The sequence below is a fragment of the Cuculus canorus genome, chromosome 2 (genome assembly GCF_017976375.1).
Source record: "Cuculus canorus isolate bCucCan1 chromosome 2, bCucCan1.pri, whole genome shotgun sequence".
Lineage (NCBI taxonomy): Eukaryota > Metazoa > Chordata > Aves > Cuculiformes > Cuculidae > Cuculus > Cuculus canorus.
This window is the reverse complement of record NC_071402.1, coordinates 121,710,839-121,855,017: the sequence shown is the minus strand read 5'-3', so window position 1 is coordinate 121,855,017 and position 144,179 is coordinate 121,710,839.

Sequence of the window (144,179 nt, the reverse complement as noted above, 5' to 3'; positions counted from 1 at the left end):
GAAGAAAAAAAATGCTGAAGATTCTGTTCCTACTTAGCTCTGTAACTCCTTTGTCAGCCCATCTCCATTAGCATGAGGTTTATTATGCGGCAACTTTCCTGTGCAGATAAGCCCTAAATTCCCTAGCTTTGGAATGTGTGCAAAGTTCATTTTCAATGTTCTCTGTTAAAGTGGCAGGAATGCTACTATCTGAGGTTGACTCAAACAAATACTGTGTGCCATTGCTATGCTGCCTATCTTATACCAGAAGTGAATGCTTCTCCATTCATAATAAATTCTGAGCCAGGGGAAAGAAAGGGATGTGGTTAAACATATGTGGGCTGGTGTGCAGTTAAGAAGTTCACTAGCAAGTAACTATTGTTTTTGTTACTGTAAATGTCGCTCCTGGCTCAAGTATGGCTTGCTTATTTTTTTCAGAGGAAAGCCCGGGTATGCTATACCTTTTCCTTGTTCCTGCTAGTAACGTTCAGAACTATGAAATCCAAAGCATCAAGTCAAGAGCCACATACGCATTGTAAACGCTGTGCAATATCACTTTTAATAATTCCAACAAATAACTTCAAAGTAACATTTGGCAAGAGTTCGTACTATAAATTATAATGAACATTTTTAGTTTTACATTGATTTGGAATCATGGGACTCCTACCAATGGGAAAAAAAGGAGATTGAACCGACTTTATTGAAGTTTAAAATTTGTCTCAGCGGAGAATCAAACCTATATAAGTTCATATGTACAAGAAATTATAAATTCTGTTTTAGGCATCAAGCCTAGGTGTTTTGAATCACATTATCTGGAGATTGCTTACCTCTTTCCTCTGATACAGAAAAGTTAGATTTTCACTATGTTGTCTAAGGTAAGTGCCTATCTTCTTCTGGGTATTTGGTTCAGGGAAAGCTTTTAATTAAGGAGAGATATTATGGGCATTACTGATAATATTTATTACAAATCATAGATGGACACCTTTGTGGGTGTGTAACTATGTTTTTGATATTGCACACTCACAAGAGAGATGGCTGATGCTGATGTTTTACTGTTTTGTTTGATATAGTTAGTGAAAAGGGATTTAAGAATATATAAACTACAAAATCATTCTGGATTTCATAATTCACCTATAATTTATATATCAGTGCAATGCTACTTTTTCCTCTCTGTTGAGTCTGTTTCACAGATACAGGGGTGAAAAACATTAATAGTGTCATTATTGTCTGTTAACATAGCTCATTAATGTGTTCTAGTAGTCATTAACTTTGCAAGGAAATATTGATTCCTATGTAAAACCAAGCTCCAGGTTAAAAATAAATAAATGAAGAAATGTCTCCGGGAATAATCTGTGCACTGCATACTTGCTTACTTCTTATTGTCATTGTAGTTTCATGCTGTTCACAAGATGGCTTGCTTATAGTACAAATTCTAATGGAGTAATCAAAATGCATTGTATTCAATTCTCATTTGATATTTGTTGCTTTAATAATTGCAATGCCATTTCATGAGGAAGTATTTTCCTTGAGATCAGAATCTTCTTGTAGTAAGCTAGAGAAGTGACTTCTGTTTATCCATGGCATAACTGAAAGACCTGGGTATAATTCTTCTATTTTATGAAGCCTGTTTCATTGTTATTACATATTTCTAAGTGTTATAAAATACTCACAGGCATAGGCAGTCACCTATTTTGGAATGTGAATAAGGTTAAACCTTTTTTTGCTGTAACTACACTGACTTAGTATAAAAAATAAATACATAGTGGCTATGCTTTCATTTCAGTCTTCATGTGAGCATGCTCAATTGATTGTCAACAGCATGAGCATTCAGATTCTTCTCAGGATTTTCATCAATTGTGAATACAAAAGATGTTTCTGCAGACTATGAGGCTGGCTTTTATTCTGCCTTAACAGCACCACGTGTCTTGACTTGTCTTTTCTGATTTTATCATGTTCAACAGTGATATTAAATCCCTAAGATGGATGTGAAATGTTGAGGGCAGGGGAGGAATTTTTCCTGAGTTATTTGATCTCATTTCCTTACCATCTTCTTATGTTGTGGGGACATTTAAGGTTGTAATATTTGTTTTTTTAAAATTTCTTTCTTTTCTGGAAATCCTCAAATCAATTTTCTTCATATATGTTTTTGCAGGTTTTCTGGATTAAGTACACTGCTACTCCGAAGTGCATTTCTTGGTGTCTAATGGCTTCATATATAATTTGTCCTCATTGGCTTCAGGACATGGTTTTGCGAATTACACAATATAAGAGGTTTCCCTGAAAGCTTATTTTTCCTTTGTATGCTGAGTTGAAACTTGTCTAATGATTGGTCCAAAATATGGTCTAAAATTCAGAGCTAATTTTACTTGAGCTAGTATGGCCTACCCAGAATGTTCCAAAAATTTTGACCTTTCTTGCACTACCCTGAGTACCTATCGTTTGTTATAATTTACAAAGTGACCTACATTGTTCTGTCTCTATGACTTGTTATCTTAGTATTTACCACTCCCTTAATCTTTGGGTCTATTTCGTTCCTTCCCCACAATCAATTTATAAAAAATATTGAACAGCTAGAGGCCCACACCCTTGGAACTACAGCCAGAGTGCTATGATTTTCAGTGAGATCAACAGGACCTATCCTTGACTGCTTTTAATCCAGCTAATGTGTGCAATGCTGACTTTGTGTTCTAGTTTATTAATCAGGATATTTTGTAATGTGCAGTTAGTTGTACCTTACAGACATCTAAGTGTATTGTGTAACACTATTAACCTTTATCAATCAAACCTTTAATGTTATAAAAATATTAAATTATATTGAGACCAAATATATGTAAGAGCATTTAGATTAGTACTTCATTGTTCTACAGTCTTTTAATTGAGTCCCATATCAGCCATTCCATTATTTTCTTTGGGATCAATGCAGAATGTCAAAGTCTGTAATTACTTCGTGCATTGCCCATTAACCCTCTTCTAAGACTTGGCAGATTATTTTCTTAGCTTGGTACACTGGAAATTGCCATTAAGTATTGGAAGTAAGCATTTGGTCTTATTGAAAAACCATGCCAAAAGTTCAGACATCTCCTATACCAGTTCTTTTCTAGCTATTAGTTGAGAGTCATCTGGATTTCCTGTGAAAAAATGTTTATGAATTACATGAATTTAATATAGCTTCTATTTTAACATTGTATTTTGCTACTAACAGAGTGGGTTCATCATGACTACTATGTAGACACATCATTTAATTTTAACAAGCAAAACACACAGGAGAAATATTTACTGAAAATCTCTGTCTCTGTTTTATTAACATTTGCTCCTTGCTTACTGAACAATGTTTCAGTACAATTGTCAACATACTGGTCATTTTTACTGTAATAAAAAAGGTCTTTCTTTGGCATTAGCTGTGCCAATCATAGACAACTCCTATGACTTTCAGCTTTCCTTATTAGTGGCTGTAGGTCCTACTGTCTATTTATTATTCCTTGCTATTACCATCCCATTTTCTAAATTACTTTTTTCAAGATTTTTGTTTGTTTTCCTATGTTTCATCTGGTTTCTTAACTAATGTCTCCTCTTGTCTTGACCACCGGTTTGGAAATTAAGTAGCCTATGGAGAAATGTTCCAAATCACAATCCATTTTTTTTTTCATTTTATATTATTTTTCAAAGAAGGTGCAGCATATGTTTTTTTTTTCCAGCTTTCTTAATTATCAGTCTTTGAAAGCACCAAATACTTGTTATTGGTATAGGCTCCATTGCTTTTGTACTCAAGCAACTGCTTTTTACTTCTTCAGTCAATTTGTGTTTCTGTCAAGATGATGTAAACTTTAGAGGTTTTTTTTTTTTGAGTTGGAGGCAATGCTTTTTTGAGTCAGAAAACTGTCATCTGTAGTTTGTGTATTCTCTGGTGACTATAACACTTGCAGCACGAGAACACCCTTCTGACTTGTGCCTTTATGGTAATTTAGCAATCCTTCCAGTCAAGACAGAAATGGAAGGAGCTGTAAATGATATTCTTAGATGAGCGATTTGAGTATCACCTAGTCATGAGTGAATCTATTTGAACCTCTGAAGATACTGATATTCCCCGAAGTATCTGTTTAACCTTTTGGACAGAGGATGAGTGGGATTTCAGAGGCATGTGAGGAGGCTAGGGATCTGTCTCTCTTTCTTAGGGCTTACAGATTTATTTTGATTTAGCTCTTCCCTTCCTCCTAAAAATATTTTGTGAGAAAACTCTAGATGTTGAACATTGTGGCCAGAATATTTATATTCTTGAACAGAATATTCTTGGAGTAACCAAGAGTTATTTCTGCTGTAATATAAGCCATGATCTTGCAATATTTTCTCTCCTTGCTCACTTCAATCAAGTCTCAAGTGAATTTTTGTAATTTTTACTTCAGCCACAGAAAATAGAACATTTTTTTATTAGGTGGGCATGAAAGTACAATCAAGGTTTTAAAGTCCCGTAAAGATTTTTCTCCGTCATTTATCAGTTTGCAGCCAGATAGGTTTCCTATGTGCTTAAGTAAATTGTTGCTGTCTCCCTTAAAGTTCAGTACAATCCCATGTAGTTCAGATATATCCACGACAATGTTTATTGCTGTAACTACTTCTTATGGGAAATATGCTTGTAAACTAAAACCTCAGATTACATAAGTGACTTTTTATTGCACTAGATGTAGAAATATTCAATAAAGAACTAATCAGTGCAAGAGGTTTTTTAACAGTACAGTGCTCCAAAGCAGTGTACTGAAAAGGAGAACAGTGTGGTTAGTTTAGTAATGATCATACTAAAAGATATATTGACCCGCTTCCACTAAGGATCTGTCAGTCACTACAGCAAGATGAATCTAGCAATATCAGTAATGTCTCCAGCTGAAAACCTTTAGCATTCATCCATGTAGGATATGTGTTGTTGTTTTAGGAATTGTTCTCATGTAGTTTTGCATTTCTCTTTGCCAGTAATTGGCTCCTGTATTACAAAAATGCAATTATTAATTCCTTGGAAATTATTTCCAATAATGTCCAACCCACCAATTCCCTATCTTCCTCATGTGTTCATTGTGAAACATCTCTTTATTCATGAGTTATTACAGGAAAGAAAAACATTCTTAAGCTCTTTATGATTGATATATTTTATTATTGATATATTTTATCGTGGCTTTCGCTTACCTTCTTTCAAATCTAGATTAAGGAAGGTCACTTTGAGGCTTGCAGATTTTGTTAACTCTTCCTTAGATACTTCACCGTTTCAGATCAGAAACAGGTTCCACCTGCTGACAGCCACTGTCCCTTTTCAGAGAATGCTGGCAACAAGCCTAAGGTCTCCTTGCAAATGAGTGCTGGTTTTCAGGATGACTCACCGTGTAAGGACTGTATAGACACTGATTTAGCAAGTATATTAGAGTGCTTTCCAGAACGGTGCCTTGGTTCTTTTAAATACTGTTTTTACAGCAACAAATACAAATGCAGCTCCAATATTTTAAAGTAAAACAACAAAAGGAATGAAACAGGACGAGAAAGAATTTAAATCGGTCTCCCATTTAAACTCATTTGTTTCACATTGATTATGCATTTTCTGTAGTCAGAGATTTTTTGTTTCTCCCCACTTACCTCATGCTTTTTGAAAATCACGTAGGAAAGCTGTAGCATTGTACAATTTTAGTGCTTTTCTTTAGGAGAAATATTAAAAGGACAGTTTCTCTGCAGGAAATTATGTAAATTCTATTCAAATTAGAAACTGGAGTCCTAGAGAAGTAGGCTTCTTCATGAAATGAGAGGCTATGACCATTACTGGTGCCTTGTAAAAGCTTAAAAAGAGTATCTGTTAGCAATGATTCTGAAGAGCAGATATGTACATGATTCTAAAATGTTAATATAAACAATGTCATGTAAATCCAGATCACAAAACTTGCCTGTTTTTGCTTGACACAAACTACTGGCCTTACCTTTTGAGTTTCAGACCTTACTGTGGAAAGTTTTCTTACTTGAGAGTGGGAAGCCTGGCAACCTAGATTGCATTTTTTGCAGTCCACTTACACAATGTGTCACCCTGGCTGATTGGATCAACTCCAGACATGGTTGAATCAAACCTTAGATTTACCTGGCCCGTCTAAGACTTTCTAAGATTTCTTTCTACTTTTGACCACCTACTGTCCATCCGCTTTATTTAAGGCTAGCTGTCAAATGCCATTTCTTTTTTGAAAATTTTTATGGGAAAGAATGATAGTAGAGTAGAGTAGGCTAGTAAAAAAGCTTTCAGATGCATTGGTCAAAGCCTATCATGTCAATGCAATACTGGTGCGTTCATCACGCAAAAGTGTTTGGATTTATTTTCTTCTGAAATAAGACTATGATACATTTTGACAGTCTCAGGCCCAGACAACATTTTTAAAGAATTATGTCTTGCAATGATTTCCCTTATTACTTCTTCTCAGAAATGTATTTCTCAACGTGGATCCAAATCTGGAATTTCTATTCAATTTGGTTGCATTTGAAAAAAATGTTTTAACTGCTTAATTAAGAGTCTACTAATACGTCTACCTCTTCACTTATGCTTATGATAATCAAATACATGACAGAGGCCTTAGTCCTCAGAGGATTCACTGAATATTCCAGAGAAGGAAAAAAAAAAAAAAAAAGAAAATGGAGATAAAACCATCAGGAGGAACTGGAAGAGGGGAGTCGGTGGGAAGAAAAGGAAAAAGCAGCCAATTTGGCATCTCTGAGAGCCTACATCTGGAACTGCTTGAGAATAAATTGTTTTTAAAAGCCTGTGGTATCACATAAAAGCTGGGAAAGTCGTTCTGAGGCAATGATGGAAAGCTTTTAAGTGGAAAAAAGAGAGAAGGGAAAAAAGAGAGACCTCCCTCCAGACCTGTAGTTTTCCAGCAGATTTGTGAGATTACTGTAGGTGCCTCAATTGAAAATTATTATTTTTTAAAAAATATACATAAATAAGCTCTGTGTCAATTTTTGATTGATCAAGATTTTTTCTATTCTTATTGAAAACCACAGAGAGGGCATATTAACAAGTCAATTATGTTACTAGTAAGAATTGCACATCCAGCATGCCAGATGAATCTGCTCTGGAGATACCATTTTGCCTTTTGATATAGAAAGCTGTAATTTACGTCCATAATACCAGAGCTAAAACTCAGTGTCCAAGGCCTGTGTAAAGATTCCCGTTATCTCAGGAGGAGTAATTATTCTCTGATGTAAATTACAGTACTGTCTTGGAATGGCAAAAAGGCTAAACTAAGATAAACATGCTATTTTAAACTAATTCAGCTGATAAGAGACATTAACAAATAATTACCATAAACAATGTTCAATTATTATATTTGAATAGTACTTTTTATTATAGCCTCATGCAAATACATTTGTTTATCCCAGCAGCATATCCCTGTGCTAGGAGTTTTCATATTATGCTTCACAAATTTGGAATAATTAAAAAGCAAACAAACTACAGGAGATCACATGCATGTAACTACAATTTTGTATATTCAGGACTGCAAGTGTGATATTTCATCCTGACTTCCATTGACAATGGATGCTGACATAGAAGAAAGGGTCAATGCTCACCACTGGACTTGGTTTTGGATTTTGTGAAATTACTTCATGGTCCATAAAGTGTATTTTTTACTTTAGTTTAATGCCCATAATCTAGCAACACAGCTGTCTGATCTGTTTTCATAACAGCATTTTGCTCCTGTTTGCTCAAACCTGTTTTAAGAGACAGGTATAGCTCAAGGGAAGAAATAGGCACCATTAAAGCTGAATTCTGGTAGCAACATGCTGTTTTATCTGGACTACTGACTGTCGAACACATTCTTTAATGAGAATGAGGTGAAGTGCATATCTAAGGTAAGTCACCGTGAAGCAGTACCATTGCCTGATCAGGGAAGAGAGATTAGTCATTCAGTCTCTTGAGTTCAGACTGCATCCTTTGATTGGGGGCAAAAATATAATTTAAAGTGGTTAATTAAAACTGGTAATATTTTTTCTTCCTTTGGTTAAAAGATAAAATAACTTAATGCAGTGGTTAATTGAAGTTTCAGAGAAGATTTTTTTTTTTTTAATAAATAAGAATCCACTGACTGCTACAAACTCTGAATATACAACTGAAAGACTTTACATTAAAAGAAAGTCTATCTAACTTGGCTCCAATAGAAGTCAATATACATTTAGTTGTCAGTCTAAAAATCTCAGATGATATCTTGAGATCAAATTCTGTTCTTTAGGTGGGTTTGATAAAAATAAAGGTACATCTTTATGGGAGTTAAGACATCTTAGAAAGAAAAATCTTTCTGCTGTTCGATGATCAGTTGACATTAGGGAAAATAAGGTCTGGCCAAGCATGTGATTGTTTGATGATAATTCAATGTATAAGGACTTCTTGTCCAGTCTCCTAATTTTCTTATTTCTATCCGTTGTACTTCTAACACAGAAAACTCTTGTTTTTTGATTTAAACTTGCAATCCTACATCCAAACATTTCATATTAGTGACTGGAAATGCTGAAGTGGGACTTTTTGCGCAGCGGGAAGGATGAGACACCAATACATTATACTTCATATGACTACATAAATAAACTATTTACAGTAATCCAGAAGGCAAAACAGATATTTCCTGTCTCTGATATAGATATTGCACATAGCAAGATGCTAGCATTAAGGGAAGAACTGTAGGAGAAGAAGGTTTTGACTTACCAGTGTCACAATACCACGAGTTATCAGATATTCTCTAACCTTCATTCCTAGATTGAGCTTTAAAGGGGTTTGCAATGCATGTTTTCCATTCCATAGGCTCAAGATAACGACCCTAGAGAACTGTGAAAGGGCACATAGGAAGCCTTCTACCCATATGAGGAGGGGGAGAGATGGACTAGGCTTACTTTGGGTTTTATTTGGTTGTACCTACATCAAACATTGTATTTAAGATGAAATCTACTGCCGTTTAAACTATCTCTGCTGTTTGCAGAGTTCCAGTTATTAATTTCTTTAGAAAAAATGCTATCCAACAGGTTTATGTGAGTGCTAAGACTTCATTCAGCCTCCCTTTATTATTTATAAACAAATAAAAAAACCATAAGCAGCTATACATATATTTATTTTTAAAGAAGCACCTTATCAATAAATGATAATGATGCTATGAAAAGCATACTGTATAAATGCATTTTCTGCTAGCTATACATTAAAATCTTGCAAGGGCATGGGGAATTGAAACTGTCTTTCTAATGGATTATAAGTCTTAGAAATTATTTTAATTCATAGATTAAATGTCAGCTTTGAAAGCTTTTGGTGATTTATTTTGGTTCTTAGAAGAAAGAACATTTCTACTGCAAATCAAATTATTACAATTTCTTATTCTGCATTAGTTATTTCCAGAAAAACTGTCTTCAAAGGAATAATGTGGGAATGCTTTTCTTTCCCCTCTTTGAAAGTTTCTAGCATCCCATGTTGCATTTGTAATTAATACAATGGCCAAGACCAAAAATAGAGAAGGGCTACAGAGAGCGCTCTGTGAATAATGTGCACAATATGTTGAAAAGAATGACACTAGCTCAATGTACTGATATGGTTTCTCAGGTGCTGATGCACAGAACTCATATAGAGTTTAGCTGTAACTAGAGGAAAGGGTGTTAGCTGGTTAGAAAAAAAACCATTCAACTTTCACAGTTCTTGCAATAGAAGACAAGTGAAATATTGAAAGTATTTATTAAATTGTCATGGTAGTTTCAAAATGGGGTAGAGAGAAGGCTGCCCCCTCTCCCCAGGCAAAGCGAGAATTATTGACAGAGGAATGATCTACAGTCAGCTGAAGCAACAGAAGGATCTTTTGACCTTTTCACTGATTTAAATCAGATTTGGAAACACATTCAATACAATTAACTTGAGACATTTAATTGTAATGCCTGAGTTAAGAGCTGAGTTACTTTAAGCACCTCTGTAATTGAAGAAGATTGATAGATATGTCTGAAGGCAATTCAGCCTTAGTATCTGGACCGTTCCTCTGGTATTATAACTGTGATAGTTTCCAAACTGAGGTTCTTCACATAAGTGGCTTAAATGACACAGGATGAGTCCATGTCTAAGAAGCCAAAATAATTTTGTACAGATGAAAAGAAGCAGGGACAAAATTGTTTATGGAACTAGCTTTACAGGGACTGAACACAGTGTAGCTCTGCTTATTTGTCTTATTTTAGCACTGGAACAGGCTCCCCATGGAAGTAGTCATGGTGCCAAGCCTGACACCCTCAGAGATATGGTGTGAATTTTGGAGTTGTCCTGTGCAGGGATAGGAGTTCAACTGGATGATCCTTGTGGGTCCCTTCCAACTCGGATCATTCTGTGATTCTGTGATTCTATGATGTCATATGGAATATCCCTTTCGTCAGTTGGGGTCAGCTGTCCTGGCTGTGCGCCCTCACAGCTTCTTGCAAACCCTCAGCCTGCTTGCTGGTGAGGCAGTGTGAAAATGCAACAAAGGCCTTGACAGTGTGTGACGGCACTATTAAATATGAAGAAAATTAACTCTGTCCCAGCCAAAGCCAGCATAAGCATCTAAGCAATTTTCTCTGAACTGATTTTTTCTACTGCTCTGCTGAAAAGAAAAAGAAGTAGGGTAGAAAATCTGGATTTCATAAAAAATTAAAGGAGGCTGATCTATTCTCCAAGTGCCTGTGAACTTATTCTAGTATATGAGCTTATCGGTGGAGATGCAGGTGCCCTATTCCAATAATCATGCAAAGTATCAATACGACAATGTGCAGTAATCCCTTTTACTTGTTGAATGCAAAAGTACCTTATCTCCTGTGTCCTTTAATTGTACCTCTAGGAAAGTGCTGAGGAGACTGTAAACTAAGCTTAAGATCTAATAAGTAGAGAATTAAGAGGCAGAGCATACAAGAGTTAGATTTAGGTTATCAGAGAGATGTAGAGGAATGAATTTAAATCTTTCTGAATGTTAAAAAGAGGAGTTAGAGAGGACTTCAAGATCATCATGCAACACTGAGAAGATGAAGGACTACATTTTACTGTTTTAAGGACTATGAACAATTTCAGAAAAGGATTGCCAGACAAGAAAGAAAAGCTTTGTTTTAAGAGAAAGTGGACTTTAGCAGAATTGTAGATTTTGTGCTATGAACTAAGGGAAAACCTTGATGTTCTACTAACCTTTGCCTAAAGGCTCAATAAAAGCCTCTGTTCGGTACACAGTATTAGACAGAAAAACAACAGACTGGATGTACTGTCAACAGGGTAGGAAAAAGCCCTAAAAATGCTATAATGTCATTATACACATTTGAGAAAAAAGTTCATTTTGAATACTGTGGTGAAGCCTGGCCATTTGTCCTAGCAGGAGTTACGGAAAGACAAGTGATCTAAATAAAGGGAATAAAGATGATTTAGATATATGGAAATAACTTTTTATAAAAACAGACTGAAAATTTTTGGACTATAATTAAGACAAAGAACCAAATTGAAAGGACATGACAACTGTCAGAAGTAAGAAGATAATTTGGGTATTCTCTTTTCATTATACAAGATCAAAACGAATTCAGCTGAATTGAAAATTCAGCTTATAAATCTGCTAGGAGGGTGTTTCAGGTTGTTATGTTTTTGGTTGCTATCCACAGTATTACCTGCTTGTGCTTTCCTTTGACACTGGTGCTGTTCTCTACCAGCAGAAGCCTGATTCTGATATAGTAGGGCATTTTGCTTCAACAGCAGAGACCCAAGTCTGGATTACAATAATAACGTCATTGATACTTGATGGCTATGGCTTAATCAGCATGACGCAAGTTAATGCTTTCTGGCCATTTTCCAGAGGACTGCATGACAAAACTTACCTTTCTTTGTAATCTCTGGTGGAAGGATAATAACTACTGAAACTCCTGAGGGTGATGGTGCTAGTCTTTTACCTGGGGATGCCATTCCTTTGCTGTAGGGTTGAAATCTTCTACTAGATACTAGTTTCCACAGTAGCCACCCGACTACATTCATCCTGACTATATCCAATGGGGAGAAAAAGAAGTAAAGTTAAGAACAAAGTGAAAATACAGATCTGCTAGCCAGAATAGCTAACTCCATTCAATTTCTTTGCCTCAGTGGAGCTTAACTTCCATGTTGTGGTATTGCGCAGAACAGTCTTGCAAACCGTAGTGGAAATAGGCTGAACGTGTGTTGCAGATATGTGGCCCAAAATATCAGTGCTGATTTGTTGTCTGTAAAGTACTAAAAAATGAGTTCTTGGAAAGTGCAGAATGTCTGAGGAAAAAGTTCGCCATCAGAAAAGGGGAAGTAAGAAAACACAAGGATGAAGAAAAACACAACAGCAATTAAAAGCATTTCCGTTGTCTTTAAAATGCATTGTAGGCTGATAAGAGGGCTGAACACAAAGTGTTTCTGTGTAGTAGTGACCGTGGGCTGTATATGTGTAGTAGATACAGTGTAGACCACTCCATGGCTGAGTAGGAAATGGCTTTCTCAGACACACAGATGAACGAAAACCTCCAAGTTTGTAAACACTAAATGAAAAAGTTTTCATATATGGTCAAAGTAAATAACATTCAGTCTCGATAAATGTTGATGCATGCTGGTTTGTTGAGTAACAGTACATACATGATATAACAATTGTATCAAAAATAGCACTGCTAGAGGAGAAAAATTCTTCCAAGCCAGTTTAGTTTCAGAGACAGCAATTGAATGCCTTTAAAACAAGATTTTACATAACTTCATATTTATGTAACTTTGTTGAAGGTCGCAATTGTTCTACCCTTAGGAAAAAAGTGAAATTTGAAAACTTGATTCAGGTTATCCTGGAGATGTAGTTAACTCAGAGACTAGCAGTCTGAAATGTTTCTGGAGTAGCCTGAATGGGTGAAAATGCATTAAAGATTACTGAGCTTTACTCTGTCCAGACAGCAGGATGAAAGCAGGGAAGAAAATAACTTAGTTCTGGGTGAAAAAGTAAGACGGAAATTTTGGTGAATGGTCTTTTTAAAAGCTTTGATGACCAAAAGATATATTTTCAAGTACAAAAGAAATATCATTTAAGTGAGATGAGTATTAGTTATAGTTATTTTAGGATGAATTAACGCAGTCCTGAGTTTTTGAAGTGAGACAGGACTGCTCTTTGCATGTTGTTTTTTAAAGAGGCAGGAACACGAGGATTCAGCTTCTGCATCAATGAGGAATGCTTAGGACCATGCTGTGTGTGAGCACTTTGTTTGCTTTCCCCATTATTTTTCTGAAAGCCAAATGTTTTCAGCATGTTTTAGTCAGAATGACATGAGTGCGGGAGGTACAGAAATGTGTGGCTTATGGTGAGTGAGTGATGTTCTTCCCGAGGTAAGGTAAAAGGTCAGTTTTACATGTTTTTTCTCTGCCAGTCCTCACCTACTAGAAACTCCTAACACAGCATTCACCTCCCAAGTAAGTCTACTACTCTGTTTGATTTTATTCAAGCTGACTCTGAGGAGAAAGTGAAGATTTGTAGCTTGATTATTTACTCCAGTACTTTTCCATTAGTTTGATTTTTAACTCTCATGTCTTCATGTTCTTTGTTCTTATACTCTGAGAAAAATAATTATTTTGAACAAAAAAATGGGAACAGAACGCAGTGTAGGAATTATTAAAGATGTGCTATGGGAGTGGATGATCCAATTGAATACCAAACTTTCATGCATAGTCTAACTCTTGTACTGTCTCCTGATCAGGATGCCTGACATTTAAAGTGAAACACGCAAAAGAACTACTTCACCTAACAAATACATGGGGTACCGTGTCTCACCTTTTAAATGTCAACACTGGCACTTTAGACAGCTATTACCCTGTTCCATATCTATGTAAAATGTGCAGTCACACAACACTTAAGGCTAGGAGTCTCTGGAGCAACAAATACCTTATTGTGGGTTTATACCTGATTATTTGTGCAAACTTTTAGCCTAGGAAAGCAGTTTAGACTTAGGTGTAATGCATGGGATGAGTAGCTTGATACCCTGTTTTCACAACTACATTAATTGTCTTAACTGGTTTGGTTCGTTGCAGTCGCCCATTTGTGCTTATATTGACTTTTGAGATAATCAAATACATTATTTTACAAACTCCAGAAGCCTTTAAGTCAGAATAATGAATGGATCATTGACTAAACTGAGTCAATAGGCTATTATAATTTCCCTTAATACAGCAATATTGAAGAGTTCTACTTCATTTGAAAGATTTCAGTTACTGAGCAGTAATTGCAAAAATAAAAGAGAAAGCCACTCAGAACACCCTACAATAAGGAGACAACATGAAAAATCATAGTTGTGAAAAGAGTAAGAAAGTAATTTTCAAAGTCAGTTTAAGTTAAAAGGAAGTTGAATTTCTCATCCAAAAGTAACACTGATTCTGCTGCCATTTATTCAGGATGGGTGAAGTCCTCTTGTCTATTTTTGGTTGCTCTCAAACACTGTGAATTCAAAAGTTTACTTCTGAGGCCAGCACCACTGTGTTAACATTTCACTTAACATATACTGTAGCACAGAATAGAAGGTGAGGATACTGTGTTTAATGTGGACAAGAACTGCTGCTCTGCATTTTTTTTTTCCAAATAACCCCCACTGATCCATCATTTGACTTATTATTTGCACTTCTCAGAACGTTTGAACAAGTACTGACATGCTTGGCAGAAAAAATGTAAAACTATTGTGGCCCACCAAAATGATGCAAAAAACTCTCTTAGTGTAGCTATTAGTAGAATGGATTAAATCATATCTTGTTTTCAAGAGACTCTACTTTCAGAAAAATTGTGAATAGTCACAGAGAAGGTAGTCATGAAATGGAGATATTCATACATTAAAGCGCTTCCACATACAGACGTACTTGTTAAAAGAAGGTGGTCATTGATTTTGTGGTTACTGAGGAGCATTCAGACTAAATGACTCCTGTGAGTGTAGTCAGATAGATGAATGTCTATATGGCATCAGTTGCACCTGCCATTAACTGAGTTTACAATTAATGGAAGAACACTTTTGAAACCAGACCTATAGAGAATTGAGTGGGAACATGAAAACCAGGAAAATTATCGTAGTTTTAATCTGATAAAGCAAATATAAAATGTTTACTAGTGTTCACAAAGTATATAATTATTGGTTTGTGAGAATATTTGGGTTTTTGTTGTGAGTTTTCAGGGTAGCCAATACAGTAATAGTGAGATAGTTACAGAAGTAGTCAAAACTTTAAATGAAATGTAAAGTTAATAAATCACATGAGCAGATAGAGTGGGTGCTCCCAACCAAGTCTCGGGGTCCCTTGGACAGCTGCTCTGGCCACGGAGGAGCCACACTCAGTGGAGACAGACAGGAGAACAAGTGCTGTGGGATACTTGGGATGATGAATGATATGCTCACTCAGCTGGAAGCAGTGGGCCTTCCATTAGCAGATACATTGCTTCCGACTCGTGATGGATAGCTTTATGCTATGCATCAACGTGGTATGGAAAATTAAAGCTCATGAAAGATAATTTACGAGACGGTGTTAAGAACAAGAACCGAAGGATGAGTTAAACTAAGCCAATACCAGTAAGCAAATGCATCAAAGCTCAGTAAGGTATTTGGCACCTCTTTTCTCCCGCTATGGGGTAAATGACAAGATAGCAGCAAAATATGAAATTTGTTTTAATGAAATGTTCTCTGAGACAACCTAAGTTGTTTTGAGAAAATGAAATATAGGGAGAAATGGCCAAGTTCTTCAGCGAGTTAACCAGCACCCACTTTAGGCTAAAGTTGAACAGATATGGATGAGGTAGAATCTAAGCAAATTTCTAAAAAAATGTATGACAAAAGATGGTAGGCAAGTTTTGTGCCGTGTATATAATTATTAAATGCAAACTCCTCAGGAAGCAGCTGCAAAACTTGAGTTTCAACATGTCTGCCAATTTCCTCTTGAGGGTTCTTGGAGTGTAAGGATGAATATAATCAATAATGACTTTGAAGAGGTGACAATAACAGCCTTCAGAGGACAACACATTCTTCAACCATCAAGATTTTAAGACTGTTTTTTTTAGAGGAACGAAGGAGTTAGGCTTCCACTTGCTGTTGTATTTGATTCAGGGACTTCATTCCCTTTGAGTGTTTTTTAACTTCTGGCAGAGAAGTATAAGGAAACATATCTTCAGAACTATGTATGCCCCAAAAATAAATGCAAATGGATACTAACATGAATGGAAGCATTGCCTTTTAATATGCAGACTTATTTCATAGCATTTGGAAAACAAATGCCTCCAGATGGCCTCCCTGATTTTATACATGTTAGTAAACTCGGTGTTGCACTAAGAGTGAATATTTTTAATGCATGCTTTTTGCTGAATCTCAGGAGCCCCTCAGTTTTTTTTTTCTCTTGCATTTCAGGAATGTTTATCTTTGGCTTATCAGGTTCAGAAACAGCTGTGTTCGTTTGCCTGGCAAGGCTGACTTCTTTTGTTCTTTCTCTCTTTGCTTTATTTTTGTGTTTATATGGACTAAATATTCTCACTGAGATGCATTTCGTACTATCACTGAATCTTCAGGGTTAAGTTGTATCATTTGGTATTCACCCATAGGTGGAAAAAAAATGCAAACGAATGTACACGTCTTTGTGTATGCTATTTGCATGTTATACCTCAGGCACAATTTTGGCTATTCACTCTTAATAACCTTAAGACATATCCATATATTTACATGAATATCGTTCTATAGTTGCACAGATAAAACCTGCTTCAGATCTGGTCTAAGCAATACTAAAGCCTGTTTGCACACAATTGAGACTACTTTGCGTTTAGCATCTTACTAGTGCCTCCGCGTGGCTTCTGCGCTAGTATTGTTTTGGGTAGTTCAGGGTGTAGGAAATTATGGGTGTAATGGTCTTTAAGCAGCTGCACTTTAAAAAGACAGAGTGAGTCTGCCATTGTCAAGAACTTAGAACATTCTTGTAAAATAATCTTCTGAGTACCCTTTTGAACTTATAATTAAGGCAGCCCTGAATGTTGCTTCTCATATAAGACATACAAAAAGAGCTCTGTCTAGACCTATGCCCTACAATGTGCTTTTCTTGTAATCTACGTGTGCATGCAAATCAGACTGAATTTCAAAACCAGAATAACTCATAAGAAGAAGCAGTCTAGTACTTTCATGCTCTTTTTGTATCACCACCACTGACTGTCATAGATGCTGCTCAGGCGCATATCCACAGGACATGAAGCCCATGTCATTCAGAGGACTGCTGTCTTTGAAGAATGTTTTTCTGGTTTCTGGCAGCAGGAGCTGAGGAAGGCTAAGAGAGAAGTGTTCACCCTTCTTACTAGTATCATAATAAATAGGTAGCCTGGCTAGAGCTTCAGAAACTAGTAATTGTTATTAATGAGGTGCTTATTATGCATTGATTTTAACACCCATTGGAATCAAGGAGAGTAGTTTCTAATCTAGATCATGTGCTGCCTTGATAGGAATTATGGTGTAACTAGGAAAAGAGGTACGAATGTAGAAAATTTTATTTTTGTTTTCTCCCAAGTCAAACTACTCTTCTCAGTGTGAACTAAAGAACCTGGAAATTTAATACAATTTTTTGAGTGGCACTATGTGTTTTTCATCCTCCTTCTTTCTATTATTCTGTTGCTATTCACCTGTTCCATTTTCATTATACTTTTTCTCTTCTTTCGTCTTCAGCTCATGGATAGTCTTCCTTTTGTCCTTTCTGAGTTCAACTTTCATGTTAACAGCCTACCTACATGAAGTAAATTTGTAACCGCGTCACCTTCTTGAGTCTATCAACCCTGGCTCGGCTCTCCCATAAACCAAAAGCACTGCCCAGTCACTTTGAGGCAAGCTTCACCTCTCACTGCAGTGAACAAGACTGAAGCAACTTGAAAGAGCTCTTAAACATTTCAAATGGGAGAAAGTACTTCTGACTCCTTAATTCTTTCTTTATCTGCTGGAAATAGGATTCACCGTAAGTACCTGGCTAGTGTTTAAAGCCAGGCAAATCTGCAGTGAATATTTTTACAATATTTTTACAGTGAAGATGATTAAGCACTGGAAAAATCGTCCAAGGCAATAGTGATTTCTTCATGTACTGTCTCCAGTTCAACTTTGGACATTTTTCTAGGAGATAAATTAAGCACAAATTTTGATCTTAGTACGTGCATTCTAAGCAAAGTATAAAATCTTGGGACATAAAGTTGGTCACAGTGGATGACTTAATAATCTCCTCTGGCTTTAAGCTCTGTATCAGATAGTAAAGTCTATGAATTATGAACTTTTGTGTGTCTTCATTAGCTTTTGCTGTACCTCAACATAAATCTTCCACAGGACTATATAGCCTTTTTCTCCTTTCTTGGAATTCTGGTATGGTCACTGGCTGTGTTCATTGTATAAATATTAGTTTCTCTGATGACCTTGTATGAAAACCCACACTATTTTAAATAACCTACTGATGCAGCTTGCAACAGCAGAAAGTTTAAACAGTATAGGGGACATCTTGTAGCAGCGTGTTCAATCTCTTCCGAGACCTCTGTGGAATCTATTTGAAGAAGCTCAGATATAAAGTAGCTTTTCAGTTGTTTGACGATTACTGATGACAAGAGATATCCAAGATACTAATATCGTTCCTTTGAGTGATTTTACAGCTAGGAAATGAAGGAAAAATTGTGATGATCTTCTTTAGCAGTCAAAAAGAGTACCATTCAAGAGCACTCCAACTGGCTGAGACTTGGGTATAGGGAAGTTACAGTTAATAGCGACATTATACTTTTGTATGCAGTTCTGTAAAGGCCCATACACACACACTTCTGCACTTCCTAGATTTGACGCAAGGGCTCTTCCTCAAGACCTGCTTCTGGAACACAGTCTGCAAAGGATTAACCAGCTCATTTGCCAGGAAAAAAGCAGGCAATATTAAAATAGAAAGACCAGACAGAGAATTGCATACTTTTTCCCAGTTGTTCATCTATTTTTCTGAATAGTTTAAACTGTAGTGTATGAAAACCACAGAAAGAGCCATATAATGATATAAATATCATGCATGACTAATAATATAAACCCTCAGGAATCCCTGTGCAGACATTAATGCACTGGAAAAAGGAAGTTAAACACACAGAGACTAATACTTTCACAGTCAAAACAACCTGGTGTGCATTCTTGCTTCAGAGAAGGAATAATAGAAAAACAAGCTGCAAAAGGGCTGATGGAGAGATTCCACACTATGAATTAGGATATTCATGCAGAAGTTAAATGTGGTAAAGGAAATAGTGGAATAGAACGAGGTGTGGAGTCTGATGACCTGTGTGAATGGCTGTAATGAGGTCACTGCAGAGAGGACACATGCATGGTTTGGATGCTTCTGAAAGTTTGTCACAACTGCTTCTACAGGTTTTCTAAGGGAACGTCCTAATGTTCTGCAGGACCTCTTTCCTTGCCTTGTGTGTGTAATACCATAATGTTGCAAGGAGACCGGGATCTGCTCCTATAAGCAATTCGTATAGTATTCTTATTACAGTAATGAAATGCAGTCAGCAGTGGAGTATAAATGACTATGTGAGAATGAGTTAATCAGCTGTCTTTGTTAAATGTTTTTCCATGTGTGGGAGGCCTTGGCAGTTAATTCACTTTCCCCTGATTTGCAGCTACTGTCATCATTGCTATATGTGATTGATATGTCTGCCTTCACAGATTTGAAACATGACACTGACACTAATAAACAGCTTAGAGTCACTGCTAATAATTTCAGAAGGGACTCTAGAAATTGTAAGGGACTGTATTTTTTTCCAAATCACAGTTTTGTATCCTAGGAAAGGTGACACGGCTTTGACAGTTTGCATTTTGTTTTGGTATACAAGTATTGTGGGCAGGTCTGTTAACTGGAGTTAGCTGCAGAAAACCAAACAAACTGCTCCCCCTCCCCATCCCTAACAGTTTCTAAGTATAAAGTGAAATGTCCTGGGCTGGAGCATCCTCAGTGCAACACTTAAGCTGTTTTCACAAGGCTTGTTGCACCTTTGCTGGTCATTATTAATTTAAAGATATGATGCAAAATATAGCCCTCTTATAATTTCATTGTGCTGAGGGGACATAGACCAGGTAGAGAATCACTCCGCTATTTATGTCTCTTTCCCCTCTTCGCTATTTTGTGAGGGGTCTTCAAGACTCGAGGATGGGGTTAGCCTTGTCTTAACTGAGATGTAGAATGAGTTGGCAGATTAGGCATGAGCTACAGCCATCACCTCGGTCTGCTTCATTTTGCTGTGTGGTGTGGTGCTCTGAAAAGAGAATGAGGTAATCAGACTTGCTTTTTAAAAAAGAACTAGTACAAATCAGTATAGAAATTAAAGCAGTAAGAAGAGTGATATTTTACAGGATATCTCTTCTCTTAGCCTTCCGTCTTTAGATAGTTTCAAAGAAAAAGTGTAGGTCAGATGTGAGAGCACTTGTTAGTGAGGATAACTTGTATTGGTCAGCTGTTCAAAATGGTTAAGGTTGGCAAGGACCTCTAGAGATCATTTGATACAACCCACCTGCTCAAGAAGGGACATCTAGAGGAAGCTGCCCAGGACCATGTCCAGATGTCTTCTAAATACCTCCAGATATGGAGACTCCACAGCCTCCCTGGGTAGTCCGTAGTAGTGCTTGGTTACCCTCACGGTAAAAAAGTGATTTCTGATGGAGCCTTCCACTTTCTGCCCATTACCTCTTTGTCCTGTCACTGGACACCACTGAAAAGAGCCCGACTCAATCTTCTTTTACACCCTTTAGGTGCCTATATGCATAGATAAGATCCCTCTGATCCTTCTCTCCTCCAGGCTGAACAGTCCCAGCTCTCTCAGCCTGTTCATATATGGGACACTCTCCAGCATGTCTACAGATAGTCAGTATTTTATTTTAGCAGATGACCAAAAGGTATTTCCTCACAGATGCTGAACCTTTAAGAGAACACAATACATTGTTTTCTACTTTGTAAGTAGTTAATATATAAAGGCTTTTTTTTTTTTTTTTTTTTTTTTTAATTAATGGGCATAATATCTGGAATCTAGAATTTAAAAATCTAGATATTAAAAATAACAATTTAACATAGTGGCTATAGCTTAAAACAAACTACTCCAAACCCCACAGCTGAGAAGTAATGAAATCAGGGTGGAAATATATGTTTAGGAAATTATAAAAGAGCATCCTGGCTCTCATAAAAACAGAATAACCATCAATATATATTAAATCAGGCCAACACCTATGTACTTTCATAGGAAATGTAGGGCCCTCTTTTACCTTGATTTTTTTTAAGATTGGGTTGTTAACATCATGTTAAGAAAGAACTTGTTTGACTTTGATAGCTGATATTTTATACAGATTTTAGGCTAGAAGAAAGAATTTCATTATCTGTTTTGTCTACTTCTCCTTCAGACTGAGCTGGATAAAACCTGATTTGTTAAGGATGTGCCACAACTATTCAGCACATCTCTTCTGAGACACAGTTACTAGGTCTTTTAATACCAAATGGAGTTCATAACTAGATGAGTGCTATGAAATATTTCTTTGTGTACTACAGTGCCATTTTCAAGAGAAAAAATTGATTTTAAAAGACTCAGAAATTAATTAATTTTTTAAGCTCCCATTACCTGAAAGACAAATGATTCTAAATTAGAACCTTCCAAGGGAAATTGCCAGATCCAAGTTGTATGTTTTGATGAGTGTATGTGGGATTAGACAAAGAAAGAAAGGGTGATGGAATGAACAACCTATTGGATTATTTTTTATGTCTTTAAAATAAAAATACATTACTGAAAAGAACTGTGTAGCACACTCTGTGTGTAAGTAGTCCTTTTAGAGCTTTTCTAATACTACACTGATAAAGTAATTGCAATTGCCTATCTTGAGGCTACTATAATTTGTTATGCATTGAACTTGGAGACTACACTCAGCACTCTATGGGCAAAAAGGTGAATTAAAAAGTACATGTATTATTTGCTCAGTTACTAAGGAAAGTCTGTTTGAAGAAAAGGTCTATTTATGAGGCGTTTCCATTAAGATGGAGATGAAGTGATATCCTCTACCTTGTGCAATTTTAAAAAGTTTTTTGCATCCATTGACATTGCTTTCTCAAGAGGTAATGGCTCTTACCTCCTCTTCCTGCCAAACTAACAATATTTTGTTCAATATAATCCCCTAGTTTTTCCACCCATCTTTCCAGCTTGTGACTTTGTTTTTTTGTGGTATTTTAAGGTCTTGTTGAGGCAGTTTCTTTGTCAAGATATTATTCTTATAGCTGTAGCTATGCGAAGAGTTGCCACGGGCTTCATTCTTGTCAGATTTTATTAAGTTATATCTCTTTGTTAAGTCTGATAAGCTTGTCCGGTAGTGGTTATGCAGTGGATGCAGTTGTCAGCTGGGCAATAACTTGCTTGATCTTGGCAGGATTTGCTGTCTTTGGCTTTTTTCTAGCTACTATAGAGATCTCTGAGGGGAACAGCTCTATCCTAAATGTGGTGAATTGTATCAGTAAGTTTCCCCTAGATAGTAAGGATGTAGAATGGGTGAAGATAAAGTGAGTATGTTAGGCTTTCCTTTGCAGTAGAAACAAATCAGAGCTTGAGTAGGACATCAAGTGCTATCAGAAAGGCAAATGGACAGCAGGACTTACACAGTGTCTAGTGTAATTATATGCATGACTGCAAGATATATATATCTACCTTCTTGTAATATCATTTCTATATGCATGGGCATCTTTTTTTCAATGATGATGAATCTAAATTATTAAATTGGTCTCTATTAACATAATCGGTGTAGGTACTTCAATGTATATAAAAAGCTGTTTTTCTGCTAAAATGTTAAAAGCTCAACAAATAAGAAACCTGAATCCTCTCTAACAGATATATAGTTATTTCTTAATGGAATTATCCATGCAATCAGCTTTGCAACCCATGCAATCAGCTTTGCAACACATCCAGGATATTTCTTCATGCTAATATCTTTCCATAAGTGCCAGCTGAATACTGTCAACAAAAAACGCATATCATGTCTCAAACAATAGATGCAGATATGCCTTATTAGCATTTTCAACAGGAAAAGTGACATATGTCTAATTTCATTATTATAATATCATTAAAAATCACCTATACTTTCTGGCTGAGAACATTAATTTGCCATAAGGCAAATAAAACATGGCTTTTTTTCCTTCCATTCCAATGTGATTTTGCCAGGAAATACATAAGAAACTTAAAGAAATGAGACATTTGGTTGAATAAAACCACCTACATTCTATTATATGATTAATTGTTGAGGTTGTGGTGAAACTGTGAAGTCATTTGGAAATGTGGGAATCTAGTGGTAGAGACTAGCAAGCAATTAAATGGGTGTTGTTACTTTATTTTTAAAGTAATACAGTTGTACATCACATGTATCCTGTTTTCTTCGTTGCATCCGTGATGCAATTCACCCCAAAGAAATTTGAATACATTTTTTATGTGACACAATTGATACAGCAAAGGAAAAATAATTAAAATTATTTAGGAAAGTTTGCACTTATGAACCCAATTTTGAGCTCAATTAGGTCGGAAGTCTGGCAGCAGATAAAAGAGGATAATGCCATTTAAGTGAGTGGAAAAGTTCTTCTGAGTTCACTGGACTTTACTCAGACATTGTGGACACTAAAAAGGACAATTTTCTCAATGTTCTCTCAAGTATTTAACTCTAAATTTCAATTAATTAATAAAATTTTTATTTCTTGTAATGAATTTATGCAGTGACTGGAAGGTGGTGCTTCCTGCCTGTTGACTGACAAGACTTACAGGCTGTAAGTCCTCACTGGTTCAGACGTATTATATTAACCAGTTGATTAGTCTTCCAAAATAAAGTCTAGAAGTATAAATAATTAGTTGTGAAATTTCCTATTCAAAGTACCTGCTAATACTAAAAATGCCAATCTTTCTCTGATGGAAGATGAACAAAATCAGCGATCCTCTGCATTTCCCATGCTGTATCTTTTTCTCCCTGTCTGAATGATCTAAGATTCTACCACCATTTCCTTTGCTTCATTAGGATAGAGAACAGCAGACTGGTTGTACTTCCATGTTTCCAGGAAAATGCTGAGGATGAAAAAGAACTATAAGCCATTTTTCTTTGTAATTTCTATTACTCTTTTTGTGTGTCCCCAAATCTTGGCCTGAATCTTGGGAAAAGAATCCCTAGGAATTTGTAGGAGTTGATACCCTTTACTCATTAAACTGAATTATAAGACTATACGATATTGGCAGGTCCTTGAATATGCTCCTTCCATAATTCCCTGCCAATATATTTCTGCTCTGAGTTCTAACATCTCCACTTTTCCTGACCTGGGCTACTTACAAACGAAGCCTACCAGTTAGAATATAACTTAATAAAATGCTTATTATTTGAAACATACTTTTTCAATTGCAGCAGAATGTTTCAATATCAGTCAGTGCAAAAGTGGTGACATAAGCCAAATGTTTTTAGCTACATTCATGTGCAGATACTGATCTCAGTGCAAGTGGATGGGACTCGGCTGGGTTACAACAGAACAGATTTCTTCTTCTGTAAGGCAAACTTTCTGTAGGCATATACTATATACACTATTAAGTCAGCCATAAGTTCTTTGCTGTGGTAAGTATGCAACATCCCATGAATGCTCTGCATTTTAGCTGTTTCTTGAGACTGGTATTTGCAATACTTTATCTTTTGTGCTTCATAAATTGCTACTATTTACATGATGAGCTACCATACACTTAATGGGCAAAAGGAGATGCTGCAAGGACAGCATCCAAACCAGAGTTTCTTTGTAAGATCAAAATCCTATAATTTCTCTTTCATACTTCTGGGAATCAACAGCCAAACATTACTGCTTTCTGTCTTTGCTTAAACTCAGAACAATGCAATTGAATTACACCAAGAAAAAGAAAATCAAGACCTTCCAGCCTCAGAAAAAACATGGTTTTTTCTGTTCCTTTTACAATTCCAGCTAGTGCTGTTTATATAATTTGGAATGCAGCTAAATTTTACGTTTGAAAGCATGCCATAATTCAGGTGTTGTGGAGAAGTTCAGCCTGTCAAAGCTTTGCAGAGACAGAGTCTTGTTTTTTCACCTTTATCAGGCACATAGTATAATCAGTATAATATAATGAAATACTGTGATAAATCATGTAATCTCATTCTTGATGAGAATTCTCAGGGAACACATTAACACGGGATCACATATATACACACACACGCGGACTTATCTCAAGATTTTATTGACAAGAAGCCAGTAGATACACTCCAGAATATAGAAAATATCTTCACCTTCATTCTTCTTGTAGACTTATGCAAAGAATATTGTAGATACCTTCTGTTTCGTAGTTCCTCACACTTCATGCCTTAGTGGTTGCTACATGTTAGCATATTTGCTTACAGTATCAGCAGAAGATTTAAGAAACCTTAATTAGGTAACTTATTGTATGTCACATCTTTATTAGTTTTGGTTCCAGAATTGCAAAACTAAGATAACATTGCTTTTGCTCTGAAGACTGGTATCTGTACAAACTGCAAAGGAAAGCTAGTGTTATTCCAGGTGGTGTCCTTGCCATTACTTGCCTAGCTCAATTCAGCAGCTCACATGCTCAGCCCAGGCAATGACATTCTGAAATCTTTACTGCAATTGTAGAGCATCTTTGGACTACCATAAGTGCAATTCCTGCTGACCCAGTTTTGTTTCTTGCAAAAGCTGTAATGCGACTATATTGCCTAGGGGGAGCCTAGGACCAGTGAACGAAGATGCTTGCCTCTCATGACTGGGGGCTTCGTGATGAGTGGAGCAGCAGCAAGTATATTGCATTTCTGGTCCTAGCAATAGCATCCTTTATCTCAGTCCTAGACTGACAATAAATGAAATATTTCTAAGAGACATTTCTGCTCTCCTTTAAGATTTTGACTAGATGTTTTGATTGCATGGGAAACAGGAACTGTAGGAGGTCATTTGGTAATCAATATACCTTAAGCAGATCTCAGCACTGCAACATGTTATTGTACAGATCAAATGAAAATGATCTTCTCAGCCACACAACCATCTCTGGACAACCACCACGGAGACAATGCCTGAGATTTATCCAATGTTTAAATGAGAAGATAGTGAGTCAAAACATTACAGTCTTTTCAACACATTCTTAGTCAATTCACTAGTCAGATCATTTTCAATCTAAATGAAAGGAATCAACGATACATTTAATAAGAAGGTTATTGCTCTTGTGAAAAGTCTTGCGGAATTCTATTTCTATAATTCTTAAAAGATGTGTTTTCTTTTGAAGCTTACAGGTCTTCACTGCCTGTGAAAAGTAGGTCACTTACATAAATGCCTAAATATAGATTTTTGGTGCTTGACTTTAGGCTGTCAAGTTCGACAGTTTTGGCTTTAATAAATACAACAGACTTTCTAAGCTGAAAGTATGTCAGTAAACTTGGCTCTAGCTAGACAAACATCGACTGGATTACAGCAACAAAATGTGCATCTTTTGGGTCCGTTCCACAAATTCTAAATGCCTTGAAAGATATCCCAGCAGAAACAGGAGAGTTCTGAAACTAAACCCTAGGCGCAAATGAACATTGACTTTTATCTGATTTCTTTCACTACATTGGCCATTGTACAGAAAAATGTTTCAACAGACTATCAGTGGAAATTTATTCATCTCATATTTATGTATATTTATCTCAGAGCATAATAGTCAGCCATAAATATGCAGTCAAATGTGTAGCTTTATAAACTATATCATTGCCAATTTTACCACTTTTCATACCTGGTAGATTACTCAAAGTTAAAAACTCAAACAAACAATTCAAGACTAGACCTACAGCAGCTGTAAATCCATGGGCTTTATGCACTTTAAAGGAGGGAGTATGATGGTGTAATCCAGCTGAGCATTTGGACTCTAGACATGAGTTTACTTTACATTCAGCATCAAGAGTAAGAGCTACAGGTGGTATAAGTCAAAGCAGGTCAAATGCAAGTTAGTGGAGCAACACAGATTTCTGTGTTCTGAGAAGCATGAAGTAGATTATGATGACAAAGATATGTCTCATTACCCTTCCTAAGCACTTTTTTTTTTTTTTTCAAACAGGCAAACAAATCCACATACTGAAGAATAGTACAGATTTGCAGTTTCTGTTTTAATGACAATTTCTTTTAAACTACTGCATGGCTGTGACTTTATAGTTGAAATGGCTTGATCCTGGGGAAAGAGGAGTAGTGGGATTTCATCACATAAGGTAGTGACCAGCAGCATCTAGATGGATGTCCTTGTTGAGCTCTTTTTCTTTGGTATGGAGACACAATTTCAAAGTGCTAGATCCCTGAATGATGTAAATTAGGGCTAATCTGTTGAAAATGAGAGTGCCTTGTTGATTCAAGTTTACTCTGATGCTGATCTGAAATGTGCCCCTTTTAGTGCTTTGTGTAAGACTCATATAAACGTATAGTATGTAGTCTTAAAAGGAGTAAGGAAAACCTAACAACTTTTCAATTAGACTTCTTTTATTTCCTTCTCTTATACTAGACAAAGAATGGGATTGGGTGTTTTAATACCTGACTTTTGTATTAGACTTTTGTATTAGACTTTTGTATTAGACTAGGTAAAAGTCCAGGACTTACAGCTCTATATACGGCCATCAGCTCTGAGGTTTATGGGCAAGGTAAACAGCTTGCTTCAGAGCTTCCTGAGTGGGAGAGGGGGAGATATCATGTGGGAAATGGAATGTGATTAAGTTTTGCATAATTGCTATCTAGAATTGAACAGGAATTGCCTTTGATTTGTCTGAAGGTTCAGTACCTGGGGTTGGTATCTCTTGTGACCCGTTGCACTGTGAGGTGTTCAGGGGCTGAGCATGTTGAAGTGGAGGTCCAGTTCCCAGAGCCAGGCTGTTGCATCCTGACTGGGAGACCTTGGCCTGAGAAATATTTTTAGGTGTTATTTAAAGTTACATGGCAGGTGGAAGTGTGTGAAAAGACTTCTTTCTACAATCTACTGAAGCAAAGTAACTTGAAAAGTATGTGTTCCTGGCTGGAAAAATGTGGAATCCCTGCAGCTCACTCATCTGTTTACTGCATGTGAATGCATGAGAGGTGATTCAGGAAGTTTCCATTGCTCTAGTCCTACTTGCAGGGCAGTATCTTCTTCCAGTACAGAGCCTGTGGTGGTGCTCACCACTGGAAGGCATTAGTAAAGCACAAAAGATCCCTCACAAATGCGAGAAACTTTGCCCAACCTGGTTATTGGTCTCACATTCATTAAACAAAATGTTGAATGCTAAGTTTGAGCTTGGCCCCAGTACAGAGCTTTTTGGTGTATAGAGCAGGAAACGGGGGTGGGGGGGAGACATAATTCTGCAGTACTTGATAGGCATTTATGTGCAAAATTCCAGGTGCTGGGACTCCAGTAGCTTCAAGTGACTTTTATACCTTTTATACTTCATTTGGTGTTGTGGCTACAAATGGTCTCCTGTCTGCTTTCTCTTTAAGCTGATGACTGCAGTGTATAAAGGACTGCATATTAATTCTGGATCCAAAGAAGCTCTGATTTCTCTTGGGAAGCTGTCACAGTACAATTCTGATCTCTGAGACTTCCATTACACTGTCCTCAACCTCTTGGCTGGAAAAATCAGTAATGTTTTCAGTTAAATTTTGAGTACCTACTTTGCAATGTCATCACATCCTTATGAAGCTGAGGAAAAGCAGCCAAATAACAACAAGACTATATTAATTTGATCTCACCCATTTCTCATATAGCAGAGAAATAGGGGGCTATTTCAAGTGGGTTTTCGGTGCAAAAATTCAGCCAAGTTGACACCCAATATCTAGGAATTTACATGCATATCTGGGACAAGCATTTTGTAAAATCCTGTGCTTTGAGATACTCCTGATGTCTGCATAAAAATATTTGATTAGTTATGTGCACAATTTTATTTTATACTTTTAAAATGCAGATGAAGAATTTAAGGAAAGGTTTGAGACACTTTGAAGTAGGTTGTACAGAAGTTTGATTCTTTTCTAAATGCAACACTTCATTTTTGTGACCTCTAAGAACAAAACCCATGAATGCATGTATACATGCAATTTAGACCCTTCAAAATCTATTTGCTAATCTGAATGTTACTTGTTGGGGTGGGGAACTGGTGACCCCTTTTACTTGCTTCACTAAAAATATGTTGTGGAAATTATTCTAGACTTACCATCAAGAAAGGGGGTTGTCATATATTTCCTGGAAATGCAGTAATTGCATGCTCTGCATTTAGGGGTTTTGGTATGTGGCCACACGATGTAGTGTCCTACTAGGAGAAAACAAACTTGTATCTTTGCTCAGAGCAGTGTGACAGCCCTCAAGGAGTATAACAAAGTACAACTGACCTTCCAAGGCTAATGAGCCCTGTCTGTTAATGAAGCTTGTCAGCCTAAGGGGTAATGCTTTGCTGATGTGGTGAAACATGCCGTATTCTCACATGTATAGCTTGCGTGTTTTCTGTTTTATAAAAGAAAAAAAAGAGAAGGGGTGGGGGGTGGAAACCACAGCACGGATAAAAACCTTTTGTTACTAGAGTGCTGGATAGCCACTTCAAATATTTTCTTCCTTTTTCCATGGTCCATGGTCTTTTTCCTTTCCAGAGAAAACGAGATACCAGCGACTTAGCATGCAGATATCGCAGCACAGTACTGCTTCTAGATCTGGAGCAACTTACTCACTACTAGCTTGAAATTTGTGGGCACCACCACAGTGTCTCTCATTCACGCCTTGGCATCACTGCACAAGCACTTCACGCTCATGGAAAGTTTCATCAATATTTTTTCCAGAGCAAGGGACAGAGAACAAACAATGAATTGTTTTGCTAATAAATCTATGATTTTTAGAAAATGTATTTTACAGTCAGGGATAAGCACCAGATTTGGTGTTGTTCTAAAGTATGGATTTAAGAGCATTATTAAATACTTTCTTGAATTGATTCTACAGATGCATATTCAATTATTATGTTTGTAATCAGATATAACATTGTTGAGGCAAATACAATATAAATTGCTTCTGCAAAAAGTCACTAGCCATGAAAAAAAGTTCTAACCTGCAAACCAGCATGAAGTCTTTTCCAACCTAATGATTCTATGATTCTGTTATTACAGAAATAGTCCTGGAACTGAGATGGAGAAGAAATCTACCCCGTTTTGCAGCATTGCATAGTAAAGCCCATTACAATGAGTGAAGGCACACTATGCCTTTTGCCAGCCAAGACAGCAAAAGCCACAACCACTCTGCTGTAAAGCTTCTTCATCAGTACTAATTTTCAGCCTTAAGGTGAAACTTGATTTCTCCATGTCCTTCAGGGGGAAGGAAGCAAAGCAGCAGCTCTCCCGTTTTACAGTATACAATAGTCCTTTCTCACACTTTTAGAGAATGTCATTGTATTTGTCTCTTTACTGCCCCTGAGCCAGAAAAGCCTCAAGCATAACCTCTACTGTCTTTTCTGGACTAGATGCTGTACCTATATCTGACAGTTGGGAATGAAGTCCTAGTACTAATACCTACCACCTCACCTAGTTTTCTTACACAGGTTTTGTCTGTTGTTCCTCTGCATTAAATTATATTGATCTTTCTAGAGAGAAGATCTGTACTATTGATTCTGTTATCTATTTCTGCTGTGTATAGGTGCTGAATTTGTCCAATATAGCTATTTTTTTGCAGTTCATAATATATTTGAGTGCGGATGAGAGATCCTTTGAACTCTTTTGAATTAACCATATGTTACAGGTTCTATCTACGATTGCTAACCACTCTTTTCACAGAAATGCATCTTCTCCATCGCTTTTGATCTAAACCAAGGTGACTTGCTTTATAAGCAGTTTTATAGTAGTAAAGCGGATGAGAGTAGACTGGTTTTCCTTTTTTAAAGTGAGCAGCTGCAAGCCTCTTCTTTGTGATTGTCAATCTCAAGTAGCATCTTAGCGTAAGTATTCTACTTTTGTTATTCTCTAAGAGGCTCAAAAATATTTTGTACCAGCAAGGAGAAATAGATGTGTTGGGGACAGGAAGAGCAAGAGCTCCATTCCTGAAAAAAACTGTGAGAAGAAATCATAATGGGACCTACCATCATTTTAGTTAATAGAACACCAAAAGAAAGTAAATTTTTTTACCACTTAAGTGACTTAGGAAAAATAAAATCCCCCAAATGAAAAACAAAACAAACAACTCTCCACCAAACCACTACACAAACAAGAACCCAAGCAAAACCAACCAAAGAAAGCTGTATAGAGTTCATTAAAAACTGATTTATCTTAAAAAGAGCCCAAACCCCAGCAGTCTTGGCTTATCACAGGTCCACAATAATTTTTAACCCATTTGATTTCTACAAAGGAGGAAGTTTTTCTACTGAAGTCACTCTGAGTCAATCTGATTACTGTTCACCTTGCTGATTTTAGTCTAATGTAGATTAAATCCTGAATCCTTTCTTCTCATTTTGCCTCATCTGTTCCTCTTAGCTACTTGAGAAAACAAGAACTTTATGTTAAGTAATTTTTAGCTCTTTAAGATGATCAGTCAAGTTTCAGTTATTGGCTAATAGAATTTTTACTTGCCATTGATTTGAGAAATAAAACTTTCTCCCTCAACACTCATATTTGCTGAGATTTGTGGGTTGAAAAGTTCTTCAAAGTTGTTCTTGAGCTTCTCTGAGTTCAGATAGCTCATTTCCTGTCTATAGGACATGAGTGGCTTTTCTAATCTTAGGGGAGCTGATAGTGACTTATAGTGGGAAGAGCAGGTACCCTTGGTTAAGTAGTATAACCAGATTATGAGGGATTGAGGATCTACAAATTACTACTGTGTCACAGTCCTAGCTATGCCTGTCTCTTAGTATGTGACAAGTGAAAAAGAATTTTGGCTTTGTTAAGCCAAGCTTTGTTACCTTGCATGAGCTGCGGGGGTCATGCCACAGGAACTTAATTTAACCGATATGCAGCATGTAGGGTGGAATTTCTTGGCCATACTAATGCACAGCAGCTCTGCTCTTTCTCTTTTACACCAGAGAGATTGAGTGGTGCAAAGCAGAGAAAGGTGAGACAAAAATCCTCCCACCCTTCCTCCTTTATTTTATAATCAGTCTCACAACAACTTCCCAGCGTCCTCCCTTTTTCTTTTTCCTCTCGACCCTTTTCCTCTCTCTCTTCTTTTTTCCTCTCTCTCTTCTCTTTTCCTCTCTCTCTCTCTCTCTTTCCTTTTCCTCTCTCTTTCCCCTTTTCCTCTCTCCATTTCTCAGAGGCATTGGACACTTGGGATTTTCACTCACTTTGTCAGGTCTACCTCATAAAAGCTTTTCACCAGTAGTATAAGTAAAGCAATAATCTCCTTTAATTTTTGCATTAGTCATGGAGCATTAATTAGGAAGTCTTCCAGATTCAGTCTTTAGTTCCATGCAACAGTCTAGGATGGGAAGCAGTGATGGTAGGAGTTTGCATGCAAGAAGTAACTAAACTGAGTGTGTATAAGTGCTCTCATTACAGATGAATGAATTGTATTTTCCTGGGGGAGTAGCTGAGAAATTGGCAACTAAAAAATTTCTCATAAGTTGCCAACTTGCTTGGTGTTCTTCTGTTCATCGGACTTCAGAGGCAGCAGCAGCTCTTTTATCGAGGACCAACTTCTGAGAAGCTGGAGGCTGCTTCCACTACAAATGTGACTTCGCCCAGCAGTGGCAGCAATGGCATGGAGAGATTTGTTCCTCTGGAGATAGGGGTTTGTGTCTTCAGAAGGCAGAAAGGAGAAGGTCTTTGAGCTGTAGAGGAATTGCCTTTCTTGAAAAAAGATGGTGTGATCTCAGGGCTTGGTCTGGTTGAAGAAGCATCAAAAGCAGCCTGTAGTACTTTGCCAGTCCTTCTCTGGTGTGTGGCGGGTACTGCAGGTTTTAACAGGGTTCCAAACAAAGGGGCATCAGGTTACATTCTGCAATAAAATAAACTGCATGTCTGGAATGAAGAAAGGAGAGCCTTTAGCCCAAAAGCTGAAGGCTGTTCTCAGAAAAGTAAATTTTAGAATTACCACTTCATTTTCATAGCATGTCTTATTTCATCTTTTGTAAGCTCATGTAGATGCCACAGTCTTATTTGCACTCATGACTTCAGATAATGCCTTCAAGAGGTTTACTTAATTCTGCTTGCCTGACCTCACCCAATAAAAATCAAAAAAAAAAGAGAAGGAACTCCTCAGGCAATGAAACACTTCGTTTTGTATGATTTCAGGAGCAAAACCCCTACAGTTTATAACCATCGGACTTCAGGAATTATATATTTCAGCTGTTTTTGAGTTATATTGGGACAGCTGACCCAGACCCTGTTGAACAGGTGGTTCTTGGGTAAACCTGCAGGACCCTTAGAGCACTTGCAGGGATCCGTGGGATAAAGTGGGTCAGTGTGACTCAGTATCGAGGGCAGGATTTGCCCAATGGGGCTGCAATCGATGTGGAATTCAGATTTAGCAATCTGGAAGTTTGTCTGAAAACCCCGTGTGAGAATTGAGAGTGATTTAGTGGTGTTGCTTATTCAGCAAGGGGCAAATGAAGTCCATTTGTTCAGCTAGTTCACAATTGAATGAATTCATTGAGGGATCAGTAATGTGTTATTACATGTGCTTTTCTTGTCACAAGTCCAGTGTTAATTGCCTCGTCTAAATTGCTTAAAAATTATCATTACCTGATCTGTTCATATCAGTCTCCCAAACTGATTCTAACCTGCTTACGTCTTCCCAGAGCACTCATTTATTGTTTTCTTGATTGCACCCTTTGTTGTGCTGAGACTTAATTTCGACTGGGTCTCTTAAAATAGAACCACAGGGAAGAAAGAGCACATTTTGTAGTGTAAAAATCTAAGATGGAAACCCAGAAAATCTTATTTCTTATTGTAGGCCTGACTTTATGCACTGCATTCTTATACGTTACAGGAAGTAATTTGGCTTTATTCTGGATCCAGAACAATTTTTCTTTTTTTTTTTCAGTAAAGTTATAAATACATATTTGCCTCAGAAGTTGCCAGATGGGAAGCGGGATTGTTCTTTTCTTGAAGCTTTCATGCAACAAATCGTATAATAATTTTATCTTTATGATTCTATCATAGTGATTAATGATGTGATTAATAATTATTGCTATTGATATCTTTTAGTAGGATGAAAGATGTTTTTTCTAAAATATCTTTGAATTCAAGACCATATAAGATTTTAAATATAAAACCTATTTTGTTTTTTGATACTATCTGCTGCTGAACTCTGAAAATACAAAAAAAATCTCGAAAATGCTGCTGTAAATTTGGAAAAGCAAAGGGAAATCAGTCAAGCTGGGTTACAATATCTAATGATATCAGAACTGGAGCCAAACTGTAAACCCATAGAATTAACCCCTATGGTGATTTTTATGCACTCTGTATATGTGTTTGGGCTTTGTTCTTTGTTTTGTTTTTATTCATTTGGTTGCTTTTTAGCTTTCTTTTTTTTTTTTTTTTTTTTGTACTCTGAAAGATTTATACTCTAGTTTTTCATTTTGCAGTGGATATTGCTGTTTGTAAAAATCTCTAGCAGCACGTTGACTACAATGACCTGCAGTGGATCTGTCTTTTAGAAGCTTTAATTTGTATTAATTTCCTAAAATTACCATGCTGTAAACTCTCCATGCAAGACACTATTTTTTATTACATTCACCTTACTGGTTCACTGATCAGGATGACAGGAAATTGCGCATCAGACTAGTCATTTGGGGTACCCTCCCTGCCTGTCTATTAATCAAGAATCAGCCTCCTTGTAGCTTTATAATTGAAAAGCAGGCACTAAAAGTATTTTATCCCTGTTTTCAGTGGTGAGGCTGCTGAACCAGCAAATCCAACTGGCTGAGAAAGTCTGGTCATATTCCTTAAAATAATGTGACATGCTGTCTGGGTGCTGGATGGATGCACATCATGTTGAATCATCCACTGTACCTTTCAGAGAGCATAGTGACCTCCAGTGAGAGAGAATTTCCTTGCTGTTGGTTTTACTAAGTGGCAAGCTTCTCCTCGTACTTTAAATGGTGGATGCTGAAGTAGAACTGATATCTCTCTCATGCTTTGTGTCACCTATGAGTTAGACGCAGATGGCATGAAAAAATACTGCATTTTACAGTTTTTTATAGAAAAGAATAATATTGTAATTGGTGTTTGTTGTTGAAGGATCACAGCATCCTTTCCTGAATTGCTGGTGGTGTTATTTGGGTGGCTTTTTAAGCAATACAGCGTTGAGCTGCGTAGCCTTAGTGGGCTGTCAGTGGTTTGTGGGATCTGGCAGGGAACTGAGTGCTGCTACCTAATGGGATAGGAGAAGGAGGTGGCTTACAGCTTTTGTAGGCATCCCCTTGGCAGATCTGCCTCCTTAGCTGTGGTGTAAAATGAAATGGCATTCCCTGTCTCAAGCAGCTTACAGCTTCAGTAATGAATTACAGCATCAGATGGTTTTCTAAACTGCTGTTAGCCAAATTTGTGGATGGGGGAAATGAATGCCTGGATAAATTTGTAACTTTTCTGTGGTTGCTCATAAAACAAATGACAGAGTCAGGAGGAAAACCCAAATCTTTTACAAGACGGCATAAATGCTTTGTAAACGAAAGACAATAGCCTATGCAATGTACTAAGAAATTAGAATTGGCTAATTGAATGAATATCTCACATAAACACAGCCTAACATTAGTCAACATTGTCAGCCTTGCTTCAAGTCAAGGAATTAGTGCACTTCTGGACTCAAAATACAAAATACTCTGGAATACAAAATATTTTACTAAATAAACATTTAGGAAAGCATAGGATAGCTATTGGGTCTGTATACCTCCACAAGTGCAAAATTTACTTCTTTAAAAATAGTCACTTGAAATATATCCTCAGACACTCTGAATGTAGTGAGAAAGAGATGCAGACAGCTTTTTGGGAAAGAATCACCAGTAGATTAGAGGCAGAGGTATTGCCTGTACGCATTTATAACTCATACAGACGCTTAATCATAGTATGTATTTATTTAATTTTAAGTCATGAACTTGTGAATTCCAAAGAAAGCAACACTACGAAAAGTATTCACAGACTGGCAGTCCCAAATTAGGATAAAACTCACACTGCGCTGGGTGCTGTACAAATAAACGCTGTAGCTGAGACACAGATCTTGCAGTCTACATAATGGAGATCACATGTGCTGGAAGTAAACAGCAGGAGAGAGGGGGGGAGGGAAGGAGGGAAAGAAGAAAGAAATATACTAGGAAATTGAGTTGCATTGTGTATTATATGGTGAGTATCATTACCTGAAAACAAATTATTTGTTTGCACAGTATGAGTACCATGCTTGTGGACTTTTATAGAGGATTACTCTAGGACAGCTGAAGAGGGGTCAGAGGATGCACGTGATGCCTGTGAAATCTAGCCTGCCCAACACAGGCGTTTTGAATTCTTATCACAGTGTCTATAAGCACCCTGCCTAAAGATCAGGATGCTCAACAAGAGGACTTCCAGGGAGTTCAGTGAGGCTTGCATCAAGTTCTTACATGGAGGAGCATCAGGAGTAGTCAGTAGATTGTATGGGAGTGAAAACTTAAGTTAGGAGGATCAGTCCACGTATTTCTTGTTAACAAAGCTGTAATGAATACCATGCAAGAGTGGCAAAATACGTATGTGTGTGCACTTATGACTTTGGCATCTGCCTTATATTTCACTGTTTCTGTTATGGTATTTTACTTTTAAAAATGCTCTCTATGTCCTTATGTCATCCATGTTACCTCAGATGTCTGCTGGGAGGTTTTAATTTGTTTTTAAAGGGTTTCAAGGCATGAGTGGTTGGATTAAATATGAATGTGTAAGATGCCACTACTTACTACTATAAGATCTGTAAAATCTTCTTAATGGATGTGAAAAGACAGGTGGAATTACTAATAATCCACAACTGTAGCTATACCACAGTGAACAGTTGACCAGAGGGGAAAAAAAAGCTCAAAACTTTTATTACCAAAGTATGTGGAATAACTTGTGCTTTTCAGCACCCACACATGTGCAATCACTTGGGACTTGTCTAACTTCATGAATTTTCGCACATCTGTCACATGAATGGGGAATCCAAATGCAAAAATGTGATATTTATATACACCATGTGCATCTCTGAAATGATTTATATTTCTGTTGTCAGGTTATACTTGTGAAATGGTGGTGTATTTTCTGAAGAACATAGATAATTTATTTTTCTAAGCTTGCCTCAGTAGGGAACCTAATCTAATATGGCATAGTTATTATTATATTAATAGTAGTAATCATGTTATTTCTACTTTTACTGTAACAGCTAGCCATTCCTAGTTGTGGAGCACGATGCATCTGCTTACAGTCTAATTATAAAACAGATATGCAGATGGAGGATACATGGAAACAAGATGCTATTGGTTAACACTAAAGGATCTCTGGGTCAGAACACTGATAGCTTAATCTTTTGAAGTTGTTAGTAGCTGTTGTGATAAAATACTGTTTAAAGAGAGATTTGAAGGACTATAATGAGGTACTGGTCAGATGTTTTCAGAAAGCAAATGTATCCTACAGCATAGGAGCAAGCACGTATTTAACAGATGGACTTCAACTGTTGTAATGATACCACTTATACCAGTTGTATGCTTGTAACCCTCATGAATCCCCTGCATAATCTTAACTTTTAAAAAATGTGAGCCCTATCATGAAGGCCTATGCATTTTCAAATGATGTGACAGGAGAACAGCTCTGAAGTACTCGTGAAGGTTTGAAACACTATTATTTCTTGTAGCGCTACCTGCCTATTCTTTGCTAACATGTCATTTAGGAAATGGATTTTTACCATAGAGCTCACTAGTGTTCTCTTGTCATATAAATTTCTTCAACCTGTAGGATTAGCAAATCAACATTTCTTATTTCCTGTACAATCCATCACTGGGTTTCTATGACAATGCTCTTAAAGCAATTATCTCTGGTAGAGAAGGGGTAATAAGTAATAGTCCTGATGGGCTATATCTACTGATAGTAGACAGTGTCTGTTTGTCAGCACCATTTTCAGTATTCCCTTATTGAATACTCACTAGTTGCAATATAACTAACGTGGGCTGGTCTGTATTAAACACTTGCTATTTCTAATGGTGGCTCAGCTGAATTTGATTTAATTTAGTGAACTAATTTGCCAAATTTGGTGAATGCTTTCAAAGGAAGCTAAGACAAACAAGGATTCGCCTTTTACCTCAGAAACCTACGCTTTCTGATGTGCTGCGAGTTGAGTATCACAGTGTGTAAGTTATTGAGGAATGCAGTTAGGAGAGTGGGTGGGTATGCAGGGAGGTGGAAGCTGTTTGCATACAAGGTTGCTCTTCCATCACCCAACCCTGAACAAGAACCTGATCTTTAGAATCATCCCAGTGAACTAGGGCTCAGTAATGAAGCGGAAAACCCTGATTTTCGAAAGCCGGATATCTGAAACAGCAATATACATCACTTGTGTTCTTTTAAACACACAGTCCGCAGTCTGGTTTATATTTGGTGAGCTAATGTTTCCTTGAGTCCCTAATACCGAGCAACATGATTTAATATGTAGACCGTGTTTTCCCATTCCCACACCCCAGTGATAACTCTAGCAGCTGGACTGCATCTATTGTTTTTCCTTCATGAATATTCACACCTATTGATTTCAATATTTTCCTAGCTTTCATAGGACAAAAATGTTACTATATTTCTGGAAGAATTTTAGCACTACCTGATGGAAACTTGCTGTGCTGCATGAACTGTTACAAGGCTTTCCATTTTTCCTTGAGATGCTTTTGGGAAGGAGATCAGAAATGAAGAAAATGCTGCAGTTCACTCAAGTGGGCTGCAAACCTACATGTGAGCTAGCAGGGAACAACTTCATCGCAAAAATAATCTAAAACTCATAACTATGAACAAACTATCTAGCATTCGGAGTTCATGGAATCTGGGTTTTTTGTGCATTGGATGCTGTATGGTTTTAATTTTTTAAAGAAGGTCTGTCTGGAGATCAGTTAACTTCTTTAAATCTCTCCAATATATAGGGATAGAGGAAGGAGAATTAACACAAATCCTTCTAAGAGAACCTTCTCAAGTGTGAACTTTTTCATCAAGTTTAGAAAGGTGAGGCACAAAGTTCAGGAGCTTGTTTCTTTTTTTTCCTTCCTTTTCTTTTCTTTTCTTTTTTTTTTTTTTTTTTTTAGTACAGCCTTGCAGTTCTACTATGTAAAATCTGAACAACAGCAATATCTAGCTCAGTAGGGTATTAGAAAAGTGCCTGGCAGAAGCTGCTATCCCTTAGGGTGTGCTGTATGTGATGTGGAAGCCCTGATGAGCCAAACAGTGGCACAGCTTTTGGGTTTAAATTGGTGTCCCATCTGGAAATGACTTCCTGCATTAAGTTAATGAGACACAACTGAGTGGAGCTAAGCTCTGGCATTGCTTAGAGGTTGAGGTCCTGTCCGGCAGAAAACAGATGGGGAGCTGTCTGCTTAGAAGACAGACAATGTGCCCTGATCGTATTGTTTTCTTTTTTTTTTTTTTTTTTTTTTGGGGGGGGGGTGGTTTGGGTTTTTATTTTTTTTACACAGAGTTTGCTATGGAAGCTTAGGATTTTAGCCTGAATTCATGACTATCCTCTGAAAAACAGATGAAAACTCAAGTCAGGGCATGTACTCTATTTTCTGTTTTCTTGCACAGGTTTTATGCATGCTATGGTATCTATAATTTCTTTTTATTAGCTCAGACTTTAAAAAAGAAAGACCTTTAAAAGTGAAATTTCTCAATTTCAAAATAGGTGATTAAGATTATACTCTGAATTTTAACAGTATCACATTGCAAAGCCAGTCCTCTGACAACTTTAAAATTGTGGAGTAGTGCCAGGATTTCATTGTGAAACCAGAAATGTTCTGATAACCACCTGAAATTTAGCAGAGGCTTCAAAAATTTGCGGAAATTATTTGTAACTGGTCTTAGCTTAGTGTTTTGAGGTGCCTCTTGAAACCACATCGTTTTTGTGTTCTTGTGGATTTCATTTCATGCAGGTTTTTGGGTTTGATTTTTTTTTTTCAGCAGGCAGCTCAGGCTGTTTTTTCCAGCCTTTTCTCCGTTGGGAGAATGATGCTTTCCAAGAGATAAGGTTGCATTCGGAGGCTAAACCATTAGGCAGCCTTACTGGATGTATCAAAGTTAGTCTTTATTCCTTACCTAAGCTGCATTAGACTTTCATCAGCATGTGTCATCTTGTCACCAAGACAGTAGTTGAGCTTTTCAAAGTGGTTTGAATTGAAGTAATTTTTACTGGCACTGCACGTAATAGATAGCAGATTCTTAATGAAACAGGAATGCTTCAAACCAGAAGAAATTCTGCTGAGACACCCAGATAATGTCTGGCAATCAGTTTGTACTTTAAAGAGGGAAAGATAAGTAAGCAATCTCTCCTATGGCTGCTGTTTAAGAAAAAGATTCCTCTTCCATCAGCCTTCAGACCTCATGGAGATTTCATCCAAGATCAAGAAAGTGAAACTTGTATCACACATACCAAGCAGTGAGACTTATATTATCCTTCAGCCTTAGTCACTAATGGGTGTCTCAGACACAACTATTTTTTGAATACCATCGTAAAGATTGTTTCCTTAAGAATTCCAAAACAAATACAGTACGGATTCAATTTGACTCTTGCTGACTGTTACTGCCAATTGGGGAGCTGTGTCAGCAACATAACATCATTGTATGGAAGTAATGTAGAGAAGGTCCTGTTGTCATGCTGCAGTCTTGGCAAATGTCTCCCTGACTCTAGCTAAGCATCTACTGACATAACTGCATTATGTAACACTTCATGTTGTTTCTCTCTACCAAATCCTATTTTCTTCCCATCCTCCTTCTCAGGCATGTTCAGTCCAGATGTAAAGTTGGAACTTCCTGAACAATAAGCATATGATTTGTGAATTTCGTATAAATTCACACCTTCACCAAGGACTATCTTGGTCCTTGTGTCGAAACTGCCTTGCAGTTTCCGAAAATCTAGACGTGTTCCACGTCTGTCAGTTGTTTTGTGTGTGTGTATGTTGGAGTGGCAGTGAGAATAAACTTTAGCATTTCCTTACTAGAGGTAGTTCTGTCACGTGCTGTCTTCCAACTGAGTCTGACAGTTTGTTACAGGAGACTTTCGTTCCACTTCAATCTAGCAAACATCCACACAGAATGGTTCTAACCCTAGGCTGTATGTTTGCGTCTCTCCTCTGCCTCTGACCAAGTCTGTGGCTTTTACTTATTTTAAATCTGGATTGTTTCACAGAAATGGGTTAGAGAGCAATCAGACACTCAAGCTGAAGGTCAACTCTCAATACATCAAGCAAAGGATATGCTAGAGGCAGTAACATCTGTGTCTCAGAGACAATCTGAGTGTAGCGTACGCTGTCTTGTTTGAATGTACAAAGTAGAGAAAAAGCTTCACACCTGGTCCATGCTGTCAGACACAAGTAAAAGGGCTTTCATTTGGGGTTAGACTAGACATCCATTATTTGAACAGATTTCTTTGCAAAATACATCTTCAGTTGCCATAAAGTTTGAATCATTCTTGTTCCTCTGCTTCTTTAGTTTACATCACTCATTACTTAGAATACTCTCTTATATGATGCATATTTTCAGCATAGTTTAAAAAATTGTGAGTATATTAAAAGTTTTTAATTGATTAGTCATGCTGCCATATCACTGAATAAAATATGTAATAGACTCAAAAGAGCATGTTAAAACGTACAAAGTTATATTAATTATTAACTTTGTAAGGCAAATATTTAAGAGGAAATTTAGGAATTAGTCTCCTCATCCATCTTCATTCATCCTCATGTTGTGCTTCCGTTAAAATAAAGTCTTCAATCACCAGGACTTGTGCTTTCATTTCCGAAGGACCCGTAACTGATTTGGTGCACAGCACTGACAGAACTTGCCCAGTGACTCAGGTGAATTCAGTGACAAGCAGAACTCAGTTGTTCAAAGCTTAGTTTTCTCTGCATTCAGTGAGTTTTTGACATTTTACGTATTCTGATAAACAGCGGATGAACAAATGTTTCCCCATGTTGTAAGCTGTGTGCCTGAAAGGCAAAGAGAATGGGATCAGTATTGACCAAGAGTGGGAACCCAGATGGAAACTCATAAGATCTGATTTCTTCATATACACCCACACATACACTCAGTATATGTGCATCTCTGTTGACTTTTTACAAATTAGACCCCTGGTGTGTCAAGGTAAGATATTTATCTTTTGGGAGAATAGTGTGATGTAGGGTGGCTGTGGCAGAGGCAAGAGCAGACTCCAGTGTTGGAGCATTCAGCTTACCCAGTGGTGAGGCAATTTGCTGTCTTCCCCCAACTCGCTGCTTCTTCTGTTTTGTATCTTTCAAATTCTGGACTGCGCAGGCAGGGTCCTTCACATGCGGCAAAATCTCCATTCACCCTTTGTGTCAGAACACATTGTTCCTCTTACAGGAGGTGGTAAAGATATCATGGAATGATGTGGAGATCAAGAATTGAAGATTTTCTTGTGATTCATATATATTGCAAAAGAGGGATGGGACAAGTAAGATCGTTGTTAGCTAGGTTTGCTTTCTGGATCTCAAAAATGCTGGATAGTCAGGCTTTGAAGTAGGCAAGAATCACTTCCCTCTCCACACTTTTTGGTGAACTTCCTTTTTGTGGCACATCACAGTTCAGCATGTAAATGAAATATAATCAGATAGAACAGTTCGCTATTATGTTCACTAACAGCTCTGTGCACAGATGTCACTCTTGTAATATTTTAAGGCTTTTTTTCTTTTTTAAATGCATAATCCTTATGAATGGGAAGAACTAAATCCTGAAACCAGGGAATAAGATTGGATACAACATTCCTTTCAATTATCCAGAGAGAGGAGGAGGATGACAATCCATATATTAATCCATATATTAAAAACTATTTTCATTTTCCAAAGCATCTGATGGTAATTATTCTTGGACAGAATCTTAGTGCTGAGATGCAAATGAGCACAAAGGAAATTAAAACGGTTCCTACTCCACAACTGAGCTTTGGTTGAAGCTGAATCCCCTGAGAATCAGATTTTTATTGTCATTATAACTTCTATTTTTGTTTTATTTACCTGACTTTCAAGGCTGCTGCTTTTCAAATCCCTACTTGTGCTAGGAATGCATTGTATAGAAGGAATGTAGTGGTCCTATGTAGTATTATAAAAATCATGGTTAAAAATATCTTTATGATTTCTTAAGAATTTACTTAAAAGATTCAGCACAAAAAAATGTCCTTTTAAACCTCTTCAGATGTTTCTATCTCCTCCATTAGGTGATATTAACAGAAAGATAATTATGCAGACCTCTGTGACATCCACTGGACTGACTGAGAAATGAGTGTTGGCACTGTATAACTTCCTTCCCTTGAGAAGAAAAGCTCATCACTGCTTTTACAGCTGTTGCCAGGTTTTAGTCCAGCTATTTAGAAATAGATTTTTCTTTCTCATTTAAGTATTCTTTGAGAAGAAATCCACATTTCTCGAATAATTTTGACCTAGCTGGTGTGATTTCTGCGCTGGGAAGAAAATAGCTTTCACTCAAATCTCTTGAGAAGGTAAATAAAGGGGAGGTTTTGTCCCATTGCGCTGTCTCTGGCATTGCTTGCAGCTGGGTTTGGATTGTTTAAGGAGCATGAATGACGATTCTCACATGACAACTACAGGGTTTGATATTACAGCTTTCTCACTCAGTGGTTCTTGTGCTCTACTGGCTTTTGTGGAGGAGGTATTGATAAAATAGAAGACGGAAGAAAGACTAATCTTTAGGTGGCTATTTGGGCCACCTTTGGGCCAGTTTCCAAAAGAAAACTGTGTTTGTAAGAGCTGGGACTTCATGTAACTTCTTTTGTAAGTGTTTTAAACCCAAAAAATGTAGAAAAGTCTTCCTCATTTAAATAAATGTGGATGCACAAATATAAAGTTTTGGCTTATAAGAACCTTTGTATGTTGCTTTATTTAAGAGATAAATTAACTTAAAATACATATTTTTTTCCCATTACTCCTCTCCCACCAAGTAATTTTTTTGACTGGCTTGCATGGCAGATATGACTTGTCACTCTGCTGTCTCTTCTCCCAGTGACTCAGAGCATGGAAAATGTATAATCGCATACAGCTCTAGTGGGCACAGGTTGAAGGAAAGTTTCAAACTCAAAGTCCTTTCTGTAGGAGTGAAGAGTCATAATGGAGCAGAGTAACATTTCCCAAGTGTTTATTCTGAAATAGTTCCTCCCTGAGGAGGAGGAACTATTACTGCAGCAGAGTATAGCATCAAGGTACAGCTATTATAGTTCACTTGTACTGGCCAGGTTCCTCGTGCAAGATTATGTATAAGAGTAATCACCAGAAATTGTAGTCAGAATCCTCTCTCTGTAAGGTACAAAATATTGTTCTGTTGTGATGGCTAATGGGATATTTATGCAATATTTTTCCCTGAAGCCACAAGAAGTAGGATAAAAAACACTAGAGGAAGAGCAAACATAGAAAAGCAAAAGTATTTGAGGTGGCAAATGTTACACCCATTTACAAGACAGGGTGGAGGAAGAATCCAGAGAACTACAGGCTTGTCAATCTGACCTCAGTGCTGGGGAAGGTCATGGAACAGGTCATTTTAAGTGCTATCTCACAACATATGCAAGACAACCAGGTGATCAGACTCAGTCAGCATGGGTTTATGAAAGGTAGGTCCTGCCAAACTAACCTGATCTCCTTCTGTGACAAGGTTACCCGTTTAGTGCATGAGGGAAAGGCTTTGGACTTTAGTAAAGCCTTTGACAGCATCTCTCACAGTATGCTGCTTGAGGAACTGGCTGCTGCTGGCCTGGACTGGCATGCCTTCTACTGGGTTAAAAACTGGCTGGATGGCCGGGCCCAAAGAGTCATGGTAATGGAGTTAAACCCAGTTAAAGGCCAGTCACGAATGGTGTTCCCCAGGGCTCAGTGCTGGATTCACTTCTGTTCAATATAGTTATCAATTACCTGGGTGAGAGGATTGAATGTACTGTTAGTAAGTTCACAGGTGACACTAAGCTGGGTAGAAGGGTTGATCTCCTTCAGGGTAGAGAGGCTCTACAGAGAGATCTGAACAGGCTGGATTGATGGGCTTAGACCAACAGTATGAGGTTCAACAAGGCCAAGTGCCAGGTCCTGCGCTTGTGATACAACAGACCTGTGCAGCGCTACAGGCTTGGGGAAGAGCAGGTAGAAAGCTGCCTGGAGGAGAAGGACCTGGGGGTTTTGGTTGACAGCCGACTGAATATAAGTCAGCAACATGCCCAGGTATCAGAAACAGCATAGCCAGCAGGACCAGGGAAGTGATTGTGCCCATTTACTCAATACTGATGAGGCTGGACCTCGAATACTGTGTTCAGTTTTGGGCCCCTCACTACAAGAAAGACATTGAAGTCCTGGAGTGTGTCCAGAGAAGGGCAACGAAGCTGGTGAAGGAGCAGGAGAACAAGTGTTATGAGTGAGCCCTGGCGTGAGGGATCTGGGAATGTTTAGCTTAGAGAAAAGGAGACTGAGGGGAGATCTTATCGGTGTGTACAACTACCTGAAAGGAGGTTGTAGCAAGGTGAATGTTGGTCTCTTCTCCCAAGTGATAAGTGTAGGACAAAAGGGAATGGCCTCAAACTGTGCCAGAGGAGGTTCAGATCAGACTTTAGGAAAAATTTCCTCACTGAAAGAGTAATCGGACAGTGAAACAGGCTGCCCAGGGAGGTAGTTGAGCCACCATTTCTGGAAGCATTTAAGAGACGGGTAGATCAAGTGCTTAGGGATATAATTTAGTAGTACACAGGTACTGTTGGAATTGATGATCTCAAAGGTCTTTTCCAACCCAGTGGTTCTAAGATTCTATTCTCTCACTGACTGCTTAGCATATCTTTGTCCTCTTAGGGTGCTGCAAGACCATTGGTTTTGTATTTACTTTGAAGCCCTAAATATCACATATTCTAAGGGGAAACTCCTTGAATGATCACAGGATTTCTAGTACACTGTATAGGTAGAGATGGGCAGATTTTTCTTGGATAATCAACTTGTGCTTTCTACCAGTAAAAGAACTCTCCATAGGTTTAACTGAACTCTGGATCTCAAATTCTACATGGGACAATTTTTGATTATTGTAGTAGTCTCCTTGGCATCATTGATGTCCATCAATGTAACGTTTCTTCCTGAATTTTATAATCTCCTCAGCCAGATACTGGGTTCCAGACCATGTTTTCCAAGCTGGTTGAATCTTGGGCTGTTATGAAGCCTCTGTATTTTCTGGTTGTTGAATAATAGTTACGTGCTTTCCAAGCAGAGGACTAATTAATGCGAATTTTATTATAAGTGTTAATGGAGTGAACTTTTTTTGGTACAACTCTTTGAAGGCTGTTTCTGACCTATGAACAACACAAATACAGAGATACTCTTAAATAGCATAGAAAATACTTCCTTCAAAGCTTTCTGTACAACATTTCAAGTACTGCCATTCAAATATAATCCAGAAGTCTGAATATTTACACCTTTAAAACTTCATTCAGACACTTCACTGGGACTGTTTCCCATTGTGATAACTTACAGGATCGTTGTAAGTCCTTCAAGAGTTAGTTTTAAAGGAAATAGCTATGCACTTTGTGCACACAGAACAAGAGGGAATAGGAAGGGTAGATCATTATTTCTTTAGTAGTGAAGCTAGCTAGTGATGTATGCAATATTTTAATTTGAAGTTCTTATCTGCAGTTTCAAATGTGCCATTATCTTCTGAATTTTGCCAGCACCCACTTATCTTTCTTTACCTTCTTGTCTGTAGAGGCTGTGCTAGAAAGAAAGCAGAAAAGATGTAACATAGAGGGTGAAAGTCAAGAGTAGGCTGTGGTAAGGAATGAAGCAGTGTGCCTATATTAATATAAGATACAGGATATGGATCTGCTTATGAAAAGACTGAATTGCAAAACAGAAAAGAATGTAATTCTATCTTACACGCATTTGTGGTTTTAATGATAGTAAAGTCCAAATAAAAACATTTTCTAAATGAGATAACCCAAGCAAAGACAATCTCAAGAATTTGGACCCAAGTTCTGAAGCAAGGAAGATCCAAGGCAAACAAAAAATAAAATCCTACACATTTTTTTCTGTATAGGAAGTGTGTGAAATACTGTAGAAATGCCAGCAAAATATGTGTGCATTTATCAACTAAATTTTAATATTGTGAATTCACAGTAGACTCTTCCCAAGGAGGTTAAAAGATACGTCAGATCATACCAAACCAAAAGTAAATCCTTTTACACTACTTTTTGTCTATTATTGTTGAAGAATCATAGAATAGTTAAGGTTGGAAGGGACCTTAAAGATTATCTTGTTCCAAGACCCCTGCCATAAGCAGGGACATCCCACTACATCAGGCCGCCAAGGCCCCATCCAACCTGGCCTTGAACACCGCCACAGATGGGGCATCCACAACTTCCTGAGCAACCTATTCCAGTGTCTCACCACTCGCATGATGAAGAAAGAGAAGGAAAGAGAAAGAATGTTAATTTTAAAATTGTAAGCAATGGTTTATTAGGTGTTCTGCAACAGTAAATGAGTAGGCAAGAGCAGAAAGGAGGCTAGCTAGGGGTTAGCTAGCTTGCTGTGCATTACTCACCCAGTTCTACAAGATGGCATCATATCATAACCCTGTTGTGTTACTTCTTGGCTATTCATAATAGAATAGGTGGTTGCTGTCTCACAGGGAGTGGATGCAATTTGTGCAGTTGTCATCCTCAGGACTACCTCTGTCATGACCTCAAAGTTCCTCCTTTCTGTTCCAGATCTGTGCATCTCCTAACCACTGCCTAATTAAATGATATGATTCCGTGAAACATAGATGCACATTAAGGACCAGCCTGAAATCACGGGAGTTGCTGTATTTGCAACCTACCTTGAATCCAGGTCTCTAGAAAAGGAAAGTTGGCAATTGTGTTAATCTGTATTTTACCAAACCCTTGATAATTTATCTTCAACTTGGGTATCCTTCCTCCCTGCAATCGACCTCTAACTCTCCATTCGACCCTCTAAAGTTTCTGTTTATCTGTAGAGATTTTGGAGAGAAGTAACAGTTTTTAGTCTTCTTGGACCATGTTTGCATCAGAGCAAACCTAATGAAAACTAATTAGTAGTGCTACAAGCTTTCTCTTTCAGGCTATTGCAATTTGGATACTCTGCAGACAGCAGTGGTGGGTAGTTCATCCATTATTTAGCACGTTCTAGTACTTGCAACTACCATCAAGCATTTGCCTTTCAGGTGTCCCATCAGGTGTTCCTATAGCAGGATAACCAAGAAAGCCTAATTTGATTAACCAGACTGGATGCTGGTTTGCATAGCATCACAGACTTGCCACTAATATCTCTGGCTAAGATGAAATTCAGCACCTAAAAAGAGTAGTTAAGCATCTACCATTAAGGGTGGAGAATATTCTTTCATAATTTTAATTAGCTTTGCATTTCCAAAATGCTTAGGGATCACTTAAAATCCACAGATGCTTTTGAAAGAGGTATGGTTCACTGCACAGTCGCAATATTGCCTGGTCTGAGCACAGCTGAAGAGATATGCAGCTGATGTGCTTTGGAAGGTCACAGTTGCTGTATTTACTGGAGCTTATTAGCTGGAAACTCTATTTTTGCTATCAAGTGCACTTGTCAAATCCAAACCTGTTGTCAGAGGGCAGTGAAGAAGTGATATTCCCTGAGAAGCTGTCCTTCTTGTGACCGTTCAATAGTATCCCTAAATGAAGATTTAATGTATTTTGAATGGAAAACAGAATCTGTGTTCCGTCCATTTCGGGTCAGGGAAAAACAAAAGCATAAGCGGCACTCAGTCTTCTCTCCATGGATACATTTCTGCAGAGCAGCAGGACTTTGGCAGCAGAGCTCTCCTCATAAAGCAAACCATTTTCATAAACTACAGGAGGGCTTGGGTTTTTTCTTTCTTTTTTTTTTTTGGAAGCAGAAATAACCCAAAGAGCGTATTCTGGGAGGTACTTAGCGATTCCTGAAATTCTCTCCTTTACTGTCCAGATTTAATTTTATTATCTAAGTATTATTTTCTTTCCTTTCCATGTGTTGTGCATCTGCTCTAAAGGCTCCAGCCAGGAGACTAACCATATGGGGGCATGAAAATCTCCGCTGCATTGGTGCCAGAAGACAAGTTTATGTTCATTCCAAATAGCATCAAAGGCTGCTGGTCTGTTTTCCCTTTACATCCCTTCTAGTGACTGAAATCTGTGGTGTTGTCTAAAAGACACAAGGAAAGAAAAGGCCTCTCTGATTATGAACTGAAAAATATGCCTCATAGTGCTCAAGTTTGGATGATGAGTGAATTTTACTTTAAAGCACTTATACCATTGAGCATTTTCTTCTTCTTTCTTTGTAAGGCAGAAACTACTGCACAAAGATCAGCTCTTCTTCTGGCTGATCTCAGTACTTTTCTTAATTTCTTCTCTTGACAGATTCCTTCCCCCAACCTGCATAGAGGTGATATTCTATGTAGGAGTGAAAATCACTCAGCTAAAATTTCTCCAGTGTCTGATGCTCTCATTTAGGTAAATGCCTCACCTACTGCACCATCCTTATCATTCCAGTGATGATTGGAAGTGGTATCAAAATACTATGTAGGCATTGCAAAAAAAGACAATCAACTTCAACACAGCTTGATATAAGCTGATATTGAGTTGCAAACTTGACCTGGAAATGTATAGTTACCACATGTTGGTTGTGCATGATTGGTTGTCATAAAATGAAAGGTTGAAGAAAATGATTGTACCATCATAGATAGAATGGTATTTAGAAAAAGTAGTAATAATCGCAGGTCCTGGTGGTATTGAGTAAAAGGTAGCCAAGTGCTGATTGCTTTCTAAAGGACCCAGATAGTGTGTTCTATACTTGTTTTTATAAATAGCTATTTTAAAGCACTCATGAACTTGTGACAGACATGGGCTTGACCAAAAAGTCTGAGCTGAAAGAAACTCATTATGTGGAATGAATTTCACACAGTAAAATCCCTTTTGCTTGCAGTGAATTGAAATAACCATTGCAAGAGAGATGCAAACAATGCCCATCATGCTTGCTCTCTGATGCAAGGCCAGGGGCACTGCTCGGTCTAGCATAGCTGGAAACCTCATGGCCACAGCAAATACATAACATGGTGCCGGTTCCCTTGCCAGCTTGTACAAGGGGACTGATGAATCTCTGTGCTGATGTTACTTTCTGAATGATGATGGCTTTGGGAGATACCAGCAAATAGAAGCTTACTTCTAGAAATTTGTTGAGGTCAGGCTGGAAGGGTCACTTAATGATTTCTGTCGCTTCTTACTTCCATAAGGCTGACCTTTCTCGTAGTATTTTTCCAAAGCTTGTTCTGCTTGCCAGGTGTGCAGAACTTCTCTGACTCTGCAGATGAAGACTCGATGTTCCTAAGTCAATTTAAGGACTCAGTTGCTTCCCCATTGCTTCACAAGATCCTGCATCTTGTTCCAACTATTTTTATCCTTCTGGAATTACATCTCCAGCTCCTACGCACTGCCAGTGTCATTGCTTATTTGCCAGATGGGAGACACAGTTAGTCCTTACGGTCCAGTAACATTGTCATCAAAGTCTACACAAATAAACACTTGCACTGAAAGTAAATACTCTTCCGCAGCCCAAGTATATCTCGGAAAGTGCAGGAGGCAGCAAAAGGAACCAAATGCTACCACAGTGTCAGCTCCTTGCTGTGAGATGGTGTTAAAATCTGCAAGAGACAGAAGCCAGCATGTTTTCTTAGGGAGTTAGAGGCAGGTCTCTGTGGCTGTGTTATACTACATGTGCAGGGCATCAATAGAAATATGAAATAATCTCTGTTCATGTAGTATTAGGCAGATGATAATGTATAAAGCACATAATTTTGAAATCATTAGAATACATTTAGACATAATCTCTTTCTATGGAAAACCTGTCATTTCAGCTTTTGTTCATCTATGATACAGCTTAATCCAGAGCTGGGAATGTGTGGAGATTGTGAATCAAAAATAATAAAACCAGGACTGATTGTAGCCTCCTTGTTGATGTGATCTCTGCATCAGGGATCTTGCTTGACGATCAATGCCAGTGAGAGGATGAGTGTCCTCCTACTTTTGTATATTCCCTTTCCTCTCCAGCAAATATTCTGCTGTGCTGCAGCTGAGGCTAGGGAGCAAGTTGTTGAAGTTCAGTTATTAATTAAGGATGAGGTAGCCTTTCTAGATCAGATATACACAGCTCTTCGTAATCCTTAACATTTGTTGTGTTCTCTATTAGCTTTCACAATGACACTTGGCATTTCCTTAATTGTCAAAGACGTTTTAAATTGATCTTTCTAAACTGATTTTCTCTCTTGTCACATCCGCCACTTCATGTCAGACTTCAGACATTCCTGTTCTGGCTCATCCTCAGTATTCCTACAGTATTTGATATGTTTTCTCTGGGAAACATCTGCCATATTCCAGAATAATTTCCTGTTATTTCTAAATGCCAAGGTTAATCTTGGATGTGGCTGGTTTTAGTACTGGCCTCATTATTGTAGCCATCCCTTAGAGACTCCATTTTCTTTTTCCCTAACCTTTGGTTATTTACACTAGTGAAAATACATCTCATTCTTATGGTGTTAGCAGTGCAAATAACATTTTTGATTCTTACAGGCATTGCCTGTCTATTTTTATGTTCACTAAGGTCTGATTCCCTAGCTCCCTCCTCCTATTCATCTTGAATGCTACTTTTCTCATCATCATTATCAGAATTTTAATTATAAAGAATCACTTGCTATGACCGTGAGTGGCAGAACCTAGCTGAAAAGTAATACTTTTTGACTTTTCTCTTTCCTTTTATATAACTTTATTTATGATTGGCTTCAGGGAGATTATATTTAAAGGAAATTCATATTGACTTCTAGTTTGATCAATATTCCAAATTTCAGTTATTAGGGTTTAGGCAGAGTATACTTGCTGACTGCATTCATCAAATAGACTGTGCACATCTGTGCCTGAGAGGACAGGGAGAGAAGGATCAGCAGTATTAATTTGCTACTCAAAGCTGACAAAAATAATCTTTAATATTCTTCCCTTATGTACATTTGCTCCTGGTTATCTTGACTAGAGAAAATGGTTTGTAGCACAGAAGAATAGAATTTTTTCGAAGAATAGAATTTCATAGAATTTACATAAGCTTCAGGAGATGAGCGGTTAGATCATAGAATCATACAATGGTTTGGGTTGGAAGGGACCTTAAAGATCATCTAGTCCTAACCCCCCTGTCACGGGCAGTGACACCTCCCAGTAGATCAAGCTGCTCAAGGCCCCATCCAACCTGGCCTTGAAAACTTCCGGGGGGGAGGGGCATCCACAGCTTCCCTGAGCAACCTGTTTCAGTGCCTCACCACCCTCATCATGAAGAATTTCTTGCTAACATCTAGTCTAAATCTTCCCCTCTCTAATTTATAGCTATTCCTCCTTGTCCTATCACTACATGTCCTTGTACAAAATCCTTCCACAGCTTTCTTGTACACCCCTTTCAGGTTGCTAGAAGGTCTCCTAAGAGCATGCTCTTTACCAGGCTGAACATCCCTAAATATCTCAGCCTTTTCTCATAGCAGAGGTGCTCCAGCCCTCTGATCATCTTTGTAGCCCTCCTCTGGACCTGTTCCAAAAGCTCCCTATCCTTCTTATGTTGGGATTCCAGAATTGGACACAGTACTCCAGGGGAGGTCTCACAAGAGCAAAATAGAGGGACACAATCACTTCCCTCAACTTGCCAGCCATGCTTCTTTTGATGCTGTCCATGATATGTTTGGCCTTCTGGGCTGTGAGCGTGCATTGCCAACTCATGTTGATCTTCTCATTAATGAGCACTCCCAAGTCCTTCTCTGCAGGGCTCCTCTCAATCATGTTATCTCCCATCCTCTATTGAAACCATGGATTGCCCTGACCCAGGTGTAGGACCTTGGTCTTGGCCTTGTTTAACCTCATGAGGTTCACCTAGGCCCAGTTGAACCTCATGAGGTTCACATAGGCCCATTTCTCCAGCTTGTCTAGATCCCTCTGGATGACATCTTGTCCTTTTGGTATGACAACTGCACCATTCATCTTGGTGTCATCTGCATAGTTGCTGAGGGTGCACTTGATCTCACTGTCTGTATTGTTGATGAAGATATTAAACAGCACTGGTCACAAAATGAATCTCAGAGGGACACCACTTGTCATGGATCTTCATTTGGACATCAAGCCATCAACAACTACTCTCTGAATGTGACTATCCAACCAATTCCTTATCCACAGAACAGTTCACCCGTTAAACCCATATCTCTCCAATTCAGAGAGAAGGATATTGTGGGGGACCATGTCAAAGGCTTTACAGAAGTCCAGATGGATTACATCTGTTGGTTTTCCTGTTTCCATTACCAGGGAGTCACCCACAACTATGACTTGCCTTTTTTTTCCTTGTGGCAGTTGTAGTAATTTGGGGGCAGTGTCTTTCTGGTCTTGGCCCCTCCTGTGATGTAGATGAATTGTCATCCACATTGTCCTCTGCTTGGTCTTCCACAGCTAGAGCCTTATATCTCATTGTGGAGAGGCACCTGGGAAAGCATGGGCAAGGAAGGGGTTCATTTTCTGCCCTGTTGGTGGACTTGCTTCCACTCACTACTTCCCTTTAAGTCCCTGCCTACATCCTGGTGGGGAAAGGATTCCAAATCCCTTTGATCAGGGGTTTTTTCTGGTGTTTGTTCTGTTTCAGAGAGCTCATGGTGTGGTTCCACCAGCCTACCTCTTGCTCCGACTCCTTAGCCTATGTACTTCCTCTTGTAGCTTTGCCATCAGGCTGAGGAGATTGTCCACCTGCTTACACCTCACACAACTGTTGCCCCTGCTGCCCTCTGTCTCCAGTGCAAGCTGGTGGTGCTCCCTGAAGCCTGAGACCTGGACGGTTGCATGTTTTCCTGGGAGCTCATCCTGAGCTGACACGTCCCTTCTGGGAAAGGCAGAGGATGCAGCCTCCCAATGGGTGGATACAATGGCTGGGCTCCCTCTCACAGACTGAACTCACCTACTGAGCACAGACTGTGTCCTCTCTGAACCCTCCCTGTTTGCCCTGCCTGTGTGAACTGCTCTCACAATCTGACCAGCCCCACACTTCTGATGACCCCCACCCCTGTTTGCCCACTCCTGTTCGCAGCATTCCAGTTGCTATACTCTTAAGGGGATGTTTAAAACTCCCATGTCTGCTTCCAGGACCACCCTGCCCCACGTCAGCCACCATATGGCATTTACTGTGACCTAGAGTTAGGAGCCATCACAAAGATGACACAAAATGTGGAAAAAAATGCTAATAATTTGAAGTTATGACTTGTATGGTGCTGAATATAATTTTGTTTTTAAGTAAATCTATATTTAGATTTCTTTCCAACTTAGAATCATAGAATCACAGAATCACTAGGTTGGAAGGGACCCACTTGGTCATCGAGTCCAATCATTCCTAACGCTCCCTAAACCATGCCCCTCAGCACCTCGTCCACGCGTCCCTTAAACACCTCCATGGGAGGTGACTCAACCACCTCACTGGGCAGCCTGTTCCAGTGCCCAATGACCCTTTCCATGAAATATTTTTTCCTGATGTCCGGCCTGAACCTCCCCTGGTGGAGCTTGAGGCCATTCCCTCTTGTCCTGTCCCCTATCACTTGGGAGAAGAGGTCAGCTCCCTCCTCTCCGCAACCTCCTTTCAGGTAGTTGTAGAGAGCAATGAGGTCTCCCCTCAGCCTCCTCTTCTCCAGGCTAAACAACCCCAGCTCTCTCATCCACTCCTCATAAGACTTGTTCTCCAGCCCCCTCACCAGCTTTGTTGCTCTTCTCTGGACACCCTCCAGAGACTCAACATCCTTCTTGTGGTGAGGGGCCTAGAACTTGCTGGGATTAAGGCAAGAAATTGAAACAGGAAATTGGCCATTGCTCTTTGTTGTACTGGGCCAGTACTAGTAGCCTCTGGTTGACATCTTAAGCACTTTTGCATAGTGAAGAAATACTGGTTAAGTTGTAAGTTTGGGTGAGCATATAAAATTTTCTATGTGTTTCTATGAAATTAAACTGTGCAAAATTGCATGCAAATAAGCATTCCTATTTCTAGCTTTTTTTTTTTTTTCCTCTTTCCCTCTTCAAGTCAGTTAGCAGCCAAAATGACAGCTAGGCTGGAATTTCTGTTGTCTGCTCCACTGCAGAATTTAACCATTGAGGGAAGAATAATGTGTCATATACTAATAAATGAAATTCCTTTAAAATTAATGAGAACTTTTGTTAGAACTGATTCAGACATTTAAGATAGTTGAAATGAAAGTATATGAGAATTTATACATAGCCGTCTAAGAGATAGAAGCAATAACAACTGCATTACTTATGATTTCTAAAGCTTTATAAAGAATATTTAAATCAAGCCATCAGTTGTGCTGGAAATGCAATTATATCTGAGTAACAGCTGCGGTTTTACATTAACCCCTGCTTCCAATCAGCACATTTTAAAACTGCTGTGTGACAAAAGTGTAAATTTAGTGGGAGTACCCTAAAATCAATAGCAATCAAAAAGAAAAAAATCCACTTTGTTTGAAAATTTACTTTTTTGAAAAAAAGAAACAAAGGGAAAGAAATTTAAATTCCCTCTAATAATGTAAATTCTATGTGTTTGTTTGCTTACAAATTATTTATTACTGCTTTCCCATGTGCACATGCCTTTTTTAAACAGCTTTAAAACACTGTTTCTAATGGAATTTCTGTAACTTTCATTTGCACTAATTTTAAATGGGAGCTTCTCTATAGATGTTTGACAGATGTTCATACTGGCTGTTTTGCTGGGCTTATGTTTAATCATGATATTTGCCCCATCTTCCTTGAAGATTCCTCCTTTTTCTCATTTTTGTTTTTCCCAGAGAAACAAAATGAAAGGACTTAGCAGGACAATCGAGTCTGACACTAGGAGCCACTGGGTGAGTCATTAAAAGAGACTGGAAGACACGCTCATTCATGCCAGCAATTCAGCCTTTCTAGAGGTTGTTGTTCAGAATTAATAGATAACTTTTCCATTGAAATCACTCCCTCATGCCTGACTTCAGCATTAGTGCCAGAATGATGGACTTTCCCACCATAAATACGGCAGCAAATATCAATTATTCTGAATACTTCTAAGAAGATTTTCTTTACTCTGTTCTGCCATCTGCTCAGTGATTTATTAATAAATTAATTATTTTCATGGAAGAAAAATATGTGCTGTTTCATGAGGGAATATAGTGAAGCAAACTATTTAAGGTAACTAACAGTGTCTTAAATTTATTAATTCTGTTTCTTACTGAGTTCCTCATGGAAGGGACAGCTAAGAAACAATGCATGGGCAACAACTGTCCAGATATTTTCTAATACAAATTCCATTTCTTCTCTACTCTGCCTTGCATTGCTGTTATGTGCTATACAAATCTGTCTGCCCTCAGCCCTGGTTTGTAGTTTGAAAGATGTAGTAAGAAATTTGGGTTTATGATTTCTCCTTCTGCTTGAAATAGATTTGAAGTTGTTGTGCATCAGCCACAAATTTAAGTTTTCCAAAAATTCACCCCAGATCCCTCTAATCTTCAGAAAATCCTCTTTTCTTTAAACAGAATTCCAAGTGTCTTTCTCCCAACACTATGCCTTTTGCCATTGCAGTGGAACAAAAATGTATAGGGGATCTAAACCCAAACAAAACTAACACAAAAACCTAAAGACAAATTGATGTAACATAGAGCTGTGGAAAATCTATGAGGTGATGAAATCATTGTCATGGTCTTTGGAGTATGAAAGAGTATGGAGTAGTGTGACATTTTCTGTAAAGTGCATGAATAGCTTTTCTTTACCAGTGTTCTGTTTTCAAAGGATAAGGAGACCAAACCTTCGAGTTAGGTGGTACTCAGAAGATTGTTTCTGTTAAATTTTATACAATGAAAGTGAATACACCCCTTCTGCCATCTACACTGTCAAGATAAGTATACATCACAGATATAGGTGTCTAAGATGTTGCCTGAGACTATTGGTCCACTGAGGCAGGCAGGCTGTTGTCAGTTTTGTTACCTCTTACTGGTGTTTAAGGAATCACCTTTAATTCAATTACATTACTTGGTTTCCGACAAAACCAATGGTTACTTACATCTACTTCTGGAAACATGGTTTCTAGAGAAACTTTTTGTCTGATGTCACCTCTCAGCGGCATGATCACCTCTGGACAGCCTGCGGTCTGTATGCGAGGAGCCTGGGTCTAACAGACACGTGTTCCCCAGAGGACACTCGAATTGTCTCTGTGTCCAGATTTGGAAGATCATTGGCTGCATGATCCATCAACCTCATCTCAAAAACAACTATGTGCTGGTACCCCACCATCTGGGTAGACATACCAAATGAAATTTATTTTGAATCACAACCCTGAGATTGTCCTGTGGATCAATTTCTCAATATATTAGAGGCTGACATGAATCCAAATAGCTGGATATAAAGGTCTGTGGTACAAATATTATTGCTGCCAACCATTATAAACAGTCTGTTTTACTACTTTTTTTGAAGGGAACAAAGCCCATATTCACTCAAGGATAGAGGGGTGTTGGCTGGTTTGAATAAATGTTAATAGATTTTTTACCATTTGCAGTTTTACGGGAGCAAATTGACACAACTTTCCTGCCAATTCGTTATCACTCTTTTAGCTGTGGAAAACAGATGAGCAAATACAGTGTGTGTGTGTGTGTGACAGACTAAGAAATAGGTTCTACTGCAACATTTTTGCAGGAGTTTTGTGCCTTATAACTTGCTCAGTAAGCTGCATGCTTGACTGAAAAGGAAATGGTGTGTTCAGTCAATGTCAAGCCAGTGTCAACGTGCTGTTCATGTTAGTGGAGACTTAGATGCAGAAATTGAACATCAGTTTGGGGAAGCAGACGTTGTTGTTTGGAGGTACTGCCAACTGTGGGAGCTTACACAGCTTGTCATTAGTTGAATGGCTGTAGATATCTACTGCAGTGAGCTATAAGTCAGTCAAAGTATGCTACGTGCCACATGTACTAATAAGCCATCTTTGTTTCTGCAATTTAACTGAGAACTAGGAAAGAGACAATGTGAAGTAGGGTGAGATGCTTCCTCCTTCATCTTCAGAAAGAAATAATATGTTAGCAAAGTCCAGCTATATTGTTTCCCTAGTAACATAAACCTCTTTTTCTACTGAAACTAGCATAAGAAAGATCGAGGTCTTGACAATGTACTACTTAAGTCACTTTTCACCCCTTTACAAAGCTGTAGGAGAAACAGCTTGGTGTTTAAGACATGCACTGATGAGAACTTACAAAGAGACTAGATCTGACTAAAGCTCTGTCTAACCACTACTTTTCTTTCATTGGTGGCAAGTGGTGAATGACCAGGGAAAGGTGTAACAAGTTAAACATGCGGATATATTTCTGCTCTATAACTTCTCAGTTTCTGGTGATCTGAGACTTAAGGGCAGAGGTTGTATCAATCCAGCAGCAGTTTGAAGTCTGTTTTTACTTCTAATTCTAGTAGCTCTTTCACATTTTGCTAGAGGTTACTTTTCTTTTTCAGTAACTTCTAGGTTTCCCTCCAGTATCCAAGTAGCTGCTACCTCATGGAAGGTGCTTTTTTGTTTTTGTGATATAAATTTTTTATCTGTCTCAGTCTGCCATATTTACATTGTTGCTTATTGCTGAAATATGCCAGTTTTATGAAGGATATTGGCAATGATGTTACTTCCTGCTACTCAATCTCTTTACCACATTTTCCAGTTTGTTAAACACTGTTTTCCATCTATAGGTGTGTATGTATCAAATCATGTTTCTGTGAAAACACAATTAAAAATATTTCATTGAAAACTTGATACCATTCATCCTTGATGAAGTTTCTCTTGCAGGGGTAAAAATAACACCAAAACCCAGTATTAACTTTGAACACAATTTACTCCTCAACTCATATTCTTCAAATCAGTCTTTGCTACACACTGATAGATTTGGGGTTTTAAGGCCAGAAGAAATCATTGTTGACATTTAGCCTTAACCGTTGTGTAGTGCAGGACATATCAGTTCTGTGAGTAGCCCATGACACATCTCTTTGAAGGACATCTTGTTTTAATTATGTGCTAAGAAAAAAGCTATCAAAATGATCAAAGAAAGCACCACTCTGGCCATTCATTTGGCAAGTCATTGCCTAATTTCATGTCATTAGTCCCAATAATGATCTTGCAATGAAACTGGTTATAAAATTCTAGATAACCAGACAAAATTCAGCGGATTGTATACAAGTCAAGTTTAGAGGAAATAAGAAGAGACTTACTTGTTTGTCAAAAATGGCAACATGTAGTCTGGAATGATTATTATTCTCACTTTAAACTACAGCAGTAGTTTTCAACCTTTATAGTTCAGAGTCGTGTGACATTGTGTTGTTTAAATGTGCCATGTATGCATATGGGTCGTTTGCTGAGGTTTTTGTCTTGTTGTAAATTTGCCTTCCAAAATTGCTTTCAACAGTCTGATGTGGAAATAAATCCGAAATATATGAAATTGAATTTTAAAAATGGTAATTTCAAGAATAGAATTCTTTAGAATAACTCAACAGACCTGTAAAACAGTAATGCCTGTGTACTGGCAAGTAATGCAATACATTAAGAAAGGTTTGAGAAATGAAACAATTGTGACTGCGAAACTGATGTTCAAGATGTGTTTATTTCTTCTGAATTTACCTCAGACTAGATCCATTCTCTTCCCAAAAAATCTGTTAGCACCTGAACAGAACAGAATTTTCCAGTTTGGCTTCTCATGCAAGAATTCCAGTTTTCATATTCTGATACCAGTCTGCAAATAAGGGAAATCAGTGAATTATTGAAAACCACATTCCAGAATGGAACTAAAAATAGAGACAGTCAATTTCTGCATTCCTCTTACAGGATTTTTCTATAAGAGATAAGGTAGGTGCTAGTTTTAACCTGTTATTCTATCCACCTCAGTATTGCAGTAGCTGGTGACTTGCAGCTAAGCACTCCTTTGGAGTCTTATGTTCTTCATATTGGCCTAAAAATTAACATTGGTGTAGACTGTAATGGCACCCTTTTAATGTCCTGGATTGTTTCAGCTGAGTGTTTGAAAATGGAATCTAACCCTACGTGTATTTTCCGTAGTGCTCATCAATAAAGCCTTTGATATAAGAAACTGGTGATGAGTTTCCCTGACAATTCATGAAGCTGATAATTTGATCACTCTGTTCCTGATAGCATTAAAATGGTGTGACTTAGCAGAAACGTACGTTAGCCATTTCAGGCAACATTCCCAGCAAAGGCTGCAATCTGAACCATGACATTAACATTGCAGAATGACAACTTCTCACCACCACCCCACCTGAGACTTCTCGACCAGTCACTGCAGATACAAAACAAGTAGTCACAGGCCTAACATGATTTGCAGTTGGAGCTGGAGGAAAGTTTCCTTTAAATGATAAATCTTTCATCCTCCTAAAGCTCTTCAATCATTTATGTTTCATACAGCAGCAGTATCAGCTCGGAAAAGAAAATGTCATGGTGATGCGTCCAGTAGATAAGGGACTAGAAACCCCATTTAAATTCTCTATGCAGCTTAGCAGGAACGTGGATCTTAATTTTCCAGCTGCCAGGCTAGCAGGTGCACAGAGAGAGCTCTGACAATTTGTTGTGGAGTTTCTTATTTGCTGTGAAGGAACATTCCCAGGAGAAAGAAAGGGAACTGAAGTATGTGTGGCTCTAAGGAGTGTGCCCTAAAGATGAAGTCAGAGCATCACTTTCTTGCTCTTTTTTACTATTTAAGACTTTTAGAAAAAGTAGAATGACTCCAGCAGGGTAGGGTAGATGGGAACGTTTTAGGATGAGTAGAATCACCTCAAATTATCATAGCATCATAATATCATAGTAGTATCATAGTATCATAGTATCATAGTATAGTAAGGGTTGGAAGGGACCTAGTTCCAATCCCCCTGCCATGGGCAGGGGCGTCCCACTAAATCAGGCTGCTCGACACCCCATCCAACCTGGCCTTGAACACCTCCAGGGATGGGGCATCCACAACTTCCCTGGGCAACCTGTTCCAGTGTGTCACCACTCTCATGGTGAAGAAATTCTTCCTGATGTCCAGTCTAAATCTGCCCCTCTCCAGTTTATACACATAAATTTACTCTGTAAATATTCCTGAAGACCCTTCCAAGTACCTACCAACCTTGAAGAGTCAGCTGGAAGGAAGAGGCAGTCTGAGACTGTTGCTGTCGTCTCAGCCAAGCATGCATTTGCACTTTAATTCCTTAACTAAGAGTTGAGGATCCTTTCACAAGAAATTTTGCTGGTAATTTCCCTTAATCAAGAATATATGCTATTGTTTTAAGGGAATGTTGCTAATGTTGGGGTTTTTTAGTATGCTGGAGTGAAAACTGTTCCTAACTTTAAAGAACTGCCCTGTATTTCATTAATTTCTGGCATGAATAAAGATGAATCAGTTAATCAGAGCTCCACAGAATCATCTCTCAGTGTAGATCTATCCTGTTTTCAGGGTATGAACAATTTTAAATCACAGAGTTTTAAGAAAAACTAATCACACAGAAAAATCCCTATGTGGTTTAAGATGACAGTATAAGGGGCCTGGCTGAAATGTCATTCAGTGATGCAACTTCACGTTTCAGATTTGACTATAAGCAGTTACAGTATTCTGTTGCACTGAGAAGATTATGGAAGAGGGCTGTGGAACAAAATGGTGGTGATGGGGGAGATACGTCTCTGATCTTCTCTAGAACATCTCTTTGGGATGCAGTATCATTGTATATTTCAGAAGAGTATTCTTAGAAATGAAGGTGCTCTTAGACAAAGTACAGGGTGAAAAATCCTCCAACTGCAGTGAGACAACTGCTTGGAGGATGAGGAATTTGTCCAGAGTTAAAGAATTGAGTGAAGCCAAGAGAAGTACTATGAATACTTGATGCCCTAGAGATATTCTTATGTGATGAGAGTTAATCTACCTTTGTTGAAGATTGCTTCATTTCCCTAAATATTCTTGTTTGAAAATGCTTTTCCAAAATTGAAATATCCTTTAAAACATTAGTCTGTAAGATCTGCCTTGTAGATAGAGTCTCAAGACTACCTTGAGGAAGTATAACTAGGACTAACTCATGTATTCATCCATTCATCCTTTTGGTTAGAAGGGACCTCGAGAGCACTCCTCTTCAGTAGTTTTGCCTTGGAGTTCTGGGAAGTTCCTTGCTCCACCAATGCAAATTTCTGCCGTACTTATGTGACTTTCTGCATGTTTAAAAGGATTGTCCTTGTCTTTGAGAAGGCTATCGTAGCCACAATCCAAAAAGAGTTCTTTGCATTCTGAGTAGAGAAATTGTTTTGCCTGCATCAGTGAACATTAAAATAATAAACATAAAGCTTACTACAATTTCTGCAGAAGAGGTTTCTTGAAAACGTGGTTCATGTGCAACAAAAATGCAAGAGAACTGATTATCAAAATAATAATTTAAACACATGATTTTATGAACACAGGAGATAGAACATTAAAAAGCATGATTATTTACTGCTACAGAAGTAATAGAAACATGCTAAGCTATCACTGATAATCATTCACACAGATCACTTGATTGGGATAATAAATTAAGCTTTTCTGTTTTCCAAGAAATGAAATATTTTGGTACAGTGAAATTTCCATGTAATGCCAGTAATTTATTGTTTCCTCTTCCAATCACATAAATAATTAGAGGCATAATGGAAAAAGGGCAAATTATTTTCTGTAGTCCTGGATGCATCAATAAAAGATGAAGAAAAGTAAAAATGTTGTTGATACAGCTTAAATGAAACAATCAATTTTCATTGTGGTTGTGGTTGCTTTTAAGAATGCTTGAACAGGAAAAAGTCTGCTATAATCAAGAGGCTTAAACTTGGGATGTGTTTTCATTTGTGAGTGGAGATGATAGTGTTAACTGTAGAGATACTACTCTATCAACAAATATTCTAAAATGAGAATGAATATATGCTTCCAGCTAATTGCCCATTTCATATACTCTGTAATGCAGCAGAGAACCCTATGTTTAGTCATTATTTCCTTGAAAACTGTGTAACAGAACTTCACTTTTTTCCTGATCTGCTCAGTTACAGAAGATGTTTTGTTCTCTAAAGTTTAAATGGAAATCTTGAACCATATGCCCACAATGATGATTTTCATAGTGTTCAGCTGCAGGAATCCTAAAATAGTCTCAATTTTATTAGAAGTACATTGAAGAAGGATTTTTGACTTTAGGCAAGGTACATTTTTAAAGCTCTCTAAGAATTGTAAAGATCTTCAGATGATATTGTTTCAGTGGCTCTTACGTGTCTTAATACAGTATTGCATGTCTCAAAATACATTTCTAAAATTAAAACCTGATAAGTTTTATCAGGAAATTGTGAACAGTGTTGAAAGACTGAAAGTTCTCTGAAAGATGTACATAGTTTCTTTGTATGAAAGGTATTATCTATTGAGAGATTTGTACATCTTTTGTTTGCACAAGTTTCAGATGTTTTCAGAATTCAGTGCTCTGAATTTCTTAGTATTTATGGAAGTTAAAATTCAAATGTTTTTCTTCCTAGAATGAAAGGCCTTGGACAGGTGGCAAAATTTTTGATACTAAGTCTCTTTGCCCTGAAATCCAGTGTCAACTGTCCTTGTAGAAATTTTAATGAAGAGATTTAAAACTAACAACAAAACAAAGACTAGATTGTGTTTCTATACTTTAAAGTTGATCATATAAGGTCAGTTTTAAACTCTGCTTCCACACAGCCCCAAAATGCATTTGTCTTAATATTGGTCTTATTTTAACTGATTTCACCTTTACCTCATTCCAAGAAAGATGATTGCTTTATGTCAGCCATTCCTGATAAAACTGCTCTCTTGTCATAAAGGCCTTTCCATTTGAAATTCAGGGTACTTAGTTTGCCTAATAAAAGCCTTAAATAAAGCCTAATTTTTATATTTTCTGTCACTAACCCCTCTGTGATCCTAAGCTGCCCTGGCACCACGAAGACTGACTGAACTATGCTCAGGAAGAACGTTGCAGGTATCTTGAGCAATACATTCAGATTGTTCTCTAACATAACCTAATTGCCATTTGGTTGTCTTCTGACCTTGCAGATGGCAAGAAGGTAATATTAAGTAGGCATATTAAACTATAGATTTGGCATTTTAAATTTGATAATCATAAGCTGTGAGATATTTTAGAAACCTTTCCAAACAGCATTAGTTACTGACAGTTTTAGTTGTGAAGCAGGATAGAAATAAAATTTAGTGAGACAAACAGGGAAGATAGAAAATATTTCTTGGGTTTTTTTCTACTATCATCATGTTGTTTGGGGAAGGATGCCTTATACCTTAGGGATTCTCCAATTAATTAAAGAGCTCTAGACCTTCAGCAGATGGAGTTCCACGTGATGCTCAGTGAGCAAAGTTGGCTATGGCAGCTATGTTTTATAGTACTCTATAACTATGGACCAGGTCCAGTGACAATTAAGACTGTCTTCTGCAACACTGAAGTCTATAAATCTTCCTCCAACAGAGGAGGCTGCTCTACCTAGATATATGTATAGAAACCCTGCACGGCAATGTTTGTCTGCTCTGTTTGTTAGAGTCTATTGGTATTGCCTTACTAATAACCTTGTTTGAAAAATATGAGTTGAAGGGGTTAAATTGTCTTTGTCACTACAAAATGTGAAACAGCATTTAGTATTCCATACGTACAGGCTTCAACCTGCTTATACTCATTAGAAACAAAATTAGATGTTGCTAAATTTTTATTTAAATATATAAAAAGTTTTGAGGTGGGGGAAACCACTCAGACTTGCAAAACATTAAGAAAAAGATCACATTAAAAGCTGATATTATTCCCTTTCCTGTTAGCTTAGAGTGTTTCTAGAGAGGTATTTTTTCTTCTTACTTTGATTTTAGCCAATCTTGTCTGACAGTCTTTTAGCGGGTGCTGAGGATGATAGCTATTGGAGGAAGACTGAAGAAGTCAGGTACTAGAGATTTCAATTATAGTGATTGCTTTTGTTGCAGACAAGGCAGCGCACACACATGAGGAGAAAGAAGAAAAAAGGCAACAAAGACTGGAAATGTAGTTTCTGTTTCTGGCTCCTGCTACAAATAATACAGTTAAAGACAGGCACAGAACCTGGTCTCCTCAGCCTCTGTGGAGTCTGTCAAATACCAACATACTTAGGACTGTGCTTTCACCTGCCTGTCTAACATGAGAGGAGCTCATAGCAATGTTATAAAAACAACTAAGAAAAGCAGCGGCTAAAGGAAAGGATGGGAGTGCAAAAGAGACAAAGACAAAACAAGTAAAAGGAAAGAAAGTGTGGTGAAGCCTTCTATACTCCCTAGGATATACTTATTCAAAGGAGGCAGAAGTCTCAATAGTACTATATGGGTTCTTTTTTTCCAGTCTATTGTCAGATCATCTCTCATGAAGGAGATGATAAAGATGGATCCTGGTCCTGGGAGATGATAAATATAGCAGTCTCATTAGTAGGGCTCCCTCTAGCCTACCCACCACCCCAAAACTTTGAACTGAAAAAGGGAGTCTAGAATTAGTAGAGTAATACTTTTTTCATCAATTTATTTACCAGTGTGAGCTATGCTCTAGCACAGCAATTTTAGTTAAATCTTTCCTATTTCTATACTTTTCATGTTCACAAGTTATGAACATACAGTAGTTCCATAAGATTTGAGTCAGCCTTTTGAGTTCTTCTAAATATTTTCTCTACTGTTGTCTTTTGATGACATTTATAAACAATTTAATATAAGAAGTGAAGTTGTGCTTTCGTTATTTGGACAACGCGTGTGGCAGCCTTTGTCTCAGGGAGCTTCATTCTGTCACTTAAGAATAGAGACCATTTGCATTGACATAGCACTTCCATTGTGGGGCTCTCAATACAATTACAAAACATTACTTAAACCATTAGTGTCTCAAAACCTTTCTGAGAGTGTTAGGGCTGTTTCTATCTCTCATTTTCTTGTGTGAAAGAATCAGTAGTCAAGGAGATGATGTTTCCCAATACATGCAAGATGCTGGTGGCAGAGCCTGGAGCTCTTGGCTCACCTCCTTATAATCCTGGCAATGAACTGATCTCCTTTAGGGTACTGTAAATAAAAGACAAACATTTGTAAGCAATGTGAGTAAGACAATGAATTTTAATTAAAAAAAGGCCTTACATTTCATTTTTTCCTGAGCTCAGAAGAGTAAGAGTGTAATCTTTCAGGAGTAGACACTTGATACCTCCCTTTAAAAGCCTGTCTCTTTTTAAAATGATAAAATCTTGTTTCATGGTTGCAATTTTAAGTAGTCAAATCTAAAATAGTCATGGGGCAACATAATCAGCTGCTCACGATTTCTGTTGAAAGCTACACTGGTGTTGTACTTTATGCCATCTGAATCTATTAGCATTTTGCATGCAAGCTTGATTGAATACCAAAAGAAAAATTTCTGTGCAGTGTGTACTTGTATTTTTACAATTGTAAAGACTTGCCACATCAACATTTTCCTTATTTTCCCTCCAACATCTGAGTAAGAAGTGGTTGAGGATCCATGGCAGTGATCATGGAAATACCGCTTTTAATAGTATGTCTTTCCAGAAGTTAAAACTTCTATGGATTAGGTCTTTGTAAATACAGAGACGGAGTTTGTTCCTTAATCACATGGGATGGACTGGTTCAAATGAAAAAAAAAAAAGAAAGGTAAATCCTCTCAGTCATATTGAAATTGTTTGTTGTACGGTTGCGCACTGAAGAACAATAATTGACTTCACTAAAATTGATAATGGGTATTTCAGTTAAAAACCCCAACTAACCAAAAACCAGAAACCCCTTAACAACAGAAAGAGTTCACAGACAACTAAGCTATCCTGTCATCATTCAAGAGACCTCTCTTTCTGCTTCCTTCCCCTGAATATAACGTAGGAATAAGTGGGATATGTTGCAAGCTGACAAAACAGTTCTGCATTTGACAGAAATTACGCTTATGCTCAACAGTATCACACAAGTCTGCTTTGTAATGGTCGATGATGTGCTGCCTTCTAGCCTCTAGGTGATTATTATCCTTTGCCTTCACAGGTGGATTTTACTGAAAATGTGTTTGTTGCTCTGCTACAGTTTCCACTGCCTCTCTTGTATCTTGCACGTCTAGGAGAAAGTCATTGGATGTGCCTCGAACACTGCTTGGTGCAATGTCCTTCCTGAGTCAGTGTGACTTCCCCAGTGAGTCAGGCTGATGAGCTGCCTAAGACAGACGTGCATACACAGCCAGAAGTGTGATAGATGGGGAGATACAAGGCATTAATAAAGAACTGTGTTGTGAAAAGAGCTGCAGTTTTTTTACTCCTCTTCCCTGAGTATGTGAAGAGTGTAGAAACGTACTGATTCACTGGGATTTATGTAACTGGATAAGCAGATAATGTCTACACTTGTATTAACAGTAGGGGATCATAGCATGCTGTAGAATTACTTGATTATATAATTTCTTTGAATGGATTAAAAAAAAAAACCTGCTTTTTTAGATGCTGACTTACTGTGTAAGTCATTATGAGATCACCCATTTGACTGCAGCACTGTGCTGATAGCAATTTTTATACCAAGGTTCTTACCCAGTAGCACTGAAGGGATATCAGAGGCACTCCGTGATTTTACACTGACATCCTGGTAAGGAAAATAGTTCTAGTGAATATGATCTCTTCTTGAACAGATGGGAAAATCTTGGGCCAGGGTGGAGGGAAATGCTGTATACCAGCAATATTTTTTAATTATTTTTTTTTTATTACCATGAAATCATGTTTATTTTGTGGATAATTATCTGTTGCCATAATTTCTGTGTTTCACAGACTTCTATAAGTATTTATGGAACACTATTGTATCCATTTCACAAACTGAGATACAGAGAGAAGATAAAAATTTCATTCCTAAATGTTACTTAACTGTTAAGTCCAGAATGCAAACTTCACAGTTCGAGAACTCCTCCCCATTTGCCTGCTGTCACTGAAGGTGTTGAGAGAAACAGCCACCTCTATAAACTTCACACAGTATTTAAATGTCTTTGCAGGTATTTCCAAACTGCAAAGATGTTGATCTTGACATGTTCTTCTGCCAAGCTTGCTTGCAGACATTGGCAACCAGGATGTTTCTCATGGGAATCTTCCTGACATTAGTATTATAAATAAAAATGCTCTCCCTCCCTTTATAGTTCCACTCACAGAAAACTTATCAAGGTTTTGGGAGAGCTCTCTGTGCTGTGTAAAATAAATTAAAGATCATTGAGAGGCAAGGAATCAGATCTGCTGTGCCCTTCACCTGTCTTGCAGCTTGTTAGCATGAATCCCTGCAAACATATCTCAGTTACAACCAACTTATACCAGAATTTTGAAATTATGCTATTCCCTGTTTCTATTTCCCATGTAAGTAGCAGCAATCAGATTTAACATAGCAGTTTCAAAGATTGCTGAGAAAATTTATTTTTTTTTATGGAATCCATTGTCTCCCTCCCCACAAACAGTGGTCTAATGATAAGGATGATATTTCATTTGCCTCTGTGAGAAATGTTGGAGATAACTGCATCCTTTCTCTCTTTACTTAAGAGTGACACAGCAACAGCCCACTTCCTCTCATGCTCTCACTCATCAGTAACCTCCAATGCTATTGCCCTAGATAGGGAGGGACATGATATTTCGTATCTATGGAATAAGGTCACAACTTTCTCCCCTCTTGCAGTGCATTGATATTAGTGTGTCTTGACATATCTAATGAAAGAACTACTGGTTTGGGTGCACAACAGTAGTATGGTGACTGGAAGAAGGGTAACGTTGTGCCCATTTTTAAAAAGGGTAGCAAGATGACCCTGAGAACTACCGACTGTCAGCCTCACCTCTGAGCCTGGGAAGACCATGGAAGATCCTAAAAGCTATGCTAAAGCACATGGAGGACAGGGAGGTGATTAATGGCAGTCAGCATGGCTTCACCAAGGGCAAGTCCTGTCTGACCAAATTGGTGGCTTTCTATGACAGGGTAACTGCAGCAGTGGACATGGGTAAACTGATGGATGTGATCTATCTAGAGTTCTGTAAAGCCTTTGACACAGTCCCCCACAACATCTTTCTCTCTAAATTGGAAAGATATGGATTTGATGGGTGGATTGCAAGGTGGATAAGAAACTGGTTAGATGGTCTTATTCAAACAGTAGTGGTCAATGGCTCAAAGTCTAGATGGAGATCCGTGACAAGTGTTGTCCCTCAGGGGTCCGTACTGGGATTGGTACTGTTTGATATCTTTATCAATTATATTGACAGCAAGATTGAGTGCAGACTCAGCAAGTTTGCAGATGACACCAAGATGAGTGGTGTAGTTGCCACACCGGAAGGACAGGATTTCATCCAGAGGGACCTGGACAGACTGGAGAAGTGGTTATGTGAGAACGTCATGAGATTCAACAAGGCCAAGTGTAAGGTCCTGCATCTGGTTGGGGCAATACCCATTTTCAATACATGATGGGAAATGATGTGATTGAGAGCTGCCCTGCAGAGAAGGACTCGGGGGTGCTGGTTGATGAGAAGCTCGACATGAGCTGGCAATGTGCACCTGCAGCCCAGAAGGCCAACCATATCCTGGCACGCATCAAAATAAGCGTGGCCAGAAGGGTGAGGGAGGTGATTGTGCCCCTCTATTCCTCTCTTGTGAGACCTTATCTGGAATACTGTGTCCAGTTCTGGAATCCGCAACATAAGAAGGATATGGAGCTATTGGAATGGGTCCAGAGGAGGGCTACAAAGATGATCGGAAGGCAGGAGCATCTTCCCTACGAGGACAGGCTGAGAGAGTTCGGCTTGTTCAGCCTGGAGAAGGCTCAGAGGAGATCTTATAGTGACCTTCCAGTACCTGAAGGGGGCCTACAGGAAAGCTGGAGCGGGGCTATTCATAAAGGCTTGCGGGAATAGGATGAGGGGGAATGGGTATAAACTGGAGAGGGCAGATTTAGACTGGACATTAGGAAGAATTTCTTCACCATGAGAGTGATGAGACACTGGAACAGGTTGCCCAGGGAGGTTGTGGATGCTCCATCCCTGGAGGTGTTCAAGGCCAGGTTGGATGGAGCATTGTGCAGCCTGATTCAGTGGGATGTCCCTGCCCAGGGCAGGGGGGTTGGAACTAGGTGATCTTTAAGATTCTTTCCAATCCTTACTATACTATGATACTAAGATACTATGATACTACGTTGTTTTTTCAGTCCTCCTTAGAAAAACATAGGTGGCTTTGTATACAAGTTTGTGTAGTCTTCTGTAGATCAGAGTTGGATTCCTCTTTTTTTCAAAGAAAATATTTTCATAATGAGACTAAAGGTCTTGAGGCTGCCTGGATTTAGTGATGTGAAGTTTTCTGGGGACATATTTCCTTTTTACTTTATTTTTTTCTGTATCTGCTTATATAGTGGATACACACAGACATACATACTCAACAGTGTTAGCTCACTGATGTAACCCTGACTTCCATTAGTGGCTTTCCTTTCCATGCTGACATTGCTGTTGCTGTCACTATATGGGCGCATGTATGCATATTTCCTGCAAAGAACATATGTGAAAATAAAAACTCAATGACTCGTTGAAGAGACATTATTGTAGGGGATGAACCACAAGCTGCAGAGAATCTTCTTTTCTCTGTGAATCTGGAATAATTGTTAGGGTGAAAATCCAGGTACAACTATGGTCAGATATTTGATGGAGCGTTTGGGGATATTTTTGGTAGACATACAACATCAATGGAAATTTCTAGCTGGATCTGCCACCATTTAACATTTTTTTTTTAGGTTTTTTTTTTTTCCATTTTGAACAGATTTTCTTCGCTCTTGGTTCATTCTCTAGGTTTTACTAGAGTTTGAAACAAAACAATCTTTCAGACTTTAGGCTTCAGACTGTAGCTTACTGTACATGGATTGTAAAGTAATTCAGATCTAAGCAAAAATCTACCCTATGTTGCTATAACCAAAGCCTTAACTGAAGACTGTTATAAAAACATTTTTTGCCAACTCTTGCAAAATGAATGCTGCCACTTTTTCTCAATACTGCTCTAGCAAAAGGAGTTCCATGGAAATGTCTGTTGCAAATACTAGGTTATCTATTCATTACATCTAATAAATTTATGGGAGAAGAGTACTTTAGGAGATAGGGGAGAAGATAAGCTTAGACTTTCAGCCATTACTGCTTTTCCCATCTTGTGCAATAACTTCTTTTCAAAACCATAACTGCTCCTTAACACTCTGCTTCATATTCTGTTTTACAGTAATGACTTGACTGGTGACCAGAGCACAGCAGAAAGGATTTTCTCTCTTTGCCTTTGTAAAACAGGTGTAATTCTGTGGACTTTTTACAGTCTGCTGGATTTGTCATCTACAACCAGTGTCAGAGGTTTTTTCTCTTTTACTTACAAAACATATTTAGAAATTAAGAAAATTCTTCCAATTACTCTAGAATTATTTGGTCCTCTCTGAATTCCTTCTGCCTCCATAAAGTACACAGTAATTTTAATTTATGCTTGTGGTGTGTATAAAATGTATATCCTACCTACAGATGACCTAATTCTTGCATTACTTCCTCAATTACAAACTTTTTGCCTGTATGTTAAATAGGATGTCAATCCAGTTATCTAAGTTAAGAAGACTCCTTCTTATTTCAATCTCAAATTTGAAAAAAAGATTAATGAAAAATGTCAGTATGATACATAATATCCTTAGGATTCAATTATTTCCTTTTAATCAGGTGCACATTATTCATAACACTGAATCACGAAGTTAGCTGTTCTTCAAAGATATGATTTTGTACAGTACTGGAAGGAGACTCAAAACTGGGTCTCTATGCTGCAACTTGTTAAGAATTGTTGAACTTCGCTTTTTTTGCTTTTCTTTCTCACTAGCGTCCTATCACCATTTCTTATGACAATTTCTTGTTCCTAAATTCTATAAATAATATGAGTCAGTCAAAAAGTATTTAGTAATTCCATACATATCCTCTAGTTTAAATAAATATTAATGCAAATGTAGAAAACTATATTGTGCTGGCGTGGTTAAAAAGAAGGAGATTTGACTGCTTTATTTTCTTTATACTGACAATTCCATCTGTATTGTAGGAAGGGGGATGTCATTTGACAATTTAATACGAAGACCTATTTCACTTTGGGTAATTTAAAAGAAAAAGCTGCAGAATAACATTTGCTAACGTAATTTACACAGTAAATTTTATTTCATATCGCAATTTGAGTTTTATAAAAATTCCAAAATCGAGATCTAACACACATTGTATATGCCATTTGCAGAAAGATGTCTTTGAACATTTATTTTTAGCATGTGGTGGCTTCTGAAACTTCAGGGTTGTTACTATGGCAGTATAGTTTATCAAAGGAAATATTAAAAGTAGAGGAAAGGAGAGCAATCACTCTGCTGTAGGAACACAAAATCATATGGTTCAGTTTAAAGTAACATTTTAAACTTTGGCACTCCAGCAGTAATGGAGTTTAACAGCCATCAGAGTGAGTTAGTGATCAGTAAGTTGAAACAATGAGAAATAAAACTAAAACCCTATGATCTACATTTATAGTAGCTGGTGATTCAGAGCCCTGAGCTTTTGCATATTCAAGATGAGGCACAGTGAAGGGGACTAGGTCTTTAAAAACAAGATCTCTGGAACACAGCCAAAACTGAGATACTCAAAATCAAGTTCTGCTTTTGAAAAAAGAGTATTGCTGTCTCACATTTGATTAAAAAGTAGCAGGGAAATCATATCATTAGAATGCACACACTACTACTTTTACTGAACTCCTTGACCTCATACAGTTAATCTATTTATATAGTGAAGTCTTATAACGTTGATGAAAAAAACATTAGCATAGCTTTTGATCAATATACATTGAGCTATTTGAATAGTTGAGGTTTTGGTGCTCAATCTCCATGAAACCTAGAACATTCACTTTAATGCATTACCTGTGTTTAACTTGTACATGTATAACATATATATAAATGTATATTTATATATTAATTTATGTGTGTGTGCTTTATAATCATCTTGTTAACAAACTTGCGAAGCCGTCTGGCTGATGCAAAGGAGTATTTCATAGCAGGGGTTGAGTTCCAACTATGCAATGCATTGGTAGTGAGCCTCTTTGTCATCCGGGACGGGCCATCTCTATGCATTTGGGCTGGACGATAAGTAAAGCCTTGAGCTCAGTTTTGTTCTAACACACACAAAAATGTGAGTCCATGGACATAAAATGTAGTGCTGTACAGGTATATAGTGCATAAGTTGAATGCAGTGAAAACCCGGGCAAACTTATGTACCAGAAGCGAGGAGTAACAGCAAACGGAAGAATACATTTTAAATGAGTTCAGCCTTCAAGCTTGCTTGTGTGACTGGAAAGTTGTAGTAGCCCATTAATATAGTACTGTCCGTCCCTTCCTTGTCCACATACACACCGCCAGCTGGATGTTGTCATCTCCTTGGCATAAACATGACATGTGACTGTATACATGTTCCCTGACCATTTTAAAAGCAGTTTAAGCAAATGCATAGAGCTAGAGAGTGAAAAAGTTAGTGTCTGTAGGCTGAACAGACAGAAACTTGCGAAAATAACAATTACTATCTTTTGTGTGTATAAGTTTATGTGTGCATGCTAGTGCATTCCCATGCCAAAGAGTAAAAGAGTTTGAGACCATCGATCACTAGTTTAAGGTAGGTTACTTTCAGCGGTGTTGCAGTTGTCCTCAAACTAGATACTACAGTCCTCATCATATTCATTACCTTTTGCATCTGAGCCTGGAGAAACATGTTATGTTCAAGCTTCGCTCTAAGCCCCCTGTATGATAATGAGCAGAGAGGACTTCTGTTACAACCTTAACTCATCCTTGTAACGAACACAGAGAATAACCGTGTCACATTGAGTAGGAATTTCTATGTTTGTGATACTAATTTGGATACTTTTTTACTTTTTCCTTATTTATCTCTCTCCTCCACATCATTCTGACATATCTTCTCCTCACTTCTGAACTGGAGGGTGAATTCTAGTAAGGTAAAAACCAGGCTTACCTGCTAAAATGGTAGTGACCTCAAAATTCTTAGTGCTGGCAGGATGGCTGCAGAGATATTTCCTTTGCCTTGTTTTTCTGCCTTTCCTTTCTCATGTGAATTGCGTAGTCATTCATTTAAGGTTTTCTACTGCTTTGTGTGTTATTCTTTTCCTTTTTGCACTTGTGGTAGCTGATTCTATGTTTGATGGCTCTGCTCTGTTTCCTCACACCTCTTGGGAGAGATCCTTCTTGTAGGAGGTCCTGATTAAGGTCCCGTAGCCATCTGCTTGTTTTGATTTCTGATCCTTTTCCCAGTGTACATGCAATGTTCTTTGATGAAATGAGCCTTATGATTGCAGAGCCTAAATGTTTGGAAAAGATATTGTATGTAAGGATATTTATTGTCATTAGTGAAATGAGCAGCTTAATTTCTAAATCATCCATGTATAGAAATGAGCAACTTGAATTCATGCAATAGCCATATGATTATGATCAGTGCATACTGATTGCTTTTATTATTTGTGATTTTAATTTTGATTTAACTCCCTTTCTCCCTTGTGGCTTCTACTGATGAAATCACAAACGCCCAGAAACAGCATTCTTTTCTGTGCATTTTTCTGCCTTGACCTATTTAGATATCGTTCAAAATTAACTTTGTCTGTAAGGTTCCAGGCTTTATAACATCGGACAATTCTGTATTTCCTGAGGGTTGTTTTTTAATTTGTTTATGTTTGGTTTGTTTTGGTTTTTTTAATTGTTGAAATTACTGATTTTGACTCTGACTTAACTTTATACTAAAATATTTTTATTTTTTTTTAGTATTTATCTGTTCCTTGAAAAAAAGTACCTAGATATCTATTTGCTCAGTAGCAACCAATTAAAAGGTCAGATGTGTGACAAAATGATGTGGTGAAGTGAAGCAACCTGAGAAAATGTAAAATATGTATTTATCTCTTTGCTTTACATCCTGACTTTAAATGACTAACACCTTAATTGTCTTCCTCCATAAGTTATTGTGTACTAGTAGATGCCAAATGATGACATATAAAAGAAAGATGCTGTGTCTTCTGAAAACAGGTTTAATGCCACCTAATTTTTACATATTGGTTACTGTTTATCTCAGTTATATTTATATAATCAAGCTAGAAGTGAAAGGCTGAGTAGTCATCTCTTTGGGCTATTTGGTACTTCATGCCTAAATATTCCATTTCAATGAAAGTTGAACTGGAGGAAGAAAGAAAGAAAGAAAGAAAGAAAGAAAGAAAGAAAGAAAGAAAGAAAGAAAGAAAGAAAGAAAGAAAGAAAGAAAGAAAGAAAGAAAGAGGAAGAAGGAGAGAAAGAGAGAGAAATAAAAGAAAAAGGCAATTTTGATGTTTTATCTACTCCTTGAATTAATTTTATAATAATAGGTGGTAGCAGGTGTTGAGCAGTGTATTAACTGTTGCAGTAAGTTCCTGAAAGCTATTAACTCAACTTCAAAGTAAATAAGTTTCCCTTTTCAAATTCTGCACGTGTTAGTAACCTGAAACGCACCATACAGTGTCTATGTCATATTTTAGGAATCATTTTCAAGTTATTATCCTTCAGTTGTTTGGGCCCTCATCAAAACCAGTTATCTACTATTTTTGTTTTTCCTGAAGATAACTAGTCTTTGCAGAAAAAATATATCCTCGAGCACATGGCTGCATTCCAAGGCTGATCATGATCATGGTTGATGGTTCTGAGTAATTCTCTTTTCTTTCTTGTTGTGTGGAGCTAAAAGAACCCAATATAGGTTTCCAGTTACCCTAGAATTTCTACTGCAATATTCTTCCAGTGCATATGTGACTCTAGTTAAATCCAAGAGTTGGTGCCTGGGACAGAAGTGGTCTTGTAGAAAGGGAAAGCAAAAGTTAGAATTTTCTCACAGAATGACCTGGGTTGGAAGGGACCCGCAAAGATCATCAAGTCCAACTTCTATTCCTGTATAGGACAACCCCTAAAATTTACTCCATGTGTCTGAATGAATTGTTCAAATGCTTCTTGAATATTGTTAGACTTGGTGCCATGACTACTTCCCTGAGGACCCTGTTCCAGTGCTCCACCACCCTCTGAGTGAAGAATCTTTTCCCAATATCCAACCTAAACCTCCCATGGCACAACTTCCTGCCATTCTGCTCAGTGTGGTGATCTGTTCACTATTTCACACTGAGCAAGTCACTTAAGCTACCCTCTGCTTCATGTGACTGATCTGAACAGTTGGCCAGATCCTCAGCAAATGTAAAGCTTGCTTAGCTCCCTCCGCTGTCCCTATGGTCACATACAAATACCCACAAGTGTCTTAATTTATTTTTCCTTAATTTATTTTTCTCTAAGCAAAAGGCAGAATAGACTGTCTTTTTGCTCAAGTTACCTATTGTATACCAGAGCAAAGCTGAACCACAGAAGGAAATGAATTGGAGCCCTTGCTTCTTTCTGACACTTAAGGCAGAGTTCCTACTTAGAACTGATAAGAGACACCCTGGAAATTAACAGCTATTCTTCATGGCAATTCCCAGCTTTAGCCTGTTGTTAGTCCTTCTATTTGTTTACATGCTGTTAAAGAAACCTGTTGTTGATAGAGAACCGAGGAAACTGAAGTAGTCTTTCACTACTACGTTATCGCTGTAAATCTGGCTGATTAAATAATCCACCGAGAAGTGACAATAACTAACAACAGTGCGGAAGGGAAGCTGCATCAAGAGTTTTAAGCTACCCTGGATGTGATTACCAAGACAATTGCACCTTGACAAGAAACTGTTACAGGCACAAAACGTCTTGGGTGCAGGAGCTCCTCTAAGCCAGGATTACTGTATATTTGAACAACATGGTGCTGCTGCCAGGGAACAGAATATGCTGTTTCAGTGGTTGGAATTTCACTACCATCTCATTGACATACAAGAAATAACACAGTGCTTACCTGCCAATAGGCTATTGAATCTGGAATTAATTTAATGCTTCTCAACTATGCACCAATTCTATTGAAACTTTTAAAAAAAAAATTCTGAGAACAAAATTAAATATCATACTGCTTTTCGTTAGAAGCAGAATTAATAATGGATTTTAGTTGAATGCTCCATGACAGGACTTAGGCCATAAGGCACAATTATCTGACAAATTATGGTGTCATGCTTGGATGGCAAAAGAGAAAGAAAGAAAGAAGGAAAGAAGGAAAGAAAGAGAGAAAGAAAGAAAGAAAGAAAGAAAGAAAGAAAGAAAGAAAGAAAGAAAGAAAGAAAGAAAGAAAGAGAATAATGATGAAGGTTAGGAGAAGGTAAAAAAATGAGAAATGAGTGTAAATTAGTCAGCTTATAGGAGCAGAAATGACCTCCTTTTCTTCTAGAACCTAAACAGGGTCTTGGGAATTTTACATTACATTGTTTCCCTTTCTGGCAACAAAATCTTTTCAGCAGGAAGCAACTTCAGGACTGCCTCAGAAAATATAGGTGCCCAATTTGAAATTGTAAGTTATTTGAAGGGGTTGTCTGTTGGTTCTCTATTTAGATCATTTTTCTCCAACCACAATAAAAGAAGAACTGAACACCAATAAAATCCATGAAAACTGCTGATTCTTAGCATCTCATGGAGTACAGATGTAATTATTCAAGGGCATGCATTCAAAAATGGAGAAAGGTGAAATCAGCAGAATCTGACTTTTTCAGCCGTGTTCATCCATATTGTTCTGTTCTCTGCACTGAAGCCTGCAATCTTTAACAATACATCTCAGTAAAAAAACCTTCTTTAAATATATATATTACCTCTACTGCATTGTGATTGCCCGGCCAATTTAAAAAGAAACCCTTATTTGATGGAATTACAGATTCTTAATTACCTTCAGAGTTTTTATCTGGTTGGCCTTCTTGAGGAATGCAGTATGCCAGACAGATTGCATAGGTAGTTTTAAAAACCCATTTATTGCTTAGCACCTTCATGGCATTATAAAAATAATAATAAAAATGTTTCACTTGCATTTCATACCCTTTATGTATGCTTCATGAGCTTTCCTAAATTCATTCTGGCTGTTGGTATGTTGATTTGCCCTCTAACCTATTCCAGCATCCAAATGAAGCTGCTGGTTGCCTGTTGATTACCACAGTGACTTCCATTTCTCATTTCCTGGTGTTGAACCAAAGGTTTTGAACTTGTTGATTGCTGTATGATAGCTTGTGTTGCACCTAGATGTAGTCAGTGCTTTGACAATAATTACTGCCTATGGAAACCTCATTCCTTTTAATGTGATTAAAGCTATACTAATTTACAATGTTTCCTAAAGTCTGGTAAGAGTGATATTATTTGGGGCAAATAGTTTGAGGTTGAGAGTTAGGAAGTAAGGAGTAGAGAGAGTTAGAGAAATAATTCCATCAATTACTTTCATGACTTAAATCTTTAACCAAAATCTGTGGGAAAAAATGATTGTTATCTTCCAATCTGGCACTTTGGTTATAGTTCAATTTCATGTCCGCCTTTTAATCTAAGTATTGTCTGTATTGTCAGGGAAGAATTTGTTCTCTGAAATATGATTTTGGTGTAATTGTTTGCTAAGTCCAAACAACATCAGTGAAGTTATAACAAAGTGGAATGAGGCTTCAAACCGACCCTGAAATAGTGAATTTACTTGCAGTTATGTGAGACAGCAGAGGAGTCTTTTTGACCTTAAACATGATAATAAACAAAAAAAAAGCGTCACCAATCAGTGTGTTGACACTTGACATCAGAGAAAGATAATCTAATCAAAGATGAAATGGTTAATTTGGGTTTCTAAAATGGCAACTGAAACACAGCAACAAATAAGTCCATTTTCATACTTGTCCACCATGCTACTTGTAAAAAGGTTTGATTTGCATAAATGTTTAAGTCATATCCTTCTCTAATTAGATTTTCATTTAACTCTGTTAATAGAATGTGAGTGGAAAGTAAAGCTGGAATGTTATCCAAACAAAAATTAAATGTGGATGATGTTATAGATTGCAATTTTCTGGTTATGAATTTCAATAAACTTTCCATCCATACCTGCTACTGGGGAAGTTATTCTACTAACACTCCAGTCAAGTGCAACAATGACTAAATGTGTTAGCTTTTTGCCATTAGCCTGTTCAGATTCCTTCAGAGAACTGGCTCAATGTGCAGTTCCCCTTCCTCATGCCCATTAGGTATAGTATTGGAGATCTTGATCCCAGGGTTTAACGCTGTTTGCACATGGCTACTCCTCTCTCTCTGTCTGAATTAGTTTCAAACCCAGAAAATTCCCAGTTTGCTACGTTATTCCTAGAATCACTGTCCCCGCACTAGAGTTGATCCCTATTCTAAGGGCAGAATGCTCATAATGATACCTCTATTTAATACTGGGGTTTCTTGTAATTGTTTAGTCAAATCCTACCCAAGTCTAGATTCCACCTTGACTATCCAGTTTTATAATACCTCTCTTTGTCCCCATAAGCTTTTTTGCAAAGGCATCATCAGGCTCCCTGTGTTTTTAAAGTCTGTGGCCTTGTAGGATCCCATCTGGCTAAGACCTTTAGCTCCTCCTGCCATATAAAGCTTGCTTTACGCAACAAGATTGAATTTTTAGGTTCAGACTAGAAGATTAGTGAGTAATATTTATACTACAGTTACCCTAGTAGTTTTGTAAGCTATTTCAACATCTATTTTGGAGACACTGCTGTTCTGCAAATACTGCCATTGTCTCACTGAAGGTATTAGGGGGCTGGAGTCTGTGCTGGTATCATGGAAGTATGCTCATTTACCTTGGTTGGACATCTAGCCCATGCATGACATTCTGGCAAATGTTAACTAAAATTTCTGTTTGCAGAGAAGTGGATTTCCTTTATAAACCTCTTCCCTACGCACTTGGTAGGAAATTCTGATATGGTCATACACTGAGTTCATTAGTTTCTCTGTAAATCTGAAGTTAATTCTGAATATGTCAGTAAAGTTGCCCTATATTAACTTCAGTGTTGCACCAATGAGGATACAGCCTGCAGTCTCTCTTGGTGATATGTCTGTTCTGTCACCAGCCACACGCATTTTCAGTTGATGGAATTGCCCGTTTCCCTGACAGGTGAATTCTCTAGTTACTTTAAAGTACCCCAGATCCCAGCGGATAGAATAATCAGTCTGATCATTGCAACAAGCTTTCCATTGACTGCTGGACCAGCCTGTGTTTAAGATGCCATCCATCTCTTAGGCCTTTCTTGTTGCCAGCATGTCAGCTGACATTATCCCTCCTACTGAACTGAACTAATCTGGACAATGCTGGCCTCCTGCCAGGTCAGGACTTCATCATTAACTCTCCTCCTAGAATCTCATTTTTTTGTGGATATCCATTTTATTCTGCCTCAGCCACTTTCATTTAAAACTCTTCAATCTTCTAAGCAATAACCTTTTTAATCTATGTGCTATAATGTTTTCTTAAGAATTTATGATTTTTCCACCCCTCTCTCCCTTCCTAGTTGTGAATTGCCATATTAGCCTACTTAGAGGAATAGTTTGCAAACACTCTCTAAAAGGTCATTATCTTGGTCCCCTTCCTCTTCTAGAGAGAAAAAAATAAAAAGACTGAACCTTTAATGAACTTGCTACTAAAGTAGACCAGCCATTTTCTGTTGGCAAGATTGATGATGCTATCAATGTTATTAAGTCACTAGGTATGAATTCCTCATCGCGTAAACCTGAAGTAATCAGCACTATTAAAGCTCCAGGCCATTCATCTCAATGCTGCCTTTCCACTGTTCTTTCCTAAATGAAAAATAAATAATAATAGAAAAGGGAAGAGGTAGGAGAGAGGCTGCTGGTTTCAAGCTGTGAGGCTGTCAACTTAATATTTACCAGGTTTGTTTGTTTGGCTTGATTTGGAGAATCTAGAGTTGCAAATTGCCCTGGGTTGCAGCTGTTTCAGGATTTTTGAAAAAGAATGTTGTGTTATGGGTTATTGTCTTTATGTGCATTCCTCTGTGGTTATGAATGTGGTTTGGCTGCTACCAGTGAAAGAGGATTCTGGAAGAAGTCTGTAGAGAAAATATAGCCCAAATAAGTTTGCTTTTGAGGAATAGGTCATGGTCAGGGATCAAAGTACTTGGGAGGATTTTTTCACCTTTTGTTGATATTTACAGGAATATATTATGGGTTCCACCATCTCAATCTTCAGTTCTCTCTGCCCCCAAACTATGTCCATCACACCGGCAACAGTGACCTCCTATTCTAAACCTGGACACTCAGTTCTTTTCGTATGAAATTAGTACAAAGATCCATACTAACAGTGATTCTTCCAATAATACCAAGAATGATATTTTAAGTCCCTACATCTCCTGTGTGGGTTTAAGATTTTCAGAGCCCTGAGTGACCTTGGCAAGAGCAAGAATGGGGAAATAAATATAAAATTAGTAGATTAATGTAATGGGCTAAGAATACAAGCAAGTTGAGAGTTTGTGGGATTTTTTTTTTTTTTTTTGGTTTATTTAATCTTTCAAATTTAGTTGGCTAAATTCAAATTGTATTTGGATTATTTAATAGAGAGGAGATGCAGTCAAGTTTTCTAGGGCAAATAATGTAATTTGGTGTTCCACTTCCTTGGAATTGAGTAGGTTTCCTTTCCTTCTAGGAGAAATATTAAGGAAGATTTCTAAGATGTCTTACTCCTTTAAAATAATACTTCTTACTGAAATGTTGCAAATTAAGAATTTGCTCCCCTCTCACCCTTTCTAAGATATCTTTTCTGCTAGAAAAAATTCTTGATACATATGTGACCAAGTAATGTCAGCCATAATACAATTACATTGAGATGCAGAGAGTGAAAATGTCCCTTCCTGAACCTCCAGGTCTCCCACACTGGACAGGGGTTCTACTGTGTCTGTCTGTGCTTTGTGCTCCAGGGCTGTTGGCTGTGTGTCTCAGAAGAGGGATCCAGCCTAGACAAAAAGTCTGAAGGACTGACTGGACATTGTCCAAGAATATCCACGAGCCTTTGACTGAGGACTGAACAACTCTGTACAACGAAGTGAAAGAATAGATGTTGCATTGTTTTGGCGACCACTATGGAGCTGCTTGTGCCTATCAGCTTATATAAGGTCATCATGAATTCTCTTGGTCTACACAGAGCTCAGAACTTGGCTAAACACTTTTCTTCAATCCTGCCTCACCTGGAGATGTTTGGGGATTTGAAATTTTGATTTCCGATATGTATTTTTAGTTCAGGAAGGTGAGCCTTACTTTTGGAGGGTTTCCTGAATATTGAAGCTTTAATTGTAGACTTCAAATTATTTTTCATGCCATCTAGCTGTGTGCATAAATGAGAGGATTTAGCCAAGTAATGACCTAATTAACAAGAAAGTGTTAGGCTAAATCTTATTTTCCACTTTTCCCCATCTGTATCTACAATATTAGATTGCCAAATGAGGTGGCGTATTTACTGATTAAGCCACTATTCTTAGCATATTTTTCTTCCTTTGTTATAGACATCATAATTCTCTGTATCAATGTTGTGGTTAGTAAGATCTGCTGATGTGGCAGTTCCTTTCTGTTTTGCTTGTGTTTGATGTTCAGAGCATGCTATCACCAGAGCCATACAAAATCTGAAGCAGAATTGAAATACTTGAATTGAAATACTTGAATTGAAATACTTGAATACATACAGCAGCCTGGAACAACCCTTGATGTGTTTTTAAAGTCTATAGCCTGTGAGACTTTACTAAATGGTGTTATATTTGCTGGCAGTTGGGAGAACAGGTTCTGTAAACAGAAAAAACAGAAGAGCTTTCTGTGAAAGTTCTTGCCCAAATTAATTCAGCGTGGCCTGTACTACTCACATAAAAGTAGTTGTTTTTGCTAAAACTCAGAAGTGTTACTCTGTCTTCACTAAAAAGCTAACTTCTTTTCTACTCGATACACTGACTTTTAAATCTCTATGCAGGAACAATGAAAACTGTGATAACCACAGCGCTCTTTTGATAACATTACTGGTTTTTCGTTCTCCCATTCATACCATGCAGAACTTTGCAGAAAGCAAGCTCTGGGGATATTAAAGGTTTTCCTCAGGCATTTCACACACAGCACAGGCATTTCTGGAAAAGAGTAGGATACACCAGATGGAAATGAAGGTAAGCAAATATAAACTAACATAATTTGTTTGGCAGAACATCCTACAGCAATGTTTCCCTTAACTTCTCATTTTCCAGATTACTTCCGAAGCATAAGGAGGGACACTTCTTTGGAAACCAGCTTTCCTAATGTTCCTTTCCACTTTCTACTCAAATCTCAAAATATTCTGCAAAATGTCAAGTAATCTCCAGGTTAACCTCATGAACATACGGTATTTCTTCTTCAGATCACAGCAAACTTGTTGTCAACAAGAAGCAAAAGCTTCTGTTAGCCTATAAGCTTGATCTAAAGGAACAGAATGGTACCTCCGTAAAAACTTATTTAGTTTCCTCAGGAAACAACATTAAAGTTGTTACCCAGTTCTGTCAACTTCTATCTGACAGTTTAGGCAGGGTAAAAATATTGTGGTTTTAGGAAATCTTGACACAACTTGGAAATCAGACCTTTGGTACTAGTGAGCAGCCCTGAAAATCTATGTGGGATTAATGCTCCTAGGACAAGGGAAACATTGAGGGAGTGCATGGTGATAGACAAAAGGGACTCAGCCAAGGAAACCATCACAACAAATAGGCTGCACACAGAGAAAACGGTGTGAAGCTGTTATAGCCAAAGCACGGTTTTAAATCCCAAATATCAAAATTAAGTGCCTAGGGAAACTGAATTCTCTACCATTACCTTAGTCATGGTGTAGGGAAGTGGTGCACAGCTGTTCTATGTTCAAACATCTCTGTGCCTCTCTGAGTCTTAACAAGGCAGCTTTAGGGCCACAAAGGCCTATTCCACTCCTTGTTTCACCATTAAAATCTGTCAAGTTAGATTTCAGTGGTGAGATATGATGGAAAACAGAAATCATAAGAATAAACGAACATTTTCTAAGCTTTATTCTTCTGAGAGCTGCAGTTATCTGCAGCACAATGGTAACCCTGCACTGCCGTACAAAAAAGAAAGAGGAATCTTAATCTCCTATTGCCAATGGTCAGATATCTAATAAAATTTGCATTACAGATTAATATCTTCCAGGAGGAAAGTATAATTGGAAGACAGCAAATTTAGAGAACAGACAAGCTTTGTTTTATGTGAGGAAACATTAGAATTTGAAGATATGTAAAGATCCATAGTTTTCAAAGTATGTGTTCTTTTAGAACTCGCAATTAAACTTGTGCACAGGGTTGATACTTTTGGAGGGAGGAAAGTATCTTCTTTCTAATTTTCTTTAGCTTTTCTTTACTCTTTTACTCCTTTTCTCCTTTAGCTTCTTTACTGTTCTTCTCAGACTTCAGCGGAATAAACTCTCAACAGAAAACGCAGCTGTTCTCTCTTGCTGAAACCACTTCATTCCTCTTTTTTTCATAACTCTCTTGTTGCTGATCTTTCAGTACTGCATTTTAATTATGGGAAGCATTTGAGAAAACGAAATTACGTCAAATGCTGTGTTTTCTTCAACACTATTGTTAAATAATTTTATGAGATGGAACTGCTTTCTAACAGTACAATCTTCAGCTGCAAGCTTTCTTCTGCAAGGTCTAAGATTTAATAGAAACACAACCACAAGGAACAGGGGTTGCTTAAGTTCTGTATCTGTAGCTAGCAAAGCTTTTTTTGTCTCTGGTGTAAGCAGAAGTTGATTGTGAACATATTGGAAGCCCACAGTATTTCAGACTCTGCCTCTTCCAAGTAACTCTTTCATCTCTACATCAATAAAAATGATGCTTTCCCCCAGCAATTTTTCACCATTGTTAGTATCTCTGGTGCACTCTCATGCAGTGAAACTCCAGATGCAGGGAGAATGGGTTTCTTAGAATTACAACTCGTTATAGCATTTTCTCTGTGACTCTTCTGTGTAACTTGCCTGCAACTTCTGCTTGCATTTTTGCTGCTTGGCAACAAGGGGCCATTTTGGAATTTACTATAGATTTGAGGTGCAGGAAACCAACTTGGCAGAGATCCTGTGGGCATATGTGTTTGGGGACTTGTATGGGACCAGTGAAAAAGGAAAAAGATTACTCTATAGTAGTGTAACGCTCTTGTAGGGACTCATAAATTCTTAGATACTGGGTTCTTCTACTTTCTTTCTTTATTGGGATTCTGCAGCTGGACATGGAGGAAATTATATTATCACGGGCTTGCAGCTCTAATGAACAGGGATTGTTGGTAACTTAAAAAAAAAATAATAAAAAGATCTCATGCAACATGATTCATCATATTAGCAGTACTGTTGTTTCCTTTGTTACAGGTTCACTAAAGTAACTAACATTGTCTTCTGAAGCAGAGACGGCAAAGAAATTTGCTAATAATTCCAGAGAGTTTTGCATTGTGCTACTTTATTAGTTCTTTCTAGGCAGAAACACCAGGTAATCAAGAATCAACAGACAGTATCCTTGTGCTAATAAGCATGAGTTTCAAGCTGTGTTTATAGGTATCGGTATGGGATGCTAGAGAGACTGACGCTGCTGATCATGTACATGCCATGAATCCTGCTGTTTCTTCAAATTCTGATCTGTGTGTCCTTTCATTGTCACCTTAGCTGAATTACTCACTTCTCTTTTGCTTTTTTACTTAGAACATAAAATCCTTATTTGTCCCCTCTCCTTAACAGTTTTTTTAGTAGCTGGCTAAGACAGTTATTATTTATTAAAGTTTTTTCCATGATGGTATGCCCTCTGTAAAAAAAAAACAAACAAAACCCAACAACAAAAACCCAAAATAAACTGTCCTGATAGATTTTGTTTTTCATAGAATTGTAGGACATTCTAGGTTAGAAGGGACCTCAAAAGATCATCTGTTCAATCATTTTTAGAAACAAAATTCACTGTTATTATTTCTGATGTCTTCTAGGAAAGTAAGGAAATTTCTGTACACATTTTAATCCATTGGTAGTCAGTATGTGGTCAGACTAGTCACTTCAGTATTTTCTCTATCACCTAATAATAACAGTAGATGTCAGGTTATTGTAGCTTGAAGTAAATTAGAGTCAGTTTTGTGATTGAGTTCCTGTATATAACTTCATTTCTCTGAAAACTAACTGCATGCTTTTGAGACAATGTTCTTCTCTAAAGTGATAACACAGGGTATTGGCCTCCAAAAATGCCAATGCTTATACTTAACCAAAGTCATCCTCAAGCTGGTGGAAAAGGATCCACACTTGTGAGGAGGGGCAGATAGGGCAGATGACCCTAAACTGACCAACAGAGTATGCCATTCCATATTCATCATACTCAGTATAAATTGAGAGATTACGAGGGTCTTGCTCTTCTGCAATGGCTGATATCCAGTGAGAACTTAGTCTGTCTGGTTGCTACTGACCCCGGATCCATGTGTTCCTAAATCTAGTTCCTGAGTCCAGCCACCTCCCAGCCATGGACCCATCCCATGTTGTCTGCTCTGCAGTGTCTGTGGTGACATATAGCCATCGAAGGGTGGGCTGGGGGCACGATCTCATGTATTTGTATTTGAATCCTTACGAATTATTTTCATTGTTATCATTAGCATTAGCATTGCATTAAGGCTGTAGTTCTAATTTCCAACCTATCTTTTTCCTCTCGTTTCCCTCTCCCCTTTCCCTGCAGGGTGTGGGGGAAGGGATTTTGGAGGCTCAACTGCATGGCTTTAGCTGCCACATTTGTATGAGTGGGGCTAAACTGTGACAAACATGCAGAACCATAGATTAATTCCACTGGAAAGGTAACAAAAAGGTCCAAAAAAGCTAAAACTACAAGTAATTTATTTAAATATAAAAGAGTACAGGGGAGGGCAAGGTAGCATGTGTAGCAGAATACCTACTTTAAAAGCTGTCAGTCTGAGAATGACAGACCATATTCTTCCATAGAAGAATTTACAATAAAGTTGATTGATTCAGAATTAGGACACAATGTTTTAAAAATCTTTTGGGTTTCTCTTTTTTGATGGCTGTCCCTGATTCTGATAATATCACTGTCTTTGCTGGCTAGTGCTTCTGTAAAGATTTTTGCTAATACATTAGGAAGAAAATCTAACAAATATATCACTTTTTCAAGGAATGATCTAGTTAGGCTTCTCATTTTCCTTTTACTTGTAATCACTTTTCCCCGACACTTGCTTTTGTACAGCTAACCTCTTCCTGAGAGCTGCGTTATGAAAGTGTTCCTATCAAGATTCAAAGGAAGGTATTGTCTCAGTTATATATATAATTAAATACAGAAGGAACTGCAAAATTACCTTTTGAAAGCTGTGAAATACTGAAATTAAGTATTAATTAATTTTGTAGCATTAGTACTGTGTGATCAAGATATTAAAGACTGCCTCATAACAGAGATAATACTTTCTTTAATTTCATGATCACATAATTTTTTCGTTTCAGGTGTTACCCAGTCACCACAGTGTAAGTGATCTCTAAACAAATAGGGATTTACCATTTCATGTCATCCTCACTGCTTAATGCTTGGCCCATGCCCTCTGTCATTGAGGCTGTCCGCTAGAGAAAAAGATACTAGTTCCCATATGGACAGATGGCTTCTTAACTGTTAAAGAACTGACTTTCATAACACACTACAAGTAGTGGTTGTGATGTTCTTTTATTATAGACAAAGATACCAAAGCTCTGGCAGCTTAAGATTGAAATGTGCCACTTTGGTGGCATTCTAATGTTAAATTCATAAGATTATGCGTCTTTTTATGTCTCACCTTCCATTGACTGCTACAACATTTTTGTGGAGCAGATTCACAACCGAAAGGGTTACGTTGTGATAGATGGACAAACTGTTGTCATTGGTGCATCTGTGATCACTGCAATCAAAGACCCACCATTATTTTGGTACCCTGTGAGACAATGCAAGTGTAGAGTCCAGTTCTCAAATAAGGTGTTCAGGCACTCTTTCTTCGGTCCTTGCTCACTGGTCATTCACCTGCAAACTCTAGATAAAGATCCTGTGTTCAAATATCTTATTGACTTCAGAGTTCTGCTTATGCCCAACAGGACTAGTGGGGAGTATGTCCATGTTAGTAAAGCTTGCTCCCAACCAAGGAAATAACTTGTTTATATATGAGGGTGTTTTTTTATCTCCTTTATCTTCTGGAGAAGCTAATTTCCTTTCCCCTCTGCAGCAGTAGGAAACTAAGGGCTTTTGAAATAACCTGCCTTCCAACCAGAGTGAAAATGAATAAGGTGTTCAACCCATGACAGCCAAGAGCTTGATGTTCACTTCACTTTTTTTCTCTCCAAGCATAGATTTACTCAGGAAATCCAAGGATGATTTGACATTAGCCTCCACTACTGCTCTGCATGGATCCAGGTCACGTAGGGTGGAAACAGCCAAGTAACTGAAGGGCATGGGGGTTGGAACTAGATGATCTTTACAGTCACTTCCAACTCAAACAAACCATTCTATGATTCTATGACATCAGCTTGCACTTGACTAGTGCTGCACCACAGCACATAGGCTCTCTCTTTGCTCTCTCTCTCTTAACATGACCAGTTAAGAGATTCTAGTCTAAATCTGGAGAATTATTTGTGCAGAAACTGAGAAGCTCCCTACCAAGCCTTAGTGTTCAGTCAGATCAGAGAATCCAGAGAAGCTTTAATATAAAAAAATATTGTTTGTGATGTACACCGGCTGGTTTGCTACTGAATCAGTGATATGCCTCCTCCACAGCTTTGGTTTCAGAGGTATTCCTAATTAAAATTAATACTATGACTTTGTTTTGAGCAATGCTAGAGCTCTGCCTATCTGCACATAACAGTTATGTTGATAAAGTCCTGATGGCAGGATTGAATAAATATGTTAAGTTTGCTTCCAGGAAAGTGTTAATATAATTTTTAGTGAAGCAAAGAGTGGGTTACTTAGGAAATTATGCAAAGGAGGTATTTATAATTTTGTTTTGAGGCTATGATCTGTTAAACAGGCAGGAAAACAACAGTGAAAGGAAGGACCTCTGCCATGACAGATGCAACTGTAAAGGAGATTCAATGCCTTTGCAGCAATTAGGAAATCATGTGTTTCAGGTACTGCTAAACATCAAGTGCAGGTGTTTGTTAATAAAATGTTAACCCCCACAGCAAAGGGTTTCACACTTTTTGTTTCTTATCTCTCATTTTGGGATCAAACGAAGTGACACATTCTAGCGGTTTCCAGGGAGACAGTGTTTTGCTCACAGACAAGTCTCATATTTTGTTGTTAACACCAGAGATGCTTTGATTACGGGAGAGAGAACTTTTTTTCTTAAGTTTTCAGCCTTTACTAGCGGTAATGAAGTTTACATAAAATACCCTCCAGTGCTTTATGATGCTGTTTTCCCATGCAGTTAATTAATAATATTTTCATTTGCAGTGCTCTGTGCTCATCATAAATTTCCATTAGCTAGTGCTCGAGCATATTCAGACTAGCAGGGCTTGTCTTAGCATGTAAAGTATAGTGGTTTACCTTAAATTGTTTAAAAAACGGTCCTAGGTAGGTGTTTCTATTTATGTAAATATTTTTTAACCATTCAAATCTATGTACAAAAGTGCTTTAATTCCCAAAGCATTTTTAACTGTTACAATGCTTTCAGCAGGGTTTGTGTCACTTTTAAAAAAGCAGCAGTTTAAAAGCTTTTCTCAGCTTTTTATCATAAGACAAATCTACATTAATAAGTGTCTTGTCTTTTTCAAGAAATCACACAATCCGTACAATTCCTGGTTATTTTTCAGTTCATGTGGGAAAAGTAAATGTCCTTTGTAGCAAAAAACCTTCCCCCCTTCAAAAGACCACCTAGCACATAAATTTCAACTGACTACAATGGGATTTTACACATTTACCTACTAAATTACTGTGGATAGATTATATGCCATGATGAATCACCTAGACTTTATTAACCTATACTGAATTAGACTCCTCACACTAAAATATTTTACTGCATTATTTTATTACCTATTACTATTACAAAGTAAACTACTGACTACAGAATGATACAGTAGTTTTGGACAGATTGACAGATCTAGGTTACCTGGAAAAGGCATGTCTTCTTAAGGCACTGCAGCATTAAAGTGATTCTGATGTTCATAAAAGACATCTGCAAATCTTAGCAGGGTTAGGGCATAGAAGAGAGAGTGGCAGCTGCACAGGCGATAGGAAAGGTTTTGGTTTGGTATTAAAGAAGACTTTCAGAAAACTGCTTAGATGTCTGTTTAGCTCAGAAGCCAAGAAACCATTACAAGGCTTTTAAAGAAGCCTTTCAGAGAAAAATTCAGCTGTAACACTTCGAGCTATAACATTCTTCTGCCTTCAGTGTAGCTGGTTAGAAGGTTTTTTTTAAACTTCTAGTTATGAGGGATTTTGTGGTTTATGATTTTGGGTTTTTTTCTTGTTTTGGTTTGTTGTTTGTTTGGTTTTTTTCCCCTGTTCCAGGGCTCTGAGGATGTAGCATGGATGGAATGAACTCTTTTACAAGGTAGAGAAAGGAGCTTCTTTGTTCAGTCCATGCTTCAAACTATCCAGTGTCAATGTAAGAGAAATAGCAGGCTGGTGCTGAAGTTTTTCTCTCTGGAAATGTTAATGAAATTCCATAACATGAGCCTCAGTAGCCGTGCCTATGTGTGCCTCAGCTATTCTGATTATATAACGGTGAGTTCTTTAGCATATTCTGTTTATATAGGAGGAGACTCTCTTCTGCAAATGCTTAGGGGAAACATCTTAAGCTTAATTAACTACAACTTAAGTTCACGCTTAAGTTAGACTAAGTGTTGAGCCGAAGTGACAGGACACCTTAAGTAGCAGAGCCTTGGTTCTGATCACTGTAAAAACAGCTGACCAGGGTCAGACAAAGTATCTAGCTCAGCATCCTATCTCTGTCATTGACCAAAAGTAGCAAAGGTCGTAAAAAGAGAACAGCGTATATCGTGCATCCCTCTTGTTCAGTGGAAGCTTCGGGAAATCCTGAATAAGAAATAGCTTCTGTTGACCCAATTAAATGCCAATTAACTTGTCTCTTCTTGGTAAGCAGATTCATATAGATTTGGTAGTTCCTGTGTAGTCATTTGAAAGTATTTGTCAGAGTAGAGCCTCTAGACTGGGCTGCTAAACTAGTCTGCAAGTTTTTGAATGCCTGAGTAGGTATATGCACATTGATGCTTCTATAATTGTGATTATGCAGAGACAAAAATAATTAAATTATTATGACTCAAACCAAGTTTTTTGAGATGGTGGTTGGCACTTCTGCTCTGCATTTGGACCCCTGTTCAACAAACACAGCAGTGGTTGGTTATAACTAAGGCCTGGACCTGTCTCAGTGACTGAATAATGTACGTTTTCACTTTATTTCATTCTGAAGAGCTACTCAAAATGCTTACAACTCCACTTTTATTTTTGCATTAACTTTAATATTTAAAATAAACCCAAGAATTTTAAATCTAATTCAATTCTTTGGCTTTGTGCATTGAAATTGCACAAATATTTTAAAACAAAAGCTAAAATGATAGGTGCCTCCTTTTCCCAGAAAAATATAATTTCTTAACCTGCTTTAATAGGAATTTTATATTTCTAGATGATACAAAATATTTTTATCAAAAATTAGTTTTACCACAAGGTGGATTGTTAAGATTCCCATCACCTTTATTCATAAAAAAAAATTAATTTTTCTGCTAATCTGGTTTTACGTATTAGCATGAAACAAAAATCTAGCAAAATAGCAAAAAATAGCAAATAAGGACTTTTTGATTATTTTACAAAAATACAAAGGTAACTTTCAATTTAAACAGTGCATTGTAGATTGAACAATATAATGTAAACTGAACCTTTTGTATCTAAAATGAATCAATAATGTCTAAAAATGGAGCAGTCATCTCATTACCAGCCAGACTCACAGACCCATCTGGAAAAGGTATAGCTTTTCTTCAAAGCAGATGAAGAAGTAATCCTCCATCACTGGAGATGTGATACAAGCGTCCAACAGGCACTTTACCATGAAGTGAACTGCAAGCAAACGGCTTGTAGACGGGGAAAGCATTTTACTGAGGAGATGAAGACAAGACTGAGTTAGCAGGACTGGGCATATATTCCTAGAATAAGCATGGCTAATCAGATGCTGACTTCTGATTTTCTGAATTCCCATCTGTACTGCAGGAATAGTGATCATGGAACATCAGACATTGCCAGGTAATTTCAGCAGCACAGACTATTTATACAATGCTTATAGAGCTTGAAAAGAAATCAAGATGCCTTTACAACATCACATTTAAAAACATAAACAGTATAATATTACTTTTGACAACAGACTGTGGAATTTTGATTCTGGGTTTTCTAAAAGAACGTTGTTAGTGTTTCTTAGAATGTATTGAATCTCGTTAGTGACATGATTTTCATGCTAATGTAACTCAAATGCACTCAGCACAAAACATAGACGTACAGTAAATGCACACTGCCATATAGGATTCTGTTCATTTGTTTTTCATGTATTATTAATTGTGAAAAGTTCTGAGCTTGTGATGTTTCCAAATGCCATGGCATATTTAGCTTTATTAGCCGCTGTTCAGTAAGACACATAGGAAAGTACTTTACAAAAATGTTCTGTAAACCGCAGCAGGGACTTGCCTGAGGATCAATGCAAACATTGAATAGACCATCGAAAATGGGAATGCCATCTGCACCCAGGAATCCAGGACACTGTAAGCAGTGGTGATATATGTTTTCTAATAGCAATAAAAACTAAAGCCAAGCAGAGATTCTAGTAGAAATCAAAGGAAAAATTTCTAGGAACCAAAAAAGTTTACAAATTTACAAATGTGCCTTTCAAAAGTAAGTTTTATGATTGTATGTAGATGGTTCAGGTATAAAAAGGTTACTTTTAAGAATGAAGCTTTGCTAAATTCGATGTACAGGGAACAAAGGCTGAGGCTTTCCTTTTACAAGGGAATAATTTCAACAGAAGTTGAAGAACAGTAGGTTCAAACTTGCACATGAAAATTTAGTGTGGAGTATCTTTTCAGTGACTCTGACAAACTAAAGAAAAAAATAGAATGAGGAAATTAACACCATAAAGTGGTGCTTCATTGAAACCAGTGCAGTGCTACAGGTGGTCTGGTTCTGCTGGCTGTTAGGAACACAGCAGGTTCCCAAAATATTTGTTAATCTTGTCTCTCAGTCCTATTTCCATCACTGGGCTTGTCAGGTGCTTCCCACTGTTCCTTTGGCACTCGCTCTCTCTTATTATGGTCCCTTTAGGCACAGCAAAGAGCTAGATCCTGGCTGGGGCAGGCACGGGAGAAGGGGACTTCCAAAAGCAGACTTTTTCAGACATTTTCCAGCACAGAAGTACTCTTTTGGAAAATTCTCAGGCCACTCTAACTACTACAGATGACGAACCCAAACACGTTAAGCAGTGGTACCTTTGAGTTTTACAGTTCTCAGTATGGATCTCTCTTTATTGAATGGAAAAAAAAAAGAGTTTTCATTGTCAAAACTACCAGAGCTATTTTTTTATTCTGGTATGTGATGAGGCAATAGTTAGCTGGAAACAGTTTTGACTTTTACAGGATCTGAAAGATCAGGGAAATATAAATATCTTTTTTTTTTTAAATTAAATTAAATACATTGCCTTTCTGAAAATACCTGGACTATTGATCTTTTGAAGTCAGGAGGAGATAGAATGGTCACACATTTTGATGTTAGCTTTAGGGCATGCGTTTGTATTAACTTAACGCGTTTATGTACTTTACTTGACTGAGGATTAACTTGTGCTTAAATGCTTTTGCTGAACTGGGCCATGAAAGAGAATGCTTAAAACCAGACAAGGTACCTGGGGTGTTTGAAGAGGAAAATCAAGTCACTCTCAGAACTTAGGAATTTCATATAAATTCTCATCTCAGCATCGTTGGGAAAATCCAAAAAATGGAGTCATAAAGCTTTGCAGAAAAAAAGAAAACGAGGTTTTGCTTTGAAAAATTCAAGCTGGTACTTCTGTATAAGATAATCAGAAATACAGATTATCAGAGTAGAAGGATTTAAAGGGACCCTGTCAACTTGAAATATATTAATTTATAGAAAAGTGTTAAAAGTAATATCAGATAAAATTCCTCCTCTGTGACTGTTCTGCAGATCTTTGGGGCTTTGTAATCATGACTTTCATTCTGCTATTGCAGTGTGAAAGAGTCACAGAAACATGGAAAATAATGAAACTGAAGATACACAGAATGCATGCAAATGTAGAAGTAAACAAACTAGGAAGAACTAGAAAGAGTTTTTCATTTCTCCAGTTGTCTGTAGTCATAGCAAGACTTGGAGTTATGCCAAAAAATGAAAAGCACATTGCTTTCAGGCAACAGACTGACTTTTAAGTAGTGTTGCTTAAAGGCAAAAGGCATTGATCCTCCATTAAATGAAAATTAATTTATTCTCCTTTTCTTTTTACTCTGCTATAAAGGTTTTTCAATGGCCTCAGATTTTTATTTTTTTTAATCAAAAAATTATTTCAGGTCTAGAAACTGACTAATACTGCTCCCATCTGAGAATTGGTTTGCTAAACTGTGGAATGTCAATATCAAATTATTTTCATCTTCAGCAGGATTGTGAAAGAAAACTACTTAAAGATCTTGCCACAGGATGTTAAGCTATTTGTAAAGCTATCCAAGCAAGGGAGTCATAGGTGGTCAAACATGGTGCTAATCAAACATATATGCCCCATGGCCAGGTGGCAAACTTCATGTGATCCTACTACTTTTCAGGCACAGATATTTTCTTTTCTTAGACTACTGCACCTACACTCAAATCAATTTAACTTTTACTGTAGAGAAACACGGAAATAGTGAGAAGTGCGAAAATGAAATCAGAAACAGATTTCTTGTCCTCTAAATATCAAGAAGTTTTTGATAACAAAATGTATTGGTGGACACAACTAGGTGAACTGTTGTGTTAGAGATTGAATCTTCTGTTTGATTGGACTTCTTATTTCTTTCATTTGACCTTGTGTGCAGAAAAAGGAGAAAGAAGCAGATCTTATCAATTAACAGAATCAGTATCCCTACCAATATTTTGACATATTATTACCAAAAGAACTGGATTTGGTTTGCGATGCTGTTGTGAGAACTCACAAGTTAAGGAATCTTCCATTTTTCTGCAGTGCTAAAGATAAGTACAATCACATATCAAGTGTCTTGAGGCTATGCATTATATCCTCTAAATGCTTCCCAAGCAAGTTATAGTAAACAGGATGAAAAAACAAGATGTGGGAGACGTTTAAGCATCCGAAGTGTTTAAATATAGATAAATATGTACTATTCATTTCAGAATAAGCAGATAATGCAAATAAAAATCATGAAATGAGAAATGAATTGGTATTTTAAGTATCACAGAAAACAATGAGTCTGAGAGCACTGGTGTTACAGTTTGTGTCATGATCCTATGAAGAGCATTTTACTGTCCCTCCTCCCTTGCCTTACCTGGAATTGGGACATTACAGAAATGATTTCTCAAAATGGTTTCCAAATTAATTAAATAATGAAAATATATTTATACCCTTTTCAGCTTCCAGCTGCAGAAATGGAATTCTGCTGCCTTCATTTTCCTTCCTGTGTTGTTTTGATTGTTGTTTTTTGTTGTTGTTTTTTTTGAACATCAACCCTACCTAGCAAGATTAGAGCAAGAGATGTGATTCAGCTGGAAACTTTATCAGGGAGACTGTTGGAAAAGATAGGTTGAACTATATTGAAAAGTATTAGGGCAGGATCAGTCAGTTCTTCTTTCCCAATTTGTCTCCCGATCTCACATTGCCCTTGACTTGCTCACAGCAGTGGCTGTTGGAATAATTGATTTCTCAGTTCACTGACTGAAAAAAATTCCATTCACATTGACCCAAAATGATTTCTTTAGGGGGAAGGTTTCTCATCCTATTAAAAAATCTTAAAATATTTCATTGCAGTTAATATGAGAAACATTTTTTTTTAAAAAAGCTAAAGGTAAATGCTCTGGCAACTGTCAGTCTGAACCAGAGATGATTTTGTCTTGAAAATGGCAGACGAAATGTTTTGACCTTTTACGAATGTTTTTCCCCACTGAAATATGCTGTATTTTCAAAAGAAATCTCAAATAGTTTTGATGGTCTTTTGTTTGAGAACAGGTAAGCTGGCCACAGCATTTTATTCAGCATTATTCTGAAGTCACAGAAGACCTTACAGCTTTTCTTTCAAGAGGGGACAAGGCGAGGGACTTAACCCACCTTTTCTTTGAGTGGTATGCTTAGAAGGTTTTTTGGTCTACACTTTTTTGCTTCTGCTTTGTGAAGTCTGGGTAATACTTGTAGGGCAGCTGATTTCAGACTCTGAGTGTGGATCAGAACTGTATTCCCTCCTCAGAGTGAAGCTACCACAGATGTATTTCTTAGGCCCTGAAACACAGAGAATGCATTCATAGGAGATGACCAAGATTTATCAATAATTATCAGCGTGTCAGGGGTTAGTCTTTTTTTAAACCAAGGTGAAATATTCTTGCTTCCATTTCTTGCTTCAGATCCAGATGGCAAAATTATCATGTCTCCTGTGTGCCCGTAAATTGTGACTTCTCAATGGCACTGATTGGCTTGAGAGGCTGTAAATGGCCTTGTACTAAAATAGCCTTTAAGTACATATGCACAACTGATAAAATCAATACCAGAGAAGTGTAAACAAAACCAGGGTTGCAGGGCAATCAGATGTGAATATATAGCAACCAAAATAATGCGAGCAAGTCATGCTATGAATAGCTGTTCCACACGCTGCAGTGATGCTCTGTAATTACACAGCAAAGAGAGAAGCTGATGAGGGCAGCACATTAGGATGAAAGATCACAAACCCAAGCCCCAAGGGACTGTTACCTTGACAGTGACATTTGATTGAATTGTATTTTGCAGATGTTACCCCTTTTTGATAGTAATAGAGTTATAGAATGGTTTGGATTGGAAGAGACTATTAAAGATCATGTGTTTCCACCCATCCTGTTATGAGCTGGGACATCTCCATTAAATCAGGTTTCTCAAAGCCCTGTGCAGCCTGACCTTGAACACTCCCAGTGATGGGGCATCTGCAACATCTCTGCACAACCTGTTCCAATATTTCGCCACCCTCATTGTAAAGAATTCCTCCCTTATATCTAACCTGAATCTATCCTCTTTCAGTTTAAAACCACAGGCCCTTGTGCTGTCAACCCAGGTCCTCTTAAGAAAATCTCTATTTTTCTTATAAGATGCCTTTAAGTATTGAAAGGCCACACTGAGGTATCCCCAGTGGATTCTCTTCTCCAGGCTGAACAAACAGAACTCTCTCAACATTTTGTCATAGGACAGATCATTTTAGTGGCCTTCCTCCACACTCCCTCCTTCTCTAAGAGGCCCATGTCTTTCTTTCGTATACTTATTTTTATAGTAGAAGCGATACATAACTGACAAACACACCACTTGTTGTAACAGCCTGAAGAACAGCCTGGGCCCTGATTTGTTTCAGAAGGTTTACACCTTCTTAGCTAAGCAAGGTGCCAAAAATGTCCTTTTCTTCTCAATGCAGAGAGAGGCAATTTCACAAATTTTTTTTTGTTGAAACATCTACTTCGAGTGAGTTCATTTCTTCCTAGTTAAGTTTACAGTGAGTAGCTTACATGTAGGTATCAACGTTCAGTGAGAGGAACCAGGTGCAAAACCAAAAGTCGCACAGCCCCACTAGTCTGTGGCCTGAGCCTAGGTTTCCACTTTTCCTGGTCAGTGAAGCCCTTAATACTGCACTTGCTGTGAATGCCAGTGGATAGCATTCAGATAAATTTTCCTGCCTGCTGCCAAGACAATAAGCTGCTTCTTAACCAGCTGTGCTTTGAGGTTAGTGCTTTACACAAAACAGGCAGAAATCTTTTTTTTGGGGCAGCTTGTTTCTTTCCTCTCTCTGCTGTCCTACTTGAATGCTTGGCTTCAGCAGAAGTGTGTGTTGAAAAAGAGAAAAGATCTGTCTCTGCTGTTAATGAAGAAAGCCTGGGAACATGTATGTGTCGCCAGCTCTTGAATTTACAGAAAATGTTAAATGAAACTGAGCTTTATAAAATGTGTATAGATTGTCCTGTTTTAAAATACAACCTTTTTCAAAATGATTGAGGCAGATTGTTCTGATAGTGACAGTTCAGACTCATTCCTTTTGGGAATATAATTTATGGTAGGCTCATTGCTTTGACTAGTTTATTTTCTGATCTTTATGGGCATTAAAAAGTAGAGTTACCTTTGTAATAAACAGGATCCTTGAATAACATACACATTCACACTGACTAAGGGCTTAATTTTTGTTTAATCTTCAATTCAGCAGCGGATTGCTTTTCACAGTACCGGTACCAGTTACAAAAATGATCTATATGAAAGTGCTAGAGACGCTATCAATTTAGTATAATGTTCTTATGATGAAGATAGCAAGCAAGTCAGTATATACACCGGAGAAAAAGAAAATCTCTTATGTTTTGCTTACTTTCATGTCCAAGAAATTCTTGACACCTACTTTCCATGCACTTCAGGTTTTTGTAAGGCAGCTGTCACCATAATATCCAAGTGAAGTGAAAAGAATCAAAGAGGGCATAAAATGGAATAAGTTACTACTAAGGCAACTGGCCTGCATTTCAGGACGTTTGGGTTCAATTACCAACTCTGCCCCTCCCTTTCTGTATATCCTTTTCTTTGTACTGCTGTTCCCCATATGCACACTGTGCTTATTGATGCTTCCTTTCTCCCACTCATCATTGTTTTCAACTAGAATGAAGCCTTTCACGACCAACTTTTGAGTTTAGTTTCAAATGTACACATCTTCTCTAAGCTGTGTATAATTTAGCTGCAGCTGTGAAATTCTTGATTACCACTGTATCAGGGTACTGGTAGACTAGTCATTAGGAAATGTATTATAACACAGTTTTTAATATGCTTAAAGATTCTGCTAAGAGGCTTTTTTAATGGCCACTCATAACTAAAGATAAGAAGCATGATGAATAATGTGCACAGTCTGTGATGAAGAATAGATAATGCTCCTATATTTTCATACTCATATGTTCATATACACATGAATATATACATTCATGAAAGTAAAAGCACTTTTCTGAACAGGTACTTGAGAGTAAAAGCTTTATCTGAGATGAGGAGAGGAAAACATTTGAATTACAATGGCCTGGGCAGAAGATAAATAATATTTCATGGAAAAGTTGATGAGTTACTCTTTTTCTTTAACCTGCATTCATATGTATTTTTAGAGAGCCTGCTAGTGCAAGGGTAAATGAAAGCTGTTTTGGGCTCTGAACAAAGTGCCCTGTTCTTTGTTCTTGTTGTCCAGAATTCAAGGTCCCATTTTCCCCTGTATTTTATAGTAGGAAATTATAGATGTACCTGCAAAAGATCAGAGCAACTGAAAGAGGTAAAAAGGCAGAGAATGTGGAGGCTAGTGAGGGAAATTTCACCTGCAATTGGTGCATTTCCTTTTGAGCAGCCTTGGCCTCTCTTCTGGAAAATGCCTTTAACCACACCATCTCAACCAGCTTTGTTTTTTGTTCCAAATTGCTCTTACAGTTTTCCAGAAGTACTGGTCTTCCTTTATCATCTGAAGAGTGGTCATCACCAGCAGAACATGATGATTTGGAGAAGGCAGGTGCAAGTTGCCCTGTGGGTGTAGTCAGCAGTGTGGCAACTTCTCCTGTCTGATGGCACCAGTCTGAAGAAGGAGCCTCAAAAGGGTCTGCAATTTTCTGTCACGTATTTCTTGTGGACTGAGAATAACTGTGAAACTGCACTTATTTTGCTGCTTCTTCCACAGTGATGTGAAAGGCATTGGTATTGAGGCTGGTACTGTAACGTACCAGACAGGAAGCAGTCAGACCAGAGAAAAGGTAAAGATCAGATCTTTAGAAATTGCCAATTTGACAGAAGAACAGATTAACCATAATACATTCCTGCCAAGGAGGATCACTTTTATGTTCTACAGTGTTGGACAGCAGCACACTACAGGAATGTATGATATTTGTATGCCAGTCTTCTTGCTTCCCTTGATTCATACTGGATTCGCACTGGGAAACTTCCCCATTATGCGCAAGATCAGCATGTAGAAACACATATCTGTCAGCTGTAGAAGCTGTGTTTGTCATGGGTCAATACTGCAGGACTCTGAGTTGCACAGAGCAGGGCCAGCACACAGAGGAGTTATTGATACTTTCCAGTTTCTCAGTTCCACAAGACTCCAAACTTAGCACAAGCCAGAAACCACTGCCTTCTGGAGAGGCTAAGCACCACTGACAGATGGCATTTTGCCTGCTTTAAAGGTAACATCACTTGGATCTTGCTCAGTTTATACTCATATGCTTTACTTCTAACCTGGAAAGTAAAATATTGTTTGACATGCTGCCTTTGAAAGACTCCAGACACTAAGTCTACTTCTGTAATTGCTGGAGCAGTCAGGACAGCAGCCATCTTTCAAGTCAATAATATTAGCTCGTTCTTCAAGGAAGAAGAACACTTCCTTTACTACTAGTAGCATGATTCTCAGGTGGAAAGCCAGGATCGTTGACAAATTCCTGACCTCAGCCTTTCTTCCTGCATTGGAGGTCAGTGAAGACTATAAGGTTTCATCTACTCTATGTCTTGAGAAAGCAGTTCAAGAAGACTTAGGAAGGGGAAGGAAAGCTTGTGTCCTAACTCCTTCAAGACTCTGTGTGACTACAGCGGCTAATTGATTAAAGTGAATGACATTACAATTCACCTCGAAGATAAGCCAAAGTATTAACCCTCAAAGATACTTAGCTAAGACAGTTTAAAGGCTAAATACCTTAAAGAACATTCACTTAATGGAGAAATTTAATGTGCTGCATCAGATGAGCTATTTGAAAAGACTGTAAACTCTGAACCTATGACAAAAGCAATCCACTGTGCCTTTTCTAGTCCTGGAAGAGTGAACTCCAGTCCACGGTTTCCTCTGCTTGGATCTGAAAGTTTGTCCTCTGCAAATGCTGGACAAGCTTCTCAAATGCCTGTCATTTTCCACCACAAGCCCAGAATCCCTAATGTGATAACTGAATACAAAGAGGACTGCATGTAAATTCTATTGAAATTCAATCAAGAGAAATAAACTGCAGACATCTGCTCTTTACTTTGTTACTGTTTAGGTGTTTTCTCTTGGTCTGCATAAAAATGCTTACGTAGCTTGAATAAACGCCAACCCAACACTTCAGCATCTGATCGGCTAAAATAACTGTGTGAAAAATGGCAGTAAGAAGGTAAATGGGAAGGTGAAGCTATCACAGTATATGGATTAGCTGGCTACAGTTCTTCATTCAAAAACTGCTGATTAGTGATCTCCTTTAAAATCTGATTACAAAGGAACACTGTTTTCATTCATTTAAGTACAGGCCGGTCACCTTTTATGCTTCAAAGTATATGAGACAGCATTTATAGGAGTGTGACTCTCATTGGTGTAAAAATTATATTAATGAATAGGTGTGGAAAAATAATATTTAGACCATTGTTTAAGCAGTGAGCACATTCTCCTTCACTTTCCCCTAGTCCTGAAACTCCTTGAATTATAATGGTAGGTCAACTTTCTCCATAGTGAAACTTTATTTGTCTTGACAGACTTTACACCAGAGATTTGTCTGGCACAATATTAAATATTCGCTTTCTCATATCCATGCTAAAACGTAGCCATGACAGCAAAGAATCCACCCTACAGTTTTGCACTATTACAGGGGAAATGCTGGTCCTCTCCAAGGCTGCAGTAGTCAACAGCTGTAAGCCATGCAGTCTCATACAGGCATTGGTGTTCTTATTATTCCAAAGCAGCTGGAGCTGCTGAACCACTTCGCAGGTGTTTTCAATAGCTAGGTCCGAAATTTGGATCTGTAGTCTTGCTTTGCTGCTGCCTCACACGGGTGATACCTAAAGGGCACAAGTGCTGAATGCTGTCGCAGTGAGGCTCCTTGAATGCCTAAAGGGCTAAGCTAGATTCACAAACTGTCTAGCTTCCCTCTGTGACTCACTTGTAAGAACGCTCCACTGCTGCTTAGTGTACTGGGCTTCACATGGACCATCTCTGGAAGTGCTGACATGTCTCTCTCCATCTCTTTCATTCCTGTTTTAATCATTCACCTGCTAATTATAACTCAGACTTTATTCTGATGATGAGAAGGATTTAACTTTCCTCATCTATCTGAAGTGATTTAAACCTGGGATTAACTAGTGTGGGCAGACAGAAGATATTCTCACTCCTTCTGTTAAAGCTTCTGTTTTAAGTGAAATAAATAAATGTGCATCATGCCCAATAATAAATATGATACAGGAGTGCTTGGAACACATTGGTTTTGTTCCCACTACTCTATTTATATTCAATAAATCCCATGGAGGGATTGGATTTGTGGCATACTTCTGCTTTAATGTTGCCTCTCAGCTTGTTGCTATCTTCACAATGTTTACGCTGCTGTTTTATTCCTCAGGTTGTGGCTGCAAGGAATGGAAGGTATGGCTTTAGAAAATGCAATATAGGCTTTAAATTGTCATAGCCATATGGTGTGGCACTGACTTTGTGCAAAATAGCCCTGACTCTTCTAACATGCTCAAGGGATTGTTGTGGCAGGCAATTATGTGCTACATTTTACGCTGGCTCAGATATTATCTGACCAGTTTTGATGTTAGTTACACTCAGGTACCTTCTCCTCTCCTGTGAGTGTCATGAACCAGCTTTTCCTACCTGCCTAAAATGCATCTGGGTCATGTGGCTGAGCAATCCCAGGAAGCCCAGGTCTGAGGTTAGTCAGAGCAAATCTGTGGCCTTACACTCCCCACAGGTTGGTTCAGAGCCTTCATACAGGAACCTAAATGTGTTGCTTCCCTTCCTTTTGCAATCACAACCTTCAGCAAACATTTAGGCTTCTGCAAGTTGTTTCTGTTGGGAGGAAATCTTTAGGTGGGAGACAATTATTCTTTGATTTGGTAATGTTCATTAATAAAAAAATTACATAAAAGCCTTTGTCCCTGAGTCAGTAGAAATCAAAGAGAGAATTCTTTCTCTCTGATAGTTCTCATCGTCTTTTGTTTTTCAGTCTGCATCCTTCTTGCAAAGCTCTCCTGGCTTTCTTTCAGATCATGGTTAAACAACAAGTAGCCGCCTTTGACTTTCTGTTGTGCTGTGTGTCTGTGATATTTCTGTGTGTCTGTTTATGCTTACACATGCCTGTATACATATCCACTGAAAAAAACAGCTGTATTCTCTTGCCTTCTTTCTCTGACGAAACTTTCCCTACTGACAGTTGCTCAGCTCCTGACTTGACCTGCATTAGTGGTGGTAGCTCTTGCTTTTTTTCTTTCAGGAAGAATAAGGAGCTTATTCACTTTATACACATCATTAGGCTATCATTGCCTTCCACGAGGCTTCCATCTACGGTCCACCATCAGGTGACATATGAAAATAGTAACTCTATCTTTTAGATTACATAGTGAACCAGACGGCCTTGGACTTGACTCTTCAGGAAACAGTAAACCTTCAAGTACTTTTTTTAAGCCAGATGCAACGCTGACAGATCATTTCTAGTGTGACCAATTCATTTGATTTCATGTGAAAGAGATTGGGGACTTGTATGAGCTCTGTTTTCTGGTAGAAATATGTTGGCAAAGAGCTGGGGTGGAATAAGGCAGATACAAGTGTTGCTGAAGCCTAGGGTCTCCTAAGCAGTGAAGACATCCCCTGAATGTCTACCTGCGCTTTCAAATTTGCTGAATCCAAATCTTCCCTCTAAGATCCTTTTAGCTGCATTGCTATATGTTGAGCCTGTTCAAATATTTCCTTCTCTATGGGATAAGATATATCTACATCCACTCTGACAGATGTGCCCTTAAGCTTGGACATGTCTACGGGTGTTTATGTAAAACACAGAGTGTTTGTAGGTCTCCTTTTTTCTTCCTCTACATGATTCAGGAGAAAGTTATAGCACAGAGTCTTGAAGACCTAAAACTCTGACTCAGTGATGACTCAAGGTGAGTTGACACAGTGTTCTCTTGGATAATGAGTGCACATAGTGTAAATTCGGGGAAGAACTGTGCTGAGTTTAGCACGTCCTTCAGATGTTCTGGAAGAAGGCATGTAACAGTACAAAGCAGAGATGGTAAAGCTCTTCCTGTAGGAGCTTTCCTGAAAACTAAAAAAAAAGTGTTAGGGTGGCACAGCAGTTATTAGCACTAGGTTGCTATAGCTCACCTTTTAATCTCTATTAGGTCTAATTTTTAACGGTTAGTTACAGAAGTATTTATGTATGTATGTATGTAGGTATATATGTGCAAAATGTTGGTACTTTCTCAGGTTGGTGAAAAAGTGGGTGAGTCTAATGGCTAAATTGCTTTCTATTTAATGAGTATTGCTACACTGGGAATTCAAAACACAGCACTACAAGCTAAAGGCCTGGTCTTGCCATGTAAGTCTGCTGTGGTTTAGCTTGTCCCAGTCTGCCCACACTATGGCACTACGGAAACTCCTCTGCAGCAGTTCACTTGTGTGCCTTGCATCCAAAATATCTGCAGACATGCTTGTTGCTTCCAGGGACAGGACATAGTTTGGAAAAGCAACTATTTCCCTTGTTATGTCCTTAACCTGCCACAAGATGACAATGTTTCTGAACTTTGATGGCTAATAATAACATGAGACAGCTACAGCTGACTGCCTAGGCTTAGGTGGTGTCTGTAAATGACTGTGAATTTGGATTGCTAAATGAGATGTGATGTTACAATCAAGAGACTGGAGATATAAAAAGACTGGCAGCCCACTGAGGTGCTGTTCTGCTGGGTCAGCTGTCAAATGAAGACATGCTAAATTCAGCACTTGCCTTGTGTCACTCATTTGGAGCAGCCTTCCACATACCCCAGCCTACTACATTCTTGCTAGAGGTATAAATGCAAGGTGTGTTGATATCATTCATATCTGTTTTGGAGCTCCCGAATGAAATATTATTGCCTGACATACAACCCAAAACTTAACTGGAGATCAGACAGTTGCAGCATCATTTTCACAACACTTCTTTTTATTTAAATGGTAGTTTTTTCACTGTTACTGTCCCTTGACTATGATATGACAGTTCATGTGTTCCCCTTCAAAGAACAGAGACTGAAAGGTTGAGAGCTTAGACGTGGAAGATGAGCATAAACTAGCATGTAATACACTATTTCTCCTACTTTTGACTTGGCTTTGCATTACAGATGCTTGATTTCTCTTACAGAGATTGTTGTTTCTTCCCATTGAGTTGTTGAGCTCAGAAGAAAAGAGAAAACCAAGTTTACATTTGTTAAGATTTATGTTACTTGTTGTTTTGACATAGTCTGCTACCTAAATCTGTTTAACAAATTTAAGAGATCACTCACAAGCAGAAAAAGAGCAGTACTGAAAAAAAGAGTTCATTAACTCTTCAGGTATGGGTCTTTCTGTTGCTGGGGGGGATATCTTCCTTGCTGCTAATTTTAGTTTCTGTTTCTAATAACAGCTTATCATCAATCTAATATTTCTATTGGTAGTTTCTGAAAGGTTTGGAAGACCTAGAGCATCACTTCATCTCTGTATGCCCTCATGTCTTCTTCTATAAAATGGGGACAACAATATTCTCCTCTTTTTGTTTTTTTCCGTAAGGTCCTGTGATAATTGTGACAGCTCAATCAAGTTTGCTTGGTGATGTCAAGTCCAAAAAATAAAATCAAATTATTTAGAAAAAATAAAATCAAATTATTTAGGAATTTTTTTTTTTGTTAGTGAGAAACAAATATCATTGAAAATGAAAGGTAAAGAAATTCTAAAATTGCTGTTCTCTTTCCAAGCTCCAAATTAGGACAGTCATTCCTTATGCAAAATAGAAAGATAGCATCACATTCCCGCCATCAGGAATTCTCTTGGAGTGAGATGTATTCACCTAACGCTGCTCTAAGTCAAAAGGTCAGAAGCTGTGGGCAGATAAAATCTGAACCATAAATCTGATAGATGATGAAGCCAGAACCAACAGTTATCATAGACAGAAGTAACTCATATAAATCTCAATTTCTTCTCTTGATATGACAGAGATCATCTTAATTCTATATAGTGTATTGTGTTTGATGTACAGTAGAGTTTTTTTCTCAAAGTGGTATGCATCGACAGTACAATGTCTAGAGTCTACATCTGCTGTGTTTATTTCAAATAAGTTTTTGGAAGGTAGTTGTACTAGAAGGCTCAGGAGGCTATATCCTCCTCAAGCTTTCCCTCTGTGTGCCGTGCGATGGAAGATTGGGCAAGTGGCTCTGTGTCCCACCTGCCCAAATAGCAGCTCTCCCTACTTCTTCACATATTTGGATGCCTCATCCCTGGAGGCGTTCAAGACCAGGTTGGATGAGGCTATGAGAAACCTGATCTAGTGGAAAGCGTTCCTGCTCATTACAGGGAGATTGGAACTAGATGATCCTTAAGGTCCCTTCCAACTGAAACCATTCTATGATTCTATGATTCTGTGTGCAGTAATCCAGTACTTGAAATATTAAAAAAAAAAAGTCACAAAAAGATACAAGAACAGCTGAAGAACCAACAAACACTAATTACTCGTTTCTGAATGACTTGCTTAAAAACATTAATTCTGAGACAAGACAGAGGTTATGTAAAAGTTATACTTTGGCCTTTTTATAGTCATTAAATTGATTAGAATTATATTTACTTAGTTCTACTTGCATGTATTTATCCACATTTTTGTGAAATTAAATCTACGTAGTAACTTACTTGTCAAGTAATTAAGGTTAGCTATTTTCATTTATACCTTCGAATGGACTCTCGTTATTTGATCCCTTTGCTGTACTCTTCTAAAGCTTCAACATACACATTAAATAATTTTTAACTGTGTAAGTCACTTTATTGAATTTTATGAATGCTGCAAGTAAGTTTAAAGAGGTTAGAAAAAAATCCAACTTAATAAGATACAGCCCTGTAAGGAGCAGCAAGATGGTGTCTTGTAAGAACTCAAACCCTTCTACATGTGACCTATTATTTTCCCTTTTACTGCTAGGTTTATGTGGTCCTTTACCAGCCCTTAACATGTTGCATTTCAGGATCTCTATATAGGATTAGAATATAGAAAACTCTATGAAAACTTCAATAGCATTGAAATTAAGTTAAAAGAAGGTAAGAAAGAGTTTTGTTATGCTCATTTGTTTTATAACGCTGCGGTATACTTGACAGAAGATGTCACTCTAGATATATTTCAGAAAACAGAATCAGTGCTGAAAAGATCTTATGAAAAAAAGACCATTGATGTGCATGGTCCATGCATTTGCTTCCTGTAGCTTGTGTTCCAGAACTTACAAGGAAAAACTATTTCACATGATGAAGGACTGAAGGCCTGAAATACTGACTTTAAAATGCCTTCAATTATGGTGTGATTAATTTCCATATATAACAGCCAGGACTTCAGCTCTGAGAAGCTGTTACCTATGGTATTGTGGCTTTCACCAAAAGCAACAGAGACACTATCACATCAACAAATTGATTTTGTAGAGATATGACATCTTCCATTAGCAAAGTATTGGTGTCACTGTCTTCTGTCTGCTCTGTCAGTGCAATTAAAGGATGTCAGTGTCAGACACAGATGCCATGTTTAAAGAGCAGGTATTCCCTTCAAATCCAAAGTCAAGTGAGTATTAAGGGTGGAAAAGACAATTAAAATCTCTGGAGTGATAGCTTTGGACAATGGTCTCCAACATTTGAAGACTGATTTGATTTCACAAAGCATGCATCTTCATCCACAAGGACTTGCTACATGTCCCGAGTATGAAGGACATGGGGATGTCATTGATGTATTTTTCTCTGAACAGCTAGGAACAGTAATAGTGTAGTTGAACATTTGCCCTGTAAAGATGAAAGCCTGATAATATCATCTGGAGGCCTGGCATCTTCCAAATTATACACAAGGCTGAGGAGGCAAGCAGAGCAAGGGCCAGGGAAGAGCTAGAGCAAAGGAAAGTCTTGGTAATAACAACTACAAACTTGGGAGAACAAGGTGAGGGACTGTTTAAAGATGAGCACGGTCACAATGGGAGAGTCCTATTTAATAGTGGAAGCAGAGAAAGCCAATTTAGGTCACAGAGAAAGAGTCTGCAGGCAAAGGCATGGCTATATCGTCTTCCATGCATCTCTGCCTTAGGCACAATGAGATTTTTCAAGTGGTAAAGGAAGAGGTCCGGGTCTGTTTAGGATTATGTCTAACTCTGGGTATTTCTTCTGCAAAGCATAGCCAAATTCGACTGAGTTTTCCTGTTCAAAAACTCTCTAGGGATCCATTTTTCTCATTGTCCTACTTCCCACTGAATCTATCTATAAACCTGATATTCTTGGGTGGCTAATGTTCTGGAAGGTGAAATGCTTGAATTATTAAGCTAACAGGGTTTCAGAAAGTAGTGTTCTCATCAGTGCTAAGAGCTTGCAGGACTTGAACTGAGGTGTTTCCCTTTTCTCTGTCAGGATTCCTCTGCCACAGACACAAAGGTGGGATGCTATGGTTGTCCCTGGAAGTTTAGAGCATATAAAGTCATCACGATGGGGTAGAACAGACTGTCCAGGAAGGGAACGGGAACAAGATTATTTGGTGTGATCTCTGTGTGCATGTGTGAGGCACTAGTGATAGAATAGGTGTGCTACAGTTTGGCACCATTGCTTCAAGTGTTCTTCATAATATAGAGTGTTTGTAAGTGGTAAGATACATTTTAAACATTTGTCAATATTTTAACTTGAAAGCTAAAGGAGAAAGAGAAGGTAGGAGAAGGGGAGGAAGTGAGATTTCTCTTCAGAAAAAGACAGTAATAGCATGGTAATCATTTTTGGGTAGCTGAAGGAAGAAAAAATATTAAATGCATAACTGTCACTTATTATGTGTCACATCTTCCATTTTAGATCCAGATTAGCTCCATCCCACAGAAATGTGGCATTCCCTAACTTTCTGCTGCTACAAAATATTGACTTAAAGAAATGGAAATTAATGTTTATGTAGGACTTGTAGGAGTGTATTTTACTAGAGGAATGAATCATTTCGTATTTCATCATCCAGACTTCAGTGTTACTTGTCCTTATGTCATAGTTTAAGTTTTGTCCTAAGTCATATCTTAGGAAGGATTAAATCTGCTGTACCTTGAAGCTGTTCATTTTGAGTTTTATAAACTTTGATCTTCAGGATTGTTATTTCTTGCAGTAAAACTCAAGCATAAAGTATTTCAGCTTTCAAAATATACACAGCTATCTGGGAGACAGTAATTGGGGAGACCGACACTTTTACTGAAGAAAAATAAGATAATAAAATAGAAACAAAGTCAAATATGGGAACAATGAAGTATGGATCCAGTTTCATCTGAAGACGTACACTGGGTATCTTAAGATACACCATGGCTTTTTCAGAGCTCTGGTATTTCTAGGACATCAGAAGCTTCTGGTTACTGACTGGGGGAGATTTAAATTGGAATCTTTATACTAACAAAGACCAAATTCTGACACAAAAACAGTGTAAAGGAGGTGGAAGACCTCTTACACGCCCTGATGACCATGTAGGTTGCTACATACTCTGGAATAACCTGTTAATCTGGGCTAAGAACAGCAGTGTGAACGGTTTAGCCATGCTTGTGGACTCAACTGAAAAATCAGCAGCAAGTAACAAAGATAAGATGGGTTCTCCTGGCTGCCAATTTATCTTTCTGTCTTTTTCTGGTCTATCAGATTAGTTCAAGAAAATGGAGGAGAAACATTTGGAGCTTCTTTTTTTTCCATGCAGGCTAGAATGAATTGGATATTACAATGTTCAATTTAGAACAACTCATGGAAAGCAGAGCCTTTGCAAGATGCAAGAAAAAAATTCCTTTACTTATCAGTTTTTTAGAATCAGTGGCACTTCGGGGTGCTCAGTCCATGACAGTTGCAGGAAAGCACAAGTAAACAAAGAATGCTATAATCCAGTGAGGATTTACAGGTCAGAATAAAGTTAATCTCAAGTAATAGACACATTCCACCTTATTTAATGAGAAAATTGAGTCTTCAGGAACTAGAAGCTACTTCTGTTTTCTAACTAACAGTAGATTAATCAGGAGGAATTCTGCTGAACTAAAAAACATTAAAAGAAAGAGATCAAACTATTTTTAGTGTCTTTCTACCATTTACAATCTTCCCTTGTGAATATACTTGGGATAGTCAAGTCTTGGCTAGAAAATAGTTAGTGTTTTGGCCCCAGATTTTGATTCACATTTAAAATTACTCAAGCCTGGTTTACTATTCCTTATTTTCAGGTAAACAAACTAATGATGCCACAGAGAGACTGCTTGCAAATGTGCCCCCCAAACACGAACACTTTTATATGCGTTATTTCCTTGTAAATTACAAGCTTTGATTGAATTATTTCTGTCATCTATTTAATTGATTTTAAAAAGATGTAAATATGTTTTGCATCTGCAGTCTGTCTGCACATATCCTTTCATTCTGTTTTGCTGCATAGCATTTGTATCATCTGTTTCTTGGTAGGACCGGTTTACATTTGTTTCCTGCTCTGGAAATACATATATATGTATTTCCAGAGCATTTTTTCATTTAATTAAGACAGATTTCCAGTTAATTCACAGTCATAGCTCATATATGAGTTTTCAGATGATCCTTGAGCACATATTTCACCAGTCAGAAACAATAGTTTCCATCCAGGTTCATTGAGTACATCTGGGTCAAAAATGAAATGCTTTATATTTACTCCCCAACAGAATTTATACATTAAGATCTCTTCCCTGGCTGCTAATCCTGTGTTCCCTCACTTTTGAAGGTCTGAGTTCTCTTTTTGTGACTAAACTAACATTACACTAGAAGTGGAAGTTGGCTAAGAAGAAAAAGAGGGGTTTGGACTTCTACAGTGTCTGCTGCAAAGCCCAGTGAACTCTGTGGGGAGCCTTCCCTCAGTCCCTACCAATTTTACCATGACTGTGTAGTATATTCTAGCACAAACAGATGATGAAAATCCATTTTACATTTAATTGTCTGGTTTAGGACTTCATGGAGGAAGAACTAGTCCAGGAAAAAATAAAAGCTTTCCAAAAATATCCTCAATTGAAATACAAGCCTATCGAAGGTTCGGTTAACTACACTCTCCAGCTGCAGAAGAGTAGAACTGCTGAAAGTACAGTTTTGCGCTACTTCTGTGCTAGTCCAAAGAGTGGGAGGAGACTGTGGGAACTTCTCAAAGCTAGTCCTTGCAAGATTTTCAGAAATGAAAGGCCCAGGAGCCTGGGTACTTCCTGGTCTTTGGACACTGATCCTGCTATAAATTCTGATGCTGTGGTCGTTTGGCTGGCATGGAAAGAAATGAGTTACTGAATGCTTGTCATTTCCAAAACAATATAGCTCCACATTATGAATGAAAAGTCAGATAGGAGTAGGTAACCTCCTGAAATGTTTATTTAGGTAACAGTCCTGTGAGCAGGTCCTGAGAAGCAATCACTGTAAAAATGGTGGATTTTATTACATTCAATAAAACACTTACATGTTGCAGAAATGACATCTCAGTTTTTCAAATGGCTGGAAATTGCTGAGCTTAATGGGCACTGGAGTGATGATATAATCACAGTTTTCTCTGGTGTACAACCTCTATCATTTATTATTTCGACTACCGTACTTTGAAATCCGCTTACTCTGTCAGCCCTGCCTCACCACAGGTTGGCTTGATAGCATGAGCTGGGAATGGGTAATAACCCAGCTGCACTGACAGCAGGCTTGGCAGAGCTAACTTTAAAGGTAGAAATGTACTTAAAACTTCACAAAGAAGGTGTGATGAAAACGAGAATTGAAGCAGTCCTCACTTGAGTACTGTACAGCTCCATGGATTTTTGATTTCCAGATGTTTTACCTATCAAACCCTTATGGGTTTCATTAAAATTCCAAAATACGCCGGTCACTGTCAGCTGTTTGGGGACATGGTCTTGATGATACCATGGGTGGTTGTTCAGACTTGGATACAGAGTAATCTTCCTCCTCCTTGTCCTTTTTCCTTTCTTAATGGAGAAGCACTGTTTGCAACCCCTACCAGCAAAACTGCTGAGGGAATTTAGCAGTCCTCACCCTCAGAAGTTGAACAACATTTAAAGAGCAATGTGAAGACAAAGTAACATGCAAGCCAAAATACAAATCCTTTTTTCAAGACTGTGAAGGCCAGCAGAGCCTATATGAGAAAAAGCCTTCAGAAGATTCTCGTGGATTTTGGAAAAGTGATGTTGGATTTTTGTTTTGTTTTGGATTTTGGTATTTTGTTTGTTTTGTTTTTCCTGATGCTGTCTCTTCTGCTGTATTCATTAGACAATACAGTCAATCACAGTCTTCATTTTTGGTTAGCTTCTCTCAAGTGACCTACTTCTGCCTCCTGTAGAGTCTGCAGGAAACTGGTTCAGCAGATCAAGGCAAGCAAAGCTGATGATATCCACACCACCATGGCAGCAGCTGTGACTGTGCCAAAGCTGTCTCAGTGCTCCTTCATTGACTTGTGCTGCAAGCTGTGGTGGAGACATCTTCAGCCCCAGGGAGCCAGAGGAAGACAACCTGCAGCAGCCCCTTATGCAAAGCTGAATCCCAAGAAAATAATACTGATTTGAAATTCCTGCTGCTGGTCATAGTCCATTTGTGGCCTTCCTGCTTTGCAGTGCTGTGCTTCAGCCAAAAGAAGAACCTGTGGGCTTTGGACTAGAGGTTGTGGCATGCAGTTGGCATAGCACAAATACTGACAGCGAGCTTTAGCCAGTCTGATTCTGTGCAGCCTCATTCAAACTCTTGCCTGAAGTTGGGACACATGTGAGAGTAACTATTGAATATGTGTCAGGAATTGATAGAGGTTTTCTACTAAAATGCAGCACCACTCTGGAGACAAGGTAGGGGGGAAAAAAAAGCCAAAACAAAGCAAACAGAGTACAATGGAATAGACTACGAGTGATTGTACCAGGTTTTTAATTAATGGGAACACAGGAGATTGTTAAAATGAGTACATTACCTAATGGTGAATTAATATTATATGTTGAAACGTCCCACAAGGGAAGAAATGATATGGTAATATTGTATGAAAGAATTGCCACTGGCAAATATTTCACTGTAGAGAGTTCTATATTAGGTATAAACTCAGAAAAAACCCCAAACCTCTTAATATATGTCATGAAATATTAATTGCCTAGAAGTTACTAAAGCAAGATAAAGGCTTGATTATACACCTTTGCATCCTTTTGATGGACCACTGATCCAGAATTCTTTTTAGAAGTGTGATGCACTATTGTATGAGTAATACAACAAACGTTTTGCGGTATAAAGTTGTAATTCCTAAGCTTTAATATCTGAAACTGCAATTGGCCTACGTTTAATGGGATGTTACTTAGAACATCCTAAGGGGAGGATATTTAGCTCTAGAATTTGCTTTTCTCTCCTTGCTTCAATAACACCGACTACCCTCTGCTAACATTCAGATTACTTTGCAAAATGCACCTGTTGTTTTTTCAGTGTGAAAGGAACGGCTGGAAATGGGAGACAGTACCGAACCTGCAGTGTGATATACCATACTACAGGACATTCTTTTTTTTTTTTTTTTGTAAGATATATATTGTTTATTTTGGCTTGGACTTTATTTCAACTCTACAACATCTCAAGACTTACTGTTACCTTTTAACAAATGAAAAGAAGAGGAAGGCGTTTCTTAAGTTTTGAATTTAGGACTTGGATAAAATGTTACCCAAAGGAAACAGTATCAAAATCTTCATATTTTGATCTATGACTCTTTAAGGTACGTGGAACTAAAGAAAAGAACCAAATTTTTTACAGTTCTATTAAAAGCCATAAGTCTGCGTGTATTTGCTAAAACATTCACTGACCTCAGTAAACTCTAGTGAATGTGATTCAAGTTCCATGTTTATCAGGAAACCTGAAAATAATTAATGTTTCCTTGAACTGAAGTGATAAAAACCCAAAAACCAAAACAGCCCCCTCCCCTCCGCCTTGTGATTGTCATTCTGTTGGTGATGGCAACAGAAAGACCCAGAGTTTCAGGCTAAGTTAGTCTGTATACCTTGGAGTGGATTATATGAATCCGACACAGATGGCGTACTGAATGTTACTAGTAAATTAAGTGACCTGTGCTCAGTTCAGTTTCTGAGTTCTGGTGCTGCTGATTAAAACATATTTGGTGATTGTTACTATATCTACTGAATGGCTCGCTCATATTTTTCTCTGACTGACCAGTTGCCAAATGAAAGATTTATTTCATACTCTTACTTTCCTTTGAATATGGACTAAACTCATTAAATTATTTGTCAATATTTGTGTCTTGACATAGAATGAAGTCTGGTTTGATCTTAATGCTCAAGGTGTATAAAATTGCAGACATGGGCCTTCAGCTGCCACAAACTGGTGGATGTTAGTACTGGGATGTTCATAGTCATTAACATAATTGGGACAAATGAAAGAGGGAAAAATGCTGAAATAACCAAATTAATTCTGCATAGAATCATAAGAATTCATGGGAAAAGAAAAAGGACAATTATAAGAGATTTTAACAGTAACCAAGAAAAGTGATACTGCAGTTCAGAGAAGATATTTGCCTTGGACATAGTTTGGGACAGACAAAAAGTAAAGACAAGGAGAAGAAAGAAAGTAGTCTTGATTCTTATCACAGGCTGCTCAGTCACGCTTTGACTCAGGTTGAAGTGCACTGTCCTTAGTAATCCTTGGCTGACTTGCCAGAATGACCACAGTTTTGCTGGGGTCACACTGGCCTGCAGCTGTCCAAAAGTTGGAGCAGATGACTGAGTCACTCTGCCTGTTTTCCCTACCCTTGGCCTTTGCCAGCAAAGGTTTTATCAGATCCAAGCACCTGGTCCTCAGCGAACCTGAATTAAATGCATGTGACACTCTAACATGCAGTCAGTAATCACTGCTTAACTGATAAGCTGTGTCACAGGCTAAAACAGAAGTTTTCTACCACTGCTATATGTAACAAGGAATTCTATTTCATGGATTTTTCTTTAAATCAAAATGTTGGAGATGTTTCCAAATAAAATGATACTGAGTACCTTTCAGAATCTGGATTCTCAGACACTGTCCAAGTAGAAGACCAAGGTGATTCTGTGTGGCACTTTACAACAGGATATCATCGCAGAAATCTACAGACAAGCTGGAATATTAATTTGAAGTTCACTTCCCATTAACTGACTGGGTAATTCATTTAAACTAATCATGGAAACAAATCCAAATATAGAAGATTTTTGTCTTCTCTCAGGCCTTGTCTACACTTGTGCTTCTTACAGCCTGACACAAGTACAACTGTTCTGCTATAATATCATCTCCTGAGCTATAAGCATCACTAAACATGGAAAGGGGCTGTTGGACCTCTTGTTTTGAGGGGGTGAAGATTGTAGGTACACTGGAGGAATGGAAGATCCCAAGTACAAAACATGTCACAGAATATGAAGAGTCTTATTCAGTCCGTTGGCACAATTATCTACCTTAAACACTAAAAAATGTGCAGAGCTGGGATTTCCACTGAATCAGATCACAGGTGGCATCATTTTTCTGAGTTGATATTGCTGGCACAAATACACTAGAATCTGGTAAAAGAAAAGCTGAAAATGACTTAGCATTTACAAGGTGTCTGTGAGGACACTGACTACAAGGGGGTTATCATAATTGTAGATTGGCATGGGGAGTAAACTGGGACCGTTTGTCCCCTTACATTTCCCCTCTCCCTTTATTCCCACGTAGATACGTAATGTCACTGGCATAACTAGTCTTCCTGCAGGTGTAGCACAGGCTCACAGCTAAAATGCTCCTCTGTTTTGTGCCTACACAGCAGCCACTCAGTCAGGTGTGCAGCTCATCACATTTGTATTCATGGTATTGGTTGTAAGTGCAAAAAATGCCAGAGTAAATTGTTCAGGTGTCACCTGTGCCCATAAAAAGATGGTCACCCTTTGAAAATAAACTCATGGAAAGCAGGCTATGTATAGAAAGCCATTTCTTTGATGGATGTTAGCTGCAGGGGGAGGATAAAACAGGTGCTTACCTATAACTACAGAGAGTAATCATTCCTGTAAGTGAAACTTACTACCATAATAGCAACAAAGACCTGAACATTGTGAAGGCAAAATGAAAATGCTAGCAGACAAGTTGTCCTCCAGTTTATTAGGGTTCCTTCCCAGGAGGGCTACATTCAATTATGTTTTTCAGTGGTTTGCCAAAAGAATTTCACAGTTAAGCCAGCTGAATTTGCATTCAGATTTTCTACTTTAAGTTACGAATGTCTTGCTTTTCAAAGCTTTCCAGCTGACCTGAAGTGGCATGCCAACAGTACTACAGCTAATTGAATATATATATAATTTTTCATTTCTGTGGCTTTACTGACCATTTCCTTATTAAAAGAAAGGTGAGTTGTTGCACAGGAATAAGCAGAAAAATTGAGCAGCAGGAAAATCTATGTGACAAGCTCTTGTTTCTTTTCTTTGTTTTTTTGTTTTTTTGTTTTTTTTTTTTTAATTTGGCAGCTAGAGACTTCTGTTAACTCATATTTATCTTGTGCTAACATAATAATTGGGAAATGACTACTTTGCTTCAGTAAAACTATCCTGCAGTTAAATGCAAGAAACTCCGTTTGCCTCAAAGCTGTGCTCTATTCTGTGTTTATAGTGCCATTTGTACATATATCCCTATAAAATTTGAAGAGAGAAATGTAATGATTATTAATAAAGCACACTCTGCAAGGACTGAGGAGGGTAAAAATTTCAGATAATCTGTGATATAAAGGGAATGTTTGTACTAAATATTCAGTGCACATGCCTTCGATTCTCCTGTTCAATGCTGTGGGAGTTCTCAGTAAGGGGTGCCTTTTTGTATTACACTCTTCCTTTCCACTAAAAAAATATGATCTCTTGCAGACATTTAAGAAGTGAACCTGGGAGTTTTTCTTGTGCATCAGAGGACATAAAATATTAGCATTATGCTCAATATTCCTTTGCAATTCATAATCCCTTGAGCCATCCTGCTCATAGAAGCAGCTGTAGCAAAAGCGTACATGAGGCCAGGTACACATTGAATTTGTGCAGAGGTACGATGTAGATCTGAACTTTAAATAAGCTTATTCGGGTAGAAGAGTATTGCTGTTCAATAAAGTTTATTGAAGTAGAAAATTAGCAAAGTCTTAGGTTTTTGTGTTTTTTTTTTCCAAAATTACCCTGAATGTAAGCTAATTCCTGTAAAAACCATGAAACCTTGGCTCCAAGCTCTCATATCCCAGTTCTCATAGAGCTCATAAAATCCAAATGACTTTTTAAATATTTTTTCCTTAAAAGTAAAAATTCTTAAAAAAAGTGTCTGAAAAAATGAAGTGTTATTGCTGTAATGATAAACGCTATGTATTAGGTGTATTAGGAACCTAATATTCCGTTTCACTGGCCTACATGAGTGACCCAAAAGAGTCAGTGTCACTTTACTGAATAGCCTCATTGTATTTGCCAGGAGAAATTCTTTAATCCATGAGAAATTTGTTTTCTGACTGTGCCACCTGACTCAGTATTGATGCAGCATGCAGGTATTTGGAGATATTGAATGAATAGAAGCACGATCAAAGAGAAGAGAATGATCTAAGACTGTCCTAAATTGGAGATTAGGTCTTTGAAGAGACTGAGAGTGTTAAAAGGTGTGTGTGATGTGTTCAAAAGAGCAGGTGTGCCCAGTGTCTTTAGAAAGAGAGGAAAGAGAGAGTGAAAATGCTCGTTTTTATTCCAACATTGCCTTTCATTTCTGGTCAGTGAGGCAGTCAAACAAAATAACCTGACAGCTTTCCCTGCTGCAATCCACTAGACAAACTAGATGTTTCTGATTTTGATGAAAAACCCCTTGGCCAGAAGCTCTGAGCTTCTTTAGATCTACAGCTTTGGCTCTTCCTTTCCTCAAAGCAACTTTAACCGAGGAGATGGGTAAGACTGCCCAAAAGTGGGATTGTTCTTCTGCCTCACTGTACCAAGAAGAGGGGATAATGGTGTCCGTAATGCCTTTCTGAGTGTCAGCACACAAAGTCCCAGAAGGAAGCCCGTGTCTGACTGCAGACTCGGAAGTAGCTTCATATTGCTGTGATGCCTTGCTTGTAAGGAGTGTCTAGTGGAGACCAAGCACATTACTGCTTCTAGGGGACTTCTCAGATATATAGAGGGTGGCTTATGAGCGTGAAGTTAAAGAGTTTTTGTTTTCTGCCCCATTCAAAATGATTTGATTGTGCATCAACAGCAACGGTGTCGTTAATGACTAAAATGCATTGAAACACAATTTTATATTAACTGGAGCTGCAACCACAGCAAAGGATAACAGGATGTTTTCTTTTGAGTCCCTTCAGCCATTCAAGAGTTTGTGTAGAATGGAGATTTTTTTTTTTGCCTTGCAAAAGTGATGACTGTTGAGATAAATTTCCCTCAGTGTAATGTTATATAGATAAATGCTTGAATTGTGGAAATAATTGTCAATCACATTTTAAGGCATGTCAAACGCTGAATCTTCATGACTAAACACCATTGTTTGAAAAATGTGCTAACTGTTTTGTCTTTATTTTCTTGCAGTTGCAGACACACTATATTAAGTGACTCCCTCAGTCAACCTGCACTATCTGTGGGGCGGATGGGTAGACTAAAATGCTCACATTTGAGGAGACATATCGAGTGAAGGCCAGTATAGGCTCATCTGGATACATCACAATGTTTGTATTGAAGGCTATCTGTCAGCTACAGAAGAAAAGATCCTTACAACTATTGCAATACTATTGCCAAAGGAGATAAAAGGATCATGTCAGATTCCTAGTCACTTCTGGGCACGCTCAAATGGCTTTTTGGCATCAAATTCAGACTTCATCCTGTTTGAAGCTGTAAACATGTGGCTGGGCTTTCTGGAAATCACCTGGACTTCAAAAATATCAGTGGTATTAATTAAGTATTTGCTCTGAAAGCAAGCTCTATGGCCACAGTTGGGAGATGTTCCCGTCAGCTCACATGGAGTATCCTCTACCTTCTTGCCACAAAGCAGAAAGAGGGGACCAAAGGGACAGGGAGGAATGGAAACAGATCCCTGCTTGAGGCAGCAGGCAATTCCTCTCCTGGTCTCCCTCACCTTCCCGGTTGCCCTTACACAACAGATATGAGGCGCTGGATCATGAGGGCCCAGCAAATGAGGATGTAGGTGAATGTGTTTGACAAACGTACACTGTGGATTAGACACAAGCTTGAACTCCAGGTACAGGGGGAGAAGAATTACATGAAAAATATGGAGGCTACATATTCAGGGAACAGTGGAGCACAACTGGAATGGAGGTAGGCATATTAGTCTTTTCTCTAATATGGTGTAAGTTGCAATAATCACCATAATGCTGTCATGATCTGGAGATATTAGATGAGATAAATTTCTTTTCTACAGCTTTTACTGTAAAGTTGCAAACATTTCAATGTGACCTTGGTCCCATTTTACCTTTGCAAGGTACATAAACGCTGGAGGGGAGATTTTAACATCCTTAAATGTCACCTAGGTAGAGCAACTTTCCCTTACACATTGGGAACATACCATCATGAAAAAGGTGCATACAGAGCTGTAGTTTTTCTGAGAGTTATGTCAGTGGTCTCCTAACCCACACACGCTCAGCCTCAGCAAACAAGCTTCCTATGGTCAAAATTTTACTGAATGAACATTGCCTGTCAGGAATTGCAAATCCCTTACTTGTACATGTGTAGCATTATACCTTCACCAGACACTGTTTAATCCCCTGACCATATCTTTCCTAAATCAGAGATCATGGAAAGAAGAGTTGTGTATCCCACTCCTAACAGAATGAACACAATGTTGTCTCTGTAATGGGCACTCTTGGGGTGGTTTTGGGGCAGTACACACCTGATTTCTCCAAGCTTATATGCATACTTTACATGGTGGAGTGTGCTTTCTTTCAACCCAGTTCTTCCGGGAGGAATGTAAACATCCAAAGACATTTGTATTAACAACAGTGACTCTCAACATTTTTCCAGCAAACCAGACCATTGGTCACAATGACAATTCCTAACTGAATGAAACAGAAGAGCACGCAAATACTGCACAGTGCTTTTCAGAATGGGACAGAGGCATGACGTCGTTGACAGGCACCTTACCAACACGTTATCTACCTTTGACACATTGGATTATTCTGCATCTTACCCTCACATTTTCTGTTTTGGAGAAGTGGAGATTTAAGTTAACAGATGTTCTGAATCAGCACAAGCTGCCAGTGACCCCTCTTTTCTCTTTGAACCACTCGAGCAGTTAGAAAGCAGGAAGAAGTGTGCGGCTTCCTGCAAATGTTCACCTATATATCGTAATACAGAAAGGCTGCTAACTCCTTTGGTTCATTTCAGGTTACTTCCTAGTTTGTTGGATTCAGATATGGACATTTTATTTTTCTGAGCATCAGGACTGAAAACGTTACACAAACTATCATGTTCTTTCACATTCTCTACTTTTCACAGAGAAGAAAAAATTACTGAAATACTGTAGCTGCACAAAGAATGCAGCTTCTTGTTTGCATCTGATCTCTTATGGTTGTCCCTGGGAAGAAGATGCAATTCATCTCATATCTATGCCTCCAGCACTTCGTAATTTTTTTCTGTCTGTCAAAGCCGTAAATCTTCATCACTCACTCTGAAGTCAAGATGGGGTCAATTACAATCTGGCTATTCAAGTCTGTGCAGCCCTTTGAAAACACGAAGTGCTGTAAGTGCTGAGGGATTTCACAGTCCTTTTTATGAACACAGTCTTTTCTGCTGATTTATAAACATCATGTTTCTGTAGCTCATAGTGAATGAAATAAGACATTTTGTATGTGGAAAAAAAGAGACATGTTACTATAAAAATATTAGTGTTCTAAAATAAGTAGTAGATGTTTAAGATAGAGTAAAAATGTGTTCTTTTGGGGGTTTTTTTTTTTTTTAATATTTTATCATGTGTCTTCCCCTGAAATAATTGAAATTCAAACTTGGATTGACTTTGTGAACAATGAACTTGTAAAACATATTCTATATTGTCTATGACATTTGTAGAAAAAAGAATATTTGGTTCACCTAACTCCTAATATTTTGTTCTTCAGATGACCTTGATCATCACAAGTCTTTATAGAGTCGTGCTCTGATAGTTCTATTTACGGACAGACTTTACCTCCAGGAGGACAGCAGGGATTACAAGTCCAGTCTGATTACCTGTCCTATTCAATTTAACCTCAGTCTATTGTCTTGGACTCACTCTGCTTCCTATTTCCCCTGGATCTTCACCTCTGTTCTAATTGTTTGAAATGCTGTAAGGCTACTGTGTCATTTTCAACCAGGAGAGTTAAGGTATAATCTGAAAAACTTATTACCTTCCCTTGTTTCCTGCCTGGGGGGAGTTCAGTTGTAATTGGATCTAGATCTAAACCAGGTATATTTTTATTTTCACCCAGCTACAAGGCTCTTCAAAAATAAAAGCAGTCATCTTTAGTTCCCAGTAAATAAACTTAGCATGGCAGGTCTGCTTAATGTATGTCAGAACACAGCTAAGAAATAGAAAGGCTTTGAGTATTAAATCAATAATGGCTTTTTCCTAGTCAGTAATCACAAGACAGGATGAAACATTACATATCTCTTTCAGGGCCCAAGAGGATTCATTCTGCACACCATCCATTTTTTATCTCACATAAAAATAATCATTGCACACGACAGACACGGGATGCTTAGAGGCACTCCAGCCTACAAAAATTAAATCACAATAACATGTCTAGTAATTTTGAAGTTATTTGAACAGTTAGGATAAAAATAAGGCATGAAGAGAAGCAAATTTATGCATGTGGGAATGGACATATAGGGGTGGAATGGCATTATTGATGAATCTGCAAAACCCCTGGTTAGCAGTGAGCTGGTTTTGGAGACAACTTCTTTAAAGAAGTAGACTCCCATTCCCAACTCTAAATTTTCATCTTTGAACAAGTTTTACTATTCTTTAAAATGTGTTACCAGGCTGGAAACATGAAAGGTCTATAATGATTTTAGATTTCAAGATGGGGTTTCTTTTTTTTACAGAATTCTCCCAGGAGAAATTTGGAAACTAGTATCAGGTAAATACAAAGCAAATGATAGGTAATAGCTTCTTCAGTAGCATTAATAAATCATCCTTTGTCAATTTGACATTTGGTTGTGACAAACTCTTGATAGGTTTTATTATATGAAGCTGGCTTGATATTTTTGTTAGCTGAGGTTGAGCACTTGTAATTTGAAGACAGACTTGTCAGTGTTTATTTGTTACAGAGAAAAAAACACTTGAAAATCTCCGTAGCCATTTGTAGACCTAAGTATCCCCTTTGTCATACCATCAATACTTGTACTGAAACCTGCAAACTAAGTCTGAGATATCTGAGCTAGCATTATACAGATCAGGCTGAATCTCTACCTAAACAGCAAGGGGCTCAGCATGGGTTAGTTGACCTATCCTATGAGCAGGATAAATGAAACCAGTCTGTAGTTTGAGAGCTTCCAAGACCCATGTGAGATGTTAATGAGCTGTTTGAGGCATCTCTGCACACTCGCCAGATGTAGTGCAAAAGCAATCACATTAATGACACTACTAAAACTGCATCTTAAAAGGTAGATTAGCTTGAAAATGATCTGCAAAACTGCAAAGCATTTTTGTGCCTCAGTTTTTCCACCTGTAAACAATTATCAATGCATAACTGTTATGTAAAGTAGTGCTAGACACCAGAGTATGTGAAATGACTATTGAAGACCCTCATGAAGTTAAAAATGTGTATAGTGCCCTATGGTTCAGAAGTGCCATTATCTATCGTGACATTTTTGTATCACTTTTAGGTACTATGTAAGGGGAGAATGAACTAAGAACAATAATAGGCAAATATGTTGGTACAGAACTTTTTTAAAATGTTCAAAATATTGCATGAGACCATAATTCATTCCCAGCATATGATAAACACATTCAAATTAGCATGAATAAGTTTGGAGATGCAGAATTTAAGGATAGAGTCAAGTGAACATCCAGATGCAAAGTGAAAAAAAAACCTCTTTGGAAGGTAAACCAAATAAGGTATGATGAATCTACACTACAAAGAATTTAGTGCCACAGAGAAGCCTGATAAAGTAACGTTCTGTTTCCACTGACCACAACAGGGAGGGAACAGGATAAAAGAAGGAGGTTTAGCATGTGCTTTACTTGTTGTTGAGTATTATTCCAACAATCTGGGAGAATAAAAAGCATCTAAAGCAAGTGCTCAGTTATGTCAGGGAAATGTGTGCTTGAATCTGTCCCTATGCAATTCCTTAGAAGACCTCCTAGGAGAAAATACCAAGCTGACATGAGGGGATTGAACTCAGATGGCTCAGTTTTCAGAACTCTGATTTCCATTTCTGTTCTTAAATGTTTAATCCTTTACCTGATAGGAATAAAAGAAAAAAAAATCCTTTTTTTTTCACCTTGAAATCTAGTACAAAGTATTCCCTAAAAAGTTAATTGATGATGTTGAACGATCTGTTCAATTACAAACAACTTTCCTACTTTACAGAGTGCCTGTTACCCAAAGGGTACTGCAGAGCTTTCAAATCCTTGGGAACAGAAAGAGGGTGCAGAATTTCTGGCTATTGCTAATATGCCTCTTTGAAAGAAGAGAGCCTGTAAAACTGAAAACAGTGATACTTGAGCCAGAATTATTTTCTTGGGCAATAACCCCACAAAATAAAGAGAACTGCTTTCAAACAGGCTGAGGAAGATCAGAAACGCATGCCAACCAAATAAGCATTTGGTGAATCATCTCTGAACCACTACTACTCTTGCCTTTCCATCCCTACCGATTTCACTAAGGAAACTGGAGACTAGTGCAAAAGATCAGTGTCTTTCCTGACCCCAGATGTGCCATGCACCAAAGTCCCTGACATTAGTAGCACTGTCACCTATTAGTAGGAGTAATTTATTCCAGTGGCTTCTGTTGTAATTTTTCCCCAAAGTGACAACATAGTGTAATTATAAATTGGTGTCTAAACAAGAAAGTGTCAGGGATCATGGGACGTGATTATAAATACATTCAAGTCTGGATACTCATGACCATAGAGGGGTTAAGATCTAGAATCCAATAGGCTTTCTACTGCAGTCCCAAGTCAACTACCAGCTATTAAAAATACATAAAAAATAGACCATATTGAATCTGCAGAACAGTGCTTTGTCCTAAATCAGTATGTAACTTTTTTGACCTGCTCCTTTCTTCACCAAAGTGCATGGAAGTTCTGTCATTGATTTCAGTGACAGCCAGATCAAGGCCTTTAAGATGAAATTTGTCATTACATGCAAACCCTGCCACAAAGGGTAAGTGCACTTTCATCCTTTGATTGCTGAAAATCCATACTTTATTTGTTGATTTTCTTCTAACAAAATCACCCTTCTGAGACCTTGCTGTGACGCATGTACATTTCTAATGTTATTAAGAACCTCAAAGAGCAGGTAAATTGGTTGTGTTTTTTCTAAAACCTCTTCCATTTCGATCTCAAACCTGACTTCATTTTGCAGTATAACGCACAGTGTAAGCTGACATGAAAGAGATAAGCTTTGTAACACAAAAATGTTTTTACTCCACATAGACTATAGTAAGGGGGGGAAAAGGAAAAAAGAAACCCAGAATGAATGCGCATGAATCTTTCTGAAAATAGAGTAACTTTTTCTATCTCTTTCAGTATTTTAAAGGAACGTAATAGCAATGTTATTTTATTTTAGCAATTTCTTTCAAGTAGATTTTTGATCTTCAAAAAAAAAAGGAAGAAGCATTTTTTAAACAAATTCAGTACAGGTACAATCTTGCATTGTACTAGAGCTCATAAAATGCTTTCACCTTTATATTTGTGTTTGCAAAATGTAATTGGTAAATAGCAGAAGTTGAGAGTGTTTTGTAAGAACTCACCATAGAAAAAATGCATTTATATACACACATGCTGCTCATTCTGTCACTGTGTGCGTTCTTTATTTGGGAACATCTATGGTACAGTCTCAATCTGAAATATCAGATGTAAACATTACAACAAAGCCAATATCTAGCAGATACTGCAAAGAAATATTTTCCGTAATAGCTTTCCCTCTTGTGCTTTACTTCTTCAAACAGAAGGTCTAGCAATTATTTAGCTGTATCGTGTGCTCATAATGTTCATCACACTGACTTCTGTTTATTTTGAAACGTCCTTTTACAAGTACAGGTTTTTTATAACCTGTTTCCCCCTCCATTTTAACGATATCCGTCAGTAAGACCAAATGATAACTCTTAGCCAGCAATTTATTCATTCACTTTCCTTTTTGCCTTTATGTAAATTATTCACAAGCACGTGAGGGAATAAGTGCATTTATTTTTTTCGAATGAAATCTGACAAACAATCTTCATCTGGTAATCATTCATGAGCTCTTAATCACCTCCATGTTTAAGAGTAAAACAAAAGACAAACGCCAGAACTATCCACTGCCTGTGTTATCTATGACAGCATGGGACCTCTCAAAAGGGAAGGTGTAGTTAAATGTTTAGGATATTATTTCAGGACCAGAATAACTGAGTTCAATATCTGGGAACAACTAAATATCCTCTGGTGTGGGCAAACCAGAGCATACTGTGACTATGCTTGCCTCTAGCCAGTACTCCTCTGTGCCTTCCTGGGGACCCTGGTGGACCATCTCTGCCTATTTTTTTTGGGTTGAGACCCCATACCCACTGTCCATCCCCATCCTCCAGCTGGAGGCACAACCATCACCAATCTGCTGCTGGACAGTACGGTATGAGCACTTCCAAACTGGTCTCAAACAATGTAATTTGCCCTAACTCATTCACAATTTAATTAAGTCAGTCCTTACTGTTTTTGCCTGGAATACATTGGAGATCCCTCTTATGATCCCTTATTTGCTGGCAATGCTGAGAGGATAACCTCTAATGGAGGTCAGAGACAAATAGCGAAAAAGCAGTAATTTTTTCAGCAGGCAAACAGTTTAGGAAATGAATGTCTGCCTGTGGCTTTAGGGGCATTCTGGGACCACTTAGATCAACAGTGGGAGGACTTTGAAGAGCAATTGTTGACAAACAGTACAAGATTATGCCCAATACAGAAGAGATATGTGAAGAATTCCTACTTTTCAGAAAGCATTACATGTCTTTGAAATAGAGTATCCTATGTAGGCCATTAAGCAGTACGTGAACCATAGATCTTTTTAGACTTATTCAACAAAATAATAGTGCATTCATAGAGGTAGAGACAGGGGATTTTGACTATTTTGATATGTCTGAAAGCGTAGTATTCTTTTCACTCATGTCTTGCATTTAGTACTGACAGGAAGAACTTCATGTGTGCTGTTAATAACCCACCATGCCCTATCTTTCAATGAAAAAGAGGAAAAATATTTCTTTCGCTGCTCAGAATACAGAAATGGCTGAGCTGCTCCCACGTTTCCCCTATAGAGAAGTACTTTGCACTAAGTAGTACCAGTAGAAGGCAAAATGCATCTTGGGGCTACTCTCACTGCTTACAAGGAACTGAGCAAAGTATGCATCAGAGGTAATGGGATTGAATTATGAATGCAATCTGTTGTGTACATATTATAACAATAACCTCCCACCCCATATCAGTTTTGCTGTAAAATAAATGTGAAAGAGAGTATAAACTTGCTCCACTTTTTGAGATATATATAACAATTTATAAATCTGTTTTGAAATGATGTTGAGTTGAACTTTCATCCCACTAAGACATGCTGGGCAGTTTAATCTGTGTTTCTCTTTCAATATTTTTTCTGTCACGAGCTTGGAAACTCAAAATAATAGAGTCAGAAAAACACATTTGGCAAATGCACTGGAAAACATGCAAATAAGCCTCCAGAAACCTTTTTCAAACCATATCACCTTCTTTGGATCAAAATACACTAGGAAATTTAAATAGCTTCCAGATTTGTATTAGGCTAAATAGTTAGTTTTGAGGTGCTTTCTTGTGCTTTCAAAGCCTTTCTAAGCACATCATCAGCTCGACTTACTGCTAGTGAAGAGTTTCAACAGAACCTCAGTAAGCATTTCACAAATAAATAACTCCAGCTTTAGAATAAAAAATCCATATTCCCTGCAGTGTGTATACTATGATACTTCTATAAACTAGACAAATATTTACTTGTTTTACCATATAAACTTTGCCATCTGTTTGAAAAATGGCACTGTAAGTCTGTTGTTTCTTTTGCATTACCTTGGACCATTCTTAAATTATTTAACCAGCTATTGTCAGACGCTCTGACCAACACCCAGCAGAATATCCTATCATCAAATCAGGTGGCATTAGCAGCTGTAAAGGATTTTCCTACACTTTGCACACATTTTAATTAGATAACTCACCATTTCTTTATACCTGAAGGAATCAATGAAGGAAGAAAAGCAAAGCCAGACCCAAATATAACTAATTTCTGGGGAAGCTGCATCTTAAATCTTCATTTTGTGAAGTAATCTCATGGGCACAGACTGCTTTACAGATGCTAGTTGTTTTTCAGGTTGCTGCAGTCATATCTTGGATACATTACAGCTTACAGGAACCAATAAAAACACATTTGTGCCTATACATCCCGAAATTTCATTCTGTAGCTTAAAGGCAAGGGGAGGGGAACAGAAAAATAATGCAGTTTCTTTCATTGCCTCTAAACTTTTTCCATGAAGCCACAAATAATACTGATCAGCCTGAATAAAAAAAAAATAGGTATATTCCTTGGCTCTCCCTAAATCTTTCTGCAGTTGCAGCATAGCTAATAAAAATGACATTCTGTAATCTGTTGCATGGCCGAGTTTAGATCATTAAAGACCCCCTCCTGCTACAGTGATATTTTTAGACTAATATTCCGAGCTAGGATCTGGAAACAATTAATGCTACATATGTTGTTCAGCTTTTGATAGACTGCTACACTTCAGTGATATGAACTGAAACTCATCTTGAGAAGCCAAGGAGAAAAAAAAAGACAGTGTACCCATCAGAAGGAACAAAATACAGTGTAGTAGTTTGACAACCTTGAAGGTGACTTTTTCCAACCCATTGAATACCAGGTTCATGCCCTGAAATGAAGTTCAGTGAGATTCATTGCATTTCTGTCACTAGAGTATTAAACCCCCAAATGCATCATTAACTCACGTGTGCTTTACTATTTGTTAATAAGGGATTGACATAACTCCAGTGACAAAAACATCTGCAAGAATTCTATAGACTTTTGCTGCATGAGGAAGTAATTGCTTTTGTATTAGAGAAAAGAGAACTCATTTTGAAGCATTTAGTAACCTTTGTACATTTTATAATGAAAATAATATTTTCCTATATAAGGGAACTTGCCTGGATTTCCTTAGGGAATAAAGGACACACTGCACTTCTCCTTAGAGGACGGAAAATATAGAAACACATAAGCATACTTGCTCTTGCTAACTGAAGCACAGGTTTTGAATGTTTAATACGTCAAAGGGTACAGTTGTTGACAGACATTCACCTTAGCTTTGAGTTACATAGATGGAAAAGAGGTGATATACACTATTACAGTAAGGCAATTACTCTTCCAGAATATACCTTGGGCACAGTGATCCTTACAGTAAGTTGCCAAAACCCCAGAATAATACTAAAACAATATCAGATGTCTCCAGGCTATTAATTTTGTGAACAAGGGACAAGAAGATCTTGGAAGATGTGGATAACTGTTTAGGTCTGTCTTTTTCTCCTGACTAAATCCTCATTCTCCAACCTCCCCAATTCACCTGACCTCATTACTTGATGTCTGACAAGAATGGCTGTCTGATATTACTTTTGAAATGAGGCTGGGATGTTACTTTGTCTCATCAAGTCATTGCCTTTGTCACTACAAAATTGTCAATAAACTTTGACAATCTCATAAGAAAGGCTGAAGACTCATGGACATTTCAGTTTGAATAATCTTGTTATGTATTCTCCACCCACACCAGATATTACCTTGACAATGAGGAGAGGCCAGCGCAGATCCCCGCAGGACCATACCAAACACCAAAGGCTCATTTTGTGATGGTGCAAAGGGTGTTGCTCCTCCCTGTTACTTTTCCAGGAAAGTCCATTCCTTTCCCTAATCCCCATTAAGGACTGCAAGCCCTGTCAGAGTCCGTAGCGGGTCCTTTCAGGACCTCCTACTGCCACTTTGTTGAAGCAGAGGAAATAAACAAGTAACACAAAGCCAGCCTGAGAAGGAAGGGGATGGATGCTGGGGAGGATGGGAGCTTGGCCATGTTTGATCAGATAGGAGGAACCAAGTGACAAGTGGTTCTAGTCATTTTGATACTGTAGGAGTTTATGAATAATTCTAAAGACATTGTTACAGAGTGCATGCATGGATGCGTGCATAATGGTATCTACTGTTATTTCACTAACTCAGTGTGGTAACATTTTAGTTCATAATATGTTGGCAAATATTAAAAATGCCTCCTACTAATAATGAATCAGAACAAAGTGATGCATTTGGCTAATAAATGGATTTTGTAAAGCTGAGAGAATACCGGCATAGACAGAGGTGTTTTAGTGGAATCTTCCTTTGGTAGAAAGAAAAGAGCTAGTGGTACAGTTCCTTGATTTGCAACCGGTAATTTCTCTTCTGGCTTCTTGGGCTGTATGTATCTTGCTTTAGGATGAAGCAAAACTGCAATAAGCAAAAAGTGGTTATTTTTTATGATGTATTTTTAATGAAAATTCAGTCTCAGGAAGGAGTTTCTTTGCCAAAATCTGATTACCAGAAAGCTTTTTGAGAGCCTTGATAGGAACTCCACTGATCTGGTTAGGCTTGACCTACCCTTCTGCCCACTGGCATGGTCTCTCCAACAGCCATGGCTGTGGCAGTGAGAAAACTTGCAGGGTGGCATTGTGCTATAAAAAGGAAAACTTACAACTTTACTATCAACAATTTATCACCTGTATCATCATGGATATGATAACTGCAGCACCAGTGGCAACTGGGACACATTTATTTTATTACACTATTTGGGCACACTAGTTACAAAGCGGGACTCAATTGCTCTAGGCAGTTCACAGACAAAGAACAAAGCACTGATCGTGATTCAAGGACTTTACAATCCAAGTGGAAAACTAGGAGCAAAAGATGAAAATAGAAGACAGGAATAGAAAAAGAGAGCAGCAAGACGGTATTGATCAGACGACTCAGCACAGCAGCAGTCTAAATTGTTGTCAAAGTGAATAATTTAAATCAGAATAATGATAATGGAGTAGCTGATTCTCTTGTCTCTTGCAGTGTCTTTGAGCTGGAAGCCTACCAAATTTAATAGTATTATTCTTCAAAGACACTGTTATAACAATGCAATCAATTCTACTTTGTAAGAGGATGTGAACCTTAAACATTGTGAATGAGAGAAGTGCTTAATAAACCAGACTAGCACATTCTGTCCCATAAAAATACCCATCCAGCAGTTGCAGGGAAGCTTAGCAGTGATGCTGAAGATAACCAGCTTCTCTTCTCTTTAGGAAGTCAATTCCCTTGTAAGGGGTAGGCTGTGGTCTGCCTGAGACCCTGTTGATTCACAACAGTTTGCACCAAATCCAGAGGAACCAGCTAATTAATGTAGGTCTTACTTTCTTCCACAGCCCTGAGTGTTTGAATCTGATGGGAGAGGAATTACAACTAACAAACAAATGAAAACAGATTAAAAAGTTATAATACCAGGAAAGCATTACCTTTCCCAAGCATGCAACACTGATGGCCACAATGCTTAGGTTCTCCCAGCCTTCCCAGGCCTCTTACTGATATCTTTTGGTTGCCTTCTGCTTCATTTCACAGAACTTGAAGCAACTGAGTACCTTTTGCTGGGACAGTATTTCCCAAGGGCAACTGGGCAGCTTTCATATCAAGGGCACAATCATGTCATTCTGCAGATGCTGAAAGCTCCAGCATTTCATTTAGGTAGTGGAAGCACTGCTTGTACTGTAAATTCAAAGATGTGCATCTGGAACACAATGTTGCATTTATTTTGACAGCTTTGCTTTCATATTTGATTTGCAGAAATGTTCTGCTATATTAAAGGGCACCTGGGATATATTTTCCTTTTGCAGAAATGATACATATTTAGTAGTAACAACCTTAATCATCAGCCATTATATTGTCCCTGTGGAATCCTACTTGAATCCAGCCATGCTTTTGGAAAAGGTCACTAATGATGTTCTCTTAAAGTCCTCTCAGATACAATGTTTTTGTTGTTGTTGCTTTCAAGAAAATTTTTGACTTACAGAAAGATAATTAGTTCCTATCTTCCTACATTCAACTATTTTTTTGTTAAAGAGAAAATAAAACACCTTTTAAGACAAAAAAGAAAGAACTAATAGTTTTACTCAGTCACCAACTGGAGAAATGCAGCCTACTATTTATTATTATTATTATTATTATTATTATTATTATTATTATTATTATTAATTTATTTATTTATCCATTTTTGTATGTAGTCACAATATCCTTTGCTTGTTCTGGTCTTTCTTAGTCTCCTCATCCTGTAATAAGGTCTTTTATTTTTTTTTCAATATAAGAATTGGAACAAAAAGACCCTTGTTACAGCACCTTTCACCTTCTCCTTCTGCATTTTTGAGAGAAACAGCTTTGTCTCCCTGTCCCCCCACCCCCCTTCCCCAGCCCTTTTCCCTTTCTCTTTCTTAATTTGGAAACAATAATAAATCTGTAGCACCCAGCCACCCACCAATTTCAGGGTGCTCAAAATAAGTCTTTGTGAAGTCAGGGAAGGTGGGAACTCGAGTCAAAAATGCAGAATTCAATCAGGAAGTGTGTTGTGCTTTTTAGTCTTGGACACATATCTAAAATGGAGAAGACTGTTAAAGTGTCAGTTTCCTATATATCATTGAAGTGCTGTTCATAATGAAGGAACAGTCTTAAACCAACATTTCTAACAGCAGAATTTTCTACAGTGTATACTTTATCCATGTTTAAACATCTGGTCAGCTGGATTCATTGAACGTTGGGCAATTTGCAAAGAAACTAGTATAAATACATTGAAGAAAACCCTACAGTATTACAATGTGTTCTAAACTATTATTTAAACAGACATCAGATTAAGAATTTAGACCAAGAGGCATTAGTGGTTTTTTGAAAGGCAATAGAAACAAATCTTGGCTTAAATTTTTCTGCTATTCTGGGAGGCATAAACAGGACCAGACTCTTGGGTGCACAAAATATGCTGGAAATATTTATTCTGAAAAAGTAAGACATTTTAAATAGTCTTTTTCTATTTATAAAATGTTGCCAAATATTAAGAAGTGTGTGCGAAAAAGACTTGCAATCTGTCTGTGTAAGTCTGCAGCAGGTATACTCAAGTGCAGCTCAAGGACATAAGCTATACTCTCATTTTCATCCTACCACATATGAAGAAATTGATATTTTTTGATATATTGCTGCCACTGATCACAAATATTTGAGCAGTAAACAATAATAAAATGCTGCAACAGCTTAAGTGCTGCACATACACAGGACAGATACATAGGAAAGATTTTTTTTTAATCTAGGATCAGAAGGATACGGCCTCTTAAAGCACCATGACAATGGCTAATAATGACAACACATACAGGTGAATGTCAGGCTTTCCCAAAAGAACGATATCCAAGAGCACAGTGCACCCAGAACCTGGATAAAACAAAATGTCTCGCTTCAACAGTCATAGCTCAGGAAAGAAAAGGGTATTTTTAAAAAATGCAAAGATTGAATTTAATTTCTTCACACTCTAACCCTCCTCCAGGGTGAGGACTGCCTGAAACAGCCACTGCTTGCAGGAGTGCTCACAAGGTGGATCCTGTCAGAGGTGCACTGCATAACGCCAAACTTGACAAAAAAAAGAGTTCAGCTGCTTCTCCCAGCTTAGTCCAGGGCTCAAGAAACAGGAGCTGCCTGATGCATGGTACTGCATAGGTCCAGATACCGAGACTTCTGTGAACACATCCCAAGGTCATTAGAATAAATTGAGCTGACATTAGCTCCTCTGAAAGAAAGTTCTGCCATTTTTAAGCACACAGTTGTAGGATAGAGGTCTGTGGGAAGACACTGGTGAACAGCAGGGCTGCCATGAAGCTGGTCTGTATTTGCATTGCCAAGGTAAGCTCCATTTCTTAAAAGTAGCTGTATGCACAATTAAGGGTTTTTCTTAGTCTGACTTATACCAGGCTAGAATATAAGCATTACTTCTAATTCCCGAATTATCTTTGCTATGAAGAAGAAACCTGCTAGAGGTGATGTGGAATTTTATGTGAACAGTCTTTAGCTACCGTGGAACTCAGACATCATGAGAAAATGTGAGTTGTTCCTGGTTTGCCTTATGAAACAAAATAGAGTTGGGAGAAACACATAAATTTTCATCCTTGAAAATATTTCCATACTTTTATCCATGGATTTTTAATCAAATTAGAACCTGAAGATATTATTGTGTTCCTTTATCTGTACAGCATTTGTGTAATGAGCAAGAATATTTCACTTTCTTCAATCTTATTAAAAACAGAGTTTAGCAACTTATAAAGCCAATGCCTGTTCCTCACCAAAGAGAATAAGAAATGTAGTGAGTAGTATCCAAAGCTACAGTATATTGTGGATTCTGCTGTTTACATTTTGGAAGTAGAGAATGTCAAGCTCAGGATGCCATTTCTGTCACTAAAGAACCTCACAGGCTTCACTAATAGAAAACTTGATATGCCTCACAATAAAAAGTACTTCAAAGGAGATAGGAAAACATTGTTTTTTCTGCACATATTTTGCCTCTCATTCTATATATTTGGCATATAGAGGCTGGTGCTGAAAAGAGGGCAGTACTCAAGGGCTACTTTCATGGACTCAAATTCTTGTCTGAACATGAATAATGACAGAGTAATTAAAAGTCACCTAAATGGAGCTGCTGCAGAGGTGGATGATTGGAATTATTGTGGAATATAGACTTCCTCTGACCATTTTCTGAACATATGATTGACTCAGAGGTCTGCTCCTCCCCCACCTGGAAAGTAACTAAGACCAAAGATAGATACCCTGGTGCAATTGTTGTCAGAGAGAGGAAAATTATCAAATTTTAATAGATCTCGACATTCACGTAAAAGCCAATATGAACCCATCCCTAAAAAGTTCACAACAGATTTTGTACTGGACCTAAGTGTTAATTGGATGGAATTAGTTAAAGATGAGTCTATGTGTACAGGGTTGATTCTTTGCTTCAGGATAAATTTTGCCCTCTGATATGGATTTGCCAAGATGTGCTTGCACCATTAGCTGATTTCTGCAAACGTTTCAAGCAAGCTGACATACGAAATAAGAAAGGATGTTACTATGCAGATCTTACTTCAATTATGACATGTGGAATTATCATACCATCCTGTATCTGAGCATGTCTAGTATTGCAGTTGATGCCATGGGATGTTAAACAAGACAGATCTGGAAAAAAACATAAAAGATTTCATAAGCTTTATATAAATATAAGACAGACTGAAAGATTTTACTCTGCACCTTAAAAAGGACATGGCATACATTGCTGTGTTTGGTTTTTTTATGGTGCTTTTCCTCAGGTAAAAGTGAAGCTGAAGTGAAGTTGAGCATGTTGTCATGATTGACTCTTTCCAGCCTCATGGAGTAAGAGTTGTAAAACATCAGAATATGGAGACGTTCTTGAAAAAAAAAGAAGGAAGGGAGAGAAAACTTACTGCACTGGTTCTTGGCATTGGCTCTGACTGCCTGTTTTTTCTACAGACATTAACAGTTTTTGAGGTGGACTAAGTCAGGGTCTGACTTTAAACTGCAAGACCTAATCATTGCTTCTTTGTTTGGAGGTCGATAAGGATAAAACATGTTAACAGCAAGATCTGAAGAACAGTTAAATCAGTGGTGAAAAATACAGTTCTGGAAGCCCAACTATAGGCAGTGGTTCAGGCATTTAGCATCTGTGAGGATAAATTTACTTTTCTGAGTGTTGCCTTATTTATTCTTTTCCTGACTTGGAGAAGCTATTTGAAATCACTTTTTCATTTTTTTAATGCAAAATCTATTTTTACTGCTACAGAATCATACAGAAATATATGGCAAAGTGCTATGCAATCATTATACCCCCACAGAACTGGTGGAAGGTCCAAATCCTCCCTTGCAAGTGAGAATTTTCTCACAGCTCCCACTCCAGCTTCCTTCTAAGACAGGACTTTGAACCCTAGAGGCCTCTGGCACTGCTCACTGAAAAAACAAAACAACGGGAAAACAGGATATCTTAGAGGACCACATTTTGGAATGAAAGGAAAAAAAAATTCTGACTAACTTCTCACTTTTTTCTTTACTTTGTTTGCTCTACAATTGCAATAAAATAGGTAAGACAAAGCACTGTGTGTGGACACACTAATCCAAAGACAGCACTGCTACTGGTTTGGCAGATAAGAGGTCTCTAACAAGGGTAAAAGATTGTCTGTCTTCTCTCAAACAAGGAGCAGCACTAACAACCTTGACATAACCTAGATTTTGGCAAAGTGTCTGACACAATTTTGTAGAACATCCTTGACAATAAGATATTAAGATATTTATTAGGTAGGTGAATCATAGCATGAATTGAAAGCTGCTGAACTACAGGTGTGATTTCTGGTCCCAAGGTAGCAGATGGTCACAAACAGGGTTGCTCGGGGACAATATCAGGTCCAATATTGTGCAGCTTCTTTATAAAAGACCTCACCAAGTTGTTGCATAACACCAAACTTGGAAGAATAGTAGACATCCTTGAAGGAATACCCACCGTTCAGAGAGAGCTTAGTAGTTGGAGATCAAGCTGGAGTCTTCCTTGAACCAGCAAGAATTGCATGAGACATAACAAAGATAAATGTAATGTCCTGTATCCTGCACTTGGGAGAGATTAATTCCAAGCAGCCAAGTAGGATGGGATCTGGCTGCTTGGGCCAGGTCTGCTGGAAAGGCCCTGGAGTGTAGCAAGACAGCCATCAGTGTGTACCTACAGCCACGAAGGCTAAACATGTCCTGGCCCACATGAGCTAGAGTAATAGCTGAATAAGTGCTTATTCCAACCTCCACAACACTTTTTGGCTATACCAGGACTATGGTGTTCAGGTTTGCTCTTCTTAGTTCAGGAGAGATGTTGAAATACTGGAGACGGCCCAATAAGAAGTTACTGGGATTATTAGAGGACTGGAGAACTTGACACATGAAGGAAAGTTAAAGGGACTTTCGGCCTAGAAAAGGGAAAAGTCAGTGGATATAATCACCGTTCTCCAGTGCCTGGAAGACAGTTATAGCGAAAATGGAGATACTCCCTCCAGATAGATACACAGTGACAGCTCAGGAGAAAATGCACTGAAGTTGTTTCAGAGGAAATATTTTTTTGTGTATAGAAAACCAAAAAATTGTTGTGAGAATGCTGGATCAGCCCAAAGATGCAGTGGCATCTCCATGTCTGGAAATGTCCAAGTCTAGCTTGCTAGGTTCCTGAATAACCTGCTGTAAAAAGAAATTGAAACCTATGCTCTTCAGAGCTGCTCCCAACCTGGATTTTTGCACCACTCTGTGATGAGTAAAGTATTTGACTTACTGTATTTTGGCTTGGAAGCCAGGTAATACAAAAGAAAAATACATGAATCAGTGACACATTGCCATCCCAAAATATTTGCTTTAAAGTGCCATACTGAAGTATCCATTTCCCTCCTGATTTCAACATGCATTCCTGTAGACTTTTCTATCTCCTCTATTGTCTCATCCTTCTGAAGAAAAAAAACTAAACAGTGTGCTGCTGGGCACTGGAACTTCTCTCTATAAAAATGATTTTTATACTGCAGTTGTGCCCTGAATTCACATTGGGATCAAGAAAGCACTCACAGATTCCAAGGGAGGAAACATATTTTTGATTATCAAAGATGGTATGAAATGTTATTAAAGACACAGTTATTGTCTAAGTAAAGATGCCTTGAAAAAAAAAAAACACCTGATGGTAAACTAAACATCGCTATCAACATGTGTCCAGAAGCACTGTTTCATGTTGATTTCAAAAGAAATTACTTAAGGCATATAAATGGTGAACAAGAGAAAACAGATTCCTTTCAGAAAACTTTTCCAAAATGCAATGAAAGGATATTTGAAAGGCAAGTTATAATACAAAAGAAAAAAAGCTAGTGTGTCTGATTTTATAGGTGAATTAAAATTTCTTGTGATGTTGTCTGTCAGTCTGTCTGAGTCCCATTCTTGCAAGGAGTCATGCCAGTAATGAGATTGCTCACATGTATACAAAGCAGGTAGTATACAAAGTATATGCAAAGTCACCTCCATCAGTTTCATTTCCTCTTCCTTGTTGGGCACGGCACCTCAATATATAAGAACAGAAAAAGCTTTCCCTGCTTCCTAAAATGTCACAGATACCCTAATTACTTCACCTCACTAATTTCTTCCAAACACAGGCATAGAAATTCTTGATTTTGTGCAGTAACCAAATGCCTATCATACACAAGCACAGAAACTCTTGGGTTTGTGCAGTTCAATGGGTGTTTTTTGATTTAACAACTTGAATGGATTTTTTTAGATGTAAGAGGAGTTTCTTACGTGAATGCTCTTCAGCTATCTTAGTAATGCTGTGCAAAAGAGTATTAGCTGACAACAGGAGATGTTTCCATTCAGTTACTGTTCCAGGCTTCCTTACTTCTTCAGACATGTCTGTTGTGCAGGAGGGATAGAAGTTTCTGTCTCATTTTAGCAGCTGGCATTTAGAGGTACCAAGTAATATTCCCAAGAGGATAATGTGTTTGCCATTGCTAGCTTTAATAATACTGTCCTTACTGTCCCATTGATATTTCTTTCTTTTAAGGGTTCAAGTTTCCTTAAAAAAAACAAAACAAACAAAGAAAAAAAAGACCCCAAAACCTGACCACAAATTCATTTGTCATGAGCGGTTGGCTTCTGTATGTTTCTATATTTTCAAATCTTTGTACTCTTTTTTTAGCCAAATATTTCCAGCAGTGTCACTCTTTATAACTTTAGAGAAATTGATGTAAAACCACACATTGACTATTTGATACTGTTCTTCTTTCTTTTTCTTTTCTGAAACTCCATTAACTCCAATAACTAACTTGCTGCGGTACTTATCACGACCAGATTGTCTTCCCAAATCTTACATTTGGCAGAACTGAATGCAACAAATGTTGAGCGACAGGTGCAACTTGGTGCCTGGTGCTTTGTCACATTCTGGGACCTTAGGATCCAGCTCATCTAGAGATCATCAAATTAAACTGTAAAAATGACCCATTGGTGCAATTTTGTCTGTGTTCACTTGATTGCTTTCACAATATGCATGCCAAATCATAGGCCGAAACCTCATCTGATCTACTTTGCTGAGCTGAAGTTGAGATTGGGTTTTCCTGATGAGCATTATACCATTTTTGCATCCAGCTGGCTACAGTAGAGCTTAAATTTCTTTAAGTAGTATTGACGTTGTGTTGTTAGGTTCGACATGTGCAAACAAATTGTCTTTTCACAGACGCTTCCATCTGCACATACTGATCTTGGGGCACTTATGGCGAGAACTCCTCTGTTCTGGTCAAAGATTACCTTGAGAGAGCCCACAACTGTAGTGTTTCCACTGAATATAGAATTACCATGAGAAAACATAATTTTAAAGATGACTTTTTACCCCTTTTTCTCTCATTTTCTCTTCAAACATATGGAAACTTGAACAAGTGATTTTTATACTTTTGCAAGTAGATGTCTAACCTACCTTTATCAATTAAACAGTAATAAGAATGGTCTCCAGACTGACTAATTTACCAGTGTGGATATCTTAGCAGTTCTTTAGCAGGCAATTCTAGATATGCATGGATGATTAATAACCAGTTAATAATATTTGCTCTTTATCTGTTTTCTTTGACATAATCAAATTTAAATTTCAATCATCAATCCATTTTGTCTCATCGCTAGGTTTCATTCCCCTCTTCATAAAGAATTTGATATGAAATCAAAAGTACAGATAAAGTCCATCTCCAGATGAAACAAAACTTGTACACATTTTTAGAATTCTTTTTTAAAAGGTAAAAATAATAATGCTATCTTATGTTAGCTGATCAATACACACGTTTTTATTTTATCAGTTAAGGAACTGACTTTACAGTTACAAGGTGGTAAAAAGACCTGGCTCAGAGAGTTGGAGCTGGAACCTAGAGCTAGGGGAGCAGTTTGGGAACTCAGACTCAGGCCCATGCTCAATCCGCAAGAGTGATCTGTTGCTCTGTGATTGCTTTGCTTTCAACTGCAGCCAGCAAGTCACGCTACACACAGGTAAGTTCCTGAATTGCAGCTTTATTATGCCTTGGACAGGAGTCAGACACTTTTCTGAATGGGTTCCAGTAAGGCCTTAGATGCTAATCATGCCAGGGAATATTGTCTAAAAAAATCTAAATTTAAATTCCATCGCTGTTAATATCAGCTTTGCAGCAAAGAGGCTGAAAAGAAGATCTCAGAGACAATTTTCAGAGAGTTTCTGGAATTTTAATCCCCTTGGTAAATTAGTTCTGCTCCACAACAGTGCTGGGGAACAATTATCAATCACATGCTGAGGAAGTTTTACTGATGCAGAGGTTTAAATAAAGCAAGCTGTCGAAGCCTTTTTTTACTGTTACCACTGCCAAGTCAGCAATGTTGGTAATAGCAAGGGTGGGAACGTTTTTTTTTGAGGACTTAGAAGAGGGCTTCTATACAGCTGTAACTTCTTTTAAATCTTGTAGAAACATAATCACGGTAGCATAGATAAAATCTTAAATTTAGGCATTCGTTTCCATTTTCCCTGATGAAATTCTAGCTCTGTTTCAAAGCAGGAAGCCCAGTAAAGTGTTCTTCTCTCAGTAAAGTCTGAGAGAAAAGCATAAAAAACTAAACCAAAAACTTTTATAAGTTTAATGGATAAGCTTTTATAACATTTATGAATATTACCTTCACAATGTTCTGTCAACATCTGTTTGTTTGGGAAACAAACTAGCTTCAAAAAGCAGCTCAACCAAACTTCTGTAGATGTTCCTGGGGACATGTTCTTGAGGAATGTTAATATTTATAGCTAAAATTTCACTTATGATTGTGAAATGATTGTATGTATTTTGATACACAGTTATCGTTATTAGTATACCTAGATACATGAGAATGTAAAAAGTATGTAAAATATTGCAGTGGAAGGAAGCATAGTGACTTACCCTCAGAATTGTATGGTTACATCCTGTCCTTTAAAGGCAGTATTTACTCGCTAGATCAGTGAACTTTGGAGAACAAAGAGCAAAACTCTATACACTGAAAATTAAATAGCAAATAAAACCCAATGTGTTAATTTATAAGTTATTGCTGAGAACAAATAGTTTCACCATGCAGTAAGGTCACAAGGTCCAGAACTGTTTTTTTTAAACAAGTGCCAAGAGTTTACTAGGACAAAAGAGCCCTCTGTGGTGCTTTTGAAATGTGGGAAAATGGCACGAGTTGTGTCACAGACAGCCAGAAAAGAAGAAAAAGGCTAGAGAATTTGGCAAATGTTGTTTCACTGAAATTTTTAAACTCTAAAAGAAAAATGTATATAAATATTGCATGGATTTGGAACAGCAAAATAAAATAATAGCACTTAGAGTATTGGAATTTACTATTTTGCTTAGATTTGCTGTACCTTTTGAGCATTCTATTCTGTGTTGTTTAAGTCTTTACCCCTCCACTAGACCTCTCTCATTGCCTGCAATTCCACCTCTGCATTGGTCTAATCACCTCTTTATCTATAGGAGATACATACTTCAACAGATAATATCCAGACAGATGAGCCTACAGGTGATGGAAGTACTAACTACACCAAGCATACCATTTTCAGAAACTCAAACACCATCTGAAACAGCACCAAGACGAGGTGGGGGTTTTGTGAGTCTGACATCATAGGTTTGGATCTACCTTCTGCTTTGTGAATTCCTCTTGCTCACAAGCATGTAGAGGTGTCTATAGCGTTGCTCTGAATCACTTAAGAAAGAAAGAGTCTCACCCAGTCATTAAGTCATATCTCCAAGAAATTGCCTAGCACCCTCTCCACTGTGATGGGGAAGGGCAGCAGCAGAACCATTCTGCAATTTCCCTTCCCCGTTTTCCTCCTCTGCGCTCGGATTCAGGGGGGAAATCAAGGGAGTGGATCCAAATGAGTTGCTGTTATCACTCTTTGTGAGGACCATTTGGTGTCCTTAGCAGAAACTCTGGCTTCTCTAACTTCTGCATCTCCCTAACTACTTTTCCTTGGAACAGAGGAGAAGGGCTGGCAGGGGAAAATAGAGAAGGCTGCTATTAGTGTGAGGCTGGATGCAGGTTTTTGTAACTCATGACTCCCAGACATTTCTGATGGCTACAAAGGTCAGAGAATTCCACTGAAGGATTTCAAAGCATTCAGAGTGATAATCAGCTCTTAGGGTCTACATGCTGCTTCTTTAATATAAAAGGACAATTAGAATATAAATGTTTTACAGTGAAATCTCTTATAACTTATGTACAAAATAGTACTAGTTAAAGATGAGACATGCTAATGACATCATACTTACAGAGATGTTTTTTAGAAAACACAACAATATTTGAAACAAGGTGTAAACTTTCCAGGGTAATTTTGCTAGCAACATTGTCTATCCCTTTATTTTAGGATATTTGTAGCAGAAATCTTGGTGTTTCCTAAGTTGTTTTGTTCCAGTTGAATGTCTAATTCACTGCTAATCACGTTCAATATGTGCGCTTGTTCTAGTGCATCAAGCTAAGTATATGCACAGAAGCTATTTTACATACCTTCTCCCTGAATAGCTTTATCTGGCTAAAGTTATCACTGTGTAGTTATTTCAGGTTACAATGAATTCTGTGAATTACATTTGCAGTTTCTTGCTTCCATTTTACTTGTCTATTTGCAGCCATTTTTTAAATGAACTTACAACATCCCTACTATGAGATTTATAACAGCGTGCACTGCTGACTTACAGACCAACAGAAAATTGACAATCTTGTGTTACAAGTTATATTTTTCTGGAGTCATAACATGGATCACTTGCTTGAATGCCTTAAGAAATCTTTCCTCTCATCCCTTATCAAAGAGTAGAAAGAAGTGGATGTGACGTTTGACTTTTTTTTACTTCACGAAAGGTTGATAGGCTTCATATGTAGATTGGATGAAGTTTCCTCCACAATTATTATATGGCACTCATATTGCCATTGGGCTTTTGAATGCTTAAAGTGATGACACAGAGTATTTTAAGGATGTATTGCCTTGGCTGGTGTGGCTTAACATCTTCTGTTAGTCCATCTATCCTTTCGCCACAAAATTTTTAAATGTTCTCAAATACAGTTCCAAATTAGCCTTTGTGTCATTTTCAGACTACGTGCATCCTGAATGCCATAGGAAGAATCATTCTAGTGTCATATATGGCTCTCTGTGTGTGTCTGTTATTTCTACGCAAAGTTCAAAACGGATGTTAGTATATCCATATCTACCCTTTTCTGACAGAGATTCCATTTAGCCTTGTTGAATACCACTTGCGTGTATGATGTAATTAGTTGTCACTTACTTCTGTATTATTAATATTTCTAGTGGCCCTTCTGACAGGAAATGGTCAGGAAATTTTATCATTCTGACAGGAAATTTTATCTCAGCTCTTATTTTTAAGCTCAAAGAGTAAGAAAAGTCACCAGAAAGTATTGTATATCTCCAAAATTGTGCTACCATATCTGGAAACTATATCTTTGGGCTGACATTATAAATTCACCATCTGTAATCCGTATAAACTGTTTTCCGTATTTATCAATGAATAGAATGCATATTTAGATCTTTAGGGAAAAATATATATTTTCCTGATTTGTTATAAGACGATCCTTTGAGAACTTTGCAAATAGGCTCAAGAGGTGCTCAAGTTGTAATTCATCATAGGCTTCAGTAATAAACACATTATCTTGCTTTCTATATATAGATATAAAACTGTCCAAAATGCTTCGCATACCTAGCCCATGTAGTTTGCCAAATGGCAGCTGCAGATGATATTCCAGACACTGTTACTATATTCCGAAGTAAGTTCTTTTCCATGTGTTTGCTATCATATTTTTTGGACTCCATTTCCACGACAAAGTCCATGTTCTAGAAATGCCAGGAAAGTACGCATATATGTTGTGTTAGTAGAAAGCATAGTGGCCTGAAGTCAAGAGTGGGTTAATATTAAAATCACCAGAAATACAGACAGCATCGTTAAATTATAGGCAGGATTACTATCCCATTCATTCCACATAACAATGGTTAAAATCCGCAAGTTCTTCACATGTTGTGAATTCTCCTTCTGTTTCTGACAGTCACAGAACTGACAAGGTTTGTAAAATGTGTAGCCTTGTGCTTTCCTCTTGGTCCCATTTTGCTTATTGCAATTTACTTACGATTCTCTTGTAATTTCCCAACACATTTAATATCAGTTTCTATTGAAAAGCTATTTGTGGGTATGGCTTGAGATCAGCTGTGGCTTAGGCAATAACCATTCAGGAATCATTTGTTTTATGTATGATGTGTGGACCAGTTCCTTAATGCAACACTTAGAGCCCTCATTAGAAAAAAAACAACCAACCACCAAGTAAAGGTCCCCTTTAATTTCATTAACGTAGCTACATATTCAGGAGTACTTCAATTTGTCTTTCAGTTCTACCTGTACAAGAAAAATTCTCTGCAATTAGACAAGGGTGTTGACACGGATAACTTTACAGAAATCGTGCAATACAAGCAAACACCTTGTCTTTTAGTTTCCTGGAAGCGAATAGGCTTCAGCGCTGAATATAATTCTGACACCCATCTT